The sequence below is a fragment of the Lynx canadensis genome, chromosome D2, assembly GCF_007474595.2.
Source record: "Lynx canadensis isolate LIC74 chromosome D2, mLynCan4.pri.v2, whole genome shotgun sequence".
Classification (NCBI taxonomy): domain Eukaryota; kingdom Metazoa; phylum Chordata; class Mammalia; order Carnivora; family Felidae; genus Lynx; species Lynx canadensis.
In genome coordinates this window covers 65,961,433-66,105,611 of record NC_044313.2, presented here as the reverse complement: position 1 = coordinate 66,105,611, position 144,179 = coordinate 65,961,433, and the positions used below count along the sequence as shown (strand labels likewise).

At 39.7% G+C, this 144,179-nt stretch overlaps 2 protein-coding genes across 6 annotated transcripts in view; both read right to left on the bottom strand.

Annotated features, from left to right (window-relative positions):
* Positions 1–58,166: 58,166 nt before the first annotated feature.
* Positions 58,167–114,265, bottom strand: SLC16A9 (solute carrier family 16 member 9). 2 transcript variants are annotated; one of them, XM_030335114.1, is made up of 6 exons: positions 114,208–114,265; positions 87,134–87,366; positions 75,815–75,958; positions 64,157–64,252; positions 60,695–61,612; positions 58,167–60,295 (listed from the first exon to the last, which is right to left on the bottom strand). In XM_030335114.1, the coding sequence occupies exons 2-6, from the start codon at positions 87,327–87,329 to the stop codon at positions 60,117–60,119; spliced, it is 1,533 nt and encodes a 510-aa protein (XP_030190974.1). In that variant the 5' UTR covers positions 87,330–87,366; positions 114,208–114,265; the 3' UTR covers positions 58,167–60,116. The 2 variants fall into 2 exon arrangements, with proteins under 2 accessions (XP_030190974.1, XP_030190975.1); XM_030335115.1 differs by lacking the exon at positions 75,815–75,958.
* Positions 114,266–133,680: 19,415 nt separating this feature from the next.
* The window catches only part of MRLN (myoregulin), an 11,450-nt gene continuing 951 nt past the window's right edge, over positions 133,681–144,179 (bottom strand). The window contains exons 2-4 of one of the 4 annotated variants that reach the window (XM_030335067.1): positions 140,133–140,186; positions 135,724–135,835; positions 133,681–133,951 (exon numbers count right to left, since the gene is read on the bottom strand). In XM_030335067.1, the coding sequence (XP_030190927.1) occupies positions 133,791–133,951; positions 135,724–135,802 (240 nt within the window). In that variant the 5' untranslated portion in view covers positions 135,803–135,835; positions 140,133–140,186 and the 3' untranslated portion in view covers positions 133,681–133,790. Of the gene's footprint in view, positions 133,952–135,363; positions 135,416–135,723; positions 135,836–136,956; positions 137,003–140,132; positions 140,187–144,179 lie in introns of those variants that run through there. The other 3 variants (XM_030335069.1, XM_030335070.1, XM_030335068.1) reach the window with 3 other exon arrangements.

Sequence of the window (144,179 nt, the reverse complement as noted above, 5' to 3'; positions counted from 1 at the left end):
CTGGAGAAGCAGAATCTCAGCATTGTTTTGCTAAGGATATTGTGGATGGTCATTATTAGAGGGGACTGGTTGTCTGTTCTCTATCCTCTCAAGAAAAAGAGACCGATTTTCACAAAGGTGGAGTGTGAAGAAGAACAAAATGCATTGGTTTGCGTTACTGGGTGGGTGCCCATGACAGCAATATATTCAGGGTCTTGATAGAGAGCAGAGGAACAGGCCATCTAACTTACATGTTTCCTTCTGCTCACCTGGAAAATCTTTCAGGAGAAATCCTAAACCATCGTCTGGTTGATCCCATCCATTTCCTATCCAAAAATAATTTCTTGGGCTGCAGGTGGCATGGACAGGTGTAGTGAGCTAGCTGGTCATGGCATCACTTTCCCACCAGCTAGAGGGGGTGGGATGGGAGATGTGTGGGCCGCAGGAGCGTTGTTTTATTCAAGTGGCTCATCATCCATGCCCTCATCTCCTGTGTAAGCACATTGGCCAGCAATATGCTCACCTATCTTGGTGGTTCCCTTGCCTTCCATTAAGTCCAGTGTTATTACATCCCCTAATTCATTACTATTCCATTTTTGAAGCTACAGCGGATATTTTAAACTCCCACCAAACACCTCCTCCAGTCTACTGAATTTTTGGAGATCCACCTGATGACATCAGAGAAGACCTTGAACTGGAAACCCACAGTTACTGATGCCACTGGCTCAGCAAGACATGAAGCCTTTTGTTACAAAGGAAGAATCACTGTAGTCATTCATCTTTGCACAAGGAAATATAGAGAAACCAGGAAAAAATAGACCAAAAAGCTTCAACTCCATTTCTTACTCTTTTCCTTCCTAAACCCTTCTTGCTCCTGTTAGCAGATGAAATAGGCTTTTCCCAAAAATGCCATCTATATGAATAGACAAGGTCAGTACTTACTGAGTAGAGCTTGGTGGAGGAACATTATCAGTATGGGACTGACCTGACCTCCAACTTCCTCTCTGGAAGATCACCCAGACTTTTAGAGAACAACTGATTGTCCAGAGAATTACGAACCACAGAACAGTAGCCTTAAGAATCACCATGGGGCTTGACAAGACTTCGAACAATTTGGTTTTATTTGAGCAAGTTAGTTTGAAGCTGAACACTTCATAGGAAGCAGTGGTCTCACACCATCCCCACAGAGCCACATGAATCTGAGCAGGCAGGAAAAAAAATTTTTTGATGTTAGGAATAATGATATAATTGAAAATGTTGAACAAAAAATTTATCCTCTCAAATCAGTAGAGATGCATAAAAATCTGGGATGTACATTTCTGTTTTACAACTTAGTACAGAAAAATATTTGAAGACATAGTACTGAATATGTATTAACCATTGCTTTTATATAGCTCACCTAAGGGATAAGAATAAAATTTCCATGTTCCTTTAATGACAACAATTTCAAAAGTATTTTAGAGTATAATTTTAAGAAATCAATATTTACAATGTATTTTGCTGACATATATTTTACGCCAAAGTATTAAATTACACTATTTCCACTTTCTATTTGTTCAATATATGCTTTTTCTGTTAAAATCATGAAAAATTGGTCATCATTTTGAAGGCTGTTATTTTTTCTCTCAACATCATTTATGAAAATTTTAATAGAAATTTTTATTTTTTTATTTATTTTTAGTTTTTAAATTTTATTCAACTCCACAGTTAGTTAACATATAGTGTAATAATGGTTTCAGGAGTAGAATTTTGACTGTTGAGAATATGAGGTGCCTGAGTAGCAACTCGGCCTAGGGATGTCAGCAAATATTAGTGCTCCTTGGTGACTCCCCACTTCTCCCTTAGAAGGGCGGAAAGGAATCTTTTCATTCAAATGTACTATGGGTGGGGTGCCTGGGTGGCTCTGGTTCAGGTCATGATCTCACGGTTTGTGAGTTGGAGTCCTGCATCAGTCTCTCTGCTGTCAGCATGGAACCCACTTCAGATCCTCTGTCCCCCTCTCTCTCTGCCTCTCCCTCACTGGTTCTCTCTCTCTCAAAATAAATAAATAAACTTTTTTTTTTTTAAAAGGTACTGTGGGTGTCTGAGAAGACAACAGAACAATGATAGTGGTCCCATTGGAAAGAAGATTTTGAGGCATTATGACAGTCACCAAGTATAGATCCTCTTCAGGTTTTTCTAAACTTCAATTTTAATGGCGTCAGTTTTAATACCATCAATGGTGGAAAACTAAACTAGAACTCACTCCCTTCTTTCTTTTCTTATGGGATCCTAAAGATGAAGGAGAACAGATGATAAGTGAGTTTTATTAATGGGACCTGTGCATAAGTGGGTTAATAATACTGACTTATATTTCAAAAGAAAACCCAGTTTCACGTGTTCTTGGGCATTTTATTGTAGGAGTTTGGAATCTTTGAGAAAAGTAGCTGGATGGGGCCTGGAGTAGGAGTGGGTGAAGGATTTTGATGGAAGTGACACTGGAGCAGCTGCTAAGGAAAGAATATTGTGTTGGAGTTCCCAGAAAGGTGGTAGCAGTGGAAGGAGAAAGAGGACTACCGAATCTCCCCCTCATTCTTGCCCCATTTTTCACCAGCTGCCATGGAAATGACTGTCACTGAATCACCCACCCAACTCCCCTAAATTGACACTGGAATAAAGCAATAAGCTGAAGGTAGAGGGGTGTGGGAGCTGCAGTCAATACAAAAGAGAAGTAGAGATCTCTAGGAAAAGATGTAGCTTAGGTCATATGTGAGCTAGTCAGGGATCCTGTACAATTGGATCCTGAGCCCACCAAGGGATGTTGCTTCTTGGATCCTGAAACCTTCAGCTATAAAGACCAATGAGGTTGAATATTATATTTGCCACTATGCAGTCTAGGTTTACATGATACTGCCAAGAAATAAGTTGGAAGCATTCAAGAAATATTTAAGACTAAGGACGCTTAGGACCTCACAGAAATGTTTACAGTTTAAGAAACAAAGACTTCGTTGGCCAGCTGCCTCACCTCTTCAAAGAAGCCTAAACTCCCTGCACTGGTGATCTTCAAACACTGGAGTGCATAAAAATCACCTGAACAGTTGTTTTCATTTCTTTCAGGTTTGCACATAAGTGCTTATTAAAACGTTTTTAAGATATTTGCTTTAAAATATTTATCAGAGGGGCATTGGGTGGCTCAGTCAGTTAAGCGACCAACTCTTGATTTTGGCCCAGGTCATGATCTCAGTTTGTGAGATGGAGTCCTGTCTTGGGCTCTGTGCTAGCACTTGCAGAGCTTGCTTGGAATTCTCTCTCTCTGCCTCTTCCCTGCTCATGCTCTCACATGTGCTGACTCTCTCTCTCTCTCTCAAAATAAATAAATAAACTTTATTTTAAACATAAAATAAAATACTTATCAGATAATTCCAAAATCTGTGTCATCTCCATATTGGCATCCGTTGATTTTCTTCTCTCTTTCAAGTTGAGATATTTCTGGCTCTTAGGATAATGATGCTTTAAGACTCTAGATCTTAAACTTAATTTTTCTTTGTTTTAGCTGGCCTATGCTGAAACTGGGCCAGTGGTGGAAGAAACACACCCTCTTCCTCTTTACCACTGAAAGGAGATGGAAGTCCAGACTCCCTGACTCAGCCTCCACTGATCCCACCATGGCCGGGAGGTAGGGAGATACTCATTACCATCAGATGGCAATGGAAGTTCAAGCTTCTTGAGTGGCCTCCACTGAACATTGGGATAGAGGGTGCAGGGAGGGGTGCCTTACCACCACAGGATGGGGGTAGAGATCCAGGCTCCCAACGTGACTTCCTTGAACACTGCCTCAGCATGGAGAGGAGAGAGCACTCATTACCTGCAGTCCAGGGTGGACTAAATATCTCAACCTTTTCTACAAGGTAAAGGTGTGGCATGGTTTCTACCCTGATGTTTTGCTGGAATAGGGCCTTTATTGTGAAAAAGTTTTGGTCTTGCCTGGCTGTACCTTTCCCAGTCTTTTGGTAAGAGAGAGAAGGCTTTCCTTGGGACTTCATTTGTTTGTGCCCATTGAAATTCTGGGTTATAGGCTTCTCCACTAGCCAGTCTGGGGTATACAGGAAGAAAAAAGAAACAAAAAATTCAGTGTCATGACATTTCTGGAATCCTAGGATTCCTAAGTCCAGCTTCTCTTCACCATTCAGGGACATCCTATGTTTGCTTTACATGTAATGTCTACAGTTTTTAGCTCTACTTAGAAGGTCAGAGACAAATTCATGTACTCCATTTGTCCAGAATTGAAAGTCCCACAGTTTGTTTTTTAAAATACAAATTCCTGCCCAGCACCCATCTAGAAAATTCTGCTTCCATGACATCAGCATGAAGCTCAGAACACACTGAAGAGGTCAAATCCAGAAAGAGGGAATAGAGCACTGTTTAAGCCCCATAAATACAATAAAACGGAGTGATATTGTTCCAAAAATTATTAAAATAACAAAAATCTGTGAAACACAGTCTGTTTTAAAATGATTGTCACATCCCATGACCTTCAGTCCTTACACCATTTACAGAACAGCCCAAGGTAATGATGTGACTTGTCCAAAGACATATGAATAATCAACAAAATAAGAGGAACTAGAAACCAGCTTTTCTGATTTCTGGCTCATTTTTAGCATGTTTTAATTCTAGAACTCTTCTGTATTTACAGTTAGCTCTAGCCCTCCAAATTTTCCTTTAGGTAAGTGGTTCTCAATCTGGCTACCCGTTGAAGCTGCCTGGAGAGCTTTTAAAAAATGCTTACTCCTGAACTCCTTTCCTCCCCTAGACATTTTCATCTCTGTTCTAGGTTACAGCCTGGGCCTCAGGAATTTATATAACCTCCTAGGTTATCCTAATGTGCAGCCAAGGATGAAAACCACTGTTTTTATGTCTTCTTTTACCTCAATCAATTGTAATCTTTCTCCTAAAAGAAAAATCCAATGGATTTTGCTAATAGCAACAAGAAACAGCTGGAAGTAAAATATAATTTTCTAGGCCCTCTTTTGGCTAAGCCTCTGTCATGATTGTTGATGCTAAGCTGTCACTGCAAGTCATATCTCTAAAGCATTCAGAAAGATAAAAAGGTTCAGAAGGTAGTGATATTAAAAGAAGATGCCAAGACAAAGGAGTTAGAATGAGTTGGCCACCAAGTCTGCTACAGAGGGAGCTCGCAGCTGGCAATAGGCAGGGCTAAATGACCCTGCATCTTCCAATTTTGTTACTAAATGGATAGTTCCACTGAGATTCCCAAATTAACATTTTCAAGTTATAAAAACAAGAGGACAGCTGCGATCAGGAGCACAATACTGCCCCCAAGTGGAATGAAACCTAAATGGCACTTTAATGGAGCAGCAAAGGTGAGAGCCACAGGATTCGATGCAAAGAAATGCCACACTGAGGACAAAGCTGCTCAGCTTTAAAGAGGCTTGGAAGAAACAAACATGTTGAGTTCCTTATCTGTAATAAGTTCTTATATCAAAGATAGTGGTGATTCATGAGGCAATATTTACATTCAGGTAAATGTCCTACAAGGTGATCATACACATAAATTTCCATCACTATATATGGGTAAAGTTAATAATCTTTAGGTTATAGTCTAAATTTTCTTCTGAAAAACAAAAGCAAATTCTTAGGAAACTCAATAATATTATCTAAATGGAAATAAAGTAAGTTTTACCGAAATATTTTAAAGAGACTTTTGTAATTTGGTTTCTCAAAATTTTGAAATACATTTCTGGGTTCAGTGTTTATGAGGAGACACTGAAGAGCAGAAAACATGAATACTGTAAACGGAAAGATGGGATCAGGTGCCCCCAAGACAAATCTTGAGGTCTGCAAGCCTGCCTCAGTGTGCTTCTCCATCTCTTGTCACCCACGTGTGTCCAGTTACCTGAGGGGGATGGAAATGGTGGGAGACTTGGAAAGTGACTGTAGGAGCCTTTGAAATCCCTCTGAAAGGCTGTCTCTCTGCACCTGATTTAGCCCAGCCTAATGGTTAGTGCCTGTTTCTTGGGAAATACTCTATGGCCAAATTCTTTTGCCAAAAACGCTGTCTGGTTTGTTACCCCAGGGTTCCCTGGGTGCATAATATGGAGGTTGATAATATCTTAGCTATAACAGACTCTGACAATGAAGGGGACACCTAACAGTATCATTTGTAGAAACAGGAAGGGAATATTGGGTAGAACAGGTGTAATCAAGGCCCGCAATGAGAAAAGGTTGTTGCTATGAGTGCTCTTTCTCACCCAGATATTCTCATCAGTCTGGATTTTAAAAGCCACATATTATGAAAAAAGGGTAAGGCTTCATTCAAGAGACATGAAACTAAAACAGAAACTGGACATGGAAATATTATCTGTTCTCAAAGTCTGCCAAGGCCTTGCTCCAGACCAAGTGAATTGGAGTCTCCAGGGACCTAAAGCAGCGTCTGCCAAGTGTTCTCGATGATAAGAATCACCTGGGTCCTTGTTAGACCCAGCCCCCACCAGGGCCTACCCCAGACCCACTGAATCAGAATCTCCAGGGGCTGGGGGTCTGTATGTTTCACATCACCCTGCTGGTCTGGTGTGGGAGATGGACATTTACTGGATAACTATATAAATATCTAGCCATGAGAGGATGCCAAAAAGAGAAGGAGGAGTCACATGGCACCTTAGTCTGAGAAGTCCAGGAAGCCTCCCCAGAAAAGTGTCCTTAATACAGCCATCTAAAAATAAATAAAAGTTAATTAGCTATGGTGAGGGCAGGGGAGGGTAGGACAAGTTCATTTCAAGCATACAGGAAGGAATATGTGCAAAAGTTCTAGGTAGCTTATAGTCTAATAATAAAAGAACATATTCCTCAAATATTGGAAACCAAGGTTTTAAATGTTTTAAATGTTGTGGTGCAAGAGGTCATGCAAAATGCAATGACAATTCATAGTCTGAATAGGAATTTGGAAAGGGTGGGGGTATGGGAATTGTAAGACTGGACAAATTTCCATCAGATTTAGGCTTCCTGAATAGAAGGAAAGCAGAGACAGAGAGACAGGTGACTCCAGGACTGTCCATGAGATGAAGGCACAGAGAGTGTGGAGGAAAGAGGGCAGAGAGTAAAGATGTATATTGGGCTTTGAATCTCAGGTAAGGGGTTTTTCTCTCCTAAGTATTGTCACATCAGCTTGATATTCCACTTGTGGCCTAGCCCCTGGGATAGTTTTGCCTATTATCAACATTCCTACTTAGATTTTCTCATCTCTTTCAGTGTTTGGTTCTTCTAGTGCATTTTATAATCATTTGTAGATTCAGCTGTGACAGATCTTTCACCAACTGTCCTTAGTTCCCCAGGAAGAAACTATAGATGGACGATATAGATGTATGTGCCCCCATATTAAAGCAGTGGTATAAGTGGCATTTGCTGGTTATTTTCCATTGTTCCTTGTATTTAACTCAGCTTAAATTGACTATGATTTTATTTTCAAATTAGTGTTCTCAAAGGAAAATGTATTCGATTGAGGCTTTTCATTTGGAAAACCATAATATTCTCATTACCATTTCAGTGGCCATTTGGTTATTAGAAGTGATAATTCATACCAATGGGCAGCAGCCCTGAATCAAGGCCAATAATGAGAGAGGAGAGCATTCTGCAGGCTTCTAAGCATCAGCTGCTAACCTTGTCTAACCTCACCACAGCAAGGGTCTGTCTTGTCATAGTATTCAAGCCCATCACACAGATGCCATCAAAGATATCTACAGTGCAGTGCTGGATACAAAAGATTTTACAACTTAAGTAGGTCTCTTGTTGTAGTTTAGTATAAATGGGGAGGGGCTGGCTGACTCAGTAGAAAGAGCACATGACTCTTGATCCCAGGGTTATGAGTTAAAGCCCCATGTTGGGTGTAGAGATTACTTAAAAATAAATAAATAAACTTTAAAAGAATCAAAAAAGATTAAGTGGAATGAATGACTTTTGCCTTGAAACCATACTGATTTATCTGATTCTTTTATTGCAAGAACAGTTTCCTTCAGGAAAAAGGAGTTTTGTTTAGGCACCCATGAAGAGTCTAATGCAACCAAAAATATTCATTGATTGAAATGGATCTCAGGACCAAGTGCTCCCCCGTCCCTGTTCTGGGCCATCTGCCCTCCTTCATGGTGTCACTGTTTGTGTCTATATGAGTCCCACCTCCACTGTTTCCCCTCCAGCATTTGCAGGTCAGGAAGTCTCAGTTTCTTCACATCTCAGTCTTGCTCAGAGCCCACCGTGGACACAACCCTCTCCACAATCTTCTTAAAGTTCAGACCTCAGGTGAAAGGTCCCACTGTCCTGTCTTCTAGGTGCAAATTCTTGAGAAAGAGAATATGATGGGTTAAGCTTATCCTATTGTACCAAAGGGGTGAATACTGCCAGGCTGCAGTGACATATGAATTACTGAATTTAGCAATTAGCTCTGCACTTGCACTGAACAGTCAGAGACTGCCAGGGGCTAACTCTTTAACTGTTGGATTGTGAGAAATTGAGGGGGTAAGGGGGTTCAGTTATGGCATTAGCAGGCTCAGGGAAACCATGATTTCCAATGGATACAGAAATATTTCGATATTTTAATAACCAGTATCACCATGCTGATATATACTCCTGAAAACTCTGAATCCTTGGGGGTGGGGTAGGGCAGAGATGTGATACACACAATATGGCCCCCTTAGAAGATAGTCAGGGTTTTAACAAGCATTGAAGACTCAGCCTGTGCACTGCCTATGTACATTTCTGAAAGAGTCACAAACTTTGAGGGCAGTAAGGACTAAGTGTTTAGTTCTTACTCATCTCCCCAAAGAACCATTTGTGCCCTCCTATACAGAGTTCAATGCTGTCAGCTGATTGGTGAGCAAGGGCTCCCCTGCATAAATCCTGGTTTTGCACATATCTGCCAACAGGGCTTTGAACACAGGGTCTTAGTGTCCTTAACCTTAAAATGGTAACTTTCTGTTGGGTGAAATCCACAATCCCTTTCCCACTTCACAATTTTCTCATGTTCAGAGAGCTTATTTTAAGATTCATGAGCAGAGGTACAGGCAGTGCCAACTCCAGAAGGGGGTGGAAACCTTATTGGAAGAAATTCCAGGGCACCTGGGTGGCTCAGTTGGTTAAGCACCAGACTCTTGATTTTGGCTCAGGTCACGATCTTATGGTGGTGAGATGGAGACCCATGTAGGGCTCCACTCTGGATGTGGAGCCTGCTGAAGATTCTCTCTCTTTTCATTTCCCTTTGCCCCTCCCCATATTGTGTTTTCTCTTTCTCACTTAGGAGAAAAGAAAAGAAAAGAAAAGAAAAGAAGAGAAGAGAAGAGAAGAGAAGAGAAGAGAAGAGAAGAGAAGAGAAGAGAAAAGAAGAGAAAAGAAAAGAAATTCAGCATACTGATTAACAACATAGGCTCTGAGGTCAAATCCTGCCTCAGCCATTGTGCTTTGTATAAGCTTGGACAGATTACTCAGTCTGTCTGCCTCTGTTTTCTCATCTGTAAAATGGGAATAATAATACTTCACAGAGTTGTAATAAAGAACAAATAAGAAAATCCATGTAAAGGGTTTAAATCGGTGCCTAGCACACAGCAAGCAAGCAATCAATATTATTGAAAGTATTATTAGAAGTCATACTAGGAAATTTCCATTAACTATGTTATTGAATTATTTCAACAACTGTATAGGATAGGTGCTATTAATCTCATATTATCAATGAGAAAACCTGAAACTGAGAGACTTTAACTTACCTAATTCAAGATTCAGTAAACTTTTTCTTAAAGGGCTAGTTAAGTACAGTTTAAGGCTTAGCAGGCCATATAGTCTTTGTCAGAAATACTCCACCATTATAGCTGAAAATAGCCATAGACAATAGTAAATGAACACGTGGACCTATGTTTCAATAAAACTTTATTTACTGAAACAAGCTGGCTGACCCTTGTCATTTGCCACTCCCTAACCTAAGATCACATGGCAAACAACTGGCAGTTGTTTGGAACCTGAGAAAAGACATTCTGTAGCCACTACACTGGAGATCTTCTAATTCTTTGAATCACAGAAACATTTTTTTTAATAAAATTTTATGTAGACTCCAAAAGATAAATTACAGCTAACAGCCTACTCACACACTCTCCTCTTAACCATCCTAACTATGGCCCTTGAATAAGTCAACTGTTTTCAAATCATGTGGGTTTGTTTAAAATGCTTGTTCAACATTGAACCAGCCTGGGGTGGCGATAAGCGATATATATTGTTGTCAGTCTGCCCAGAATCTGTGATTCTGATTTAGGGGTCTTCATGTCACTCTTTGAGAACTATAGACATAGGATATTCCAATAAATGAAAAAGAATTTAATTATTTTTTTATTATTTTTTAATTTATCTTTTCCACAGAGGGGGTATTTATTTATTTATTTATTTTTAATTTAAATCCAAGGTGGTTAACATATAGTGGAGTAATGGTTTCAGGAGTAGAATTTAGTGATTCATCACTTACATATAACACCCAAGTGCTCATCCCAACAAGTGCCCTTCTTAATGCCCATCACCCATTTAGCCCATCCCCCCCACCCACCTCCTCTCCAGCAACCCTCAGTTTGTTCTCTATATTTAAGAGTTTCTTATGGTTTGCCTCCCTCTCTGTTTTTGTCTTATTTTCAGGAATTTAATTCTTAAAGTTGGCTTTATTGGCACAAAACACAGAACTTAAGTTTCACTGATTTCATAATTTTGCTTGTATTTGGGTCAGGGATTAACCTGTTTTTGTATAATCAGTGCCTTTGCCTAAATCCTTATCAATTGCCTTGAAAAGCAGTGAGTCTCTATTTATGTCATAGATTTCCTTGGGGGCTGATCTTATTAATGTGAAGTACACACAAAATCTTTCCTTAATCCTGCTGTGAATCTAACAGGAAGCTGTAACAGCAGAGTAAGAATTCCATTAAGACATTGGGATCGAAGATTGATGATGGGAAATCATTCCATAAGCTGGCCCTTGAAAGGTACTTCCAAGCACTGTGACATACCTGCAGAGAGGAAAGACCATATTCAGTCTGATGAGACAGATATCAAATGAGTCTCTGCCCCAAGCAGCCAGTGACAGCTCAGTGCAAGAAGGGCTGAAATGGGATGCCAGACAAGCAGACGTCAGAGAAGCTTGGGCTGTCATCTAGTTCCACCTCTAAAAGATACTGTTAGCTAAGCAAAGCACAAGCATTAAATTTTAATATCATTGTAAGTGCTGGAATGTCTTCATAAAACTTGAAAATCTGTGCTTGCTGGGCCCACAGAGATATAAATAGTCTGCACTTTTCTGGGCTATAAACTTGCAAGGCAGAGTGTCAGTAAGAAGAGCTGATCTTTCCTTAGGCTGGCCCTCCTCTTCCTTGGTCTCTCTGAGGCCACCTTGAGGAAGGATTCTCCAACAGCACTGGATTCCTACACCTGGCTTATCCCCTAGCAGCCTGAGCTGCTAAAGACAGACCCATTAAATAACGCTTCTTTGAATAACTACAAGCTAGAAAAGGCCTGGGGCCCCTGCCTGTGAGAGTCTCTGCCAACTCCTATTTTGCAGAAGCCCCCCTCCCTTCCCTGCTCAGACTGAAAGGGGCACAGCTCTACAAACACTTTGTCAAAAGGCTCTTGCCTCTCCCAAAACGCTGTCAGTCTGACCTCGTTTAGGGTCACTTCAGGGGCATCTGGGAGAAACCATGGAGAGAACAGTGTCTGAAATTTGGAAAACAAATATATGATAATACCAGCTACAATTTTTGGAGGCCGGCCTTGTGTCAGACTCTTTGCTAGACACTTTATTACCACTTCTTTTACATCTCTCGACAACCGTAGGAGGTTATGTTGTGTAGGTTGTTGTTCCCCAAAATTTGGTCCAAGACAAGCAGCATAGGCCTCACTTGGGAGCTTGTTAAAGATGCAGAATCTTGGGCCCCACTCTACTAAGACAGATTCTCCCTTTTATAACAAGCTCCCAAGGAGATTTGTGTGCACTTTACAGCTGGAGAAGCACTGATGTAGCTCAGAAACGAATAGTTCAGTCATTTGCCATCCTTACTATTGGTTTTTTTACCTGAAAAATTGAAGGAGTCCCTAATAATCACTCCACTTTCTGAAGACATTGGCAAACACATACTGCCCCTAACCATCGCAACAGCCCTGAAAAGCCCATATCCAGGTTCCTATTTTACAGATCAGAAAACTAAGGCCAGACAGAGATGCTAAAGAGCCTCCCCATTTACAAAGTTAATATGCATTTGGCCAGGATGCAGACCTTCCCTGCATGACTAAAAGCATGCATGTTCTTCCATGTTCCCTCTTAAACGATCTCAGGGATTATTTAGCGCTTCGTCAACAACTGGTTTAACCCAACTGGCTTCTCCATGGACAAATTAACAATCGGTATTCCATGACCTCCTTTCAGTTGACTCCCAAGAATTCCTTGTTCCTGCTCAGCATCTCACCGGCTTCAGTGCATCCTATGTGTCCACCCCTGTGAGGCTCCAGGCTCTTCAGATCCCAGATCAGTAGCCTACTGATGAGCTGGCCCGCCACATGCTCTCTGCAATGTGCCCACCACCAGTTTAGCACTGAGTACTGGTCACACCTATTCCTCAAGACCCAGCCTTACTTGAAAACTCCATGAAGTAGTTTCTCAGTCAGATAGATAGAGCTAGCTGAGGACAATTTATCACTACATCTGCCCCGTTTCTAGTGAGAGGCAAATACTGACACATGGAAGCTTTGGCACATGCCATTTTGCTCAGTCTTTTGTTTTACAGCAGGGCAGTTTGAGGTCCAGAAAGAGGAAGTCCATTTTCTTTCTTCTTGCAGTAGGAGTATCTATGTAATGGTTGCCCTAAGTCCCTTGAAATGAAATTTTAGCCCAGCCTATTATATCCTGCAGCATCATCATTTATTATTTTTTTACATTCAACAACTACAATAAAAATCCTGCAACATGTCCTACATGTGTAGGAAGCCCAATAGAATTATAAAGGCTTAAAGAGGAGAAGAAGTGGAAGAAGAAGAAATAGAAAGATGAAAAGAAGGAAGGAGCAAATACAGAAAGAATCTTGAATTTGTTCTCACCAATTCAGAAGGAGAGGAATTAACTAAAATTCTTCAGTAGTATTAGCAAAAATAGCTACCATTTACTGTGAATGTGCACCAGGCATTTGAAAGAATTCTCCAGCTAGAACTTTATTTAATTCTTACAAATTTCCAAAAAGAAGAAAGTGAGACTTAGTGGGTGAAAGAATACACTCTTCACCTAATGCAAGATCAGGAACTTCCTCTCCCATGAAGGGAGAGGTGGTGAACACAAACTTCCATAGGTACCCAGGAATGTCAGCTTGAACATGACCACACTGGGCCCAAAACCCAGAAAGAGCAGTGAGACTATAAGCAAGAGAGACATGACTTGGGATAGCTTGACTGAAAAGGCAAGATTTTCTCTTGGATTCTTGTGCTACTATGATGCTTTGGAAACAAACATTGAATCCTTGCCCTTTTCCCTAGAAAACCAGAAGGTTCTCTAGTTCCACATTAGCTGGTTTCTCATTATGTAAACAGTCTGAGCTATCTTCATTCAATTTATTGCTACATTAGTCCCAAACCTGGGTAGGGAAATACATTAACTTTTAATAACATGTTCTTGATGACTTGTAGAAATCAGTCCCTGCCAGCTCCCTTCTTAAATTTAGCCTTATGAATCAGGGAGCAGTGAGGGAAAGCGGCAAGATAAACCCAGTGTCCTTCTGTAGCTGAGGGAAAGAAAGAAATTTGGAATTCTTGGGAGATCTTTAAAAATATATCTAGTGTTTAATCATCTGCTAGAAGCATATGGTAGTGAGTAGTAACTTGTTAGCAGGTTCCTGGTACTGCCCAAGCTTTTTCTCAAAATCTTGGCAATGGTACCAGCTAGCATCAGGGAAAGGGAGAGCCTTACTTAGAACTTCTTTGGGAGTTACTCTCCCTGATAACAGCCCTGCTCCCCAAAGTAGGGAGCAATTTAGGCTTTATTCATTGCTGTAATAGACTTGAAATTAATTCAGAATCTAATCACAAGGGGAGCCTTGAGAATCAATCCAATTTTTAGTCAACATCATTATCATTACCATCAACAAATGTTTATTGAGTATCTAGGACACTAGATGCTAGGAATACAAAGAAGCCTGAGCCCATCTTTCTTCTCTGAAGGTACTTCAATAGAAAGAAAAATAACAACACATATTAGAATTCATTCAAGATAAGAAATAGCCTGGAGCAGAAAGAGGAGGCAGTGTGGGCAGAGATACAGAGATCAGAATTCAGACAGAATGCCCTTCAGGTAAGATTCTGGAGTGGGATAGTGACATACACAGAGTACATCAGTAAGATCTCCAGTGGGCTTGGACAGTGTGAGACAGGGAGAGTCTGGGGAGATGGTCTCCAGTGAAATAAGGCATATGCAGACCCTAGGGGTGGCCTGTGGGAATATAAAATAAAGAATCACTGTAGACTGTGACAAAAAGAAACAAGAAACCCACATTTCCCTTCTATGCGCTTTCTAAAATGATGGGCAATTTCCTTCTGATCTTTCCACCCATGACAATCGAATGACAAAGAAACTAGGTTGAAACTCTCCATTTTTCTCTCACTGATCCTATACCCACAAATAAATTTCCTTTGATTTTGTTCTCTTTCTCTGGTTTATTTTTTTTAAGTTTTTATGTTTCACCCTATTTGAAAAGAGGTTTTGTTTTAAACAATCTCATTTTAATAGGACATCTTTCTCAAAGCAACTTTGTGAAGGCTGTTTATTAAGTTGTTGACAATATCAACAAAGTGCATAATGCTCTAAAGAAAGATGCCAAGTAATGTAAAAGCAATCACAGAATCACAGGCAACTAGGGTTGGTGTGTTGCCTAGGGCTTTCTTCTTTAAATTAGCATTAGAATAACTGTGGCCTCTGGGGGCTGATAAACTCCTCCAAACGATGGCAAAGCCAAAACCATTCAGCTTGGACATCCCCAAGTTTTGAATGTCATGTTCTGAAAACTTGTGAATTTGTCATTTGAGAGTCAGGCCAAGCTTTTCCATAGAGGAAAAAGAAATGGTCCACAGGATGAGCAATGTGATGGCCAGTGGTTCCTGTGCCCCTGCTCTGCAGTGGGCACTGTTCCAAGCCCCTGACACGATTTATTCCATTTCTTCCTCACAGTAAGGTCTACAAAGTTGGTGTGATTATTACTCATTTTCCAGAGGGAGAAACCAGGGTTCAGAGTGTGTAAATAACTTGCCCAAGATTATATAGCTAAGAAGTGGTGGTGCCAATGATTCCATACTCTTAACCAGTGTTTGATCCTACCTTCTCTGGAAGAACATTCTAAGCAGACCAGAACTAGGGTGAGGCAAGTGAGGTACCACCTGGAGCAGCCCAAAGCTCAGTAGGTCAGCCCAAAGAAGCCTATCCAACCTGTAGTGAAGCCAGCCTAACAGTATTCTTCACAGAGTAATGCCTGGGCCACCCACTACATCCATCTTGCCAAACTAAACTCATCAGGAGTTCTCATACATTAATTTGTGCCAGAAACACCTTAGAGGTCTTTGTTAAATTCAGATTCCTAAGGACCCTCCCTAGGAAATTAAGATTCATGTTGCCTGGGATGGTCTTTATTACCCTCTCCTCTGCAGCTGGCATTTATCCCTCTGCCTGGCTATTTGTGTGAAGTGGAGAGCCAGGACTTGGGCTGGGAATGGGGAAAGGGAAGGTCAGCCTGAGATCACAGTTAAGAGAGAGGAGGGGGAGACTGAAGGGACAAGAAATCGAGGACAGCTTTTATGGTGGTTTAACCAGGTTGGCTCTTTCCATAGAGAAGGTACAGTGCTATTTGTATAGAGAAATATACTGGAAAATTATTCAGAATTAGCCAAGCTGAAATGGCATTGGAGAACACCAATTGGAGAAAAATAGAGAATCATTTTTTAACAGATGCTACTTGATACTACAACAAAACACATGCTATGAACTGATTAAGTAAACAATGTTTAGATCAAATTTCAAAACATTTATATATATTTTTTAAATATTTCCTTGAGTAATCAAAGGAATGATATATTTATCACTGCTTAATTTCCATTCTCCAGAGTTAACACCACTGAATACCAAAAAAGAGGAAGGAGAGAATATAGACGTAATATTTAGTAGTCAATAATACTATGTCACTATATGCTACATGTACATAGCACATTACTATATACTCTATGTATAGACTATATACTATTTCACTACATAGTTATTCCCCAGGGACAAAAACTCCCCTAGAGAAGCTCCATGTCTATCTGCTTCACCATTGTGCTGCCAGTGCCTAGTATTGCACCTGACACCATAAATAGTAGCCACCCAACGAATATTCTTAGAATACTATGGAATACTGTAGGGTGTAACTGAATGCTAAATTCCATCATATAGTTTCAAGTGATGTAGAAACAGGAAATATAAAGATAAATTTAGCTTAGATAATGAGAGAAGTTTTGAAAAGAACTTAAGACTTAACTTGAGTTTTTAAAAATTTTAAGCCCATGGACAGCTTCTCTTCCTTCTCCTCCCCATCTAGTTCATCCTTTTTCTCTTCTCTCCTCTATCTAAACCACTCCTTGGTAATCTCATCCAGTCCTGTGACTTCAAATATGATCTATAGTATAGCAATTCCACATTCATATTTCCAGACCTCAATTCCCTAGAGAAATCCAGACTCAAACATCCACCTACATCCATGACATTTCTTTCCATTTGAGTTCATTCAACACTGAACTCTTTTTTTTTCTTTCCTTTTTTTTTTTTGAGAGACAGAGAGAGAGAGAACATGCACAAGCAGGGAAGTGGCAGATAGAGAGGGAAAGAGAATCTTAAGCAGGCTCCATACCTAGCACAGAACCCAATGCAGGGCTCAATCTCATGACCATGAGATCATAACCTGAGCCGAAATCAAGAGTCAGATGCCTAACCGACAAAGCCACCCAGGTGCCCCAACACTGAACTCTTAATACAGTCCAGTACCCACCACCCCTACCAACCCCTGCTCCTGCCCAATCTCCCTCATCTTTTTTTTTTTAAATGTTTTTATTTATTTTTGAAAGAGAGAGAGAGAAACAGAGACAGAGGGGCAGAGAGAGGGAGACACAGGATCAGAAACAGGCTGCAGGCTCTGAGCTATCAGCACAGAGCCCAACACGGAGCACAAACTGTGAGCCAAAATCGGAAGCTTAACTGACTGAGTCACCCAGGTGCCCCCAATCTCACTCGTCTTGGTAAATACATTCTCCAAGTTGCATAGGCCCAAAACCCTGCAGTCACCCTGGACTCCTCTCCTCTCTCAATCCCCACTTCCAAAGCCAGGTCTTGTTGGCTCTATACTCATAACACATCCATATTCTGACCATTTCTCACAAACAAAATCATCCTCTGCCGGTATTTTTTCTGTGACCTCCTGAGCAGCCACCTGTTCCCACTCCTGGCTCCCTCCAACCCATTCTCCACACAGCAACCAGAGGAACTCACTAAACATCCACAGGATCATAGAATTCCTCTGTTCAAAAGCCCCCACTGATGTCTCATCTCACTCAGAGCAGAGGTATGCCCAAAGTTCTTACCATGATGCCACCTGATCTTGCTGACCTGTCTCCTTCTATTCCTTACTCACTGGATAGGTTCAAGTCATGCTGACTTCTTTCTTATTCCTGGGAACCTCCAAGCACACTCCAGTGTCAGTGCCTTTTTCTTGCTGTTCCTTCTGCAATAGAAATTCCTCCAGATATCCCATTGTTCACTCTTGACCTCTTTCAGGTCTTTCCTTAAATCTCCCTGACCATACTATTTAAAAATAACAACTCACTCACTGCCATGACTCTTACCTACTTACCAGGCTTTCACCATCTCACATTCTATGTATTTGTCCATATATTTGCCCAAAATAAATCCATGAGAGGAGGGACTTTGTTATATTCACTGCTGTGTCTTCAGCCCCAAGAACAGTACCTGCCACATTGTAGGTCATCAATAAACATTTGTAAAAATAAATTAATAAAGAGTGAATATATGATTTAGTTTGGTGGAAAAGAGGATAAAAATTTTAAGGGAGAGTTCCAACTTAAGTTCCAACTTAAAAGTCACAGGATAGGACTGTGAGTGATATGGGGAACAGGTGAGAAAGAACATGTCTACAATGTGGTAGAAAGTTTACATTAATACACGGTTGGACCTAGTTGGGTTTAAAATAAAGCTCTAATGAGATATATTGAGGTGAACACCATCTAGATTATCAGGGAAGATTATCACAAGATACACATCTGAAACAGAAAGGATAGTGTATGATATGCATGATCATAGAAGGAAAGAGAGAGAAACCAGCAGAGTATTAATAATACTTACCTCTGGTAGGTGGGGTTATGGGTGGTTTTAGTTATCTTCCTTTACTGTCTATGTTTTTCAAATTTCCTTAATAAGCATGAACTAATTTTACAACTAGGAAAAAAAAAACATTTCTAAAGTTGCTTTTGTTTTCTAAAGTACTGAAAGATAAAGTTCTCTGGAGAGTCATTATTCTATGTATGAAATATGACCATTTAGTGAATGCCACATATATTTATTAAAAGCAAAGATGAAAGAAGAATTTCAAGAAAAAAAAAAGATTTCAGGATTCTCCAAGAAATGACTTTTGAGCTAGACCCCAATGACAATATGAGTCAGCCATCAAAGGGTGAAGAATTTTCAAAATTTTTTTTGGACAGAAGGAGTAACAAGTACAAGGCTCCAAGGTGGAATAATCTTGAGGTGTCTGATGCTCAGTGAGCTTACAGGATCTGATTTACATCCTCGTTCTGCTATGTGGAAAAAAAAGGTGGGGGTGGAAGTGGGAAGGGATGAGAGGCAACACTAGAAGCATGGAATGCAGCTCAAAAGGCTAAAAACCTAAAAAGATGACATGGTCTGGGCTAATAACAGTAGGGATGGAGAGAAGTGGAGTGTTTTGGGATATATGTTAAAGGCAAAGCTAATCAGACTGGTTGCAGGAGGTAAAGAAAAAACAGAAATAAAAAAAATTACTGCCATGTCATATGGAATCTGTCCTAAGCAACCAACAGCCTCTGGAGGCATATGGAGTAACGTATGGATTAGAGCATGACATTGAAGCTCCCACATTATTCTTCCAAAGGCAGCTACACCCCAAAGAGAGAAATGTCAGTTACTCACTGTTATCACATGTCCAGGTGCTAAAGCCCTGCTGGGAGGCACAGTGAAACACAGTGTAAAAGAAATAGAATGGATGAATCTTTTTCTCTTAAAGTTTATGAATTTATAGGTGAGACATAACAAGAACAAAGATATATATAAATGTGACTTTTTCACATGCTTTAGCATTGGCATGAGCACACATTCTGACTAACCAAAGAAGCTGGTGTGCTTATGGTAATTTCATCAAGAATTGTGGCTCTAGTAAATTACACTAAAAAATCCAACTGTGGTTTATAATTACGAGCTCAGGAAATGATCACAGTTAAAAATATTAATACATAAATGGAAGTCAGTTCCACATGCCCATCTTTAGCCTTCATATTTATATAATGGCATGTCACTGTGAATGACAGGATCATAGTCTATTTTATTCTACAGCTGGATTGACTGAGCACCAAAAAGAAAAGACCATCTGAATGATGGGCTAAGTTGTCACTTGTCACACATCTGTTTTGGATTCTGTAATATAGACAGAACAGAGAAAAATATGAGAAACTTGTCTTCTAGGGAAGTTACTAAAGACAAATTTGCCATCAAAATAAATCAAAGGTAGAATTGGAAGAATTTTTGATAATTAGGTATCATCTGGAGCTAGTTACTTGTAAACATAAACTCAGAATAGAAAAAAATCAAAAAAACCCTAGGTAATTATGGTATTGTTTCTAAATTAAGAACCATTTGATACTGATAACTCATTACATTCCTATGAAATTTCACTTATGCCATTATAAAACCAGAGAATGAAAATAATCATCAGATCCAGATTTTTTTATTCTACATAATTTACACTTACTGAATCTCAACAAGCTTCAGCAAATGACTAATCAGTTAATAACTTTTCTTTTTCTCCCTCGTGATTAAACTATGATTGCCAATTTTATTTTTCACATTTTCATGCACTACCAGGAAGAATAAGAATTTGTCAACTTGTTCAATTGCTATAGAATACGGGCCAATGGATTAATGTCATTGGGAACATTTCCTTCCTTCCTGAAAAATGAGTGTCATATAGCCTTTGAAGTCTGGAAGATCTAAGTATGCCATTCTCTCATATGGAAGCTGTTAACAAAGGAACTGATGCAGGGCAATAGTTAAGAGCACGGGAATTGGAGTCAGATACTGAGTTTTAAGCCCAGGTACTGTGTGTACTTAGAATGGAAACATTGCCAGGTTACTTAAACTCTCAGAGGTAAAGTGGGAATTCTAAAACCCAACCCATAGAGATTAAGTGAAATAATGTATGGCATACGTAGAGCAAGTGTTCTAAATTGGCTCTAGTGATTTTTCAAGAAACTCTCAAGATATATAGTTTACCATTACTACTGCCTTCTCCTGGCTACCACAGCTCTTAAAATATTCTCATCCCTGCTCCTTTGTTTATGCCTTCACTTACTCAACAAGTGTTTATTGAACAAATACTCATGGCCAGATGTTGGGCCAAGTGCTATTGACATAGCAACCAACAAGATACGTGAGTTCTCTGCCCTTATGGTTTTACAGCCTACTTAGGGTTGGGGTTAATACGATACAATATTTGCCTTAGTGTGAGAAATTTAGGCTATACTTGTATCCCCTGGCACAGGTAAGGTTGAAACCTGGACTTGAGGGCCAGGGATGATTTTCCTGTGGACAGTATAAGTTGCAAATAAAACGGGAAGCAGGAATAAAAAGCAGAAAAGAAAGAAAATAGTATTTCAGGCAGAAAAATCAATATGAGCAAAAGCCCATGGATGAAAGACGTTAGTGCACCATTCACAGAGGTAAAAGTGCAGGAAGGACAGGGGAGGTGGCTCTGGAAAGACAGCAGAGCCCAATCATGAAGGCATGAAGGCACTCATTGTTCTTTTCTACCACCCACCTGCTCCCACCCTACTTACATGGTTTCCCTGGGTCTGCCATGTTTTTTCACCAGACCCCACTCCCTGTCCACATATGATTGGTCCAGAAGTAAGCGTCTGACCTGAGTTGGGCCAGTCACCGCCTTCCCTAGGGTTTTTGGTCATGGAGGTGATCAGAGTAGTGTTATTCTTTCTCTGCTGGATGAAACAGTAAGATAGAACTTCAGGAGCCACCAGCTCGTGTTTTATGCCACGTGGAGAAAGCCTAATCCATGGCAAGACAAAAGGAAGCGAGCAAAGGGACTCAGAGATGGAGCAAAAATGAAGGCTTGATTATGTTCTAGCCCCAGTTTCCAGCTATCACATCCTAAGGCTCACTGGCATCTCTCTTATCCGCATGGATTGCTTTTTTCATGAGTAGCCACCCCAATATCTCCCAATAAATTTCACTTTTTACTTAACATACTTTAAATTGGGCTTTCAACAGCAAACATCAGTTAAAAAAATAAATAAAAATTGATTTGAGGCCAAGGACGGCTAGGACAGCCAGGGCTGTGCCAACACATGCTGCAGCCGGCTGTCCTCGTGTCCCGGGAGCACAGAGCGCCCCCTGGCGGGGCGGAGACGCCTCCCCACTGCCCGAAGACCAGAAAGCTAAATACGTATTTGTCCTCTGCCTGCTCTCCGCATCCCTCTTGCGGGCACAGATCGCGTGTGGGTCCCTGGTCCCAGATGCCCAACCCCACAGAGAAGCTGTTCAGCTGCACAGGGAGCGGCAGGATCCCGAAAGTCCAGTGGAGAGCTGGTTCTTGCCTCCTCTGATTTTCCATCGTCCACTTTCTCCACCAGATTTCCCTAGTGATGTGGACAATATAGAGCTTTGGCCAGTCATTTCTGCTAACCCTGGGCTCCAGAAAGGGAGCTAAGGTCTAAACTTGTGTCCCTTCCTGGGCACTGCATCCTTCTGAGGGCAATAATTCCTGTAGTGGCTGCCGCTTTATTATGGGGCCTGATCTTCAGCCTGTACTGGCCCTTGGGCACTCAGGGTCCACTTGTTTTGTTTGGAACTTAAATGTTACTGCAGAAAATAAAACTGAGCTTCGCTTAAAAAAAATTGATGAGAATTTTTAAATCCACTCAGTTCTGTTTCAAAACAGGTCCCATTTTGTATGAAAGTCATGGATACTTCTTGTTCAATAAAGGAATGTTGGGAAATAAGCTCATGGACCCAATCAAAGGAGGAATGGGGAGACTCGGAGCACAGTGAAGTGAGGCTTTAATCAACTTCTTGCAAGAATGGGTGTCTGATGCATAGGCACACTGGGGGGAGTTACAGCAGAGTATTTATTTCCTACATGCAAGTCCCTCCCCTGGTTCCTCATTGGCTGAGTACTACAGAGGTTACAGGCGTATCCCAATCTTGCCTATGCCCATGCAAGGCAAAAAGTAGTCTGATTGGAACAAATGTACATTCCCTGAGGTGACACACAGACTTACTGTCCCTCCTCTCTTTGTGCTTTGGCACATGCTCATGGCAAAGCCCTCGAAAATAAGCCCACAAAATGAAGACGGGAAGAAGAATCAGGAAGTGACGTGAGGTGAGTCCTAAGGGTTTAGGACTCCATTTTGTGCACGGTATGTTGGGGGGGAGGGGGTGGTTCGTACATAATTCCTATAGGTTGTAAACCTACTGTTCACTGGACAGCACAGCTTTTATTTGGTATTTCTGAAAATCATCTCCTCTACTTCTCAATGGAAGTATTAGACAATAAAAGGACTTTTCTCTCTAGCCTGACTTATGAAAATAATGGAGATCAGACCAATCTCCCCTTCCCATCCTCTGAAAACATTTCTCAGGGTGAAGTATGTTAGTTTGTGTAAAACCAGCTAAAACTATTTCCTTAATTATCTAAGTCTTTGATGTATGAATTCGTTATGAGAAAGGTTGAATATTGATTAAAAGATTTCCCGATATATTGTACAGTATTGATACCAGTCATCACAAATTAACTTTGAAAAATAAATCTTGTTGGAAAAATATCAGGAAATACATTCTGAGAGTTTGAAGTTCTAATAATTTTTTTAAGTATTCAAACTCCAATTAATGGATTTTCCTTACTTTTGTGCTTTAATTTTATAAAGATCTTTATAGACATTTGTAAAAATTAATTTTCTAAAATGCTGCAAAAATCAATTGTTTCAATCCCATCAGAACTCCTTCAAAGGAAGAGGAAGGTGAACCTTTACAGATTTCCTGTCATGTGTCAGGCACCCTACTCAGGGCTCTCACAAATATTATTACACTTAATCCTAACAGCTCATTTATAGAGGAGGAAACTAAAGTTCAAAGGCATTAATCAGCTCGCTGAAGGTCATTCAAGTGTTTAAATGGAGAAGATAAAATCTTTCAGATTCCAAAGCCCACACTTGAAGTAATAAAGCCCAATTTTAATTCACCAATCATCATTCAAAATAAATGGGTCAGTGGTAGGCCTTGAAAATATTTAAAAATAAAAATGGTATAATATTCTTCAGTAAAATGGGAAGGCTAAAACATGCACAATTTGGGGGTGGCTTATTAAGAGCTGTAACTAATAAATCAGAATCCTCCCAAAATGAAGGAAATATTTAACTTAGTTAATGATGACTCTTCTTAAAATTGAGGTATTGAGGGTGGAGAGACAGTGCTAGTGATAGCGTTTTTTATCTTTATATTTTTAATCTTTTGTAGCTTGCTTTGTTTTAGGTTATGATATAAGCTTTATTAAATCTGCTTTAGGGACAAAGATTTAATCCTAACAAACCACAAAATTAAATGTGTTCATTCAGCTTCTATTTTACTTCCATTTGCTCTGTGTAAAAGCATTGCTGTCACACTGGGAAAGGTGAAACTAATATCGTTTAGAGGAATTGAAGCCAGAGAAAGATAGAGAGACTGTAATTGGGGACTCAGGTGCTCTAAATGGATTTCCAGCTGGACAAAAATAAGGGCAGGGATTGCAGAGAGAAGTGCTGTTAGTCATCTTTGAGGAATCAGAGAGAAGGAAATTGTAATTGTAATCCCCATTCTCATAAAATAAAAGGAGAAAGTGGATTCTACAAGCTCTAAATGTCCAATCAGAAATAGAAGGCTTAGTGTAATCTACCAATGGTGCTAATGGATATGTGGCTGACTGGGAGGTGACAGAAGAAATCAAACCCTTTCCTCCCAAACCCCCAGCCCCCAATTAACTTCACTTTTGTGCTTCTTGAACAAAAAGTAAGGGTTTGGAGCAAATATTCATAAAATGAGTCCCTGAAACTCTCTGGGAATTGAATGATTACAAGCATTGAGTCCCAATCCTTTATCTATAAATAAAGTACCCAGTAGATGAAACACTTGAAAAATCAGTTTTTTATTCACATGTATATCCCTTCCTGCCAGTATCCTGCTTTGGAGTTAAACACTCCCAGTATACAAATCTGTCAGCATGCTGCATGGGAACATAATTGAAGGTACATTACAGGGCAGTTTGATGCAAAATACCCCTGAAAAAGAAATTTCAGGAAGAATACATAGGGTATGGATGAAATTAAGAGGAAGATATTATTGTCAAGTCACACGGCTTTTGGGTTCACTCCTCCAATAAGCGGTCCCAAGTTCCATGTGTCATTTGTGGTAGTGGGTGTAAGACATTTATAATGTGTGAGATGAATTCTATTGTGTTTCTGCTTCATGCTGGAGAACTGTCAACCCTATTTCAAGGGAGCACTGGCACATGGAATCTGACTCATGCTAAGAGAGTTGAAAATTAGAACCTTTCAGCTGCACATTAGTCTTCATTTCCCAATTTATTTGTAGCATTTTCAGACTGCAAGGCATTTTTACAGCATACATATATTACTGTAGTTACATAAAAGTCACATTTCATTCTGAAGCAAAGAAGGATGATAGATAGGCTGTCATTCTCCATTCCCCCAGAGAAAACAGATTGTGGAGTATGAACTTAACAGTATAATTTGAGATAGCAATTGAGGTGACATAAAGGGTAGTTTAGGGAGTATCCGAATACTAAACGGGAATCAAGAGGCACGGTTGTATTCCTAAAATTCACAGTGTAACCTTCAACACGTTAATGTTTTATTATTCATCTTCTTTTGTGATGAAGTTAGAATGATATTCAAATTGTAACTCTCTCATGGGGATGTTCCGATGCTGCAGATGAAACAGAAGACAAGGGAGTCAGCAGAGATGCTCAAGGTCTCTGCCTGTTTCCTTCACTTGCTCATCAGAATAGCAATTTTCTCTTCGAGGCTCCTACGGCTCTTACTCTATGCCTCGTATTTTCTCAGCATTTTCTCAATGACCGTGCATGTTGCTTTTATAATGATTTTTACCAATGAGCTTTTTTTTTTTTTAATTTAAAGGGGAAAACATAGATCCTAGCCATGTCAGTTTATAAACAGAGTGTAAGGAAAAATAAGTCCTGGAGTTAGCTGATGCAGAAATCCACTGAACTATAACCAAATAGTTTCCAATTAGTGGGTTTGTCAGCAGCGTGGTTGAAGGCCCATGCCCCATGATCCCTTGGTGCTTACCACTTCTGTGCATGTCTGCCCAAATTCCCACTGCCAGTGCCTGCAGCTCATTCTAAGGGCTTTTCCTGACCACAGGAACGCATTCTGCTCCTGCTGTGCTGACTAGGAATACCAGGGAATTAGTGCTTCCCAGGACAGCTTCAAAAAATGACTGACAGGAGCTGATGAATAAACACTCCACTCTGGCCAGAATCAGCTTTCACATCCAGAGACAATCAACTGAAGCCACTGAAGGCAATTTCCTGTGACACCAGAGTAAGCACATACAGGAGAGCTCCCCTAATTCTACCCCAAAAGGACCTCTAGGCATATACCCATGTAGTTGTACACTGAGGAGAAAGGGATGACCAGGACAGTTGAGGGTTATTTGGTGCAGGGTCTAAGCAAATCATTGCACAGACTCTATGAGGGTGGCAAGGGGTGAAGACGGAGCAGAAAATGGAGAACCGGCCCAAGTCTGTCCCTCAGGGGACGTTTTCTCAGTTCTTAATGCATAATTAAGATGATATTCTTACCCCAGGTAGAAGGCCTACATTGATTTGGATCTGGAGAATAAGAATGTGGGTGGCCCTATGATGAGTGAAATGGTCTACCTGAGAAAACAGTTAAGGGTTCTGCTGAAATCTCTCACCAAGAGCAGGTCAGAAATCACGTCTCTGATACAAATAATTTTGTAGCTATATGATGGAGCAAGGAGGAGTAGGTCTGGAACCCAGAGAATTCAGGAAGCCCCTTTTCGTGATGCTTCCATGCTCTCTAGTAACTGTACATGTGCCACTGTAACCACTACAGCATGGCTAAAATACTAACCAGGGGCCCAGGCCCCTTGGAGATGAAAGGGTGGGTTATCCTACCAAGTTAGCAACTTCTCCATGTGAATGTGCTAGCTGAATGTGGGCGGGGGGGGGGGGATCTAAAATGGATGGAGGAGAGAAGAGGTGAGAAATATCAATTATGTCCTTGAAACCAATTACAACTGTGGGGAACTATAGCTTGTCTACTAAGGCCTTGTGACTGGACACAAACTTGAAAAATAGTATGAAATAAAGTGAAACTGGGGCACAAGTCGATGTGTGAGGGGGCAAGGAACAGACTATAGCAGAAACTATCAGCGCCTTGCCTCCATCCCCTCAACACTTCTATTTTCTTTGCTCAATTTCCACCTTTAACTGGTGGCTAAGGGCTCTTTTTGTCCTGGAGCTGAAGGGAAGTGCCAGGGAATTAATCCACCCCACCCTGGAGCACCCATCCATCAATGGCAAGGGGAACTGGTAGAGAAGTACCAGGATCCCTGCCCCCTGCAGTGAGATAACTCTGAGTCACATCTCCTACACTGTCTCCCAGACTTCTCAGAGGCATGAAACTCCTGTCACCATAGTGGTAGCTAGTTAGTAACACATCCTTTCTTGGCTGCCTTTTCTTCCCCGTTTCATTTGCCTACTCTTGTACGGTGTTTTCTTTGACCCTATTTCAAATAAACTTGCATCCTTGCCTCAGATTTATTTTTGAAGAGATATAACTTATTGGAGATGTGTTTTCTGCTATACAATTGCAAAGGAAGAGGTATTTACTATGTAACAACTCTCCCATAATAAGCAAAGGTGTGCTCCTCTCCCAGGCACAAACCCACTGTTTTTATGCCATTAGGGGACCAAAAACAGCCAGTGCTTTTTCCTTTAGATCTTCATGTTCTCCTTAAAGACCTTGATAAGGGGAAATGAGTGGCTATGGAACTTTGAAATTCTTTGCTTTAGGTGGAAATAATATGAGAGTGAATGCATTCAGAAATGAAAAGGTTATGATATTAGCAGGTGATATTTATTCAGCATATCAGTATACCAGATCTTCTATAAAGTGCCTTGCATACATTATTTCATTTTATTTTCACAGCAACTTTATGAAACTTAGGATTGTTATCCCCACCTTCCTGTTGAGAAAATGGAACATGGAGAGTTCCTACAGCTTAGGAGATACACGTTTGGGCATGGCTGCCTTGGAATTTCATGCATGTACTTTCCTGTCTGTTATAGAAACTCCCAGCAATAAAATAAAACAGACTTTGTACATCTCCTGGGCTTGGGGCTTAGAGTACATACCAACTAGCACAATCCCCAAAACCAGAACCATTAAAAAGCCTGAGCAAGAATATCAATTGTGAGAACCAGGAGAAAAATGTCTTATTAAATGCGGTTTGTGCTAACCGGGACTTCCGTTATCACCTACACTGTTCAGCTCTGAAGCAAATAGTCCAAGTTCACCCTACATGAGTGAATTGCTCTAAGTATAAAAACATTGGGAACTCACAGCGGTGTTCTTCTCAAAAAAGTTTTCCTTTTAACTGCAAATATGCACACCTTGGGAAAATAGAAAGGTATAAAAATAAAGTGAGACACCAAAAATATCATTCATGAGAGAAATAATTGATTAAAAATTTGAAAATGGACTTCATCAAAAGCAAGAAAAGAACCTAACTTTTGCTCTGTGAAATGTCCTGTGAAAACCATAAAAAGAAAAGCTACAGACTAGGGGAAAATACTTAAAAACCACGTATCCAGTAAAGGATTGTACCTGGAATATACATAGAACACTCAAAACCCAACAGTAAAATAAATCAGAAACAAACAATTAGAAAATGGACAAAAGACATGAAAGGATATTTCACTGAAGAGGATATATAAGTGGAAGATTAGCACTCGAAGATGTTTAACATCAGCCACAAAGGAAATGCAAGTTGAAACTTCAATGAGCTATCCATTATGGTCTTATCAAAATGACTAAAATAAAAAATAGTGATCACATCAACTGCTAGCAAAAATATGGAGAAACTGGATTGCTCATACATTACTGGTGGGAATGTAAAATTTGTATCACCACTCTGGAGAAGAGTATAAAACCTTCTTATAAAACTAATCATGCATTTACCATGTGATCCAGGGATTACTCTTGGGCATTTATCCCAGAGTAATGAAAACTTACATTCACACAAAACCTGTACACAAATATCCCAAGCAGCTTTATACATAATATCCAAAATTTAGAAGCAATCCAAATATCTTTCAATGAGTAAATAGTTAAACAAGCAATGGTACATTCATATGATGAAATAATATTCAGCAATAAAAAGGAACAAACTATTGATACATTTAACAACTTTACTGGATGTCAAGGGAATTACACCAAGTGAAAATAATTTCTAAATTTATGTATGGGTCCATTCATATAGCATTCTTGAAGTGACAAAATTATAGAGATGAAAAACAGAGTACTAGTTGCCATGAGTTAGGAAGTGGGCAGGGAGGAAAGTGGCCGTAGCCATAGAAGTGTAGCATAAGGGTTCCTTGTGATGAAACTGTTCTGCATCTTAAATATGGTGGTAGTCCCACTATTCTACACATATGATAAAATGCATGGAACTAAATCACTCATTCACGCCACACACACACACACACACACACACACACAGGAGTGAGTGTAATAAAACTGTTGAAATCTGAACGTGTCAGTGGATTGTATCCATGCTAATTTCCTGGTTGCAACATGGTACTAAATTATGCAAGACGTCACCACTGGGAGAAGCTGGGGGAAGGGTTTACCAAATCTCTCCGTAATATTTCTTACAAGTACATGTGAATCTACAATTGTCTCAAAATAAAAAATTAAAAAAATTTTAAGTACAGTGGAACTGGATTATGTAACATGGCAATTTTTATGTTTGCTTATATATTGATTAAAATGGAACTTTACTTTTACAAAATGATGGGTGCAGAGCTTATTTATGTTTTTGGTGCCAAGGCTGATCACTTATTTCTTTTACGTAAATAAAGAAAAGAGGTCCAGCAGTAAATTAAGGCATACTTGGATCACCAACAAGAACTCTTAGTTTTTTGTACTTCTCATATCAACAGAGTGGTAGAGATGTGTTCTAGGTAGTTTCACCATATGCGTCTTTGTCAAAAGCATTTTTGCTGCAAACATTTTCTCCACAAAGCTAATTGACCATGAGGCAATTTTGCTGTAAAAGATAAAATTAAAAAAAAAAAAAAAAGAGGGACATTCATTAAAAAGGACATGATGAAATAGGGGAAAAAAATGAATAACAAAATTAAAAAGATTTGATTGCAAAATACAAGATATTTGAACACATTCAAAATTTCTAGTCTAAATTCATGGCAATACTGCACAATAACTGATTTTATTTATTTTGCAGATTATACCTAAGTACTCGCCCTCAATGTCTTTCATTCACAGTATTCTTTTTTTTTAATTTTGTTGTTGATTCATCTTTTCTTCCACATTGTACTTTTTCTTTCATTGCTAAATGTTTTTCCTTCATTAAAAGAGGTATCCAATTCCAATACTAGGGTACATATTTCTAGCTGAGCTTTGTACTGCGTTGTGAAAGCTGTTCTTGGCATACTGTCAGACATCTGTCGATACACATTCCAAAGTTGTATGAGAAATGTGGGTTCAAAACTCTGTGACACGGTATAGACCATTATGAGGGCTAAGACTTATATAATGTAAAGATTGAGGTACTGCATTCAGGGAGAAATGAAACAAAACTGTCAACCAGTTGATGAAACCAACAAACTGTCAAACCAAACTGTCAACCATTTATTTTTTTATCATTTATGGCAAAATTGCCTTACAACCAGTTAGTTATGCAGTGAAATGTTTGCAGCAAAAAATGCTTGCGGCAAAGAGACTTATAGTCAAAATACCAGACACAGTGGAAATGATCCAGTCACAGTAGTTAGGAACCCTACGCCCTAAGTCTGGTTTTGCCTCTTTCAGAGCATAAGCCAGTTTGGCCTTTAGTAATAATAAAACACAAATATAATTTCCTTTAAAACATCAGTATTTGGAATGTCTGTCCTTGCTAAAAACTCAATGATACTAAAGTATCTTAACTTCAAGCAGGCAATAACAATTTTTTTTCATATTTCTCCTACTTAACTTATATACCTTTTTTTAAATTTTTTTTTCAGTGTTTATTTATTTTTGGGACAGAAAGAGACAGAGCATGAACGGGGGAGGGGCAGAGAGAGAGGGAGACATAGAATCGGAAACAGGCTCCAGGCTCCGAGCCATCAGCCCAGAGCCCGACGCAGGGCTCGAACTCACCGACCGCGAGACCGTGACCTGGATGAAGTCGGACGCTTAACCGACTGCGCCACCCAGGCGCCCCTATACCTTTTTTTAAACAAATGGATGAAGGACTTCAATCATATTCATAACATTTTAGACCTCTGTTCTAATAGCAAAATGTATCCAACCCAGAACCTCAGAACCTCTCAGATTTTGTGGCAGACCTCATCCCTTACACACACTGCTGATATCCTGGTGGAGCAGACTTTTCCCAATAACTCATGCCCTCCTCAGCCAAAATAAAACTTGAATTCATTCCAAATGACTGTCGTTAGAAAAACATTTGTTAGCTCTGTGCATTGATCTAACTCTACCTTTTGACAAGAGCACAGTGTGATTAAAATAGCCAAGGAGAAGCATACTGACATGGTCTCAGTGTGTTTTTGTCTTTGCCTTATACCTGGACAAAAAAAAATACGAACTTTAAAAATGTAAATCTGTGACTTTGTCTTGCAATTACTGTTGCTGTGTTCACATTCTTTTTTTTAAGGTTTTTATTTAAATCCCAGGTAGTTAACATACAGTATAATATTAGTTTCAGGTGTACAATACAGTGATTCAATACTTCCATACCCCCAGTACTCATTACAGCAAGTGCCCTCCTTAATCCCCATCACCTATTTAACCCATGCCCCCACCCACCTCCCCTCTGGCAAACATCAGTTTGTTCTCTATAGTTAAGAGTCTGTTTCTTGGCTTGCCTCTTTCTTTCTTTTTTCCCCTTTGCTTGTTTGTTTTGTTTTTTTAACTTCCACATATGAGTGAAATCATATGGCATTTGTCTTTCCCTGACTGATTTATTTCTCTTAGAATTATACTCTCTAGTTCCATTCATGTTGTCACAAATGGCAAGATTTTATTCTTTTTTATGTCTGAATAATGTTCCATTGTTTATATATACCACATCTTCCTTATCCATTCATCAGGAGATGAACACTTGGGCTGTTTCCATAATTTGGTTATTGTAAATAATGCTGCAGTAAACATCTGGGTGCAGGTATCCCTTTGAATTAGTACTTTTTTATTCTTTGACTAAATACCTAGTAGTGCAATTGCTGGATCATAAGGTAGATCAATTTTAACTTTTGAGGAACTTCCATACTGTTTTCCACATGGTTGCACCAGTTTGTTTTCCCACCAACAGTGCAAGAGGGTCCTCCTTTCAACCGCATCCTTGCCAACATCTTGTTTCTTGTATTGTTGATTTTAACCATTTTGACTGGTGTGAGGTGATATTTCATGGTAGTTTTGATTTGTATTTCCCTGATGATGAATAATGTTGAGCATCTTTTCATATGTCTGTTGGCCATATGTATGCCTTCTTCAGAAAAATGTCTATTCGTGTCTTCTGCCCATTTTTAATTGGGTTATTCATTTTGGAAGTGTTGAGTTTGATCAGTTCTTTATGGATTTTGGATACTAACCCTTCCCCAGATATGCCATTTGCAAATATCTTCTTCCATTCCTTAGGTTGCTTTTAGTTTTATTGATTGATTCCTTCACTGTGCAGAAGCTTTTTATTTTGATGCAGTCCCAATAGTTTATCTTTGCTTTTGTTTCCTTTGCCTCAGGAGACCTAGCTAGAAAAAAGTTGCTACAGGCTATGTGGGAGAGATTACTGCCGGTGCTCTCTTCAAGGACTTTTATGGTTTCCAGTGCTGTGTTCATGTTCTAATATATATCTGACCGATACTATTTTTTTCTCTTAAATGTTGAGTCACAATGTTGCAATGTCAGGGAGATGCATTATAATGTGGGGCCCCTATCCCCAGTACACCTCATTTATGATTTAAAATAAGGTAAACTTCAAAGGAACTTTGGAAAAAGGGATGGCAACCTCTGGCAAATATAGGCAATAAAAAGAGAATCTGGTAGAAATCTCTTTAGATTATTTTTCCAAGAGAAGATTTGTATTAAAATAATTTGTAGCAAATATTCTTAAAGATGAGGCAGTCTTTGAATTAAATACCATTTGAAACTTATGAGTAAAAGGTGGTGTATATATAAAGTGATCATTAAATTCTGAAGATCAAAACCAAATTTAAGATTGTGTAGAATTGTATAGACAACATTTTACAGTTGCCATCATAAAACAAACTGAGGGTTGATGGAGGAGTGGGAAGGAAGGGAGGGTGGGTGATGGGTATTGAAGAGGGCATCTTTTGGGATGAGCACTGGTGTTGTATGGAAACCAATTTGACAATAAATTTCATATATTAAAAAAATTAAAATTAAATTAAATTAAAATTAAAAAAAATAAAGTTGCCATCATAAAAGAAATCAAACTTTTAAATTATAATATGAGATCTGAAGGGTCCAAAACACAACAACAACAAATTTCTTGGTGCATTGGCCAAGAATGGGCCTAAAATTTTGAAGGAACTAATACAAAGCAAAGCAAATAAATAATTACCCAGATATTCCCATGCCACCATACCCCCCAGGTAAGTCGAGCCTGTTTCGGATTATTACTTCCCTGGTACAGGCTTCCTGGGGTTCTCAGCACTGGGACTTTATGGGGTAATGGGGCAGACATGGTCATGTCACTAGAGGAGATATTTATGTGTATAGACATTTCTGGTCATTCTTATATAATCTTCTCCTCATCACTGAGGCTATCACTCCTCCCACCACCATGTCAAAATAACAACTCAAAAACAACTAAAAACAGGAGATTGGGCGAAGAAGCAAAAGAAAATAGTTCCCTGGCATTGAATATATTCCATATGTTGTGTCTTTCATTCCCAGGACTTATTCATTCCATAACTAGAAGCCTGTATCTTCCACTTACCTTTGCCTACTTTGCCCACAACCCCCCTTCCTTTTGACAACCATCAGTTTGCTCTCTGTATTTATCAGTCTGTTTATGCTTTTTGTTCATTTGTTTATTCATTTGTTTTTTTTAGATTACATATAAGAGTGGAATCATACGGTATGTCTCTCTTTCAGTGTGACTTATTTCCCTTAGCATAATACCCTCTAGGTCTATCCATGTTGTTGTAAATGGCAAAAATCTCATTCTTTTTTATGACTGTGTAACATTCCATTGTAAATACACCACATCTGACTTATCCATTTGTCTATCTGTAGACACCTAAATTGCTTCATATCTTGACTATGGTAACTAATGCTACAATAAATGTAGGGGTGCATATATCTTTTCAAATTCGTGTTTTCATTTTCTTTGGGTAAATGCCTGGTAGTGGAATTATTGGATCATATGGTATCTCTATTTTTCATTTTTTGAGGAACCTCCATGTTGTTTTCCATAGTGACCACACCAATTGACATTCCCACCAATGGTGCACAAGGGTTCTTTTTTCTCCACATCCTCACCAACACTTGTTATTTCTTGTCTCTCTGATTTTAGCCATTCTGACAGGTGTACGGTGATATCTCATTGTGGTTTTGATTTGCATTTCCCTGATAATTCGTGATGTTCAGCATGTTTTCATATGTCTGTTGGCCATTTGTATGTCTTCTTTAGAAAAAATGTCTATTCAGGTCCTTTGTTTTTAATTAGTTTGCCCATTGTTTTTAATTAGATTGCTTTTTAGGTATTGAGTTGTATAAGTTCTTTATATATTTTGGATGTCCTGGCTTTATTTCTTTTTCTGGAGCTCCCACAGTTGGGAACTGCACAGAAATGCCCGCAGCTAAGCACAAGCAGGGACCAGAGCCACAGTGCTGTCTGTAGTATGTTCCCTCTTGTTTCCTCTAGACCTTAGCAAAGTCTCCTTCTGACTTCCCCAGCTGTCTTATAGGCACCGTGAGAAAAAAGGGAAGTGTCAATTGTCCAAGGTGGGCCGGAATTCTAAAGAGAAGATGGAGAGCATAGAGAGGGCAGTGCGAATTAGAAGTGATCCCAAGAGGAAGGTAAACCTTAGGGAAGAGTTGGGGTAATGTGCTGCCACACCACTCCATCTAAAATATTTGTTATCTGATCTTTATAGATATTTTTCTGCCCCCTGGTATAGACAGTAAAAATAAGAAAATAAAAAGAATGCATAATTCATCCTGAACTTTTTAAAGCTCCTTTCATACATATAGCCCTATTGAATCTATCAATATATTTGCTTTGGTTTTCCCACAATAACCTTGAGATGAGGAAAACATGTTTTTTTAAATATCAACATAAGAACAGGACTTTAGTACAATGTGTGAAAATAATCTATTTACTATAATTTCCACACATTCCATTTGCTAGGAAGAGCAAATGCCAATCACGTTACTAATTCCTGACCTTCTCAGGTCAGGGGTAAAACTAAGTACAGATGATTTAACCAGCAATTGTCCCCCTGATGCTAGGGATGTGGCAACGAGAGCTGGAACTGACACCTTTTGACACATGGGTGGCTGCAGGCCATTTTGTCGACCCCCACCCTTGAGAAAAGACACATGTAGCAGCTACTTTAAATGGAAATAGTCTATGAAAGAGTTGCAGCCTCCAATCAAAAGTCTTCAATGTCTTGTGCATTGAGACTTCTTTTCTTGAGATGGCTTAAAGTTTTTCTTCTTTGGTTTTTTTATATTTTTCAAATTTTTGAAGCTATCTATTAGTTTGTAATCAGAAAAAAAAAGCTTTTTAAAAATAAATTATACAAAACCCATTGTTTTCATGTGCAGTATTTAGATTACATATACATGATCCCACAGGGCTAATCTTCTCAAGAAATAGCCATTGAATGTGACTGTGTTGCCATATACAGTGTTCTATGGCCACCAAAGAATTTGTATCTATTCCAGAGACGTTGGCCCCACGACTCACCTATAAGGTCAAATACAAGATCTCCCAGATATCCTTGGTAAAGAATGACTTTTTTAATAATAGTTTATTTTTAGAGTAATTTTATATTACAAAAAAAAAAACCCACCCACAGTTTCCTCTACTAACATCTTACATCAGATGCTTATATTTGCTACAATTAATAAACCAAAATTGATACATTAACCAAAGTCAAAAGTATTTCAGACTTCTGTCGTTTTCACCTAATGTCCTTTCCTGTTCCAGAATCTCATTACATTACATCTCCTTAGCTCTTCTTGCCTATGACAGTTTCTCAGTCTTTCCTTGTTTTGATGACCTTGCTGGTTTTAAGGAGTACTAGTCAAATACATTGTAGGATGTCCCCCCACCACACACACACACACACACACACAACTGGGATTTGTCTGATGCTTTTCGTATGATTCCATTAGGATTATGAATTTTTTTGGAGGAAGATCACAGGGGTAAAGTAGCATTTTTCATCACATCGCTTCAAGGGTATACACTATTAACATGATATATAACTATTGATGTTGACCTTGATCAACTGGCTAACACAGATTTTGGCAGGTTTCTCCATTATTACTCTTTTTTCCCTCTCCGTTTCCATACAGTTCACTTTGAAAAGAGGTCACTATGCACGCCCAGAGTTAGGGAATGGGGTGTTTTGTTTCACCTCACTGACAGTGGGGTATTTACATAAATTATTTGGAATCCTTCTGCATAGGAGGTTTGTCTCTTCTGCCCCATTTATTTATTCAATCATTTACTCATATCCATATGAACTCATGGATATTCATTTCATATTTGAGGCTATATGATAATGCACTTGAGAGAGCTGTAAAATAGTGTTCCAGAAGAACACAGGCCCTGCCTGTGTTGCTCAAACAATTGATGCTATTTATTGGAACAATCTATTTCCAGGTCCAGCTCTGTTCCTCTGGGGATGGTTCTCCTGCTATGGAAAATAGAAAGGATTAAAAGTGAAATGCTGAGCCCAGCCATTCCTGTTCCAGCCACACCTGACTTGCGGCTTCTGCCTACAACATGCATTCAAAAAGTACTTGCAAAATGATTAATCAATGAAAGAGTGAGCCCCTAAATCTTTTAAGAGGACTATTTGAGTGTCAGAGACATTTTCCCCAGGATTCTCTGTGGTTCAGACTCTTCATAGCTTCATAGAATTCTTTCTCTTTTATTTTCCCACATGTAACCATTGGATTATTGTCTTCCCAGCAAAGAGGGGAAAGGCACACTTTTTCCCCTGTACTTGAAATTTGATGTTGAACTAATAATTCATATCTATCACATGAAAATTCATATAAGCACATTTGGATTTTTAGTTCATTGCTAAAAGACAAGGGTGTCTTGAACCCAGAGGACAGCCTTCCCAGAGAAACAAAGATCTCCTGTAAGAGGAGGTCAGGACTGTGGGCAGAAACAGCACCTGTGCCTTTAATACCACATACAGTAAGTGATAAATACATATATGATGAATGAATGAATGAATGAACAAAAGAACAGGGGGAAGGAAATCAGGAGACCTGTGTTCCTGACCTCTAACAGGTTGTCTGTCCTTGAGGAATCACTTCCTTGCTCTGGGCCTCAGTTTTTCTCGGTCTGGGATAGGGGAGGGCTGTTTGTTCCAACTATTAAAAAGCAAAAGCATTCAATACACTTTGTACGGGAAGTTCTTAGTCTTGAAAATATATTCCAGGAACCCTACTGAGAAAATGTCTTTGCTGGTGGAAGTAGCCAGATTGATCACAATTGTGTGACAGTCACAAAAATATTTAAGGCAGCCACTTCCAGCAGCTTCAACAATTGCTCCTGGGATGGAGAAGGGAGTGAGAATAAACAATACCCCTATTCTTCACAGCTATTTCTCTAGATCAAGCCGGATTTCAGCAAAATTGAGAATTAAACACTTGGTGCTTTTTCACTCTCTCCCCACTTTGTGTGTTAGGTTTAATAATTTTTAAAACAGTCTTTTAAAATAACCTGTTATTGCAGAAATAGGACATAGGCATTGTAGAAATGATAAAATGCTAATAAATAACAGTTACAAAATAAAAACATCACATTTGTACCATGCTAAGATCTCCATTGTGAACACCTGTGCGTGTCATTCTGGGCCGTTTTCTATGTATATATGTACATATGTGTGTGGGTTTAACAGAAATGAGACTGTATACTTTTTATTATCTATTTTTTCAACCAGTAATCTCTACATTATCTCTACTACTATCCAGACAATATTCATATTTTCCCAACTGGCCCCAAAATGTCCTTTAGCTGGTTTGTTCAAACCAATATCCAACCCATGACAATGATGACATTGCATCTTTTCATTTTTTCCCTTCAGTGTCTTTTAACCTTGTTCACTGCCCCCCCCCACCGACTTATGAGATAGGTGCCCCCAAAGATCCTGAAGAATGCCCCTCCTTCTGGATTTGAATTTGTTGCTCCCTTGCAGTGTTGTTCAGCTGTTCTCATAGAATAGAAATTCAGTCTAAAGTCTTGGTGGATTCAAGCTGCATCACATTAGAAGACGTAATATCTTAGCACACCATTGGAATGCTCAGCCTGACCCCTGGATTAGCATGATGAAGCACTCATATCACATTGTGCTGGAAAGTGCATCTGAGTGCATGACTATGTGGTATACCCTGGCACTATAGGGATGTTCAGTCATCCTTCAACCATCTGACTAGTGATTTTTAACATGTTGGTCATGCCTACTTGGATCAATATTTTCATTATGGTTTCCAAAATGAGATTTTGCTCTTTTCTTCTTTATACATTAAGGGTTCATCCCCCTCTGAGCATCACAACTGTCCCAGTCACTTGTAGATTCTCAGGATGCCACATCAATGGTCCCTGTAAGCTTCCTGCCATGATGACCATACATGAAGGTACAAGTGTCCACATGTGCACCATGCTGCTCAGCATGGGGGAGGTTAACCCTAGTCATGTCTTCAAGAAATAGTGCCTGATGCTTCTCTGTTTTATAACACTACTTGAAATGACACTCACGTAAGGGCAGTTGGGATGGATCATCAACTTCCTAAGTGGGATCATGAAATAGATCTTGGAAATAAGCGCACTCTTAAGTGATTTGTACATATTAGTAGGAAGCATTTAAAAGCTGGGGTTTTTTTTCCCCTTGTGAAGTTTACTCTCTCCACTTCCCTCTTCCTCATCACTGACTTGTCAGACTCCTCTGTGAGGTTTAGTAGGAAGGAACCAACCCTATCTAAGTCAAGTTCACTTGTCCCCATCAGTTGTTCTGTCCATCCCCCATGACCCAAGAACACATGACAGTTGGGACAACATGCTCCTGAAATTCTTGAACTTTGGGTCCCAGAAAGGCAATAACACAGTTTTATTGAATTCATCTTGTATACCAGGCATCCTGCTAGCGACATAGCTTAGGTTGCTACAACCAAATACCATAGTCTGAATATCTTATAAACAACAGAAATTTATTTCTCAGTTCTGGAAGCTGGAAGTCTGAGAGCAGAATGCTGGTGTGGTTGGTTTCTGGTGAAGGCCCTCTTCCGAGCTGCAGACTGCTGAATTCTCACTGTGCTCTCACAGTGGAAGGAACAAGGGAGCTCTCTGGGGCTTCTTCTGTAAGGGCAGGAATACCGCTCATAAGGGCTCTGTCCTCATGACCTAATCACCTGCAAAGGCCCCACCTCCTAATACCATCACATTGGGGTTTAAGTTTCAACATATGAATTTTGGGGGAACACACTCTGTGTATAGCAGAACATAATTCTAAAATACCAATTTATGGATGAAGAAACTGGGGATAGAGATATTAAGATTCTTGCCCTGTGCTTCAGACATCTAGTTGCCTATCTGACCACATTACCCCCACTTTGTCCCTGCTAATAGAGTCTGTCATCCATTCTATAGGCTAAAAATGTCACAGCTAAGGATTGGGCATGTGACCTATCCAGCCCAGTGATACTCAGGGAATCTTTAAGGGGCTTCTGAGATAAGTTTTCCTGCCTCATAAATAGAAGTACACAAGAAGAAACTGCCCCTCTCCCCTTTTTCTCCTTTTACTTATAATAATGTGAGCTAATACCTGGAGTTATGGCAGTCACCTTGCTACCATAAGAGAATATTTCTAAAGACAAAAGCCAGCACAGTGATGATGGCAAGAGCAGAAAGATAGACAGAATTGAGTATCTGGTAGAATCACTTGAGCTGCCTTACTAGCCTTGGAACTACCCTGGATCCCAGTCCCCTGTTACATGAGATAGTAAATATCATCCATATATCTTATTCATACACCTAAGAAAGCAAGGAGTGAAGGTTTGAACCCCATTCTATCTCCTATGAAGATAGAAATTTCAACTCCCTGGTTCTTCTGGTTGTTTCTAGGCCCTTGAATTCAAAGGAGACCCAGAGACTGCTTCCATGACAAGTTCCACCTAGCTACCTACAAACATGTGGCATGATGCTCAGCTCTTCACACAACTTTGGTCTCTTCCCAAACTAGGATTTATTTTCCAATGATTTGGTCTGTGACCTACTGCCAACACTGGCTCCAAGTCTGCCCCTTCACCAAAGATGAACATGCCCTTAGGATCCAGCTATGGGAAAGGCATCTCAAGCACTAAACTTCTTCATAACTGCAAGGAGCAGCAGAGGAGCTTTGTTGTTGCCTAGTAACCCAAGCCAAATAAATGCTGGGCAAATACTCTCAGTCTTCAGTTTGTCGGCCATGTAGCTATGCTTTCTGCTCATAGACTTGTCATCTATTCTCTATCTGTATGTCACTATCTATATAATTACAAATATTTCATATGTATCAGATGAGAAGGAGTTTCCTGCCCTCTGCAATATTACATTTTGTCACTTTCCTTCTAGGTGCATATTACTTACCCATCAAAACTCACCTTCCACAAAGTCCATGTAATGTACTTTTATCCTAAGGTTAAAGTGGCAGATAAAAGCTTAAATCTACTCCCATAGAAGAATTGTACTTTAAGGATTTCCACTGCCTTCACCCAAAGGAGAAATCACACAGGAACTATAGGTGCTGAGGCCACCTGGTGGGAAGGAATTTTTAGTTCTGAGGCTCTTTTCCTGTGCCACTTACATCCCTCCCACAGACACAGTTATGACTGGTTTGGCAGTCCATATGCTTTAGCAAAAAATTAAAGTGAGCCAAGAGCAAGAGTCCATGGTGTTGCCTGACTCAGGAGCACTCAAAGTCAGGAGCTATTTCTATTTTTATTTAGTATCTGGAATTGTAAGTGCCTTCTGACCCTGTTTGATTAGGGGTAGGGGAAGGCCATATATGTTTTGTGTCCCTGTTAATTACCACCATTGTCCCTTGCCCTTGTTGGAATAGGTAGTTGGAATCCTATAGGCAGATGTGCATTTCTTTTTTAAATTTTTTTTTTCAACGTTTATTTATTTTTGGGACAGAGAGAGACAGAGCATGAACGGGGGAGGGGCAGAGAGAGAGGGAGACACAGAATCGGAAACAGGCTCCAGGCTCTGAGCCATCAGCCCAGAGCCTGACGCGGGGCTCGAACTCACGGACCGCGAGATCGTGACCTGGCTGAAGTCGGACGCTTAACCGACTGCGCCACCCAGGCGCCCCCAGATGTGCATTTCTTAACATGGAAGGATTTCCACCCGGGGTCATGGGACCCCCAACTCACCCCTCAGACAGGATAGGGTCAGCAAAGCAGTGCTCAGCCAGACATCAGGAATTGGAGAAGCTTGTGCCCAGGACCCTGCACTCTACCCCTTTTTGCCCTCTCTGCTCTCTGTTCCAATCCTATCTATTTGAGTCTTTTGCACTGTTTTTCTCCCCAGTAGTCCTTGTTAAAACATCCTTTCAGCTAAATCCTGGGAAAATGTTAAGACAGGATAAGAGCTTAATGTGTTGTTCTCCTGAAGTCTTCTCATGCCTACCTTAGGAATGAAGTCCTTAGGGTGAAATCTCAGAAGGTAAGAACAGAGATGATGGGATCAGGACTGCCCAGCTGCTCCTCAGAATGTTTCCTAGGTCCATTTTGGACACAACAACATTAACACTCTGAATAAATGCTGTTATGGGCTGAATGTTTGTGTCCCCCTCCACCTGCCCAAAATTCATATGTTAAATCCTAACCCCAGTGTGAGGGCATTAGGAGGTGCAGTCTTTGGGGAATGATTAGGTCATGAGTGGAGCCTCCATGATAAGATTAGAGTCTATATGAGAAGAGGAAGAAAAGCCAGCTTTCCCTCTCTGCTCTCTGCTCTCTGCTCTCTGCCAAGAGAGGATACAACAAGAAGTCAGCCATCTGCAAACCAGATGGTCCTCACTGGAACCCAAGCATGCTGGCACCCTGATCCTGGACTTCCGGCCTCCAGAACCATGAGAAATAGATTTCTGTGTTTATAAGCCACTCACTCAGACTATGGCACTTTGGTATAGTAGTCCAAAATGAATAAGGCAAAGACCATATACATACTAGCTTCATCATCATCATTATCATCAGGAAGGCCAGGGAGGCACTTACTTTCAGAGTCATCTTATACTATGACTTAGTCTCAGGTCTGATTACTGTCATCACTGAATACTCAGTGGGTGGCAGGCCCTGTTTAAGACCTTTATATGTTATCAATTTAGTGAATCAGAAGGGGAAAATGAGTCACAGAAATATGATCAATAGACATTCTGCCCAAGCTACACAGCTAATAAATATGAATTGTTGGATACATAATTGGATATGGATTGTTGACAATAAATAGGGTCCCTAAGGTTTCTGTCCCCTCCCCAGCTTTATTGAGATATAATTGACAAATTCCATATTATATATATTTAAGATGTAATGTGATGATTTGATATGCATAGACATTATGAAATAATTACCACGATTAAGCTAAGCTTCTGATGTTGGGAGACTGGAAGCCTTAGGATATTGACTCTATCCATCACTCTGAGTAGAAACATATCTGCAAAAATCTGATGACTTATTTTTAATAGGAAATTTGTGGGATGAAGCAATCATTAAACATGGTAAGTTAATCAATAAAGTTCTGCCAGTGACTAATGGTGTGGCTGCAAGCAAGTCAAACAGCCTCTCTGAACCAGTAAGGAAATTACAAACTCATGCACCTTTCCAATAGAAGCAGCTGATAAAGGGATTAAGGAGTATGGGTGCAAGATAATAGGGAGGCGAGTGAGGTTATGGGTATCAGTAAAATTTCTGCCCCATCTATCAGTTGTCACTTGTTTTCACCCTATGCTGGCCAAGCCAACATGTCTATTGATGAAATTCAGCTGAGGGTTGGGTTGCAGATCCATGAAGTGAGTGCAATTTCCAGGGTATATCACTGATGGCCAGAAGCTAATTCCTAACTTGGAGTAACTGAAGGCATTAACTGAACATTTTACAGCAACAGCTGACAGAGATGCCAAGCTCTCTGGCTGAGCCAAGTCATCTGTGAAATGTGGACACAATACAATTTAAATAATAGAACAGTAGCTGCCTGGATTTGTGTTTCTGCATGACTCTTTGCTTAGTTCACACTGGAACCACTACATCGCCTGATTTCTTAGCAGGCAGTTTAGCCTGTGGGAGACATTCCATATCCAGCAACAAATCTCATTTCCTCTCGGCCTGAAGAAGACAGCAAATGCCAGATGGCCTTTCCAGGCTGATAATTATGCTCATGATCTCAAGATGGATGCAGCCTACTTCTGGACTTTTTCTTCTAAACCACACGGTGGGGCTAAAGCACAGGAAATGATTCTCAAGCTGGCCCGTAGTGCCTGCTGTGAGGAGGCAAAAAGAGAAGGTAAAGATCCTTTATCTCGGGTGGCTGCATAAGAAAGAAAAACACAGGCCTAGGAAGGCCCCTGCAAGGAAGGCCTCAGTGTACAGTGAATTCCTACTTATTTCTTGTAAACCCACAGATGCCCAAGGTTCAGGAGCTCGAAGCTGCTGGTAAAACAGGTCTGAAAATTCAAAAGAGCTTAAAGAGTGATTAAGTTACATTTAGGTTTGGTAATGAAGCCAGCACTAAACAATGGGCCAGGTAATTAATATAATTGAGCTCAGAGCTGAAAAAGCCACCAAGTCTGTGTTGTAAATTCCATAGCTATTGAGGATGATGTGTGTTTGCAGGTGAGCTAAGCAGTGAAGGAAACCCCAGGAAGATCCTGAGGGAATTGTAAACAGCTATTCACCTCCCCACAAAGCCAGGGAGCAGAGAGAGAGAAAGCCATCCCCACAGTCTTTCTAGAACTGCATTGTCCACTTGGGGCTGTTAGGTACTTCCTGAAGAGAGATGGGCTGCAAGTTGAAAATACACATGGGATTTCCAAAAAATGTAATCAGTCTCATTAATGGCTTTATAAAGTGATTATATGTTGAAAAGATAACGTTTTGGATCTACTGAGTGACATAAAATATTAAAATCAGTTTCCCCTGTTTCTTTTTACTTTTTTATTTGGTTCCTAGAAATGTTTTAACTATATATGTGGGGGTGCCTGGGTGGCTCAGTCAGTTAAGCGTTTGACTCTTTTTTTTTTTAATTTTTTTTTTCAACGTTTTTATTTATTTTGGGGACAGAGAGAGACAGAGCATGAACGAGGGAGGGGCAGAGAAAGAGGGAGACACAGAATCGGAAACAGGCTCCAGGCTCCGAGCCATCAGCCCAAAGCCTGACGCGGGGCTCGAACTCACGGACCGCGAGATCGTGACCTGGCTGAAGTCGGACGCTTAACCGACTGCGCCACCCAGGCGCCCCAAGCGTTTGACTCTTGATTTAAGCTCAGGTCGTAATCTCATGGTTTGTTGGGCTGTGTGCTGACAGCACACAGAGGCTGCTTGGGATTCTAGGTCTCCCTCTATCTCTGCCCCTCCCCCACTCGCTTGCTCACTCCTGCTCTCCCTCTCAAAAATAAATAAATGAACATTTTTTAAAAAAAGATAAACCATATACGTGGCTCACATTATTTTTATATTGGATATTGCTGCTCTAGGAGCAAGGCACTGGCACAACCATATCACTTTTAAAATGCTGCAATCCTTCCATAACAGTGGGATGATAACACTGTCTGAGTCCCCTGCCCTTCCTGTGTCCCCACTGCCCTGGCCACTCAGCCCCTGCTGAGGCCCTGTGGTGCCCAACATCCATCACTCCACTACTCAAAATTCTTCCATGGAATGTAAAATGAAAACCTGGGAGTTTCTTATAACAAAAAAATGCATTTCCACCTCACAACCCAGCTATTCTACTTCTAGGTATTTCTCCCAAGAGAAATAAAAACATGTACTCTCCAAAAGACTTGTACAAGAATACCCATAAGGGCTTTATCCATAACAAAAAACAACCTAAATATCACCAAACTGTGCTACATTCATACTACTGAGTACTACTCAGCATTAAAAAAAAGAACTATTAAAAACACAATATGGATCAAAGTTACCAGATTTAGCAAATAAAAATACAAATATTGCATGGGGCACAATTTTGTTAAAAATTACTTGTTCTTCTGAAATTCAAATTTAGCTGGGCATCCTATACTTTTTCTGGCCAAGTTAACATGACTTAATCCCAAAAACATAATGTTAAGCAAATGAAGTCAGATACAAAAGAGTGGATCCTAAATGATTCCTTATATGAAATTCATAAACAGGCAAAATTAATATTTGCTCATGGGGAGCACCTGGGTGGCTCAGTCGGTTAAGCATTTGACTGCAGCTCAGGTCATGATCTCAGGTTTGTGAGTCTAAACTCCACGTTGGGCTGTGTGCTGACAGGTCAGAGCCTGGAGCCTGCTTTGCATTCTGTGTCTCCCTCTCTCTCTGCCCCTCTCCTGCTCATGCTCTGTCTCTCTCTCTCTCAAAAATAAATAAACATTAAAAAAATTTAAAAACGAATTCGCTAATAGAAATTAGAACAGTGGTTTTCTCTGGGTAGTGGAAATCGAGTGGAGTGAAGCCTCAGGGATATTTCTAGGATACTAGAAATGTTGATTGGGCTAGTAATGACACAGATAGCATACCTTTAGCAGAACTCATCACTTTGTATATTTCATTTTACCTCAATGAAGAAAACAACTGTCTTCCCTGGATTTCCAATACCTAAACTCCTGATAATAGTATGCGAGGTCCTTCCTTCTCTTGCCATTATTTACCTGTTATCTTTCCATTATCCTTAATGAGTTCTACAGGCCAAATGTGATGAAACTTTTACTCATTATTTCACCCGCTGTTTTGACTCTGTCTCCTAGAAGCTGAAGACTTGCAAGAGCTGTAGACCAATATTCTTCTCTGGTACATTATACTTTGCAATCTGCCTCCATGATACCACTGCCCCATTGCATTATTGTCATTGTCTACACCACACTAACCTGTAAACTCCTGGAGGGCAGGGACCTTTCCTCTTTGCATTTATGTGGCACAAGGTGAAGCATTTAGTACCAACCATAAGTGAAAGAATCTATCATCCCGTCTAACCTCTCTCCTTAAGTCCCTACCTAGAAGCACAGTATTTTCATGTCAACATTTTTTTTCATTTTTTTTTCAACATTTATTTATTTTTGGGACAGAGAGAGACAGAGCATGAACGGGGGAGGGGCAGAGAAAGAGGGAGACACAGAATCGGAAACAGGCTCCAGGCTCTGAGCCATCAGCCCAGAGCCTGACGCGGGGCTCGAACTCACGGACCGCGAGATCGTGACCTGGCTGAAGTCGGACGCTTAACCGACTGCGCCACCCAGGCGCCCCTCAACATTTTTTTTTCAAACACAATATTAAATGCATATGCACATATAAAAAATATTCATATGGTCAAAAGAGAATGAAGGGCAGTTTCCCTAACCAGAAGCAACCACAGGTTTTATTCTAAATCATTCCATAAATGTTCTATGCATAAGCAAATGTATATTACTTGTGCATATATGTATATATTCCTCCCATTTATATAAGTGGAAGATACTGTGTCACTTATTCCCCATTTGGTACTCCCATTCCCTATTTTTTGTCCTATTCTTTGCCCACCAAGAATGTATGGTATACCTCATTACCTAGATTCCCTTGCTGACTGGTTTCCAACTGGGTTTATCCAGTGAGAAACAATGGAAGGGGTTGGAGGGTGGGAGAGAAGTTTGGGTATCTCTTCTTCCTCTGCTTTGGCCCCATATCTCTGGTGGTAGCTGCACTCTTCAACACCTACAGCTCCTGTGTGCAGCCCCTACTCCAGGCTCCAGCACCTTCAGCCTCTTCAGCTCTAGAGATGTACCTTCGACTAGGTTTCCTGGAAATACACTGAGATGGAGAGATGAATGCAGATGGCTTATTGAGGAATGTTCTTTGGATACACACCTACAAGGAAAGGAGGAAAGCAGGAATGGCTAGGAGAAGCTAACATGAAATGCAGTTCAGTGAGATCCCAGATGATGCTACAAAGAGCTCTGGAGCTGGGATGGCCCTCCAGAATTGTTCCAAATTGAGAAGAGAGGCTGGGCTTTCATGTCCGTATGTCATTGGCCATGGCCACTCCCAAGAGGGAATATAACCTGAATGAACCCATCCCATATAGAGGGTGAGGGCAGCCAAGGGAAGGACCATTTGTAAGCCAACAACAGCTGATATTTTCAGTCTCTGTGAATGGGCGCATCAGCCCTAAAAAGGAGACCTGGGTGGAGAACCTCAGTTTCCACTGTAGGATGGTAGTGATTTCCCACTGGTACTAGTGTCTAAATGCCTCTGACCACACTTCTGTACATGACCCATTCATTTGCCCCATCTGGGACAAATTCTGTTCCTTGATGGGATCCTAACACATATACAATATATACATACCACACACACAGACACACACCCTTATCCCCACACTTAACGTGTTCTGAAACACATTCCATCTCAGTCGGTTATTGTCTTTATTGGCTGCAGAGTAACTCACTATATCAATATAATATAATGTAATTATCAAGTTCCCTTCTTAGACACTGAGGTAGTTTCCTGCTTTGCTCTTACAAACAATACTGCAATGAGCATTTGTGTACATTTTTGCACACATCTACAAGACAAGGATAAATTGTTAATAGGGAAATTGCTGGATCAAAGAGTATGTACATTTTAATTTTGATGGATGTTGCCAAATTATCTATGAATATCTGTCATGGTGAGTATGTGAGAGTGCTATATCAACACTTAGGCATTTTTTTCCTTTTTTTTAATATGAAATTTATTGTCAAATTGGTTTCCATGCAACATTCAGTGCTCATCCCAACAGGTGCCCTCCTCAATGGCCATCACCCACTTTCCCCTCCCTCCCACCCCCTATCAACCCTCAGATTGTTCTCAGTTTTTAAGAGTCTCTTATGGTTTGGCTCCCTCCCTCTCTAACTTTTTTTTTCCCCTTCCCCTCCCCCATGGTCTTCTGTTAACTTTCTCAGGATCCACATAAGAGTGAAAACAAATGGTATCTGTCTTTCTCTGTGTGATTTATTTCACTCAGCATAACACTCTCCAGTTCCATCCACATTGCTACAAAAGGCCATATTTCATTCTTTCTCATTGCCAAGTAGTATTCCATTGTGTATATAAACCACAATTTCTTTATACATTCATCATTTGATGGACATTTAGGCTCTTTCCATAATTTGGCTATTGTTGAAAGTTCTGCTATAAACATTGGGGTACAAGTGCCCCTATGCATCAGCACTTAGGCATTTATGCCTGTTAACTGGATGCATGTTTAGTACTTTCAAAGCAGCCTGTTTGATTTAAGGTCTCCCTAGCACATGCAGTTCTCCTACCCTTCTCTTCCACCTCCCCCCAACCCCATCCCATGTGCATGCGCGCGTGCACACACACACACACACACACACACACACAAACATACACACGCCTTTCTGGATACAAATTTATTGCTGGACTGGAGGAAGACCTCTCTTAGACGATGTGTGGCTTCACCACCTTATTTGCCTCCTGGTCTTTTTGCCTTTCCTTCACGTAGATTGTCTTATGATACTTGGCCCTCAGGGCTACAGTGGCAGTTGTGATTAGTGGGGGATTTTCTATCTGTTCTCTCTCCCTCCTGAGTTCAGGATGTCCTAAGTAATTCCATGAAGTGTCTAGAACTAGAAAACTAGAAGTTAAACCTGTTGTATGTGAATGTTCCTTACTGTGTAATCAGTAATCAGGCCAGTGCCCCCCATTCTGCAGATGTTCAGACACTCATTATGTGTTTGCTGCTTGAGGATACTAGCAATTTCACCTTGACACCTTTTTAAAGCAATTACAACATCTCAAAGGAGGACCAATCAGCTTTCAGACAAAACTCAGCTTCCTCAATTCTGCCACCTCAGTTCCAAATTTCCCCTTTAATGCCCTCCCATCCAAGCATAACATATAGATATATTTCATTTGTTTTGACTAAGAACATTAGTATGTGGACCACACTTTCTAAAATTAGTTCTGGAACATTCTTGGAAATGGAAGAGAAGTTATATAATTTCAAGAACATAAAATGAAGGCACACCTGTCATTTCATCTAATGCTTTAATCTCTTGGTTTTAAAAGGAGCTGCATTTGATTTTAATAGAAGTGGAGGCCATCCAGCACAATCTTCTAGGCTTGTCACCTCCCCTCAAACTGAGTCACAACCTGTGAAAAACAGACAGTCCAAAAGGGCCCAAGAGAGGAGAGCAGAAGTCAGGCCAGAGTCAACTTCCAGAAACTGAGGTGGGGCCGGGCGCCTCTGGCTGTAGAAGTACCATGATGAGGGCTACATGCCATCCTTCTTTCCCTTCCTGTTACCAGGAAGACATGACCCAGGGCAGCAGACCAGCTGCTGCTCACTGGAGCCAAGTTCGGTAGGGCTGAGTTAGCAGCAGAATCTAACTGAATAGGAGATAGGTGTTCAGAAGTTTTATATGTCCATCCCAGAGCTATCCCCTGAAGCAGTCCCTCAGCCAATGGAATCCTCAGTTTCCTCCTCTGTAAAATGGTGATAGCATCATTGTCTGGCCTACAGCATATGGTTGTTATGAGGATCAGATGAAATAGTGGATAAAAATCACTTTGTAAGCCTAGCAGTGCTGTAGAATCAAAAGGGGGTTATTCTGTTCCACACTCACCTATAGCACCTGCCACCCCACAGGCCCAATGGGAATGGCTTGTCCCAATTTGCTCAATGTAGTAGAAATAACTTTTATAGGAAATAAAGCCAGGGATCATCTGTTAGACAAACATTTCAAGTTGTTTTTCCAGGACTGTGGATGAGTTTGTAATGATCTGTCCACACTCTCTCAGGCCATCCTCAGGGGTGATTATCCTAGATAATCAAAGTCAGTATTTCATTTTTGGCCAGGAGACAAAGCAAAACTAATTGGCCCTGTATTTAAACTTCCCACAGTAACATAAATAGTGATTTGGGGCTAATTAGCACCGTCCCAAGTCAGTCAACACAGTTAACAATATTTTCATCAAACATAAGAATAAAACTCCTCAGGAGTGATTTGCATTCCTGATCCCCCTCATGTTTCCCCATTCCCTGTTGAACCCACTTGAGCAAGACACTCATGTACTGACTGCTCCTCCAGACCACTTATCAAGATCACCAGATGGTGTCCACACTGGGGAAGACGATAACATTTGTGGCCCTCCCCTTACTTGTTACCTCCCCTTACCTGTTACCATCAGTTAGCACAGGTGACTGTCCTTCTTTTTCCTGAATCACTTTCTCCACTGGGCTTCAGAGATGCCATTCTTTTTCCTCCTATTTATTCACTTGCTTGTTCCTTTTTGGCCCTTTTTCTTGGTTCCATCTTATCTTCCAAATTCCTAAATGATGGAATGCCCAGACCCAGTCTCTGCTCCTCTTCTCTTCTCTCTCTCTACAATGACTTCCTAGTGATCTCACCAGACTTGAGGTTTTACTTTCTATAGGACTGACAATTCCTAAATGCATGGAGAGCGACCCTGAACTCCATTCCTGTGTATCAACCGTCTGCCCAATATCTCCACTTGGATGTGGAATAGATATCTCAAACAACATTCCGTAGCAGAACTTTGATCTTACAACCTGCAAAATTTCGCTGATTTCAGCAAATGGCAAATCCATCCTTTCAGTTGCTGAAATCAAAAACCTTGGAATCATCCCTGCCTCTCTCTTTAATTCCCCATGTCAAACCTGTCAACAGATCTTCCTGCTCTACCTTCAAAGTATATCCAGAGTATGGTTACTTGTCACCACCCTTGATCAGTTCCAGGTCACCCTCATTTCCCAACTAAATTACTACAATAGCTTCCTGCCTTGTCTCTCTGCTGTTCCTCTAGTCTTCCTATAGTCCGTGCTCAACACAAAACCCAGAATAATCCTCTTAAAACAATCAGATATTCCTTCCTTGCTACACTCCTTCTTTCCTTCACTCCTTCCTTTCTTTCCTCCTTCTTTCCTTTGTTCCTTCCTTCCTTCCTCCCTCCCTCCCCCATCCTCTCTCCTTCTCTCTGCCTCATCACTAGGTGCTGTCAACCTCATTTAGAGAAGAGCCAACATCCTTGCAATGGCATATAAAGTCCCATATGAAAGCCTATAAGCACCTTCACTCTCTGCTTTCTGGTCTCATGTCCTCACACACTCCACTCCATCCACCAGTGCCAAGCACACTCCTGCCTAAGGGTCTTGGCACTTTGTTCCCTGCCTGGACTGATTTCTCTTAGTCACATAGCTCCCTCTCTTGTTCTATGGCTCTATTCACAAGTCACCTAATCAGGGAATACTTTCCAACAATCATATTTTAAAGTTTATTTATTTTTGAGAGAGAGTGAGCAAGCACAAGTGGGGGAGTGACAGAGAGAGAGGAGACAGAGAATCCCAAGCAGGTTCGCATTGTCAGTGCAGAGCCTACGTGGGGCTCAAACTCACAAACTTGCAAGATCATGACCTGAGCGAAGATCAAGAGCTAGATGCTTGACCGACTGAGCCACCCAGGCAACCCAAACAATCATTTTAAAAACTCCTCATACCCTGGCACTTGCATCCCTCTTAACTGCCTTTCATCCATTGTATGCATGTATATATGTACATGTGCACACACACATACACACATATGCAGGTAGACATACACATGTGTGCGCATGTGTACACACATGTACCTACACATGTGTACATGTATGTACACATATACATATACACACATATATACACACAAGATATTTGCTTTTGTCTCTCATCCTAACTTAAAATCTATGCTTCTAAAGGATACTATGTGCCTGGAAGATAGTTGGCATTTGGTTATTTTTATAACAAATAAGACACAAGTATATTTAAGCATTCAATTTTCAACACACAAAAAAACTGCTAGCATTTCACACGGTTTCTCAGCATTAGATTCATGATTTTTAAGTTGTATTCCATAGTGTTTGTCTAGGCTTCAGATGGAAAGAGAAATCACATCTCAGGCCCTCACATGTGGACTTGGTAGGTGTGAGCAATCCAATTTCAAAGTGCCACCTCGCAGGAGTTTACATGAGATCATGAACTTTAAAGACTTGATCAAAAATTCCCATGAGATCAGCAGATTTTTTTCCTCAGTGTTTCCTTTTAGGAACTCTCATAAGAGAGCTGATTAAAAAGATATATTATTTAATAAATAGGACATGTAGCTAGTTATTTAGGAAAAAATAATAAGCTTGATCCCTAGCTCACTGCTTACATCAACATAAATTTTAGGGAGATCAAAGATTTATGTGTAAAAAAAAAGAAAAGAAACTGCAAAATTACACACTAGTGATTTCTTCTTTCTCTCTTGCTCACAAAATCCAGAGGATGCTCAGATATGTTGTAATCATTTGCTTCAGGCCCTTCCCAAGTCCCAGGGTTAAATCTTCATTAGTCACTCCTGCAGATTCGATCTCCAGGGCCAGTCATTGCATTGGAAATGAGCGTAAGAGACTGTTCAGACTTGAGACTCACCCTGGGACTTCTGAGAAGGATTTTCCATATTCTCAAAACCTGAAGTGTGAGGAGGGGCTTCCAATGCCTACATCTGTAGTTGTTTGAATGTGATACCTGAAACAGGGGCGACCCTCTGAGGCCAGCCTGAAAGGTCAACTGTATGATTGTGAAACAAAAATGGTAAAAAGATTCTGTGTTTTTGATGACATTCTCGAGCCACAAAATTAATGAATGCTGGGATTTTCATACCTCCAGATTTTTTGCTATGCAAAATAATAAATATTCTTAATATACTCACAACTTTTAGTTTGATAGCTTATAGCCAAAAACATCCTGATGCGTTTTTCTATCCTCTTGGAGTTGTGAAAGCCTTCCTAAGCATGACACAAAACTCACAAATCAAAGTATTCATTAAGTTCACTCCATAACATAAAACTTTATATTATAATTATAAGAAGTTAATATATGTTTAAAAGCATGCACATAGCTAATATCTAAAATGTACAAATTTGTATTTAAAATAAGTTTGGGGCATCTGGGTGGTTTAGTTGGTAAGGTGTCCAATTTCAGTTAAGGTCATGATCGCAGTTTATGACTTTGAGCCCTGTGTCGGGTTCTGTGCTGACAGCTCGGAGCCTGGAGCCTTCTTCAAATTCTGTGTCTCCCTCTCTCTCTCTGCCCCTCCCCTGCTCGTGCTTTGTCTTTCTGTCTCTTTCAAAAATAAATAAACATCTAAAAAATTTTAAAAATCAGTTTGAAAACATTCAATAAAAAAATCTGTCAAATACAAACATAAAAAACTTTCAACAGGGCAAAAGATATCATAAAGTACAAAGGCAAATGACAAACTGGGAAAAATCACTTTAAACTTATAGTACAAAGGGCAAATATCCCTAATATATAAAGAGTTTCTAAAAAATAGAGAATAAAATCACCAATAACCCTATAGAAAAACAGTTTACAAAAAAGAAATTTAAATGTCCCTTAAATACATGAAAAGATGTTTAACCTCACTCATAATAGGAAGGATGCAAATTAGAATGGCAGAAATAAACCTAACTGAGTAGCAAGTTGGTGACTTCACACAGAGAGGAACTATTTCTTTCTTTTTTTTTTTTTAACATTTATTTATTTTTGAGAGAGAGAGCACAAGCTGGAGAGGGGCAGAGAGAGAAAGGGAGACACAGAATGTTAAGCAAGCTCCAGGCTCTGAACTGTCAGCACAGAGCCCCTCAAGGGGCTCGAACTCACAAACTGTGAGATCATGACCTGAGCCAAAGTTGGACACTTAACCAACTGAGCCACCCAGGCACCCCGAGGAACTATTTCAAAGGACTAAAATATAATAATCTGAGCACACATCTTGAATAGGTTACTTTAGGATGAAATGAACTGAAAAGCAATTTTAAAGTGTTTCAGTAATCATGTTACTAGTAATAATAGTAACATCATTATTTTGAAAATATTATACACATGATAGGACAGAGCAAATACTATCATTAGAAAATCAGGGTTGTCAACATCAAAGAAAAGAGTTTAAGTATAAAATCAATGAAGTTAGGTAAAAAAAAAAAGTGATCCTCAATTTAAATTAGAATTATCAGTATTAACACATGATACATTTCTGTTGAAAAAACAAAAAAAAAATCTATTTTGTAGAAACAATCCCCAACCCACTAGCGATGAGAATCCCAAGTGCCCAGATTGTGGTCTAAAAACCATCCCCTTGCTGTCCTTGGAGGAATGGCTATTCCAGATCTGGGGTAGAAAATGTATGAGTGAGCCTAAAACATTTTGTCATATCAGAGGGTAAAGAAACTGGCAAAGACTACTGAGCTTGTGTTGTTAGTGCTTGTCAACTTGATGGGAAAATCTAGGCATCAAAAAACCTCTGTAATTGCTGAAACCTCCCCCTGACACCCCAAAATTTAAAATCCATAAGTTCATAATGATATATTCTCCCAAAGCAGGGAGGGGACTCATTGGTGACATTTGGGGGATGCCAGAAAAAAAACAACTTATTTTTCTGAAACTAATAAAGAGAAAGAATTAAATAAGTAAAATAAGTATCTTGCTTTTCTTGTATCCACTATTCCTTGGGGAAAGTGATAGTTGACAAGAGGAACCTTGTCTTTATAGAAGTAGGTCAGTTAGTGAGTGAAGGAATGATGGAATTAGAATATCACCATTTGCAACCTCTAAGTAATAATGGACATAGGTAATGCTAATAACTAGCTACAAAAGCCATTAAATGAAGAAAACATGGGGAAATTTATAATAGATAATCACCCTGCTCAATCTTAACACCAAAAAAAAAAGAAAGAAAGAAAGACAACCAGACATTTAGTGTGTCTTGATGGAATTACACATCCACCAATTACTTTTTCTTTCCAAAACAATAAAACCTAAATGTGATCAAGCTCTAGATATAACTACTACTTTCCAGGTAATACAGGGTAAATATATTAAATGATACCAGGTGGTTGTAATAAACCAGAATAACTCTGCAGGACAAATAATCTGATTTTTTTCAACAAATAAACCAAAAGAAAATCTTTAAAAGAGACTCAAGATTTATATCAACTAAGTATAATGTGTGTAAAAATGTTTAAATGTGTTTTTGGATAGGAATATCTACAATTGCACTGACCAATAAATATATAATATGATATATAATCTTAAATTTTCTTATAGCCACATTAAAAAAGTAAAAGAAACAGAGAAAGTTAATTTCATTAATATATTTAACCTAATATATCCCTATTATCATCTAATCATAAAATAATCATTAAATATATAATCAATATTTAAAATTATTCAGTTATTTTACTTTCTTTGTACTAAGGCTGAAATTCAGTGTACTGTGTATTTTATACTTAAAACACATCTCAATTCAGACAAATCACAGTTCAAGTACTCAGTAGCCCCATACGTTTCTAGTGCCTACCCCATTGGTAGAAAAAAAAGAAGGTTCTTGCTAATAATAAAGTTCTGGTTACATATGAAATGGATGTTCTAAAGGGACAGGAGTGGTGTCATGAATTTCTGGGTATAAATAGTGATGCAGAAGAGCTCTGTTCTGGACCCTGGCCCACAGTGTTTTCTTCTGTGAGGTCATGGGGTTGGATTGGATAATTTCCATATGCACAGTCACTTCCCCATCTCCATAAATAGGATCTGGGCCTGGGCCTGAGACACTGGCTGGGTCACCTTGAGCATATTGCTTAGCGTGTTTGATTCCTTGGTTTCCTCATCTGTCTCATGGTGATGGTGACTCCCTCAGCAAAAACCTGCCCATGTAGACTGCCTTCTGAGCAATGTCATTTGCAACAAGCCTCTGAGCAGACGTTTGCCAGTGGCTCTGACCAGTAGCATGTAGCTGTAGCCTGATTAAATTTAGTAACATATTGGGGAGAGAACAGGGTCACTGTGGTCAGCCACAGTGCATTTGTATGAGGATTGCCATGGAGGCAAATATTGTCTGTGGCCAACTATGCACTGTCTAGAGGCAGTTCCTTAGAATGGCAAAGTTTGAACGAAGCTGTCTTCTCATGATGCTGTTAAAAACTCATACCACTGAGTGAGCGACCACAGCCTCATCCCAGGAACTTCAAACACCTTCCAATTAGTGGTATTTGGCTTCCTGTGACCTTACCTACAGGGAAAGGGATATGACCAGGTGAACTGGAAAGTCCGGTCCTCCTGGCTATTGTATTGCTCATATAAATCAAAATAATTGGCATTTTGGCTTCTATATTCATTCTTTTGGGAATTTTAGCATGAGTCAGAGGTAACAACTCAATTGTGACAACGCTGAAGGGCCATCCCAGCTCCAGAGCTTCCCATAGGAGCTGAGGCTTCTGTTGCAACTAGCTTCGGGCCCCAACAAGCTCCAGGAGGACAGGAACCTTGTCTATCTTATACACAGTTACATATTTGGTGCCTGAGAGAGTGCCCAACACATACTAGGTGCTTGGTTAATGTATGATGGATGAATAAGAAATGAAGTACCTGGACTTCCCACAGGAGAGCCATACCTGAAATGTCCCAAGATAAAATACAGCTTTGTGCCATTTTTTGATAGTCAAGCAGCCAGCCTCACCTGATGACATCCAATCTTTGACAGAGTCTGGAAGTTAAATAGGACAATATATAGTTGCAAAGTACCTGAAAGAATACCAGGTATATACAAGCCCTCAAGAAACATGTCTCTGAGGCCCCCATGTGCAGGGCATTATCCCACTGTATTGAAATTACAGGTGTTTTCAGTCAAGTTTCCAGATTAAAAAAAAACAAAACCTATGCAATGGAGTTTGCATGCAGCAAGTTTACTGGGGAGTATTTTCCAGAAAAACACCTGTAAGGAAGTAGGGGAAGTAGCATGGGACAGAGGGAAAAATTGAGATCCTACAGGAAGTTCTAGAGCTGGGATGGCACTCTGGAGTTGTCCCCATTGAGTCAAAGAAGCCATTCATCAGCCAATGAGGCCAGAGTCACTGAAGTCTAGCTTTCCTAGAGGGGGTAGAATAATACCTTCGCCTGAAGGCAGTTCCCAGAGCAGGACTCAGCTGTGAGCCCTCAGCAGCCAATCCCAGCCCATGGAGGACAGAGTACCCAGGTCCTGAAGGGCATCTGGGTGGCACGCTACAGTATCTACTATAACAGCAAGCATACATGTATACCTTTTCCTCCCCTAGGACAATCTCATAGACAGAACTGACCTTAAAGCACAAATACTAGAGTACCATGGGATCTATTTTTTGCTTTAAGAAATCATTGTGGGAACACCTGAGTGGCTCACTTGGTTGATCATCTGACTCTTGATTTCAGCTAAGGTCATGATCCCAGGGTTATGGGATCAAGCCCCACACTGGGCTCTGTGTTGAGTATGGAGCCTGCTTGAGATTCTCTCTCTCTCTCTCTCTCTCTCTCTCTCTGCTCCTCTCCTCTGCTCATACCCTCTCTGTAAAATAAAAAAAGAAATTAAAAAAAAAGAAATCATTGTGAACAAAAGGACCACATTTGTCTTGCTTATCACCATTACCTCAATACCTGTGTATCTGCCACATGGTGTGTGCTAAATGAAAATTTGTTGAATGAATACATAAATTAACAAGCAAATATTTAAAAGTGAGTTCTGCATTTATACTTACTTCATCCTCCTGAGCTCCATTTCCCAGCCATGTTAGAAACCAAAGCATTCACTAGACACTTTTTCATTTTGCTTTTGGAAGTTGCTTATATATTTTGTCCATATCATGACAATTATGTTTTGTACCATACAATGAAGATTAGCATCCTCACCTCACAGAGCTATTATGAAGGATAAATAATATAATGTGCCTAAGAGCATAGTAAGAATTCCACCAATGATTGAAAAGATCATCATTAAGAGTTGCAAAGAGGAATCTGTCCCCTTTTTCCTCAAAAGGATTCTGTAGGATTGACATGTTAGCTTTTTGGGAGCCAGTGGTCAAAATAGTTTAGCAAATTTGACTTTTGAATACACTGAGGTCCAATCACCAATTCGGGGGTCTGAAGTGAACATGTGATCATTTGTTTTACATTCAAGTGAAATTTAACTGTAATTCAGAGAAGGAGGACTCGTTAAGAGAAAAAGCAGCCAAACCAATGCAAAACAAACAAAAAATATTTTATTGCAAATTAAAATTCATTCCCTAGACAATTGAAAATGCACACGCTGGATGGTATTAGTAGACATGGTGAAGATGCATTTGGACAATTATCAACGTTGATGAACATGGGGATGTCAGGAAAGTTACTTTTTCAGGTTATTGGACTTCCTGAATATAATGTTGGCAAAAAGGAACTTTCAACATAAAAACACTTAGTTTAGCTTTTTAAAATGTCACTTCTTATATTTATTAACCTTGACAGTGACTGAAGAATGAGGTACAGAAAACTTTCCAGAAGTCTGAGTATGGAGAAGTCCAAGGCACTTTGAAGCCCCATTATTGCATTATTAAGTAGGATTAACTCAGTTATGAAATTCCCCCACACTCCAGGTTTATTGCATACAAAAGATCTATTTACGGACCTCACTGAGGTGTTGTGGGGCTTCATGCTTATAAAGTGCTTCAGGCGCCTTTGAAGAAAGGCAACATACAAGTATAAAATCATATATTTCAAAAGAAATGAAGAGACAATTTGGGCACAATAGGAAGAGTGCGTCCTATTTAAAGAACCACAGTTGGCTATTTATAAAAACCCCTCACCTCAATGGTTTACTGTTTTTTTGTTTTTTATTTAAGAGAATGAATGTTTTCTGTTGCCAGTCTTGTAACCCTCATTTTCGACCTGGCTGTGTCGTCAGAATTCCTTGAAGAGTTCGCTAAAAATACAGATGCTTGGCCCATAGCCAAACCTACAGAATTAAAATCTCTAAGAGTAGTACTCAGGCAACCATCTTTTTAAAAGGATCTAGAGGATTCTGACACACAGCAAAATTCAAAAAATATTTCTTCAGAAAGATGCCCATTTATTAAACAGTGATTTTCTTTCAAAACATTTTTCTTAAGATTGAATACAGTTGGATCAGGGTATCAATTTCTTATTGCTTTTTTGTCTTCCCATGTCCCACACAGACTCAGAGTTCATCACACACACACACGCACGCACGCGCACACACACACACACATTTTAGTTCTGCCCTTGAATTAAAATCTGATAGTGGTAAAATCTCATAGTAACAAATAAATGCTTCATCAAGAAGACACGCAGGGACTTGCAATTCATCCCCACTGTGCCCAATGCAAATGGATGTTTCCCATTTGCCAGAACGGAATGGTTTACGCATTTCCAATTTGGAAACAGGTAAAATCAGCACTTCCTGGGAAACATCAGCTGAGTGGATGCTGACAGAGAAGAGTGAGTGTGCTTTTGGCAGCCAACCGTGAAGCAAGTCTGTGGTGAGTGCTCCAGTTTGGAGACTGCCTGCCTCTAGGCAAACACCTTAGGAATTGAAAGGATTTAAGCGCAGTGGATACCAAATATGGGGTGCTGCCTCAAGGTAAATAAAATCAAATAGTGAAAACCAGTGACTGTAATTTAAAATATCTTTGAGGAAAAAAAAAAAAAAAGATCAGCTTGCTCCACTGCAATTCTTAACGCCATTTTAGTAACCACTTTCATCTCCTGACTGGCCTGAAGTCTTCAACATACTAGCTAGTCTAACATAGAGAAGAGAGTGATTTCGCCCCTGGTGGCCTTCACATATATCTCATCATGCTGCCTACATCAGGTTTAAAATAGAAGAGCTCCCTCTGGGTGCCTTTCAGTGGAACTAATGGATCCCACAGAGAAATTATATTTCTTTACACAGAGAAAGCCTTTCGAGGCTGGCCAAAATGTTTACAATGTCAGGAACTCACGAATAAGGGTAAAACAGAATAGTCCCACTTCTTGGAAAAAGAAAAAAAGGAGGGGTGGTAAATACAGGCGATAGAAGCTACATATACAGTACAAAGAGAATAGGATTTGTAACAAACAAAAAGTTCATTCAGAGTCAGCCACAGTGAAATTTCGCTATGAGAAAACAATCTGTAGTTCCTTCCAGTATCCTCTAAACATTAGAGGTAACTTTGTACAGAAAGGTTGTTGGAGCTGGCTTGGGCAGCAGCCTGCTGCATGTATGCCAGGAGGGTAAGGCGGCCAGAAGCAAGATAAAACCTCCCAGCAGGACACAGAAGCCACTGAAATAAAACGCAATGTCATAGGTCTGGGTCCAGTCATAAAACCAACCTGAAAAGAGAGAAAGAAAAAAGTGAATTTGATAGAAATAGTAAGACTTGGAAGCCATCCTCTAATTTTACCAATTTTATATACAGTAAGGATTAGGACAGATAAAACCCCATGTACTCTATAGCAGACTCTTAGGAGTTAGCAGAGGAGACTCTCCCAAATAATCTGGACAAGAATAAGCAGGCATTTTGAGTTTCTCCTGAACACAAAATGAACACAAATCCCTGAGCAAGTATACTGGCCTTTTTATCAAACTGATTATGAGTAAATCATTACCATCAGACATCTATGCAGATTTACTTTGTGCTAATCTGTGCTACTATTGTAATCTGGATTTCTATACCTGGAGATGTTACAAAGAAGAACAGTAAAAATGGGTTGCTTTAAGAAATATCTTACCAACAATTGGTGGTCCAAGGCTATTCCCAAGTCCAGCAAAGAACATTAATATCCCATAGGCATGGGCCAATTTTTCAATTCCCACAGTCTTCGTGGTCACATATGGGAAGATGGACCAGTTACCAGTAAGAAACCCTAGAATCCCAGAAAGTATTGCCAATGTGACATAACTTTTGGCAAATGGAATTGCACACAAGGCCAGGCCCATGATTATTAAGGTAGCTACGTAAAGATATAAGGTATTAATCCACTTGAAGTCAGCCAGTATCCCTAGAAGGAGTTTACCAACTGCTGTCATAATGCCAATAATGGAAATAAGAGGCATAATGAGCTCTTCTTCTTTCACATTTGAACTTCTTGCCACATCTTCCATAAGTAATGAAGGTGGAAATCCTCCAATGTCAAAAAGAAAGATAGCAATGAAAAGTGCTAAAAATACTTTGTTTTTAAAAAGAGCCACAGTCTCTCCACAGTAGTTTTTATATAATTGCCACTTCCTCTTGGCAAGCTGTTTGCAAAAATATGTCTGTTCTGCAACTTTCTTTTTGTACGTTTCAGTCTCTTTTGAATGTGCCATTGTTGTTGGGCTTTTATGAAGTAGGCTCTCCTGTTTCCGGCCACCACTGCCAAAGGTGCTCTTGCATGTTTCCTCAGCACTGTAGCTCTTTCCAAGAATGTTCGTGTTTTCTTCCAGGTCCTTCTCTTTTTCACTGTAAATGGAGTATCTATCTGGTGCACTTTCCAGAGCTGTTTTTTCAGGCAAAGGGCAATCAGAGGGCTGGAGGGGTCTCATCAGGCTGCCACAGGCTAATATATTTAAAGCTAAGGCGCCCACAATCAGCAGGCATCCATCCAGCCCATAGAACTCAATCAGCAACCTCTGCAGAGCAGCATATATAAAAAGTCCAACACTTGAACCTAAAAAGAAATGGGAGATGTTCAATCTTAATCTCTTATAATTCAGGGTTCTCAGAACAACCATTATTGATAGCCAAAGAAGAATTGTAAAGGAAGGAGCATGGTTATATTCCAATTAACTTTTATTTATGGACATAGAAATTTTTATTTCACATAATTTTCAGATGCCCTGAAATATCCTTTTGATTTTTTTAACTGTACAAAAATGTAAAAATCATCCTTAGCTCATGAGCTCTCTAAAAACAGGCAGTAGACCCCCGGACATTAGTTTACCAACCCCTGTTAACCATGGAACAAAATTGCTTCCCCAAAAACCTTTGTTTCATGCTCACGTTCCTTTTTTTTTTTCCAGCAATGTCAGAATATTTCATGTGGGTTTTTTTTTGTTGTTTCTTTTCAATTTTTAAAAAATTCTACTGTGAGGTTTTTTTGTTTTGTTTTTTTTTTTTTTTTTTTTTCTTTTCATCTTTTTCACTGAAGGTGGATGCTATAGACTGAATGTTCATGTCCTCCCAAATTCACAGGTTGAAATCCTAACCCCCAATATGATGGCATGAGGAAGTGGGGCCTTTGAGAGGCAATTAGGTCATGAGCCCACTGAGCACTCGTAAATGAGATTAGCACCCATATCAAAGAGACCCCTGAGAGCTTCCTTTCCCCTTCCACCATGCACACATGCCACACAGCAAGAAAATGGCAGTCTGCAGCTCAGAAGAAGTCTGTCACCAGAACCCAAGCATGCTGGCATCCTGATATCAGACTTCCAGCCTCCAGAACTGAGAAATACATTTATGTTTTGTGGAAGTCACTTAGTCTATGGTATCTTGTTACAGCAACCCAGAAGGACTAAGTAGATCCACAATTCTCCTTAATTTTGCTTCACCTAGCTTCCTGTGAGTTGAAACTGAAAATTCCTTAATTCTGCCAAATCTTAACTGTCCAGAGTCGATCCATTTTTATTTCAGTGTGCCATGACCCAGTCTCTTATGCCCTCCTTTCTAGGCAGAGTGAAAGCATGTAGCATACAACTTCTGGCATCTTTGGCACACATACAAATTTGGACATTAAGGGAAACCCTAGTTCATAATGATAATATCTCATGCTTTTAGTACCCTGCTATGTGCCTTACATGTATGCTTCTTTAAGATTCCCAATAACTTGATGTGATGAGTACCATTATTATCCCCATTTTACAGTTCAGAAAACTGAGGCTTAACTCAATAGTTAACAGGACTGTTAGAAAGTCTGTCTATTTCCAGACAGCAAGTGAGTGACACAGGCAGGATTCAGACCTAGGTGGTCTGGCTCTGGCGTCTGTGCTTGTTGCCACATTACGATGCCTCTACAAAAATGTAGTGTAGGCAAGACCTATTGTCCTTCAAGCTCATGCCTACCTTCACACTAATGCCTACCTTCACACTCCATCACACTCACACACCTGTGGGAGATCCTGTAAGGTTCTTTGAACTGCATTCCAACTGCTTTGGATTCTCTATCTCCTGTTTTTGCTATTTCTTCTTCAGTTCTGCCTTAGCCCAGCTGTGTCCTCAAGACTCTGGCCCCATCTCCTCTTAGATCATGATTCCTATTCCCCCCCGCCAATACTTCCTTAAACCACCTTTGGGAAATATCCAGCTCAACTTAATTCAATCTGGAATCACTTTGTTGCCACTAGATTGATCTCAGGAATAAACATTAGTTTGGCTCCTGCTGCCAGACAAATCATTGTATTTACTCCATTTACCTCAAAGTCTGACCTCCCAGGAACACCCGCTCATTAACAAGTAGCATATGTAAATGTGCCACTTTCACTAAACTTGGCAGCTCTATTTCCTAAGCAAACTGGTAAAATATTGGCCACAGAAAATTTTGATAAGTTCTCTAATGAAAAGTTTGATAAGTTTGATAAGTTCTCTTAGGAAACAAATCCATCTGAAAAGTGAAATGACACTTTAAAACATCAGAGGAAGTCCAGAAGGCTTTTATATTTACATTTCCCTCAGTGATCATCTCTTGATTATTAAAGGAAGAACAAGAGTGAAGAGTCTGTCGTTTAGATATGCACATGGCCAGGGGAATGCATTCATAAATAAGTACTTTAGAAAAATTGTACATTCCACAGTAAATGGAGATGGCAAGATGCCAACAGCAGGCTTTTCGACAGAGCCCTGGAGTCTCCATTTTCCTGGCATTTCTCCTACCTTTCTCAGGGAGAAGGTGCCTTACATAAGTACAGGCTGCTTCTTTTCCTGAAGCTCTCACCAACTTGTGACTCTCAATGTACGGGTCCCATAAGCTTTTCTTTCCTTTAGTATATTGGCCATTGAATGCCCCAGACTTTTTATGTATGCATCCTAGGTTTTCTGGAAGCACTACTCTTATTTACTGTGGAAAATAAAATTTCCTTCTCAGGCTAGAGTAAAAAAATATGCTACCTAAGTGGTAGCTGGGAAGTGGTTGGTTAAACATATTTGTGTTCAGTAGCTTTTAACTTTAATTAGAAAACTGAATAGTGACAATGCTGTACTTATTTTGAAAATGTACCTGTTGAAATTAGGCCAAGAGCAAGGCCTCGGTGACTGTCAAAATACTGGCACGTAATGGTCACTGTTGCAGTATATAATAAACCACATCCGAGTCCTAAACATAAGAAGACATTACATAAATCAAGACAGATTATACTACTTCAATGCAAAAAAAAAAAAAAAAAGAAAGAAAGAAAAAGAAAAAATAACATCTCCAGTAGGTTGTTCTGTTACTGATTGGCTATAACTCTTCAGAGTATGGACTCATAGGTTCTTTGATGTCACTCGTACAGCTCCAATGGACATATCTGTGCAAGCTCAGTTTTCACTCCACACCCATAGGGTTGGAATCAAGTGAAAAAAAAAGTCCAATTTCTGAAGCATGAATGAATAATGCAAATTTAAATCGCGACATTACAGGGAGATAGAGATAATGGTTAAGTCACCAAATAACACCAAATAGTAAAATTTAATCAAACTTTCCCATTCAGTCTCACTTCCAAGTTCTTGCCCTCAGTTCAGTGTCCTTCCTCCTCAAAGTGCTCTAAATAATTTTAGAAAGTTCCCTTCATTATTCCATGCTATTTAGTGAGAGCTTATAGCTTGCACACCCCCAGTCTGCAAAACAAAGGCCTCTGGGGTTCTCAGGTCATCCCATCACAGTAAAATATATATTTGTAAGTTTCCTCCTTCAGAGATGCAAACTACCTTATTCACAGTAAAATGTATTTGATTTAGTTTGAAATATGTTTGCAAAAAAAAGGAAGCAAATACACTAAAATATTAACAACTGTTAAATTTAAGTGGTGAGCATACAGTTGTTTGCTATACTATCCTCTACTTTTCTGTAGATTTGAAATTCTTCTATAACCTAAAAGAATACCTTACTAAATTTCGTTTTTTTTTTAATTTTTTAACATTTATTTATTTTTGAGAGACACAGAGAGATAGACCATGAGTAGGGGAGGAGCAGAGAGAGGGAGACACAGAATCTGAAGCAGGCTCCATGCTTTGAGCTGTCAGCACAGAGCCTGACGTGGGGCTAGAACTCATGGACTGAGAGATCATGACCTGAGCCGAAGTTGGACGCTTAACCGACTGAGCCACCCAGGCGCCCCTAAATTTACCTTTCTTGAGACCCAAGGACTATATTTATCTCCAGATCTTCTCCAAGGCTTTTGTTTGTTAGCTTAATCTTTTCTTCCCTATTTAGCACCTATTAAAGCCAGTTGGTTTTTCATAAAATTTTCCTCTAGCTTCTAACTCATGACTTTTTGCCTTTCTTCTGCAATATCATCTGTTCTTGAGGATCATTCTATAAACAACACATAAGCCATAGTCTAAAAACTGGATTTGAAACCACGGCCCATTAAATGAGTTAAGATCATTGTCATTGCCTTTCATTGGCACCTAAACTATAATTAGAAAGAATCCATGGGCTTAACAAATATATTACATAAGTGTTTTAGGAAATTAATAATTTAAACAACCTAAGACTCTGAGGATTATGTGTGATTCCATAAAAAGTCTTCTTAAAGAAATGAGATAGACTAAAACAATTATATTTTAAGTAAAAAGATTTTTTTCTCTTTTAAAAAATTTTTTTTAATTTGAGAGAGAGAGAGGATGAACAGGGGAGAGGGGCAGAGTAAGAGAAAGAGAGAGAATTCTAAGCAAGCTCCATGCTCAGCATGGAACTCAACCCAGGGCTCAATCCCACAACTCTGGGATCATGACCTGAACCGAAATCAAGACTTGGATATTCAACTTACTGAGCCACTCAGGCACCCCTAAATAAAATGCCCTTCTTGTTTGATTTAAGGGAAAAAATATTATCTCATGAACTAAAACATGAGTTGCACTGATTTATACAATTGTCATTACTATTCATATATAGGACTTTTCAAGATATGAAACAAAACTGTTTCTGGGGCGCCTGGGTGGCTCAGTTGGTTAAGTGTCCAATTTCAGCTCAGGTCACGATCTCATGGGTTCAAGCCCGGCATGAGGGACTGTGCTGACGGCGCAGAGCCTGGAGCCTGCTTCAGATTCTGTGTCTCCCTCTCTCTCTGTCCCTCTTCATGCTCTTTCTCTCTCTCAAAAATAAATGAACGTTAAAAAAAAATTTTTAAATGTTTCTGAATAATCAATTTTGAAACCAAAAAATGTCACCCTTGACTAAGACTATATACCTCAGAAAGCCTTTGGAGGCAGAATGAATTTACTTTTCTGTGATTTGGTTGTCAGGACTCTGTTAAATGTTAGGCATGAGAGACAAAGGGGAAACAGACATTTCTGATTACTAAATGTCAACGTCAGAAAAGTTGAAACAGCAACTTTTAAATTTTTAGCCTGAAACCAAAAAAAAAAAAAAGGCATTTTAAAAAATTATTTCAAGGCCCTGGGTTTAATAGTTAATGCTATTTCACTTTTTTTTTTTTAATGTAGCAGAAATTTGAAATGCTTTCTCCTTAAACTTTTCAAAAAGGTACCATGATGCCTTCCTACATCTGCATCAGGACAACCTTAAACTGGAAGTTATTAGAGAGGGGTCCCTTGAATCCCCACGATCTCTCACAGAGTCTGTAAATTCAAAACTATTTTCATAATACACTAGTCCCCCCACTTTTCTGCAGTTTTGCTTTCCATGGTTTCAGTTACCTGCAATCAACCACAGTCCAGAATGCTCAGATGATCCTCCTCCTGACATATCATCAGAAGGTCAGTAGTAGCCTAATGCTATGTCACATGCCTATGTCATCCATTTTGCTTCATCTTATCACTCAGGCATTCTACCATCTCACATCATCACAGAAGAAGGGTGAGTACAGCACAATAAGATATTTTGAAAGAGAGAGACTACTTTCACATAACTTTTATTATAGTATGTTATTACTGTTCTATTTGATTATTTGTTATTGTTGCTGATTTATTATTGTGCCTAATTTATAAATTAAACTTTATCACAAGTGTGTACATATACATAGGGGGTGTACATATACATAGGGTTCACTATTATGAATGCTTTCAGACATTCATTGGTGGTCTTGAATGGTATCTCCTGTGGATAAGTATCCCATGGATACTAATATGTTCTCTGCTTTTTTCACTGTGTTTACAATTATGCTGATGGAGCAAAAGAGATGGTGATAAAACCAGAAGTGCCTTAGCACAAATCAAGGTATTGGTACCAAACTTTGGTATCAAATTATGCTACATAATCATACACTCATAATAAAAACAAACAAAAATATTTTAAAAATTCTTCATTTGGATTACAACAATTGCTGCAAGGAAAACCCTTTACACAATTATTTTAGTAGCCAGCTAAAAGAGCCCCCTTTTAATCTTGTGACCTTCTTTTTTATTTGAAAGAATATCTGACAGACAAACTAGGGTTACCCAGACTTGGGTATTTGGTAGACACTTTTTTGAAAACAAACTAAGAAGGGAGAAAACTGGCAGTAATTGTTAACAATAATAAAATCCAAAGTTTCCAGAAAAAGAATTTTTGAAAATGATATCCATTACCATGATTTTGACAGCTTTCCAATAAATAAAGATTTTCTGATGAGTCTGCTGGTGAAAGTAACAAAAGTGATGTTTTGATGTTGTATAATGAAATTTGTCAACATTTAGAATTCTTTCATAACTTAGTGAACCAGTATTTTTCAAATAACCAATTCATGATATTACAAAATTAGGTTTGAATGAAGATCCATTCAAAGTGCAGAATAAACAAATATAAGAGTGTGAAAAGTATATTGATGTAGTACCAAGTTCCATATTACAATTAACTTTGGAAAATCATCACTCATCAAGTTTTTGTAAAGTATTGAAGAAGAGTATCTACAATTACCTGAAAAGGCTATTAAAACTCCTTTCTTTTCCAGCTACATCTTTATGTGTGACAAGATTTACTTCATACATTTCAATTAAAAAAAAAACAGATTGCAACAGATTGTGTACAGAGCAGATGTGAGAATCCAGATGTCTTCTATGAAGCCAAACATTAAAGAGATTAGCAAAACTGTAAAATAATGCAACTCTTCTCACAAAAGTTTGTTTTTCTTTTGGAAAGTAGAGCTATTTTTCATAATAAGTACATTACTTATGTTAACATATATTAGGTTTGTTATTATCTTTAAATGAATTACTCAAATATTTTCAAATTTCTTAGCTTTTAATAGTTAAACTTAACAGAACAAATATCAGTAAGTATAATCCATATATTCAAAAGCTCCTTGGGGTCCTAAACAAAAGAGTGTAAAGGGTCCCAAGGCTGTAAAGTTGGAAACCACTATCTTAAAGCATCCCTTGACCAAGGGATTTGACCAATCATTTTTGACCATTTTTTTGACCAATCACTTTTTATCAAACACCTATCAGTGAAAAAATTCTGACCATTAGCCTGCAGTATAAGCGTAATGATTTTTAAACTAAATACCTACATTACTACCAATTCAAAGCATAAACATTAGTATAATATTATTGTTTCCCTTTACTTAAATAGGTAAAAACTAAATATTTTTACATGTTCTAACATTTCCTTTCCACATCTTATGTTCCATTTCACACATCTCTGGGCAAGATCACAACTTCAGAGGCCACTATTCCCTCATCTCTGCCCATCAAGAAGCTCTTTATCATACCCACTGCCTAAATTATCAACCTCCCTCCGTCTTTGCACCACCACTGCCTCAGTTCATCTCATGTTTTCTGAGCTGAACTCTGGCTTCCTGATCACTTTCTCAGCTTCCAGTACTTTTTCCAGAAATCTATCTTCTAAGCTGCTGCCATACAATTCTCATCACATCATGCTCCTACAGTAAAGTCCATATAAAAACATTTTGTCATCCGGCTTCTGTTGCATGCCAATTCTTTGATATATTTGCACCTACTCACATGACTTCCTCAGTACTTAAACGAATACCTATAAAAACACTGTTATCAGGGCATCTGCGTGTTCAGTGAGTTAGTGTCCAACTCTTGGTTTTGGCTCAGGTCATGATCTCACGGTTCATGAGTTTGAGCCCTGCATCGGGCTCCGTGCTGACAGCACTGTTATCCATGGCACCTCACACCTCAGAGCATTTGAGCTCCCGCAATGTCCCCCTCCCACCCATTCAACTCCCCTTCAAAACCCATGCCCATCTGACCGCATCCTACCTGTCCTTCCAGACTCAGCTCAAGCATGAGTTCCTGCATGAAGCCTGCTTCAGCACCCCTCTTCCCACAGGTATGTGGTATATCAGCACAGGATGTTGGTTTCATTTTATCAACGCATTTATTTTGCTGTGTTACGTGTTATAAATTTACACGTTTATTCCTCCAACTAAACAGCGAGCTCTGAGGGCAGGTGGCGTCTTATTCATCCAGGTATCCTGGTTCCAGGTCTGAGCCTGGCACAGAGTGAGTGTTCGTAAAAGTCTGTTGAATGAACCTCCCCACAGAAGTTATCCTACTGCCATTCCCCATAAATCTCATTTGAGTTCTTGCATTTTTCTCTTCCTGTCTATGTCTCTATTCATATAACAAACACAAACACACTTATATGTATGTATGCGTGTGTGTATATATATTTTTAATAATATCTTTATACCTACTCCCCACTTAAATGATGCTATTTTTTTTACTTTTTACTTTAGCCAGAAACTAAATCTTAGCTTTAAAAATATTAAAGATTTTTAAATTTTGTAATAATTAATTTACAAAGATAACATCATTAGAAAGACAGAATTAGAATTATATGGTTTGAAAAAAGATACAACTAATTTACAAATTCTATGCATTATAGGAGGATGCTTTGGGCAAATCACACTAAACTTCCTCATTTTCTCATTTTTCTCAATCTTTACCGATAAATCAAAAATGCGTAGATCAATTAAACTGGTAAGACAGTTATAAGGAGAAAATGTAACTGAAGTAAAACACTCTGCTATTAAAAAATGCTTCTAATTTAGAATACATAAAGCAAGCATCTCTAAAGAACTAGCATGTGAATAAAAGCATGCAAAGTGGAACTTTGATTTATTTTAGGAAGACAAGCATTAAAACATTTGAAATCGTATACATATTTTTAGATGTCTATGAATTCTTTTAAAATATCCTTTATTATATACATATATTTGTGTGTAAGTGAATAGATATCTATCAAGCTCCTACATCTGTATATGAAACTTCTCCCTGAATATTATTTTTAGGAAAAGGAAACATTTAGTAACAGTGCATTTTAGCATGGCAATCTTAAAAAGCAATATGGGTGAAGCTATAGAATCCAGATTCTGTGTGGGGTGGGGATAGGGTACTGCCCAGGACATTCCCGGTTTGGCCACTAAAAGTATCAGATCCTGGGAAACCTGTTAGCCCTGGGAAAACGAAGACAGTGGTCACTGTAGTGTGGGGACCTGTCTGTCAGTCATTTGGGAGAATTCCCCTTATGTATGTTTTAAAGCAAATCACCTTTAAACCTAACCTAAACTTGGGTTAGGATAAGCAATTACATATAGTATTCCAGGAATATCTACTTCTAGAAATGAAATTGTGGGAAGGTAACTTAGGATGCCAAAAGAAGATAAGTAACTTTAGCATATCCAAATGCAGTTACTTTTATGTTTCTAGCTTCAAACATCTGCATGGAGAGTTAAGAAGTGCAAGCAATTGGCTAGCTTTTTTAATAAACTGGCTCTGACTTTTGTATGCTTAGCATGAGTACTCATGAGTACTCTGAACATGACATTGACTAGTTAAGAGCACAGGCTTGGAAATCAGACTTGGATTCAAATCCCAGCTCTATCAGTTACTGGCTAGGTGACTTTGGGGATTAGAGAGTTTACTGAAAGTCTCTAATTCTTAGTTTCTTTATCTTTAAAACAATCTCACAAGACAATTGTAAAGATTAAGAGACATAAGGGTGCCTGGGTGGCTCAGTCGGCTAAACGTCCAAGTCTTGATTTTGGCTCAGGTCATGATCCCAAAGTCGTTGGATCAAGCCCTGGCAGAGGCTCCATGCTGAGTGTGGAGTCTGCTTGGAATTCTCTCCTTCTCCCTCTCCCCCACTCACTCTCCCTCCCTCTCTCTCTCAGGAAAAAAAAAAAAAAAAGATTAAGAGACCTAAAAAATGTAAAAGATTTAGTATCTGTGCCTGGAATATAATAAGTACTATAAAAAATAACCATTATATTGATATATGTTTTCACTTTTCACCTGAGTATTATGACATTATGTCGATAATAGCTTCAGACTAATTAGAAAATCATAGTTCCTTATTACAATTGAACATCTATGAGAGAAAAAAGAATTTCTTTAATGATATAACCATTAAAAACAAAACAAAACAAAAAGGCTTATAAAACTCTAACTGCTAAAATGAATGCCAGGAAATGACCTTTATCTCATTTGCCATAATTGCAGTAGGAGAATCAGACTCTGCAAATGTGGTTTTTTCCCTCCCAGTCTCAATACACTGTGCAGACTCAGTCCATAGGCAGATATTACCATGAAAACAAAGTTAGAGAAAATTGAACTTTTCCAAAATCCAAAAGGGTATAGCAAGCAAACACTAACCAGGTAGCTAAAGAACAATAAAGTCTGAAGAAAAGAGAATGTAAGACATTGATCTTGAGTTGTGCTTTCCAGAAAAGCAAAAGGAAATTATTGGGGAGAAGCCTGAGCTCATTAAGCACTGATTTCCTGCTGGCCCCCCTGCACTCCAGCCTCCCACATCATACTTTCTTTTTCCTGATTTGGTAAAGTAGTTGAGAAAATAGAAGCCTGAATTACCAGGATTGGCAGTGTGGCTTACAGTCCCTTGAAAAAGGGGAAACTTCCATTTTATGTTAGCTACAAAAACAGAACAAGATAACATTGTATTTTCAAGATGATACTTTTTAAAATATCAATTAAGGGGTAAAACAGAATTAATTAATAAACTTTAGTGTTAGCCAATTAATAAACGTTAGTATTCTTTTTGATATTGTGTATTATAACTAAACATACTAAAAAGCTTTAATTTCTCTATCTTCCCAATCTGTTATACAAATATTGCTGATTCAATAAAGCTTCCTCATTAGCAAAAAACTGCTGCTGTGGTCTTGAACTAAGTGGTCAGCAGGAATTTAAGGGAAGGGAAAAACATGTGTGAAACACCTCTTTGTGCCTCTGTAGATACATTTGCTCATGAATGGGCATGATAGCTCTGTGAAGTCATATTAGTCCCATTTGATAAAAAATAAAAACAGAAGCTCAGAGAGAATAAATAATTTCCAAGGTCACAAAACTAATAATAATGGTAATGCTAGCTAATATTATTGCATTACTTAGTCAATTCACAAAATCCTAAGGTGGATGTCATTATTATATGTAGTTTTAAAAATGAGAAAGCAGAGGGGCACCTGGGCAGCTCAGTGAGGTAAGCTACGGGCTCTTGATTTCGGCTCAGGTGATGATCTCATTTGTGAGTTTGTGAGTTTGAGCCCAGCATCGGGCTCCACAATGAAAGTGCGGAGCCTGCTTGGGATTCTCTCTCTCCCTCTCTCCCCCTCCCCCACTCGCGCTTTTTCTCTCTCTCTCAAAATAAATAAATAAACTTTAAAAAAAAAGGGAAACAGAAGTTAAATAACTTGTCCCTCTGCATATTGTCTATCTTAAGACACCATCTAGTTCATTCTAGACAAATGAAAATGCTTAGTATACAATTCAGCACAGAAGTGGTGCTCAGTGAATGTTATCATCAGACTGAATCTTTCTTGCTATTTCTAAGAAATTCAATACTAAAAAGGAAAATGAGTTTAGACAGTAATAATTTCCTGTCACTTCCTTTTCAACTGGATACTCTAAATGGTGACAGAATGGAAATCTCATTGTTCACTATTATCTCACTTATTGATCCCACAGATATTGTGAGCCCTGTATTATAAGCCAAAAGAAAGATGAAAGAAGAAAGAAAGAAAGAAGAAAGAAAGAAAGAAAGAAAGAAAGAAAGAAAGAAAGAAAAAAAGAAAGAAAGAAAGAAGACGTCAACCATGGTAATAAGTATTAATTGTCTGCTGGCTAGGAGTAGCTCATGGGGCCCCAATAGATAGCAGAGAGAGTGATTTTTTTATTAACTGAAATCCAACTCAACTCTTTTTACTTATTTTTTTTAATTTTGCTTGACTTCATTTTGTCCTCACAAAACCTGTGTGAGGTAGGTTTCCCAGCCTGCTTTCATAGATGAAGGAACGCCATTTGTGATCAAGTGTACTCAGGCTCACAGAATCTATGTCTTCTGACCATAAGCCCAGCACTCTCTCTTTGAGCTCACAATTTCTTCTCAGCTGCAGGGATTCAGAACCTATGACCAAATCAGAGTGTTCAAGAGGTGAGCCTGTTTTCTGACCTACAATCCACTAAGTGAAGGAGAGGCTGGGATTCCAGGAGGAAGGACATTGTAACAAACACTATGACAAGTATATGGATAACAGTACCCTAAACATTTCCCCAAAGACAACTATGGCCACTTATTTAGGGAAAGTGGGATACCTTTAGAGCACTATTGGACACAGAACATGAGCTGTAATTGTTAACTAGGGGCCTGAAGCATTTACATGCCCTTCCCTTAGAGTGGTCATATGGGGGCCAGGTAATATATAGGATCATGCCTCAGGTCTGGCTTACAATGGATCCACTGAGTCCATGGATGCATCCAAGTTCCTGATATTTCATTGGCTCACACATACATGGTGGTTGGTATAACTCCCTACATTGTTCCTTGGCCAGGGTGAGAGTTATCATAGTGGGGAAAAGCCAAGTGGAAGGCCTGTAACACCACCACGGTCACCACCACCACCACGAGCCAAAAGGGTAAGTCAGACCAACCTCAAATCCTATCTGATTAATTAAAGATCATGGATTCAGGAGGGCAGGAATCATAGTTAGTTATCAAAAGGTTCCAACAACATAAATCAAATCAAAATTAACTTCACAAGTTGATAAAGCTCCCTCCATTGATACAGAAATTTTGAAACTTAGTTTTGGGAGTTAGTTAATATTGTCTTTTTTTTCTATACATCCTTATTCTTCCAACACAGTCAATTGTATATAAATCCTAGACATTGCAAGCCAAATTTTTCTTCCTAAAAATTCATTTTTATATATAGGTAATGCAAATGCTATATATCACTCACTGCTCATCAATTTTTAAGTCGGTAAAAATTTTGTATGCCTAGATTAACCTTGAAACCAGGTGAAGCAGTAAAATCTTATGCAAATTTAAACATGTAGTCCAGAGTTTGAACTAGATCATATCAATGGCATAATGATTCAATTTTCTATGTAAAAAGGGATTTGTCCTAAAGGGAATAATCCAATATTCATGCATAAACACAGATATCTACATTTTTATTTTTATGATTTTAGACAAGAATGCAAAATGATTATCAAATGAAAACTCTCAAGTTTACACCAGAGATTAATGTGTTTGTACCCACAGGTCCAAAACTGTATTAAGCACCACAGGGAATATAAAATATCAAACATACACTACATGCTCTCAAAGAACTAACATGGGGCTTGCTTATTTAGATTCAGGTCTCAGCAGTATTAGGGTATGTAGTTGCATTTAACAATACACTTTAAGGGTTCTAAAAGCACCAAAAATAACTACAAAAATGTGAAACAGGTCGGGATCTGACTCCGGTCAGTTCAGACTGCTCTGACTCAGGATCTGGTGTCAGACTGAGTGCATTCAACCCCAAATCTCCTTTGTAGCTTCAATTCTCTGAGCTTCACTTTCCCCCTCTGTAATATGGGTTCTTGTGAAGATTAAATAAGGTCAGATAAAGCATTTAGCATAGAACCAAGCACATGGTTAAGTATTCAGTGCATATTAGCCACTATTATTTCCATTAGGTATTATTCTGGAAATAGTCCCAAGCGAAAAAGAGGAATATTAATAGCCAAAAAAATTAGGTTCTTCCAGACACTAAGAAAAACTTGGAAAGCTGGAATCATCTGTTTCAAATTCCCCACCAACCGCCCCTAGGAATAGTCTGATCATGTTGAACACCGAACACAATTAGTACAACACATCACAAAGGCCACAAAGGCATCTACCCAGAGCCGTCGGTGCTGTCAGTCACCCTCTACTTTTCCTCTCATGTAACCAGGATCACCATCAATTATCCCCACCACTCAGTTTTCTTCACCTGTGCCTTATCTTAAAAAAAAAATAATGATTGTGTGTTTTAAAATCTACTTTTTAATTCTGCTGTAACTTTGTGATGTGGGCCCTAGAAGCACAGGATGTTTAGAACACAAACAACCCAACAGAGCCCTGCTTAGCCAGCCAGAATGAAAAGGACCACTTCTTAAGTCAGAGAGAAGTGACATCAGCCTCAGACTCCCACCTCTTTCTTTTCCTTTGTGTGCATTAGAGACGAGCACTGAAATGAAAACCCTTCTTATGCCTTGTCAGAGAACTCAGTGTGTGTTGATAAAACATGTTTATCCTTTCAAATATGTTGATTTGCTGGGCAGACATGTTACTAAGGCAATAATTCTTGGTGAAGTGGTCATTGAAAGTAAATTATTTTTTATCATTTTCACACCTTATATTAACTGAATAATAAACCTGACATTGATAAAATGATGTTTAACTCTTGAAGCTTAGAAGAATTATAGTGACCAGATTTCTTACCTACAACAATGCCATAGGAAAAAAACAGAAAGTAGATATTGGGGGCAAAACTGCTCAACATCAGGCCTCCAGCTACCATGAAGCCACTGAAGATTGTCACAGGTCTTGCTCCAAAAGAGGAGACACAGAGGCTGCAGACAGGACCTAAAATAATAAATGAAACCTTCACTTATTTAACAATAACCTCCTTCCCACAGTCCTAGGATCCATCCCATCATAAATTTAAAATGATTCTTTCCATCATACAATAACACTAACAGTAAACATCTACTGTGTATTTACTATGTGCTGGACACTCTACGAGATACTTCATAGAAACAATCTCATTTCATTTGAATCTCCCTGCAGCCCTGAAAGTGCTATTAACCTCACTTGTTGATAAGGAAATCAAGGTTTCAGGATGGTAAGGCCATGTAGGTAAGAAACAGGCATTCTGGAGTCAGGCCTTATTCAAATTCAAGTTCTACCACTTGCTGGCAGTTCAATCTTAGGCAGCTTATCTGATGTCTCTGGGCTTCAGTTTCCTCATCTGCAGATTGGAATAATAATCATACTACCTTGTGGTGCTACAGGCAGGACAAATGAGAGCACAGGTGTCAAGCTGATCACAAGGCCTGGGACAAGGAAGTCTCTGATCGGGGCCAGCTCCTCAGTGACAAGAGCAGCAACAGCAGCCACCAGAGTGGTAACAGAGAGAGAAGTAACAACCCAGGCAGTCTGACTCCTGAGCCCAGCGTCTTAACCACCATACTATTCTGAGGACTTTTCCTCCTGCATGTTCCATGCATATTTCCTCCCCAGTGCTCCTTCTCAGCATGGAGCCGGTCAGGTAATTGATGAGGAAAATAAACTTGATGACTGACTGACCACAACCAGTCGCCACCCTGTAGAGTGATGATGTGGGGGTGGGGTGGGACCAATGGAGGTGGGACCAATGGAGAAGCACCCTACCCATTCCAGCACGGGTCTGTCAGTACCACTGTCCTACATTCTACATGTAATCTGGAATTTGGGGGGTGAAGTGCACTGTTGAGTGGCAGGCTACAGTGACCACTACCTGGATCTGTTCTATGCATACGTGGGCAACTGCCCATGTAACAGGATTTAAGTCATAGTGAAATTCTCTTCCACTAGCAGTGTACCTACAAAGCATTAACTACAAAGCATGCATATCAGAAACGAAAGGACATTGGGGATTATTCAGCACATTAGTCTCATTTACACGAAGGAAACTGAAGCTCACAGAGGTTGTCCATGCCCATGGTAGAAGGAAGAGCCCAGGTTTCAAAAGCAAAGAGAAACCCTAGTTAAGTTGACAACCTTAAGTTGACAACAACCTTTCAAGGTACAGATTATTATTCCCAATTTTTAAAAAGTATAATCACCAAGATGGCTAAAGGCAGACAACAGTGAGTGTTAGCAAGGATATGGAGCAATCAGAAGTCTCCTAAACTGCTGGTGTTTTCTCCTAAAGCTGAACACAGCACATGGTTCAGAAATTCTGCTTCCATGTATACACTCAATAGAAATACCTGTACCAAAAGTACATAAATGTTCGCAGCAGAACTACTCATGGTAGCCTAGAACCCCAGACGTTCATCAGCAATATGATGTGTAAGTGAATTCTGGTGTAGTCACACAGTGGACCATTGAGAATGAAGGATCTATTGCTACACGTGGAGTGAAAGACAACATGAGAAAGTATACATTACATAATTGCAATTATAAAAAGTAAAAAAAAAACAGGCAAAATTAATCTATGATTAGAAGTCAGAATAATGGTTATCTTTAGTAATGGGTAGGGAGTTGTAACCAGAGGAAGCCCAGCCCAACTTCCTAGGTAGTACCAATGTTCTGTTTCTTGATGTGAGTGTGCTTAGTACATGGGTATAATCTGGTTTGTGAAAAATTCATCAAGTAATACTCATGATATGTACAGTTTTATGTATATATCTTTTTTAATGTTTATTTTTGAGAGTGAGGGCATGAGCACACACATGCGTGAGTGGGGGTGGACAGGGGCGGGGTGGGGGGGAAGAGGATCCCAAAGTAGGGCTCAAACTCACGAACCATGAGATCATGTCCTGAGCTGAAACCAGAAGCTCAACTGACTGAGCCACCCAGGCACTACTGTATATATCTTTTATTTAGATTTTAAAACATTTTAAGTAACCTCAAACTGAGAAATTAGTTAGTAAGTGATAGAACCAGGATCTAACCACCCAAGTCCAACATTCCTGCCAGGACCAGAGAAACTCTCAAGCGCATTCTTAAGACCAGGTTATGACCACTAAGATACTACATAGCTCTCAACATGCACAGCTCTCCCACATTTCTCCCTGGTCATGAACTGGCCCCTGACATTTCAGGCCTTCTATGTGAGCCAATACAGAAGAGCAGGCTGATATATTTACACGATAAACAGAGGGGAATATTCTGTGCCAGCGTTTTAAAAGGAAAATAAATTTGAAAGACCAAACTTATCATCCAAGAGTTGAGCTGCCTGTATACCCAATTAGAAATACTTAGATACTTCAAAAATAGAAGTGATTTTAAGGGCCAAATTTCATAAATGGATATCTGACATCATAAAGGCATGACCCTTCTGTGTTATTTACCAAACTGCACTGACAGAGAATCAGCGTCAACAAATTTAACAGGCACAATAGAATTAAAACAGAGATTATTGCTGGCATACCTGAAAAGTTCCAAGTTTCACCCTCAAAGTAGGACTTTAAATTTATGCTCCTTAATGTATAATAATTCCACAAGGAGACGCAGAGTTTGGGAAGCTAGGGGTAGGGATGGAGGGTCATAATTTTCATAGCATGTACAATAACACTGTAACTATTACATGCTAAAAAGTACATAATTATTATCAATTACATGATAAGTTCATAAATTATTTTGTGTAATATACAATTCACAGAAAACAATCAAGCTTAAAGAAGAAATGAGCAGAAATTCTTTGACCAATCAAAACAGTAAATTGAAAACTCTTTTTAAAAAATTCTCTACTTTCATACTGCCATCTGCTGCTTACTTAGAGAAAAATATCTTGATGTCAGAGATTGAAAACAAAGAATTTTAGAGGAAAGAGGCCTTGGAGAGGGTCCAAACACCTCATTTTAAAATGATAAAACTGGAAGTCAGAAAGATCCTGTTATTTGACCAAACATTCATAGCCAATCAATGACAGGGCTAAGGCCAAAGTCAGCTTAGCATTCTTCCCAATAAGAACTATTTCAATTGATGCCTTAATTTTTTCCTAAAAATCAAAATATTAGTAAAGAACACCAATGTACTTTTGTTAATATGTTACAACTTAAGCAGTTTTATGAATTGATAGCAAATGAAAGTATAACATTCAAGCTCATCTTGGTGTTTAAAAGTTTAGGGCAAATAATTTTTTTCCCATCCTCGGAACCAGAGTATTTCCAGATTCTATTTACATAGATTTAAACCACATTAGCCCCATATTTCATCAATAACAATTATGGCAAAGTATAACTGGAATTGACCATTAAGTCACATCCGTAAAACATGACACATTCACATGTTTAGCTCTTTGTAATAACAGGCAAGTTTTCCAAGATGATAAACCATGGAGTACTGGACTAGTTTCAAGAGATAAATTCAATAAAAAGACTGCTCTCAGAGGAGACTTCATATAATGCTTCAGGTCTTATGCTTTGCAGAAGGGGCTTTTGGAACAAACATTAGTTAACTCATAATAAGCCAGTGATTCCACTTCTTGAAAGCTATAAAATTTTAGAAAAAAAAATCAGAGAGAAAGCTTCACCATCTGGTTGCCAGGTTTTTGTTTTAACAAGTAAGGTCATTCTTTGAATGTAACAACTCTACAATATCGCTGCCATTTCATTAAAGAGCAAGAAGGAATATTTTAATAAGAAAGTAATGAGCAGGATATAATTTCAGAATAAAATGTAAGATAGTAAGAAGATAGTGGGAACTTTATACACACACACACACACACACACACACACACACACAGTATCATTGCCTTTATATTAATTTTGCCTTCAGTGAAAACCTTTCTTGAAATTACAGTTGTAAGTATATTGGTGTTTGGGAGCCATTATTACTATTACTACATTCTGTTGAGAGATTAATATTGACTGGTTGGTTGAACTGAAAGTCCTCGGCTGAGTGTTAAGTAGCAAAGCTTGCAATAAGCACAGAAGAAAGCTCTAAGGATGGTTAGATGGCAATGTGGGGCACTAATTGCTGAACAGCTCTACCCTTTCCAGGTTATGGTATGCAGAGCTCTTAAGAGATATTCTGTTCTCTTGCACGGGGGCCCTGGCAACATTTTTGGCACAATGGGGACACATTCACTCAAAAAATGTAAGAACCTGTGTGTTAGGGAATAACCCTACAAACCAAAAGAAGGAGCAAAGAAAGAAAGGAAGATAAGAATACGACTTTGAGAACTGCAACCTCTTAAATACAAAATGAAACAAAAATATGAAATAATTTCTTAATAATCATCTGCACATCAGACTGATTGGGGTAATTTTCATCCAATGAAAGGAATAAAAAGGGAAATGAAAATGAACATCCTAACTGAAAAAGTGTTTTGTTATGATCATGGGTAAATTTAAAAAATGAGAAGAATGAGTTGTTACAAGGAAGTCAGAATGATCCACAAGTAAGTGATGAAATTGTTTCCTTGAGCCCTCAGGGTACTGTAGGAAGAAACAACAGAACTAAATTGTTGCTGGCTCTTAAAATTAGCATGGAGGAAGAATATACTTCTTAAAATTTAGAAGTATGTTAGTAATGTTCTCTTTAGGTCTGCATTAATCAAACAAAAAACAAAATATTTGATCACTGTCATTCCTTCACTATTGACCAAGTGTCCAGTAAAGCAACACTCCACAATAGAAATATAAGGAGTTACACATGTGATCCACATATGGAATTCTAAACTCTCTAGTAGGCACATTAGAAGAATAAAACAGGTAAAATTAATTTCAGTGATACATTTTATCTGACTCAATAAGCCCAAACATTATCATTTCAATATCATTAATGAGATATTTTACATTCTTTTGTGAATGAATCCAGTATGAATTTGTTGCACTTCTAGCATGCCTGAACTTGAACTAGCCACACTTCAAGTGCTCAATAACCACATGTGACTGGTGGCTGCTGGTGGGACAGCATAGCACTAGAGTCTCACTCATATCATGGTAGAAGACAGAGGGCACACAATTCAATACCTAAATCGCAAGGCAAAATAAACACACAAGAGTTAAATTAAAACCCAAGGTCACGGGCAAGAGGCACCAAAAGAAAGGTTCAAATCATATGTTTTGAGATTTCAGAAAAGGGAGAGCACCATGGGTCAAGAAACTGCACCTTGACCTGATGGACCATAAAGGGTGGTTATATCAGCGAAAGGAATGGAAATATATTCTAAATGGAAACAGAAACATAATGTGGTTTTCCCCAATTTATAATTATTATAAGATAGCTTTGGGTAAGAAATCATGGAAGGGGCATGCACTTATTTCCCCTAAAAAGTTTCAGAATCCCAAGAGTGGTAGGATGGCCAGGCCTACTGCACTGAAGCCATAAATAGGCTGACAGTACAGTGAGAAATAAAATATAGCAGTAACCAGGTTGTATGCCTGCAGCACAGCAAGAATTTCCTAATAGAGCAGATGATGGGGCCCATGAGAGTCTTAACTCTCTACCCACAATGCATGGAGCCCAGTGAACCTTTGTAGATTCCTCACTCCTTGCTCTTGCTGAGACCAGAATTTTAAGTTCATCTCCCTATGGGAAGAGAAAGGCCACACCCACTCAGTCCTTGATCTCATGAATATTGACTAGCTTGCTTGTTGGTTGGTTTGGTGAGATATAGAGAGTAGGGAAAGCTTAACCAAAACCCAGAGTTATTCTCACCAATCCTGGAAAAGCCTACCACACTGGGAACTGGCCAATATGTAACAGAATCCTTGTAGGAGGCAGAAATTCAGTCCTACTTGCAGGAGTTAACAGGACTTGAGAGTAAAATTGTACAGATATCCTCAAATACAATTCTGCCAGCACTCACAACTCACCCAGCAAGCCCAACTGGCTATAGTGACCTACTCCATCAGCCTGGGGATAGATTTATTGACTCATTATCAATTTGAAGAACTTTGGAGGAATTAAGGAGAAGGGGGGCACTGTTAAGTCTGCTTATAGTACAAAAATATAGAACAAAAGGTCTGCCTGTTTCAGCAGCTCTGTTATCTGAAAAAACAGCCCCACCTTTCTTGAATTTGAAGAATGACATCTAACTGTGCTTTAGCTCAGCTGAAAACAATGCAAGGCCACGACAGCCCGTGAGTTCACTTAAGTTCCATCCCTCCTGTATCAGTCACATTTCAAACAGAGAAACAGACCCAGAAGTTTTGTGTTAAAAGATTTATTGCAAGGAATTGGCTTCTGCGATTATGAGACCTGGCTAGGCAAGTATAAAACCCACAGTGCAGCCTATCAGGAAGGGCAGGTTGAAACTCTCTGGCACAGGCTGACCATACAGCCAAAACATGGAATTTCTTCTGGGAAAGCTCAGTTCCACTCTTAAGGCGTTTTAAAGGATTGAATCAAGTTCACCCAAATTGTCTAGGATAATCTCCCTTATTTAAAGTCAGTTGATTATGGGGGTGCCTGGGTGGCTCAGTTGGTTAAGCGTCCGACTTCGGCTCAGGTCACGATCTCACGGTCCGTGAGTTCGAGCCCCGCGTCGGGCTCTGGGCCGATGGCTCAGAGCCTGGAGCCTGCTTCCGATTCTGTGTCTCCCTCTCTCTCTGCCCCTCCCCCGTTCATGCTCTGTCTCTGTCTCAAAAATAAATAAAAACGTTAAAAAAAATAAAATTAAAAAAAATAAAGTCAGTTGATTATGGACCTTGAGCACATCTATAAAATATCTTTACAGCAACACCTACACTAGTGTTTGACTAACTGGGGAACATAGCATAGCCAGGTTGACACTGACCATCACATCTCCCAAAGCAATGCCTCCTTCTCCAGCCAGATATACTCTTCCAGAATGCAACCCTGTGGTGCAGGCTCCAGGCCTTTGCATGGTGCCTGTTCCCTGATGGTCTACCTTGCACAGCCCATCCTCCCATCTAGCCCACCTCACAACCTATCTCTATAAAACTCCAGACATTGCTTTCCCCTTGCCTTTGTGAAGTCTCAAATTATCAGTAACTCTTCTTTCTGTCTCTTCCCTGAAACTAAAATCCCTTGTAAGCACAGATGATGTCTTCTGTATTGGAATCCCAAGCACAAAGGACACTCTATGGATGTATGTAATGTTAACTTATATAATGATAGTGAGCTTGTATAACCCAAATTCCCAGCTTTATTCATCCCAAAGATCAGCTGTATAAGCAAATAATTCAGACAGAGGAAGAAGTATTTTCTCTTCAATTATTCCAGTTTCAAAGAGAAGGAATGAAGAATTAAGATTATGAAGAGTATAAAGTGAACATATGCATGTCTTGCATTGTTTGCACATTACTGTGAGCTACCATTCAAATCTCAGTTTGCCAGAGACCAGGGGTGTGCCTTTAAATTCGAGATGCTTAGGTACAATCTCAGTAAAGTTCTAGTTTTCCCTCCAGCCCATCCCCCTAGAAGTATCTTTGTCTTTCATTCTGAAAGGTTTCATTTTTTTGTGGATTCCACAGTTTGGTTGCAACTGCTTGGGAAAGTAATTTTATTTGTGGGTGATTCTTGTTCTTTAATAGCTAAGGTTTGTTGAGCACCTACCATATAGCAAACACCATCTCAATTACTTTATACAACAATCATATAAGGTAGTACTTTTATTGTCTCCAATTTAAAGATGAAGAAACAGGCTTCTCAGGTTAGAGAAACTGGAGCGTGGGTGCCACTTCTCCTCTTAGAGAATGTGCTTTATCTTGGGCTGCGTCTTCATGTGGGCATCCTGGGCACTAAACTTGAGGACAGTAATGCCTACCTCAGTGCACTGTTGTAAGGACCATACAATCTGTATGCTACTTGGCAAATAGACTTACTCTTCCATGCCTTGCTCAGTTATAAAGCTCCAGAGTTTGGATCACAGAACTGAGACTCCTACTACGTCTTCTGTGAACAAAACTGGGTAAAGACAATAACTCATGTTTCTCAGATATAATACGGCCTACCTGCATCATAGTCATCTGGGCAGCCAGTTAAAATGAAGACCCCCCCATCCCCACCCCACTGCACTGATAGGTAGGAAATTGTCTTTTTAGACAACCTTGAGTAATTCGTATATAGTCCTGAATGTAAGAGCAAATACACACATGCACATATACATCTATATGTGTATATATGTATGTATATGGGTATATACATATGTATATATTTATATATGTATGTATGTATACATATAAAGCTCATCTTTATCAAAAAGATGTATGAATATAGATATATATACACATATGTATAAACTATATTTTATCAAAAAGATGCAAAGATGTACACTTATGTGGTTTTTTTCACCAGAATCAGAGTCACTGGACACTATTTTTCATGTTTTACATGGCACAAGCAGTGCTACAACCAAGCCAAAAAAACCTACAGCAGTCCCTTTTACAAGTGAGTCAAAGCAAATCACACATTGGAGAATTATCGACAAGTGCAAGATTAAAATCTAAGTCAAGAGGTAACCCAATGGTGGTTCCCAACTGAAAATCACTTTTCGGGCTTTAAAAACATTTACATATGTGGGCCTCTTCATAGACCAACTGAATTAGAATGTCTGAGGTCAAATAGAGGCCTTTAGATGCTGAACTGTTTCTATAGATGATTCTAACTATCTTCCCAGTTAAGAATTGCTGATAACCATTTGGGTCACCAACATGAGACCTACTTTTCCCATTTCCAAGGTAATATTAATCTGTTTATTTCTCTGCAGAACAAAGTTGTCAACAAAGGGCTGATGTGGCTCACACATGCTAGACACATCTTGCGAATACTTCATTACCATTGTTTTCAGGATCTGTCTTTTAATTTATGCTATGAAGAGCATAGCATATGGGAGGCCAACATCACACGTGTTCAGCACACACATGCGCGCGCGCGCACACACACACACACACACACACACCTATAAGTGGTAGCTGTTCAGCCATCATTTCTTTCCTATCACTTCCTCCTTGTTTAGCCCTCTGTCTCTTTATTCTATCGTCATCTTCACAAAGGGTTTCATTAGCTGGGTGCAAGTGCCTCCTCGTCTAGCAGATGAAACTGAAGTTAAGTGACTTATACAAGGTAACTCAGCTAACTAATCTTGGTGCCAGGACTTAAATTAGCCTCTAACTTCAACCCGATGCTCCCCCCCTCCCAGTATGTTCTCCCCCCCTGAACTTTGGTGAGATGCTCTATTTCCCCAGCCCCTGCAAGCAGAGCTGGTTTCAAGGCTTGAGTGCCACACACTTGATTTACTGCTCTGCTGTCTCTGTCTTAAAATTCTTAAGTTTTAACAAGGGTCCTTGCATTTTTATTTTGCACTGGGACCTGCAAATTATGTAGCTGGTCCTGCTACAAGTTAAGGGGGAAGCTCCTGGTCCTTGAAGCAGTGGGAACTTGGAGAAAGTGCAAGCTGCTGTTCAGACCACCAATGTCCCATCCATCCCGAAGGAGCTGTCAGCTTCTCTGAACCCTCAATGCCCACCTGGACTGACTTATTGACAAAATTTGTTCTCTGAATATGTGCTGTCATTTCAATTGTCCTTTGACCCTTGCTGGAAGACAGGATAATTACCTTTCTGTTTAAGTATTTGCTAATAGAAATGGTGACTAATTGGAGGACATTTAAAAAGATTCTGTCTTCTTTGTGCCACATCATTTTGTAGAAATCAATGCTTGCAAACTCCTATATTAACATATCAATTATCCATTTGTACTTTGACAGCTTTGGAAACAATCCACATTTTGAAACACTCTTTGAAATAAGTCTTGAGCAAACTTTTCCTGTTTCTCCTGAGTTCCTAATGACAGTATTATTTTCATTTGTTTAGTTATGTTTAGTTATCTTATCTGACATGGCCACAATATCCACTATTGTGTTTTCAAGTCTTGCTTTTAATTCAACAAGATAATACATCAATTGGAAACAAATGATTTTGTTTTGTCTTAAGAAGTCCCCTTTAGATATCAAGAAAAGACAGCATACTTAAAAGAAGGAACAGCTAATGCATTTTGTGTTCATGAAATCATTTCAGAGCTGAAAATTACCTTTCAAATCACCACATTCAATGTCCTTATTTTCTCCTTATGTTCCTACGATGTCTGTATATCCCCACAGAATAGAGATTGTGATTTTCTCAATGAAGCAGGCCAACCTCATAGCACACAGGAAAAGACCCCAGGGATACTGACCCTAAGAAGTCACCATCTTAGCACACCTGTGCTTAAATAGTTTCAAGTAAATCAGATTGATGGTCACTAAATATTACTGCAGATTTCAAACTATTACTCCAGAAATTGAAGTGCCATAATGATTTTCATCCTTTAAAGGTAAATGAAAACCCCTCTACTCTTCTTTCTAAAGATGAATCTAAGATTTCATTCTAGATTCATTCTAAAGATTCTTTCTAAAGAAAGAATCCCTACTCCATCGTATGTAAACATTTATCAAGAATATTACTTATGGAGATATTATACAAAGGCCACACAAAATTCATCACATCTATACCATACATAACACTGCATTAAAATTCTGAATAGTGTCATCATTGTGAGATGGAACTACCTTTGCCATGTCAAATTTTCCTCATGAAGGTGACACAAATGTAGTTCATGCAATTTGATCACAGTGGACCTGAATCAAAGAGGAGTAATTTCGAATCGTATAGGAACTGCTTACAGGACAGTGAACATCATGTGGTCCTTTGCTCATCAGCATACACTGGACATGCCTGGTTGGATGACTTCATCTCCCTGTATCAATCTTACTCATGGAAGCATGGGTGTCTCTCACTAGACTGTGAGTCTCTTAAGGCAGGTACAACGTGTTTACTGCTCATCTTTTTATATCTAGCATCTAGCACACTGCCTGGCACACAATGGCAAATAAATGCATCAAGAAATGAATGCATATCTTATGGAACCCTGTATTTTCACATAGATTTATTATAATCTCAAGGAAGGCAGGAAAATATGTGCTAGTTAAAAAAAAACAAAACAAAACAATAGCCTCCTATGCCTTGCACAGTGTTGGCAATGCAACAAATCTAATTAAATGATAAAGGAATTAGGAGAAGCATAGATTTATCCACTTACTTGCAAGCAAGCCAACTCCACTTGCAAGGGATCCGACCCAGGCTGTTTTTCCTTTTCCTTCACCAAAGGCATCCAGCCATTCTATGTACAAGACTCCAACAGCCAACGGTGATCCGTAACACAGAAACTGAGTGAAAAAGGAGACAAGCACGATCACCCAGCCCCATCCACCATCAGGTGACTTTTTAAATTCCATCGTAAGGTGAGATCAAGGAGGTGTTCCTCTGTCGGGCCTAAGCAAAAACAAAAGGAAAAGAAAAGCATATTTAGAGTGTGGTGGGGCACATTATTTTGGATTAAAAATATCTTCTAAATTAAATAAAAAATCTTCTCTAAAAATATACATGGAGAAGCATAAAAATCACTGACATATCAAGTTAACTTTAAATTTTGTGCTGATGATTTAAGTAATATTTCCACATGGATCAAAAAAATTTTTTTTAATTATAAAAAGGCACAGAGTGAAAACCTTGTCCCCATTCACCAGGTCTGGTTTCTTGTCACATGTTGGGTTCCCCGGGAGGCAGACTATTAGTAAGAAGGAGGTTTATTAGGACTGTTCTCTTCCTATGGAAGGTAATAGGGGAGAGAAAAAGTAAGCTGCCACGTGGTGTTAAGGAAGGGGACTTCTAAAGCTGGGATGGTCCTTCAGAGTTGCCCTGAGTTGGGCATGAAGAGTTGCCCTGTCTTCCCCCAAGTTGCTCTTTCGCTGGATTTGGACCATCCAAGAAGAGTGCATGACCTTAGGTGAGGCTGTCATTCCCGGAGGACAGTCAGCTGAAGCCCCAGCACCCCCCACCCCACCGCCTGCCTTGGCCAGCACTCTCAACAGCTGGGGCAAGGAATCTCTCATTCCCAAAGGGGGTCTGGGGGGGAATTGGCAGCACATCACCATGTCCACCAACTTAAGTATCCTCCCAGACTTTGTTCATGAAGGTACAAGCAAAACCAAGCAAATAGTCTTAGATTCCCCTCTTTCTTAAAAAAAAAAAAAAAAAAAAAAAAAAAAAAAAAAAAAAAAAAATAAAATTACATTTATTTATTTTTGACAGAGTGAGACAGAGCACAAGTGGGGGAGGGGCAGAGACAGAAGGAGACACAGAATCTGAAGTAGGCTCCAGGCAAGCGTTCAAAACAGAGCCCAACATGGGGCTAGAACCCATGAACCATGAGATCGTGACCTGAGCTGAAGTCGGTCACTTAACCGACTGAGCCACCCAGGCGCCCCTAGATTTCCCTCTTTTTACACAGAAAGTAGCATATTGTACAATCTATTCCAAACCTTGTCTCATGCATTTAATACCCTCAAGATTTTTCCCTGTCAATACACAGCTTCCTTAGTCTTTTTTTTCTCAATAAGCACAAAGTAGCTCACCATATGGCTGCACACATGTTCGTTTATTCATTTATTAAATAGGCAAAATATTTATATGGTTCAAAACTGAAAAATAAGGACCAAAGGTATACAATCCATACCTATTTCCCACCTAACTCCCATACCCTCCATAGGAAACCAATACTTGTTGTTTCTTTTATATCTTTCTAGAGTTGGTTTATGTATACATTGTTCACTCAAATATAGATTTCCTCTATTTTTTACACAGAAAAATATTCTGAATGCATAGCGACCTTCCTCATTCTCTTGTTTGTGCTGCATTGTGTTTCATTATAGGGCTTTCTCTTAATTCAACCAGTTCCCTGTGACTTACACTGAAAAACAACGCTGCGATGAATAATCTTACATATCCATACACCTTTTTGCACATATGCATATCTGTTAGATAAAACCCAAACGAGGAATTGCTGAGTCAAAAGGTAAGAACATTGTATCTGTAACTAGTATTACGAAATTGGCGTCAAAGGATTAAACCAATTCGTATTATCCCCAGCAATTTGGGGTGTGTCATAAAGCTTTTGCATTTTTGTCAATTTGGTACTGGTAAAACAGTATTTCATTATAGATTTAACTTGCATTTCTCAGCTTTCCCTGAAAGTTGTGTGTCATTACATAGATAAAAAGCCATTTGTAATTCCTATCTAATTCTTGGGTATATATGTGTGTATTTCTGTAATTTCCATTCTGTTCCATTGATCTGCCTTTCACTCAACATTACAATAGCTTAATTACTAAGTCTGAATTACATTTGTAAGTTGACTTAAGGAAAATTGATCCTTTTGTGATGTTGAGTCTTGCCATCGAAGAACATGGTGTGCTTCTCCATTTGTTCAAGTCTACTATTCTTAATAGAAGATATTAAGTGTTCTTTATGTTTAAAGTTTTCCCTAACATTTCTTTTTATTTTAAGTATTCTATCCTTTTTGTTAATATTAAAATCAGGGTTATTTCTTTGTTTTGTTTGTATGTGTAAAAGTTATTGATGTCTATAAGTTAATTTTGTATCCAATTACCCTACTACATTCTATTGTTTGCAGTAGATTTTTGGATGATTCTCTTGAGTATATAAAATATATAATACAATAAAGTTACACAATCATCTACAAACAAGGATAATTTTACGTTCTTATTTTGAGTTTTTATACTTCAAAATGCCTTCTTTTGTCTTTGCATCTAACAGGGCATACAGAATAATGTCAAATAATAAGAGTATATGTCTTTGGTTCCTAACTTAGAATACCTTCAAATGCCAACGTGCTGCCTCTGGAGCTTAGATAGATTTCTTTCACAAAGAAAACATTCACATTACTCTATCTTGAGTGTTACCATAAAAAAAAATGCTTACTACATTTTATCAAACACATTTCTGATGCACAGGGAGATGATTATGATTTTCTCCATATAACTTTTAATGTAACAAAATCTGTATTTTTTACTATTGAACTATCTTTGAATTACTGGATTAAATTTTCCTGGGTTCGTGCACTATTTTGATTATGTCAGCTTATTTGGGGGACAAAGGAAGGATTTTTTAAGTTTATATATTTATTTTGAGAGAGAAAAAGTGTGTGTATGCACATGTGCATGCAGGAAAAGGGCAGAAAGAGAGGGTGAGACAGAATCCCAAGCAGGTTCTGCACTGTCAGTGTGGAACCTGATGCAGGTCTTAAACTCACAAACTGTGAGATCATGATCTAAGCTGAAATCAAGAATCTGATGCTTAATCAACTGAGCCACCCAGAAGCCCCATAGAGGAAGGATTTTTAAATTGATAAGTAAGATCTGTCTTTTTTGTTTTTAATTTTTACTAGGTTTTGGAATCAAAATAATATTTTAAAAGAATTTGAAAATATTACTTTTTTTGAAGATCTGAAACAGTTTACATGGCAATAGATTTAGAGGCCCAAGCCTTGACCTTCCTGCCCCCAACAGGGCCATCCACTTAATGTATGCTTTTTATGTCACTACACCATGTCAGGTTTACAATCAGTTTTAACTGAGTCTTCTTTGACCTCAGATTTTTCCAAGCCATTCCCTTGGCTGTGGTTTTATCAAATAATAGGTAAAGACAGTAGAAAATGTCATTCATCCGTTCATGCACATCTCTAATTAGATGACGGAGCACTTGGCTACCTTAAGAGAGTCATAGTTACACCCATCGATTTATATGGGCTTCACTGAATTTCTTCACTTTGACATTCAGAACGCTAAGGCAAAATCACGTCATGACCTGCCACAGGCCTTTAAAGTGTATAAATTAGCTTTCAGTATTTCATAACTGACAATTGAAAGAGGTTACAATTTGTACACAGAACTGTAGAGTCTAAAAGCCAGTCTTTCAGACCAAATGATTGTGTTAGCAGACAGAATACTCCAAATTTCCAAATATCTAAGTCCTTTGAAATAATCAGCTATGTCTCTTCTTTAGAAGTCAACTCTCTCCAGTACCTACTCTAATGTAAAAGTAAACAATATCATTTTGGTCCTTCGAATGACAATTTAGTCCTTTGCAAATTTCTTGTTCAAAATCCCTTTTAAAGAAAATATAGTCTTAATTCCCTAAACTAGATTATTATATGATAGCAACAGCCAAACATCTAAAGAGACTAAAAGGCTGTATAAGAACAAATGCATATAAGATTGCCCTTCAATTAAATCTTCAAATTATCACACTTCAGGAAAAGTACACATTTACATAGGCAAAGCACCAGAATCATGAGGAAAGCCGGTATTTTCTGAAGGGTCAGAGGAGGAAAAGGGTGAGGAGTATCTCCCTTGCCAGTTTGCAGACCTAAGTAGACAGAAGTGCTTTTATACACAAAATACCTTGGCCTTGCTTCACTTTGCCTTGCCTTGGGTGACATTTCAACACACAGGACAGGAGCCAGAGAAATTCTTCTCACAGTAAATATTTGGGAGAACAAACCTTTGAAATACAAAGTTCTCATGTATATCAACTCTGACTAGAAAGACAAGTTTTTATAAAGAGTTGGCTAATAGCTTCTAACTTTTAATTGTCTCACAGTTTGATGTACATGTAGTATGCATAGAATATGGTGGAAAATACCATTTAGTGATGTCTTGTTTTCTGTCAGGGTAACTATACCTTTCCCCTACAGTTTCTTCTATTCCTTAAGTGTTTCTCACCTGCTATTTCTCTGACATTATATATTCTCCAAGGTAATTTCACAAATAGACTAATCTTTATTTTCCCCCTTTTGTAATGGTACCCAATTTCCTTTGGGGGACTTGGGTCTTCTCTATGAGTGGATAGTTGGTAAGACTGTTGATCAAGGTTCTTTGATCTTGACCCATAGAGTAGTATGTGATCCAAGCAAAGCCAGCAGGACCTCTTTCCCAGGACTCTGAATTTTGACTGAAATGCTATAAGGAAATATATATTTGAAGTTTACTGATTTCAATGGTAGTACATTGAAGAGACCACCTTGACTACCTTGGGGTATACCCAAGATGGGTTTCTCCAGCCTTTCATTTCACCCTGTGAACAAACCCAGGAAATTATTTTGTTAATTTGTTTTTGCTTCTTGTACTTGGAACAGAATAAAATTTGAGTGTGAAGTAATTTCAAGTTGATTATTACCTTTCTATACCCCACTTGGTCCCATTTGGGCCAAAGGGTAGGTTTAGGAGCACAGTCTATGACTGCACAATATGGGAAATATAGAATATGCCATATCTCTTTTTCTTGAAATTTCTTGTTATCCCTTCTTCTTCACATCTTATGATTCAATATGATAAAATCTCTTCTCTGGCATTCTTTTAACTAAAAACTTCAAATTAACTGAAATTTCCACTAAGTCCACTTATACTAATATTTAGAGAAATACAGCATTATAAAAGTGATCTTTATTCAACTTTTATGATTGCCTACAAATTAAAATATATTGACTAGATACCAAGAAGAAGAAGAAATAGCAGAAAAAATAGAAAGCATGGCTTTTGCTCCCTAGGAGCTTATAACCCAGTTAAGATGTAAGATAGCATGCGAGTGAGTGCCAAAGAGGTGGCTGGATGTGAAATGTTTGAGAGTCAGAGGGAAAGGAAAGCAGGAGTGGAAGGCCCTGTGAAGTAGGTTGGTCCTAATGAACAATGGAGAGATTCAGGAAAGCATGGCTCTAGTAAGAGAAACAACATGAACATGGGTGTGGAATCAGGATAGGCCTGCTAAATTTGGTGAAAGTAAAGAAGGCAAGTCTTAGAGGGATCACAGAGGAAAACAAGATTGGAAAGATGGTACTCTCAGTTGAAATTTAAGAAGACAATGTCTCAAGAAGCCTATACTTACAACGTCAAGATATATTATCTAAGTGATAGATTTTTCTTGTCCTAAAAAATAACAAAATCTGTAAGTATCAGAAAGTGTTGTTTTGTTTGGACTAGTGTTCCATGAGTATACTCAAAATTGGGGGCTTTTAATCATATAACTGTATAAAAATATGCTTTTAGGAAACACACACATTCTGGTATATTCTGGTACATTCTTTGAAATTTTGGAAACTTAAAAAAAGAATTTTAACGTTTATTTATTTTTGAGAGAGAAAGAGAGAGCATGAGCAGGGAAGGGGCAGAGAGAGAGTCACAGAACCTAAAGCAGGTCAGGCTTTAAGCTGTCAGCACAGAGCCTGATGCAGGGCTTGAACTCATGAACTGCAAGATCGTGACCTGAGCTGAAGCTAGCTGCTCAACCGACTGAGCCACCCAGGCACCCTGGAATCTTTTTTAATCAGAGTGTTCACAAACCCAGACTTTGCATGATGAGACATCTTATCAAACTCAAAATTGCAAGCCATTTTGAGAGACCATTTGAAGAGCCCTATAATTTAAGGGCAGTTCTGTCACAGTACAGGATCTAATGGAACATTACAAAATTAACTTTAGCTTATAATTTAAGTGCATATCTTATTTTTAACCTAAACATTAAATATGTTCTACATATTATAAACCTCCCTTGGAGTGGGGAGAGATATTATTACTCAAGCAAATGAGATTATCATAGTATGAAGGATAGCAGATCTCTTAAAGCTAGCATTTGTTTTGTGAAAGCACAAATTACAAGACACTTTCTTTGGAAATGTTGATAGAAGTCTACATTTTACTGTTGATTTACAAAGTGATTAGACTCCAATAGTCTATGCATTTACTTCTGCTCAAATAATGCCAATCCTCTGTTATTTTCTCAAATCTACACTGGCTAAAAATGTCTATTCTCCACACATAGAATGCTAGAATTGCATATTTGACGTTTATGAACATTCAGTGTTGACACAGAAGTTTTCTGTCTCTGAGGTGTATACATACATATTACACTATTTTTTGCCAAATTGGGAGTGATTTACAGTTTACCTTCCTTTCAGTTGATGGTCCCTCTTGCCATTCCCCCCCCCAACAATAACCATTCTCCAATAACCCTTTTTGACTGTTACCTATATCTCACTAAAGATTCCTAGGTGCATTTTTCACTTGAATCATAGGAGGTAAAAACAGAACTCTTTTTTTTTTTTTTTTTTGAATCTCAGTCACTGCCAAATTACCTGGTGCTTAAGCACTTTATTTTTATGTCTTCTCTTTTTTTGTGTTTTTATTGAAACTCTAATTAGTTAACATACAGTGTAATATTAGTTTCCGGTGTATAATATAGTGATTCAACACTTCCATACACCACCCCGTGCTCATTACAAGTGCCCTCCTTCATCCCCATCACCTATTTAAACCCTCCCCCCACCCACTGCCCCTCTGGTGACCATCAGTTTGTTCTTTATAGTGGAGAGTCAGCTTCTAAGTTTGTCTCTTTTTTTTTTAACCTTTGATCACTTGTTTCTTAAATTTCACATATAAGTGAAATCATCTGGTATTTGTCTTTCTCTGATTGACTTATTTCACTTAGCATAATACTCTCTAGTTCCATCCATGTCATTGTAAATGGCAAGATTCCATTATTTTTTCTTAATTTTTTTAAAGTTTATTTATTTTTGAGAGATAGAGACAGAGTATGAGCAGGGAAGGGGCAGAGAGAGAGGGAGACACAGAACTCAAAGCAGGTTCCAGGCTCTAAGCTGTCAGCACAGAGCCCGATGTGGGGCTTGAACCCACAAACTGTGAGATCATGACCTGAGCTGAAGTTGGACGCTCAGCCGACTGAACCACCCAGGTGCCCCCAGATTCCATTTTTTTTTTTTCTTCTGAGCAATATCCCATCAAAGCACTTTATTTTAACTAAGGGCCTAGGATCATGTGATTACATCCTGGGGAGGTGGGAGCAGGAAATGGTTGATTCCATGTTGATTTTGTCTTGACCTGGTCATCCATCAGGTGTGTCAAAAGTCAAAATCATCCTGGGCTTTGTGAACTTCCTTCAGTTACATTTATGCTATCCTGTTAAATGGAAGGTTCCAAACCAGAGGCCAAGCTGAATAAAGCTGGAACGCTTGTGTGCTGCTGGTGGGGATGAAAACGTGGCAGCCACTCTGGAAAAGAGTTTGATAGGTGGGCATGAATACACACAAGGTTTTTGTTGAGGTAACAAAAAGGTTTTTAAGTTATTTTTTATGGTACAGTTTGCGCAACTCATGAAAAAAAAAATCCACTAACCCGTTCAGATTAAATAGGTGAACTCCAGGGGCACCTGGGTGGTTCAGTCAGTCAAGCGTTGGACTTCAGCTCAGGTCATGATCTCGTAGTTCGTGGTTTCAAGGCCCGTGTCAGGCTCTGTGCTGACAACCCACAGCCTGGACCCTGCTTTGGATTCTGTGTCTCCCTCTCTCTCTGCCTCCCCCTGCTTGTGTTCTGTCTCTCTCTCTCTCAAAAATAAATAGACTTAAAAAAAAGTTTTTTAATAAAAATAAATAGGTGAACTTCACCACATCTGATTTATATCTCCACAAAGTTGTTAAAGTAAAATGCATTCAAAAGCTACTGGAAATTATGTTTTGGTTCTGACTCTAACATGGGTAACAAGTTTTATAAACTACAGAGCAGACCCATTCTGCCAGAAGCAGTTCTAGCACTGATACTGCTCTTTCCCTCCTGTGACACTTGCCCTTCCAAACATGTATCATGCATCCTCCACCGCTGACTGCGGTTTGGGTCAAGGGATGCTAGGAACTGAGAAAAAACTGGGAGGAATTCTCATTTAAAAATGTAAGTAAACAAATCATTCTTTGTGAAAATAAAAAATAAGCAAATAATTATTTTGGAATTCTAATAAAATACAGGTAAAAAAATACCCTTTAATACACACAGAGACTCATGATTCAAATATAAGTTAATTAGATTCCATTTAATGGGAGACAAGCAGCATAGAGGCCGTTCTGATGTACAAGTAACCACAGCTGTTGCGGGGGCTGGAGTCCGCCTCCACCACGCTACCACTCAGCTGGTACTTTCACTTTCCTATGTCTCGAGGAGCTGCGTTCCACAGCGCGCGCCAAGTAAAAAGTGCAACACGTGCGGTCATCACTTGCCAAAGAGTCACCATGGCTGTTTGTTGACCATTTACGGGTAGCTTAAAGCTTTATAACAGTGTCAGTTCCCTCTGGGTCAAAGATACAAACTTCCAAGTGAATCTGCTCCATTTGTTGTTTCGGATATTGGAAAACACACTCACATGAACACCAGTGTTACTCCTTTAAAAGTTATAGACACTGGATTAATTGTGTCCTTTTCCAGTGATATTATTTCATAATGAGTAGAGTTTATGATTTCTCTTCTGAAGCATAATAAATTTTGGTACAGATCAATGTCATTTTTAAAGGAAAAGAAGAACCCAGCCCCTGTCCTCCTTATAAACTATTAAAGCTCTTCATAAAATCACACAAAGAAATCCTTGTTTTATATGTATATATATATATATATATACACACACACACATATATACGTATACACATATACGTGTGTGTGTATATATATATATACACACACACATGCACGCATATCTCTATATCTACAATTCTGTAAGCATTTTCCACAATATGACATTGCTATAACAGGAAGTGAACTCCAAATAATAATTTTAGTACAACTGTGAATCCAGGCGTGGTGACCTTAATCAGACTGTCTCAGAAGTCATTTCAGACTTCTGGTATATTAAATATTGAGGAAAAGAAAGCCAAAATGAGATTAGATAAGTAAAGATATCTGTTTGAATTTTAAAAATTAAGGCTATCAGGGGCTCAGTTGGTTGAGCATCTGACTTCAGCTCAGGTCATGATCTTGCAGTTGGTGAGTTCGAGCCCAGTATCAGGTTCACTGCTGTCAGCCTGTCAGTGCAGAGCCCACTTTGGATCCTATGTCCTCCTTTCTTCTGCCCCTCCCCTGCTTGCTCTCTCCCCAAAATAAATAAATATATTTTTAAAAATTAAGGCTATCAGCCAAAAAAGTGGAAACAACCCAAATATCCATCAACTGAGTGATGAATGGATAAATAAGATGTGGTCTATCCACACAATGGAATATTAGCAATAAAAAGAATGAAGTACTGGGGTGCCTGGGTGGCTCAGTCGGCTAAGTGTCCAACTCTTGATTTTGGCTCAGGTCATGGTCTCCCACTTTGTGAGATTGAGTCCCACGTCAGGCTTTGTGCTGACAGTGTGGAGCCTTCTTGGGATTCTCTCTCTCCCTCTCTTTCTCCCCCCTCCCCCACTCAGTCTCTCTCAAAATAAATAAGCATTAAAAAAAAGGAATGAAATACAAATACATATTACAACATGATGAACCTTAAAAACATTATGCTAAATTAAAGTGGTCAAACACAAAAGACTACATATTATATGATTCTCATTTATATGAAACTTCCAGAATAGATCATCTATAGAGACAGGAAGTAGATCAGTGGTTGCCTAGGGCTAGGAGGTTTGGGAGGAAATGGAAAGTGACTACTAATAGGTATTCGGTTTCTTTTGGGGATGATGAAAATGTTTTAGAATTATGATGATGATTGCACAAGTCTGTGAGTATACTTAAAACAAACTTTAAATAGATGCATTATAGGGTATGTGAATTACATTTTAATAAAACCTTTATTAAAAAACTAGTGTAGGGCGCCTGGGTGGCTTGGTCGGTTTAGCGTCCGACTTCGGCTCAGGTCATGATCTCACGGTCCGTGAGTTCGAGCCCCGTGTCGGGCTCTGTGCTGACAGCTCAGAGCCTGGAGCCTGTTTCAGATTCTGTGTCTCCCTCTCTCTCTGCCCCTCCCCTGTTCATGCTCTGTCTCTCTTTGTCTCAAAAATAAATAAACGTTAAAAAAAAATTAAAAAAAAAACTAGTGTAAACCCCAACTGTATACATTTGTCAAAATTCATCATATTATACACTTAAAACTATTAAATTTTACTGGATATAAATTTTACATCAACAAAGCTGACTTTACAAAGGAAAATATTAATTCTATAAACAAACACACAGTTACAATGACCAGATACATGGCCTGATTTGGAGACAAAATCAACAATATTTGTATGAGGTCTTTCATCCGTGTGAGGCCTTTCCCCCAGGTCAATATTCCTTCTCCCCACCCATGTCCTCACACACCCCCAATGCATATGCCCAGATTTTTAACCTAGAAACAGGTTTATAGTAAGGCAATGAAATCAGGAGATGATGTGTTGCTTACTTCCTTTGTATATGGTAGCTCTCTGAACAAAGGAGTAACAGAAAGCAAAGCTTCTTTCTGTTCAGGTGCAGGAATGATCACACATCATAAAAGAATCTAAGTAATGAAAATGAAACATAAATTAAGGGTTTCTGAAGTACATCAGTGATGTTTTGATGCATTATATATATATATATATATACACACACACACACACAAACACACATGAAGAATGTAAAGAAAAGGATATGAAGCAAGTTAACATTTTCAACTGCTTGATAGCTTCTATTATTCATCTGAATTTTACTATAAAGATGGGGTAGGGAGGAGAAGGAAATTTTTCTAGTATCTGGTTCCAGAATTTTAGGAATTCAGTAATGGTTAAGACCATGAGATTTATTTTTTTTTAAGTTTATTTATTTATTTTGAGAGAGAAAGAGGGGAGAGCACACCCACAGGGGAGGGACAGAGAGAGAGGGAGAGAGAATCCCAAGCAGGCTCCTGCTGTCAGCATGGAGCCTGATGTGGGGCTCAAACTCATGAACCATGAGATCATCACCTGAGCCAAAATCAAGAGTCAGACACTTAACCAACTGAGCCACCCAGGTGCCCCAATTGTGAGCTTTGTTATTAAATACATATATTTGGGTTCCAATCCAGTCCATGCTAATTACCATGTGATTTTGAGCCAATTACTTAATGTCTCTAAACCACACTTTTCTTGTCTTAATATGGGATAACAGTGAATTTCAAGTGCAAAGCTCAGTGCCTAGCACACAGTAAAAAGCTTTAATAAATGTTAGTGGGGCACCTGGGTGGCTCAGCTGGTTAAGCGTTGGACTCTTGATTTCAGCTGAGGTCATGATCTCACAGTTGTGAGATTGATTCCATGCTGGGTGTGAAGCATGCTTAAGACTCTCTTTCCCTCTGTCCCTCCCATGCTGTGTGCACACACTCTCTCTCTAAAACAAAAACTGGTTTTAAAAAAATAAATGTTAGTTATTACTTTAAAAACCATAAAGGATTTCTGGTAACTTGATAGCCTCTTTAAGAAGTAGTTACTACTCACACCAGAGTTCTACAGCAACTAGTTACTGAATTATATATAAACCTAGGGTTTCTAAAACCTTTTAATCTTTAGTTATTTCTTAATATTTAGAAAATGTAAACCAAGATCTGGATATTTCCAGATTCTAGTTTGGAATAATTCAAAACTCATGTTTACTGCTAGATTTGGTTTCCTTTTATTTTGGGTTCAAGGCTTAAGTATTTTTAGTGTGTTAGGAATCACAGAAATTGGATTTTTTAAGAATCACCCTGTGATTCTGACCAAGGTCATCCACAGATACACTCAAAATGGTTGCCCAACCACAATGGTTCTCCAGCCTGAATGCGCTCTGGGGAGCTTAAAACATCTCTGATTGAGGTCCCACCCCAGACTGGTCTGGGGTACAGCCTGACCCTTCCTGTCACTCAAATGTGCAGCCAAGGCTGAGAATCACTGTCCTACAGGAGAGAAGGACCACCTCTGACCAACTGTCACATCCTCTTTCCTAGTGGAGAAGGGATACAGGTGAGGAAAGGAAGAGGCTAAGAGTTGGGGATGAAGTGGGGACTGGAGCATGTGGGAACTCATCACCCTGAGCCCACCCACCCCAGTGCAGCTGCCAGCACTGTGCTGTTCTTTTAACTCAACCTTGTCATCTATAATATGGTCAAGGACAAAGCTTATTACCCCTAAATCTCCACTGATCAAAGCAAAAATTCCTATAGGAGTGATGACCATGACAAAAGCTATTTTCTTGATCTTCTATAAAATGAGAAAATGCAAAGGGGATCATTGCCTGTGATACAAAATTTAAAAGATGATTATTACATCAATTTATCTGAAGATTTGCAAAAGTTGTTTTTAATGCAAATAGGAGAAAATGGTGTCAGAAAGTGTATCAACTCAAAAAACAACTTGCAACATGGTAATGTGCAAGTGAATTGGAAGCCTATAGAAAAGTAAGCATCTCTCTCCAAAGAATCCTAACTTTACAAAACAAGAGGGCAGAATAAATGGACCTTCTCAGGAGCATGACTTTTATTTTTCTAAGCACCCTGGAGCGCAGACAGAAAACAAAGGAATGGACGGTTGCCTGCTCCCTCTTCATTTGTGACATTTGGCTATATCCCCACTGGTGGTGGCAATGCTATTAACTCCACACTTTGATGTGGCAACCCCCCAGAATCTGTTGGCTGGTTTCCAGCTGGAGAAGGAGCCCAGTTCCACCCTTGTGGCTCCAGAGAGAGCAAGTACACACCATTGCCAGCCAGAGGAGAGAAAAATCTTTCCCTGTCTCTTTTCCATTGTCCCAAATGGCCAAGCCTAGGCGCTCTACTTCTAGAGAATCATCCAATCGCCCATAATGTCATCCTTCTGCTGTACAGCAGCCCAGGAAAAACCTGGGGAGAAGCAGCTCCAAAAATCTCCAGATAGTCAATGCTAAAATGGTCACTTCACCTCTCCAGATCTAGGTCACATGACCCAGCCAGCCTCCATAGTCCCCAGTGGAGCAGGCATGCAGCTGGCAGGTAAAACTCTAAGAAAATTCTCATGATCATGATAATGCTGCTGCTGATGGTGATAATTATAATAAAGCTGTCAATATAATGATGGAGCCACCTATTAATTTGTTCAAATTAGCCAAACAATCTCTGAGTTTGGGAAAGGTAGAGAAAGAGAAGTCAGGATCTTCTACTAATGGTATTATGTGGTCCCAAATAATGGTTGATAGGGTTTCCACTTTTTTGTTATGTCAAAAGCTATAGTTTCATACAAGTACATACACAGATATTTATATCTATAAATATGTGAAGATATCTGTTCTAAAAAACTGAGCATAAGGAATAAGAGTATGAGCTTGGGTCCTAGATAACCTGAGTACACGTCCCACTTCTGATACTAGCCAAGCATGTGACCTTCAGCAAATTACTGCAATATCTCTGGGCCTCACTTTCTTCATCCAAAAAGTGAGGGAAATGATATTACTTACCTCATCAGACTATTGTGCTATTAGTACAGTGCCTGGCACACAGTAATTTCAGTGTAAATTATTTCTTATCCTTTTAAACATAATTGTTTGTCATAAAAATACTCTTTTTATCTTGGCAGAGATCCTCTCAAAATCTCAAACTACCCTCCCTACAAATACAGCTGGCCAGAACATCCACGACCCCCCTCCCTCCCTGCCACAACAGTGTGCACATGCACACACACCTACACACACACATACTCTGCTATGAAATTCCTCCCTCCAAAAAAAAGGGGTGATATGGAAGTGACATTTTTCAAATCTCGGATAATTTCCTGATAGTAAGAAAAAGTAAATGGGAAGAGGGAAGTCTCAGTGAGGAAAGAACATAAGGACAAGGACAGTCTACTCTTAGGTCACCAACAGTCAAGAGAAGACAAATCCAAACGAGGGTTGCTTTCATCTCCTTTTGTTCTCTTTCTCCCTTTCATTTCCATCCTTCCTTTTCTTCCCAACTCAGGAAACCACACAGCTTTCCAGCACCTTCCTAGCCACCGGATGGTTCATAGGGTGCCCGTGGGTAGAACGGTGGTGAGCATTGATCATCAGAGTTAACAAGGGCTACAAGTGTCCTTGAAAATCAACTACTTTGTCTCTTAAAGTGCTACATGAACTCAAGCTTCTTTCTTTTTGTATTTTTCACACCCCAGTTTTCTAATCTTCCCAGTTCAAAGAACCCCTTTCTTATTCCAAAGTCCCCGAAGATCTTCCTTTCTAAACCACTTCTCAAGAAAAGGTGGTAACTCAATGTGCATCAGAAGGGCAAATGAAAACCCCGTTTTAAGGTTGTGTCTCCACATGAGCCTGTTCCTAATCATCAGAGCATATTAAGCACGCTTCCTAAGCACATGCTTCTATACTAAGCACTTAGCACACTAAGACTTGCAGGGGATTGTAAAGTGGATTACACAGTAGAATCAATCACCTTGGGAGGTTAAAAATCCCTGATGTCTGGGTCTACCCTACAGCAATGAAAGCAGGATGTTTGGAGGGGAGGCCAGGCTGTTAGAGCACTCCAGATGATTTTAACATGTGGTTACTGAGCAGAAGGGGACAACAGCACTACAGGTCATCTTAAACAACTTCACGTCCTAATATACAGTCATAAATTGAAAGACTTGGCTGCCCTTAGTTATTTAAATTAAATCTCTTTTTTTTTTTTACCCACTCCAATCATGGCTATAGAAAAATATTTCAAGTGTCCTTAAACCCCAATAATGATGTCATGTTTTCTTAGGAATTCCCTAAACAGTAGAATTAAGAAAATTTTCTAAGGTTTAAATGTACTGTTATTTAGCCATATCATGAATAACTTCTAATTACCATTTTTTATGAACACTTTATGTATATCAGACACAATGCCAAGGACTTTCAAATGTTATCTTTTTAATCTATGTACAACTCTACATAAAACCTAGGTAGGTATTGATAATTCTCATTCTATCCTTGTGTCCCTAGGCTTTTTGTTAGATTCTACTTCAAACTCTCTCCATGTAACCCAAGGAGTGACCACCTAATGCAGGTTCTTTCTTAAGTGGTCTGTATAGTTGCATTGCTTTACTTTGGGAAGTTGATGGTAAATTTTTTTAATGGATACCCTTTCATTTTAAATTTTTTTTAAATGTTTTAAATGTTTTTATTTATTTTTGAGACAGAGAGAAACAGAGCATGAGCAGGGGAGGGGCAGAGAGAGAGGGAGACACAGAATCCAAACCAGGCTCCAGGCTCCAGGCTCCAAGCTGTCAGCACAGAGCCCAACACGGGGCTCAAACTCACGGACTGTGAGATCATGACCTGAGCCGAAGTCAGACACTCAACCGACTGAGCCACCCAGGCACCCCCATTTTAAAACTTTTTAATGGATATACTTTAAAATGACTGAACTTGCTGACGTCACCCAAGGGCTTATACTAAACAAACTGATATCTAAGTAATAATATTTTGACCACCTCAGGACCTTTGAGAAAAATACACAGAATATCATGGTCTTAAATCTCCTTTGACCTTTATTCTTTTTTTAATTTATTTAAATTTTAGTTAATTAACATCCAGTGCAATATTGGTTTCAGCAGTAAAATTCAGTGATTCATCACTTAAATACAACACCAAATGCTCATCACAAGTGCCCTCCTTAATATCCATCACCCATCTAGCCCATCTTCCACCCACCTCCCTCCATCAACCTTTGGTTTGTTCTCTATCATTAAGAGTGTCTTGTGGTGTGTTTCCCTCTCTCCTCTTCCCCTCTTCCCATACATTCATCTCTTTGTTTCATAAATGCCATATATGAGTGAAATTATATAGTGTTTGTCCTTCTCCGATTGACTTATTTCACTTAGCATAATACATTCTAGCTTCATCCACACAGTTGCAAATGTCAAGATTTCATTCTTTTTCATGGCTGAGTAATACTCCATTGTGTGTGTCTGTGTGACACAACACACATAAACACACACCACATTGTATATATATATCCATTCATCAGTTGATGGACATTTGCACTCTCTCTATAGTTTGGGGCCTTTATTCTTAAAAGTCTTTGCCAAATACACTTCTATTAATTTCATAAAAGTTTTTTAATGTTGTCAAAGCACAAAAACACTAAACACTACTAGTCAAATCAATATACATTTAGAGCCAGCATTAATCACTCTATGCACCCATGATATGTTGCTTATACCTCTCTTTTCTTCTTATTTCATTCTAATATGCATTATAATTAGGCATTTACTTGCTTTCTTCCCATCCTCTTCACTAACAGAAAATTCCTGGGATCAAGGCACATCTTATATTCTTTATGTTCTTTCCACATCTATGCATATAGTGGGCACTTGATAAATGTTTTGTTGAATGTAATAGAAAAGAGTATTAAGCTCTAGTTTGGGAAGCAATGCAAAGCAGTGGGCTAGAGCAGTGTTGTTCAAACTCCAATGTATCATGGGTCATGAAATCAACTGTGCATTATGAGTAACATTTTTCAAAATTGGAATTTAGAATAGAATAAATTAGATAAGCACCAAAAATATAAGAATACTTCCTGCATGGTCATAAGGCTTCAGTACCATTGTGTGAATCTGTGCTTCAGTGTTTGTATGTGTGCCTGTGTGTGTGTGTGCAGGGCCAGGTTCACAAACACATATTACTGCACGTCATATTCTAAAACACTGAAAGTCCCTGGTCTACAACATGAACCCTGGAGTCATTTCTCCTGGGTTCATGATCGAACTCTGCCATCAGCCGTGTGCCTTTCAGTGAGTTAACAACCTTCTCAGTTTCTTCATCTATAGAATGGAAATAGTAAGAAGTCCTTCCTCTTAGGATTTTTAGGAGGAATATAGGAAATCATCTCTATGAAACACTGGGCATGGTGCTCAGCCTAGAGTAAATGCTTGCAGCTGCTGTTACTGTTGTTGCATCTTTCAAAGGTCTTAGAAAAACTTGAAAGAACACTCTCCCTGCCTCTGTTTTCTCACATCCTGACGATTCCTCAACTGTTCTCTGGTTTCCATGCATCCAACAAGAGAAATGTTCTTATTGTGGAGCCCCCACTGCCTTATCACTGAGTCAGTTCAGGCCTGCATTCAACCGCCATCTTGACACTGTTCACCTCTCTCTTCTCTGCAAACCAATGCCCCCCCGTGGCATTCCTGAGCCCACCTCCACAGGACCCCACCAGCTGTCTCTAGCCTCACCAAGTGATTGCATGCATGCAAAGGAACGAGTCCCAAGTCTCCATCCGCAGGCCTGACCTCCCCTCAGAACTCCAGACCCATATGTCCAACCAATTTCTTACTAGTTTTTATGTCAAGATCCCACCTGGCTGTGCTCAAGACCCTCACAATTAACACATCCATAATTCCTCCTCCTAAATTTCATCTGGAGAACAAACACAACCAGACCTGCAATTGCCCAAGCAGAAAGCCCCCCTCTCCATCCCGTCCCTGTTCCTTCTTCCCAACACCCATGTCAGCCAGGACCAGGGTCCTGACAATGAGCTCTGCAGTCTGACTCTTCCCCTACCTCTTCTTTGCAAATCTTTGCACTATCACAGCCACCTACTCATGGAACCCTCTGCTTATGCTCTCTTCCTGCTGCCATTCATCTGGCAGGCTGCTGCCAAACCATGCTTCTCATCTTCTCCAATTCCACCTCCACTTTTCAAATCTCTGAGTGGTTCCTCACCACCCACAGTGTATCCACTAGCAGAGGGGAAGTTTAATTCATTATTATAAGCATATAAGAAAACCAAAGATAATTTTTCCTGCCTCATGGAGCTTATAGTTCCCCATCAATAAATAATGTTATTCAAAAATTATAAATGAAAATGAAAAATTGGTTTTACACAACCATGTTTTGTTTATATATTCAATATTTAGATCTTTAAATACCCAGCAAGTTATTGAATTGTTTTTTTCTCTAAAGATCTGCAACAATCCAGCCCACAACTACACCTCTGTAGGCTGTCCCACAAACCTGTGGTCCCCAAGCCACTGCTGCAAGTCAACACGTGAGCCTAGGGAGAGGTTGTGATGCCTGTCTCCAACTTTCCTACCGACAAACTCCTGCTTTTCCTTTAAGACTTAGCCTAAAATGTCTCCTCTTACTTGATGCCATCTTGACTCTCCAATGGTCAGTCATTCCTCCTCTAAGATCTCAACATCAGTTTGGGCAGTCTTGCTATTATAACATTCATCACAATAACTCCTTGTTAAGGTATCTAACCTCCAAGCCCATCTCACATCCCTAACACTAAGAATTGTGTTTGGTGCATAATAAAAGCTCAATAAATCTTTATGAAATTAATGAATATTGGAAAAGCTACTTACCTAACTCTCCTGTATATTAAAATGATTAATCAAACATCTCTCATTCAACAAAATGAATTAAGTGCATTTAGAAGGCATCGTGCATTTGTTTAGAAGAAAATGAATGGAATGCACTTAGAAGACAATGTGGTCCCTGCATTCGCGGAGCTTAGAGCCTGTTTTCATCATTGAATCGGAAGGACTAGCCAAATACATGGGTAAAAATACAGAAGTAGAGTTTTTTTATTCAAATTTTTTACCAATATAACATCAAATGGTATGTCTTTAACGGTCAGACAGTAACCTGGCTCTCTCAGATTTGGTTCTAAATGTTAAACATCCAGAGATGCTTCACACACTCTCTGAAATGCGGCGAGGTGGGGGGAGGCAGGAGGTTGACTCACTACTGGAGCCAGAACAAGGACAAACTGTGGCTGAGAATTGTCATCCAGAGCCTGCTGTTCATTCTCTTGAAATCAGCTCAGTCTCAAGAAGATACGTGGTTTCTCTAAACATGACATTCTTGTTTTATTTATTCAGACACTTCCTTCTCATTGTCAACATCTGCTCTGAACTTTTCACTTGTTTGTAAAACAGCTCATTGACGTAAAGTGAGGAACACATCTTAGCAAGTCAAATTCAATAAATGGAGCTTTTAAAAAAAATTATACTAAAGAATTTCACTGCGAAAGAACCAGTGTTATTAAAAACAATTTGGGGTTGGGATCATATGCAAATCTGTTACTTTGGGGCCCATATAAATATGCTTTCTTAAAAAGAAACCTAAAGTCCTGTATTAACACAACTCAAAAGCCAAACCCTTAATTCAGTTTGCAGTTCAAGAATGTTTTTCCCAGACACTTCCAAGTTTAAAAAGAGAGACAGACTCCATGGTGAAATCTTGGCAGGGTAAAGACGATGAAGATTTCTTTGAGCACCATAAGTCAGGCTACAAATATACCTTGTCCAATTGGGAACCAGGATCGATTTCCCAACTAGTTATTATCTCCTACTGGGGTGAGAAGGAAGAGCAGGAAGGAAAGTGTTTAGAGAAATAATTCTGGGCCCTGGAATTGAATCACATTAATTGTCCCTGAAAGGGATAATTAACACAAGTACTTAATTGCTAGAGCCTATGAATTATGAAACCAGCATGGCCATCAAAAAAGGACATCCTTTGACCTTTTAAGGCCTTACAGATCTATCATAGTTCAGCACTTGCCAAAGAACTCCTCCAAAGCTAAGTTATCCCCAAAGCATAACTTAGATATGGTGAGTACCAGGCTATGGTTTAGCAAAGTAGAAGAAATAGGTTAGAGATAAAATGGATTCAATGTAGGATCATAGAAACCTGAAGCCAGAAGGAGGCTTGGAAATCATTCAGCAAATTGACAGCTCTCAGGCCAGATCTGATCTTTAGATCAGTAGTATTCTGTTTGGCCTGCACAATTTTTATTTTATTTTATTTTATTTTATTTTATTTTATTTTATTTTATTTTATTTTACTTTTGGCAATTTTGAATGAATTGCCACTGATTTAACACTGGAAGATTTCACATAAAAATCTGAATTTTTTGATTCTTTTAAAAAATTCAGAAGATCTGGTGACACTGGGCTCTTGTTCTTACACAACAATTGGCTGGAACTGAGTAACATTCACCCTCATCGAATGGACATGTTCTCTCCAGTTCCTTCCACTCCCTAAGATCTCCCTGACACAGGACCAAGGTTGACCTGCATTTAGAGTTTCACCTGTGCTCTCCCTTCCCACCACCCCTTATTTATTTATGATGCCTGTCTCCCCCGGGTGAACCCTGTGAACTTGCACCACTGATCTCATCAATGACTCAGTTGCTTCGTCTATATGAAGACACTGAGGTTTAGAGATGTCACTCTAGAGGAAAGACCAGTACCAAGGTCCCTCACTGACCAATCCAGTGAAAGGTCATTTATTTCTAGTCCTGTTCTCAGGCTCAGAAGAGAAAAATAGCAGAATTTGTAAACCACTCAGAGCCTGAAAAAAGATGAAAACATCTAGATTTAACAATTAAATATAGGCAAAATGAGGGCCAGACACTTCAATACAAGTTGGTATGATCATTTCCCTGCATCCATCCCATACTCTTGCCATGTTCCCTATGCTGCTGGGCTCTTGCTTCAGCTATTCTCTCTTCCACACAAACCATATCACTCACAGCCTGGCCCAAGTAGTAGTGTTCTGAAAGAAATCTATGATGATGCCATCTACACTGGTGTGTTCTTTTGCTTTGTATATGTTTTGCATAATTTGTACATGATTATGTGGAGTCTAGTTTGTTGTCTGAACACACACAAGTATATTGTGTCCAAGCTAGTATATTGCTATATTACTTTCAGAATAAAAACTTGAGACACAAGGCAACATTTCCAGGATGCTGGAATACAAAAATATCTAGTGCATTTGGGGGTGAGGGTTACTGGGAATAATGACAAGAATATTTGAAATTGACACCCTTCCAGAGACTCTGGAAGATCTAGCCTTTGTATTTGATGCTGTCACTCTTGCTAGAGTTTTTCTCATCCATATCCCATCTCTTCTCAAAAAGCTGAAGAGTTTCTTTTGAGTGGATCCTAAAAGCACAAGATCATACAATAGTTTAAAGATGTGTTAAAACATGTACACGTCTCATTGTTGATTTGTAGTGTGAAATTAATCAGAATGATGGGCAATGTACAATATGAGGACTATAGTTAACATATCATATCTTATATTTGAAAGTTGCTGAGAAAGTAGACCTTAAAAGTTCTCAACACTAAAAAACAAACAAACAAACAAACACCTGTGTAGTGATGGATATTAACTAAACTTATTGTGGTAATCACTGCACAATATATACATATATCAAATCATTACATTGTACATGTAAAGGTAATACAAAGCTATATGTCAATATTAACTCAATAAAAAAAAATAAAATAAAACTGGGGCACCTGGGTGGCTCACCGAGTTAAACATCAGACTCTTGATTTCAGCTCAGGTCATGATTTCATGGTCTTAAGATCTAGCCCCATGTCAGCCTCCTAGCTGGGCATGGAGCCTGCTTAGGATTCTCTCTCTCTCCCTCTCTCTGCCCCTCCCCTGCTTGCACCCTCTCTAAATAAAGAAACAAACAAAATCAGAATAATGGGAATGAAGGTGAAAATTTAAAAACAGAGAAACACTTCTACAGTTAGCAGGCTCAATTTCTAACTTCTTTTACTTTTTTAAAGTTTATTTATTTATTTTGAGAGAGAGAGAAAGCAGGAGTGGGAGAGGGGCAGAGAGAGATGGAGAGAGAGAGAATCCCAAGCCCAATGTAAGGCTCAAACTCACAAACTGTAAGATCATGACCTGAGTCGAAGTCAGATGCTTAACCAACTGAGCCAGGTGCCCCTATAACTTCTTTTAATTTTTTTTAATGTTTATTTATTTTTGAGAGAGAGAGAGAGAGCACAAGTAGGGCAGGGGCAGAGACAGAGGGAGACACAGAATCCTAAGCAGGCTCCAGGCTCCAAGCTTCAGCACAGAGCCTGGTGCAGGGCTGGAACTCAGGAGCCATGAGATCATGACCTGAGCCAAGGTTGGACACTTAAACTGAGCCACCCAGGCACCCAGCCCCTCTAAGTTCTTTTAATAAGTTGTCATGTATTTTGCCCTTGTTACATGATAGCACAGTAGTTCAAAGAATAAGCTTTAGAGAGACACTTCTTGGCTTCACATCCTGGTCCCATCATTTACTCAGCTGAGTGACCTCATTAAAATCATCAGCCTATTCCGTTGGTTGCCTTTTAGTTTTGTTGGTTGTTTCCTTTGCTGTGCAGAAGCTTTTTATCTTCATAAGGTCCCAGTAATTCACTTTTGCTTTTAATTCCCTTGCCTTTGGGGATGTGTCGAGTAAGAGATTGCTACAGCTGAGGTCAGAGAGGTCTTTTCCTGCTTTCTCCTCTAAGGTTCTGATGGTTTCCTGTCTCACATTTAGGTCCTTTATCCATTTTGAGTTTATTTTTGTAAATGGTGTGAGAAAGTGGTCTAGTTTCAACCTTCTGCATGTTGCTGTCCAGTTCTCCCAGCACCATTTGTTAAAGAGGCTGTCTTTTTTCCATTGGATGTTCTTTCCTGCTTTGTCAAAGATGAGTTGGCCATACGTTTGTGGGTCTAGTTCTGGGGTTTCTATTCTATTCCATTGGTCTGTGTGTCTGTTTTTGTGCCAATACCATGCTGTCTTGTAGCAACGTGGATGGAACTGGAGAGTGTAATGCTAAGTGAAATAAGCCATACAGAGAAAGACAGATACCATATGGTTTCACTCTTATGTGGATCCTGAGAAACTTAACAGGAACCCATGGGGGAGGGGAAGGAAAAAAAAAAAAAAAGAGGTTAGAGTGGGAGAGAGCCAAAGCATAAGAGACTGTTAAAAACTGAGAACAAACTGAGGGTTGATGAGGGGTGGGAGGGAGGGGAGGGTGGGTGATGGGTATTGAGGAGGGCACCTTTTGGGATGAGCACTGGGTGTTGTATGGAAACCAATTTGTCAATAAATTTCATAAAAAAAAAAAACAAAAAAAACAAAAAAAAAAAATCATCAGCCTAAGATCAAAATGATGCCTCCCCTAGATGAAATAAGGCATGCGGCTTATATGACATATCACATTTAATAAACAATAATAATAGTCATTATTATTATTGGCAATTGAAACAGAAGACAGTGGCTCTACTCTGCATTTTGCCCAGGAATGTGGAGGTGTTTTCCTATACAAAGTTTTCGTCAAACTAAGAGTTGGTATACCATAAGACTAGTATACCTTAAGTCCATAACACTGCAGACTTGGGGGGAAAAAAACTGTTGGACTTAAAGCATTAAAGGCTATTTGAAATACATTACTCTTTTACAGTAATGTTTACAGGAAGCAAATACCATTGAGATTTTATCCATTTATTTATTCTAGGATATAAACAGGGGCATCTGGGTGGCTCAGTTGGTTAAGCATCTGACTTTGGCTCAGGTCATAATCTCACTGTCCGTGAGTTTGAGCCCCGTGTCAGGCTCTGTGCTTACAGTTCAGAGCCTGGAGCCTGCTTTGGATTCTGTCTCCCTCTCTCCCTGCCCCTCCCCCACTCACACTCTGTCTCTCTTTCTCAAAAAAAAATATTATTTTTTTTTATTTTAGTATATAAACAAAATTGAACTTTAAGGTATAAACTACAGTTAAAGATGCTGTAACATTGGTAGTATAAATACAATAATAACGTTCAAGCACATTTTTAATTTCTTCACGTGGCTTGTTATATTCTCCACAATCTAGCCCCATCCTACCTCCAGCCTTATCTATCTTAAATTCCAGGCTCTAGCCACTCCAAACTATTTGCTTCCTTTGGACACATCAGACTTCCAGGACTCTGTGCTATTTGCTTCTTCCAGTGAGGATCCTTTCCACGGAGGAAATCTCTTCCTTCTTCAGATCCCAGCTCAAATGCTCCACCTGCCACATAACTTTTTTTAGTTCTTAACCTTGAATGAACCTCTCCTTTTCTCTGCCATTCAATAGCACGCTATTGATGTTACTGCCATATGACTCCATCTATATACACTATCTTGTACTGTAGATATTTGTAAACATACCTGTCTTTCCCACCAGACTAAACTCTTTAAAAAAATGTTTAAGGTTTATTCATTTTTCAGAGACAGAGAGAGACAGAGCATGAGCAGGGGAGGGGCAGGGAGACAGAGGGAGATACAGAATCTGTAACAGGCTCCAGGCTCTGAGCAGTCCACAAGAGCCTGACGCGGGGCCCAAACTCACGGACTGCAAGATCATGACCTGAGCCGAAGTCAGATGCCTAACCAACTGAGCTACTCAGGTGCCCCTAACTAGACTAAACTCTTTAAAGGTGGGGACCATGTGTTCTTTGCTTGAACTCACTTGTAAATTCTAGTTCAATCTCATTATCTACGAGGAATACTTCGGTATCTGCAAAGAACCCCCCAAAGAAAAAGCCAACTAGCTCAAAATATATGCATTCTTTCAATCTTTAATTAAAAGTGAAGTCACTAGGCAAACTTTCTTGAAAAACTATAGTTATACAAGCAAGTCATTGTGGCTTTTTGCACTTCCCACGGTTTTTTATACTCAATTTCTTTCTATAAATTAAATTGAAGAGATATCTCACTTGAGAAAAAGACCACAAAAACTAGGGGTCAAAAGATTGGAGTGAGGAAATAAAACTTGAAAATCTGGGAGCACCTGGGGAGGGGGGGGTTCAGTCTGTTAAGCCTCCAACTCTGGATTTTGGCTCAGGTCATGATTCAGGAGATCAGGCTCCTCCTGGGGCTCTGCCCTGACATCAGCACACCTGCTTGTGATTCTCTCTCTCTCTCTCTCTCTCTCTCTCTCTCTGCCACTCCCATGCTCTCTCTTCCTCTCTCTCTCAAAATAAACAAACATTAAAAAAAAAAAAAACAAGAAAATCTGACCACATGTTTCTAACTGTCATCCTCTAGCTCCAGTTTCATGACCAGATCCAACCCAAAAGCACTGTATCAGTCTGCTCTGACACAGATTCAGGCACCACCCAACACACACCATCACCTCCATCTCTTTAGAGTCACAGCCAGGAGCTGCAAGAGGTTTTCTAGTGTCCTGATGCACTTCCCCATGTCACCTGTCCTTCCCTGTATTCATCCTATACATAGGAAAGGTCCTGGTTCCCCTTAAACACAAACGGGAAGCAACAGAGAAGGATGTTCTCAGTCAGTGGTGCTAAAATTATGAGTTGTTGCAAAATGGCAGGTTAAACTATTTTATCATGTAATTTCCATTTTCTAGGGTCTTGAAACAAAAAACTTTTTTTAGCGATGGTATGGATACTAACCCTGTTATCTGCATTCACATGCTAATTAAAAGAAGGTGTGATCGGTCAATGAATATGGGTACTCTCACCTCAGAATCTTCTCTGGCCAGAACAATTTCCCAGAGCTAAAGCCAACCAGAATCGAAGAAACTGTTAGGACTACCACCTGAACACAATGTGATGGAACAACTAAATATCCTACTCCAGGAGTAAAAATCCATCTACAGTCTGAACTACTATCCAGATAATCCAAGATTTAAACAAAATAAACTACTATCCGGGTAATCTATCTGATAACAGAAAAAAAAAATACACTACTATCCAGATAATCCAAGATGTTAAAAAATACACCCAAACAAATTGTAAGCCAGGAAATTGGCCCAAAAAACTGTTATATCAAACAACTTACTGTGTAAGTAATATATTTAGTGTAAAGCCTGGCTAAACCTGCAGGATGGATTGACCTGTGCTGAATTAGACATGGGACCCGGAGAAGCATTGCTTTGTTTTTTTGATGGCCGAGCTTTTAAATAGTTGTCAGCTCTTTCCAAAGCCTCTGGGTGCTGCTGAAGCCAGAGTCGGCTACCTGGGACGAGCCACAGCTGCAGCATTAAGCACCAAGTTCTCCCGAGGTCCCGCTCGGCGTCCAGGCGGCACAGGTGCCCGTGCCTCCAGCGGCGGTCGCCCGGACTGACCCGGTGGTGCTGAACCTGGCGCCGCGGCTCAGAGGCCTCCAGCTCCGCGCGCCGCCTTCCTCCCAGCCCTGCAGCAGCGGGGCGCCCCAGCCGCGACTCTCCCAGGGCAGCTGCGCGCACCGGCTCCCCATCCGGGCACCTGGAGGCCTCGCCGCCCTCTGAGGAACAGGGGCCCACCTGGTCGCACTCCCCACAGCCCCGCTCTGCCACCAGCAGCCCCAGAAGCTGTCTTGGGAGTTCCAAGACAGACCACGGCCCCGAGCCCAGTCCGTGGGTACCGTCCTCCCTCCAGGACCCCCTTTCTCTCTCTGTATCTCTGTCTCTCTTTGCGCTCCGGGCAAAATGCCTCCCTCGGATTCCTGGGGAAACTTGCCCACCGCGGAGAGGCACCCCATCAAAAGGGGAGGGGGATGTCCAGGGATGGGCGCACCGAGGACGCTCTCAGCTCCCGGTACACAGCCCAAACCAGAAACCTGTTCCAAAGTGCTGGCCGCCAGTGACAGCGTCGTCGCCGCCGCCGCCTCCCGCTGCTCCGAGCCCGAGGAGTCACTTCTCGCCTCCGGGAGGCGAGGCAGCGCGGGTGGCTGCCCAGCGTCGGCGCCCTCCCGCGAGCTCCAGCCCTTTACCTGGGTAGCGGCCTCGGCTGGGGGCTCCGGGGCGCAGCACCGGGCGCAGTGCCCCGGGCAAAGCCGGGCGGGTGGTGCGGGGAGGACCGCGGCCGCAGCTCTCCCCTGCTCCTCGGGGCCCGCCGGGCTGTATTTATCCGGGGCCCGGACGTGGCCCCGGCCCCTGCCGGAGTATTGGGCAATCGGTCCCGCTACGCGCGACCCCGGGAGCCGCCGCCCTCTGCCCCCGCCGAGCCCCGCGGCGGCGGCGGCGGCGGCGGCGGCGGCCGCGTGCAGGGAGAGGGGTATCCGGCCCCCTCCTCTGGGCTCCACCTTCTCTCCCTCCTCCTCCTTCCCGGGAAGTTCTTCCCCGCGGTCTGGCCCCTCTCTCTCACTCCTTTGCGGGGCACCCTGGCCAGTCTGAACCGGTTGTGACTGCGCGGGTGGCTGGGGGGAAGGAGGAGGAGGCGGAGGAGATGGAGGCGGAAAAGCGAGCGGTAGGGGCGCTGCTCCCGCTCTCGAGGCTCGGGCCGGGCTCCGGCCGGCGGGGCGGAGGGAGGGCACTGCCGGGCCCGCGGTCCCCGCCCGGCCCGGGGCCACCGAGGCCTCAGGAGAGCTGGGCACCGCCGGCCAGGCGCCCTGTTGGTGCGCACACGCGCGCGTCCCCCGGCGCCGCCGCGCCCCTGCCGCCCACCGCGTGCCCGCACCAGCTCGCCAAAGACCCAGCGCACTTGGTTGGGAGCCGGGGTGTAGAGATGAGTGCGAGTCGCCCCCGGTCTCCCAGGCTCCTGGGGCCGCCGGGCGCCCTCCTGGCCGGAGCTGTATACCCAGCTGGCAATGATCCCAGAGAAACAGGCACCAGAACTTTGTGTAGCCGGTGCTCCTGGGCTACAGGAGTGAGGATGCCAAGTGCTGTCCTTTGTGACAGCTCCATGGGAAAGGAGGGCGCTCCGCAGTGCAACACAGCGGGCCGAGAGGGAGGGCGCATCTAAACACAAGTTCACACTGTCGGGCATGGGAGCTGAACTGGACGTGTGCTGTAACCCCACAGAGGGTCACCGCAGCAGACTGGGGACAGTTTGTAGGTACCAGAGGCTCACTGGGTGAGGGGACCCTTAAAGTGATATGCACTTTTGGTGTTCCCATGTCTGTACATGTTTCTGGGAAGGGGCACCGTAGCTGGTACTAACTTTTCAAACTGGCGTAAGTCCATCCAACACTGGAATGAGAATTCCGTCTATAAACTGAGGCCTCTGGTGCTGACCTAGACAAAGACTCTACACCTTGCATAAAGTTGCTTTCTGAAGTTCAAATTAAGCTGTCTAACCTTCCTGAACCTCTGTTTTCTCATCTTGCCTGCATGGTAGAGTCGATGTGAAATGAGAGTTCCAAAAATCTTAAGGAGCCTGATCACGCATGTCAAGTTTTCTTACAGATATGAAAACTGTGGTTCATCCCCTTCTACCCAATTTACTGACTTTCAGGTTATGGGAAAGGGAATGGCCAGAGCTAGTTGATATTACATATTTTGTTTTGTGTTAAGAGGAAGAAAGAGGAGGGGTGTTAAGAGGGGGGGTGGTGGGGATGAAGGTACAGTAAGAATGAGAGGGAGGTGTTCCCAGGAACAGTTTCTGGAAGGAAAAATGGAGAGGTGATGCTGTCCACGCCATCAAAAATTTACTTCTGAGAAGGACAGAAGATAAAAAAGGAGGTTCTCATTATGTTCTATTTTTGAGCTAGTTGGTGGTTACTCGAGTGTATTCGCTTTATAATGATTCATTGACCTGTACACTGATAACTTGTGTTTGATAAGAGATATTTTAGAAAGTTTTTTCTTTGATTCAAATACTCTAACCACCAAAGCAAGTGTCATCTTGTCAGTTAGTTTGGTCAAACCAATCCATGTATGTAAAATTATATTTTGAGGACAAGGAATCCCTGCTTGAAAACTATTTGTGTTCACGAACTGGTTTCTGAAGGTGCCTTGTTCCTGTTCTCATCTCCACCAAGTTTCCCTAGATTTCCTTTACAGACGGTATATGACCAACACTCCCGTGTCTGCTCAGGCCAGTTCACGCCTATCAGTTAAGAACAAAATGAGTTCATTCTTAAACACTAGGGTATGGTCCCAATTTTAGTGTAGGACTAGAGCCCAGGGGTCAAAAACTCAAATGGCTAGGGGTCCAGACTCATAGTGTAATGAATGAAGTGGGCAGAAGGCAACCTGGAGAACTTAAGGAGTGTGTAAGGTGACTCTGGGAGCAGTGGCCACCTGGCTTAGGGAATTGCTTCCTTGCTAGAATGTGAGAATTGCCCCTACCCCCTTGTGAAGTCTCATTTTTCAGTCACACCTCAGCAGAGAAATTAGACATGCAAGAGAACTCAGAAATCTAATCCAGCTCTGACACTTTACCTATGAATGGAATTTGACCTAGAGAAGCTAGGGATGTTCTGATCACCTGGCTCCCACACCACCCAGCCCACAGCACAGAATGGGGTAGAGAGCAGGTTGACAGAGACAGTATTAAAACCACCTTGTTACCATCCAGAGTTTTCATCCCCAATGACAGGAAGAAGCAAGATTTGCTAGCAAGGTGAGGATCAGATAGTTCAATATTGCTGGCCTTACAGCTCTGTGCAACCTGTGCCCTTTGGGTCTCTCTTAGGCCCAAAAGTATATGTACTTTCAAGAGAGAAAGAAAAAAGTCATTAAATAAGCTGGATTTAGGGGTCCCTGGGTGGCTCGGTCAGTTGAACATCTGACTTCAGCTCAGGTCATGATCTTGTGTCCATGGGTACAAACCCCACATAGGGGGTCAGAGCCTGGAGCCTGCTTAGGATTCTGTGTCTCCCTCACTCTCTGCTCTTTCCCTGCTTGTGCTCTGTCTCTGTCTCTCTAAATAAACAAACAACCGTTAATTTTTTTTTTTAAATTAAGCTGGATTTAATGAAACTCCCTTGAGAAGAAAGAAAACTGAATGTGCATTTAAAGGAAAATTGATACAGAAGTGATGCCTTGGCCGAAGAAGTTCGTTCCTTGCCTTGTATTATTATTATTATTGTTATGGAGCATTTGTTAAGAACTTTGTGATTTGTGAAATAGCTTAAGGTCCACCCCTTCTTAGGCCATTTGCTGACTCAATCCTTTAGAGAAAAGACAGAGAAATTAACCTAAAATTGCTCTGAGGACCTCATCTAGCCAGGAGGCCAGAAATGCAGAGGGGAGGTGAAGGCATCAGTTGGTCAGGGGAGGGTGAGACATTTCCACAGCACCTGAGTCACCAGTCCAGTGCCTGCCCAGCTGAGCAGACTTTCCTCCCTGACTTACTACACCAGGACAGATTTCTTTCCTTTCCCCTCTTTATGAGTGACAGCATAGCTACATGGACACTACATTTTAAAATAAAAATAAAGAAAATAGACATTAGAGTTTTTATAGCAGTTGGCTCAGATCTAAAGCCATTAATTCCATTTCATTCATTTATACTCTAACAGATAAAAGACCAAAAAATACTAGAAGTGGATAAATCATTCTCTCTCATACTTACAGAGATATGTTTAAAGAGACAAATTTTCAAATGTTAGACATGAACTTAAAGACATACTATGTCATATTTTTGCTTGTAATTCTCCAGAATGTTGTTTCATCTTTTTCTTCCCTTTACTTTTGTCATATTATTGGGCTGAGATGTTTTTAATCTTAGGAGATTATTTAACCCTCTTAGGGTTAAGAGGGATAAATGCTGTTCTCTGAGTGTCTGGTAATTGCCAAGAACTATGCTATCTCCTGGCGTTTGGTATTGTTATCTTCATTTCACAGATCAGAAAACTGGAATTCAGTTACTTGCTTAGTGGGTAAGTGATGGAGTAGGGCTCAGGCTCTGGTCTGACTGATTGCTAAGTCTGTGCCCTTCCCACTCTACCTTAGAAAAAGGATTCAAGGCTGGTAAGAGCTAACACTACCAGCTCACTAAGCTCACTATGACCCATAATAAACCTAAGAAGCAGGTGCTATGATTATCATCCACATTGGCTGCTGATGAAAATGAACTAGAGAGAAATTAAATAACTTGCCCCCAGTCACACAGTTCACAACAGGTAGGCTAGAGTTCAAATCCAGACATCCAGGGTACAGAGAACCATGCTCTGAACTAGCATTTTATATTCTTAAGAAAGTGGAAATAAGAAACATAAAACTACACGGAATGTGTGTGTCCTTCTGTGGTGTGTGTGTGTGTGTGTACACACATATATATACTTTCCACCTTGTATCCTTCTGGCTAGCATTGCACACTTCCAAGGCCACAACCAAAAATAACTTGCATTTTTATATGTACCAATTTCCAAAGCACCCAGCATATATCCACATGTAGGACTCCCAACGTCTATGATGTACTCATTTGTTTGCACAGAGAAACTATAAAATCTTGATAGCAGGTACTTGGTTGGCCTATCCTGTTCATCACTACTCCCTAGAGTACAGTGGCAACAATAGAGTAGAAGTTTGTTTAATGAACTTTTGTTGAATGAATAAGTCACCAAAGGAGCAATGAATGCATGAATGCATGCTCAAACGTTTTTTTGTGAAAAGTAAGTGACTTTTTTGCTGCATCAGACCATTAATACTCTTCAATTGCCTTACTCTGCCAAGCTTTATTTTATTCTATTTTTTTAACTGGAGACAATTGACGTATAATATTGTATTAGTTTCAGGTGTACAACATAGTGATTCAATATTTATATACATTATGTAATTGCCACACAATAAGTCTAGTTACCCTCTGTCACTATACAAAGTTGTTACAATATTGTAATAACTGTGCCGTATACAACATCCCTCGTGTCTTATTTATTTTATAACTGGAAGATTGTACCTCTTAATCCCCTTCACCTATGTCATCTATCTCCCACCCTCTTCCCTTCTGCCAACCACTGGTTTGTTCTCTGAATCTATGAGTCTGTTGCTATTTTGGCTTTTCTGTCTGCTGTTTTTTTAGATTCCACATATAAATGAAATCATTTAGTATTTGTATTTTTCCGTCTGGCCTATTTCCTTTAGCATAATACCCTCTAGGTTCATCCATGTTGTCACAAATGACAAGATCTCATTCTTTTTTATGGCTTGGTAATATTCCATTATGTATATATGCCACATCTTGACCCATTCATCTATCGATAGACATTTAGTTTACTTCTATACGTTGTAAATAATGCTGTGATGAACACAGGGGTGCGTATATATCTACCTTTTCAAATTAGAGTTTCCATTTTATAGATGGTAAACTAAGGCCCCATGAGGTTCAGTGAGCTGCCCAAAGCCGGAGGGCAACAAAGCAGCAAAGATGGAAGCAAACAGGCAGCCTGAGTGCAGGGGCCATGCTTATGAGACTAGGCCATACGTCTGCCTATAGTGTATTGAAGGAGGGAAGAGAAAATCCCCTCCTGTGTCCAGGACAGTTTCAGACCATTTCTCGCATTTTAATCCACTCATGGAATTGTTTATGTTGCAAATTCAGCTCATATCATCTAGGATGTAATCAAATTGGATAATAGATCACCAGAGAAGGGTTTAATCCCAAAGGCACACTATCAAGTTCAAAGGTACCAGTGAATTCAATTTCTTTTTTTTTAATACAGGTGGAATTGATTATTATTTTAAAATAAACATAAGACCATTGAATTGAATATTTTTTGTGAGACAGTGCCAATTTTTTTAATGTGCCTCTGCCTGAGTGTCTGACTTATGTGCAGTATATAACAACATTTCAGACAGCCCCAAACAATATTTCAATTCCAAATGTTAAGTTTTAGCCTTCTTCTCTTCTCTGTTACATGATGTAAGTGAAAAAAGCCTGACTTCTACATTGTGCACAGGATCTATACAGTCCAAAATCTGTGGACAGTCCAAATAGTTTGTCCCATGGTTTCAGCGAGTAAACATTTTTGTTTTTCTTTCTTTTTTTAAAAAAAACATGGTCACCTTAGAACTAATCAGCATGCTACAACTTTGGCTTATTGAGCACAATTTCGAAGATGATACCTAACCCATGAAACTAGAAGTTATAAAGAAAAAAATCCAGTTTGGACATGGACTGGGGCCACTGCAGACAGAATAAGCCCAACAGTGCTAGTATATTTTCCCCCATCGACCAACCCCAGGCTGTGCTCACATAAAAAGGTGCTCAGCTCTCTCCCTCCCCCCTGCACACTGTACAGCTTCTTTAATTTTCCATCCAAGTACTCAACAGTAATTCCAAACCACAAGCAAAACAACCAGCTATAGAATTGAAATGTGTTGGAGGTCCTCTGCTTTCCTTTAAAGATGTATGTGAACCCTGCTTTGACTCAATAGCCATAAGTGTTTTCATATCATAACAATATTCAGTAGCAATAATTATCTATTTTATTTAATTTAAATATTTCCATTAATAAAATTTAATATTAATTTTTTAATTTAATAATTAAACATTTAACAGAGCCAGGAGCCTGCTTCAGATTCTGTGTCTCCCTCTCTTTCTGCCCCTGCCCCCCATCTCTCTCTCTCTCAAAAATAAATAAGCATTAAAAAAGTTAAAAAATAATACTAATTAAACATTTAATATTTATAATTTACTATAATAATGGCTCACATTTCTTTGGATTGTTTTAAGTTTATTTATTTATTTTGAGAGAGAGTGCACAAGTAGGGAAGGGGCAGAGAGAGAATCCCAAACAAGGTCTTCACTGTCAGCACAGAGCCCAATACAGGGCTCAAACTCATGAACCATGAGATCATGACCTGAGCCGAAGTCAAGAGTCAGATGCTTAACTGACTGAGCCACTCAGGCACCCCAGTAGCTCTCATTTTTAAGCAATTTATATATATAGTGTATTAGTCAAGGTCCAGGCAGGAAACAGAATAGGTCCAAGATAGTCTTAAGGGAAAAAAATAATTATAGCAATGTGGGCAGGATTAAAGGAATAAACAAGAAGCAACCAGAGACTAGACAGTGGGAAGTGATTACTACCTCTGGGCTTTAATAAGGGAAGACGTAGTATTACCAGCACCTAGGACAGCAGAACGTGCAAAGGAGGGACCCCCTGAGGGGAGATGGGATTGGGAAGAGATACAGTTTAATTGCCAGACACAAAGTGCCAAAATGAGTGTGGAGAGAAGTCCCCTGCCTCTCTTTCTGTTCTCCAGTCTTTTGATGGTGCTTACCATTGGCCAAGGCCAAGCAGAATCCAGGCACTGAGGGAGCCCAAGAGGTGTTGCCCACAAGTGGTCAGCCTCCCAGGCACAGAGCAGGACAAAGATGGGCAGAAATTGAATTGGGTTGGAGAGAGTGGCAAACGGAGATGACCAGAACCTCTAGGCACTGTGCTAAGCACTTAAGAAGTAGATACCATTTTACAGATGAAAAAAACAAAGATACGGAATTCAAATCCAGCCTGATTCTGGAGTCTGTGCTCTTAAGTACACACTATTTAACCAAGCTGTATTTAAAATGATGTTTTAAAATTACTTACTTAGTTAAAAAAAAAAAAAAAACTTCACTAGTTAAACAAATGTCCTGTGTTTGTCACAAAACTTAGTGATCACCACAACCCTTAGTCTCATAAATTTGCCTTAATCTCATCAGCAATTTACCTTATGGTTAGTCTCACGCAATTTATGTTGATTTTATGATCTACAATTTGCAACCCATTTCTTGAAATCTGTTGTCTATAACATAAATCCCCATGCATGAACTACAAAATATACTGTCAATTGTTATTTATTCTTATTTACTAATTCATCTAATATTTCTTAGTCATTTATTTTGAGCCAGACATTATATGAAAACAAAGGGTCTCGCCATCTATGAAGGAATACTGACAGGTAAATAGTTACTGGAATGTGCCAAGTACCTTAGTCAAGGTACTCATGCCACTTTAACAGAACACAGAAATAGAAACAGCTTGGGTTGAGAAGGAGGCATCCCAAGACAGAGTAAAGAGCATTTGCAAAGCTTTAATGTCATGAAAGCTTCTTATGTTAGGCTAGGGAACTACAATGGATAACTACACAGGATTAAAGATAAGAGTATTTGTGAGAAATAGAAAGTAAACAAGAATAGGACTTTTGATTGCAAGCAATGGTTCCCATCTCTGGACAGGATTGCATAAATGGACAACCCAAGAGGACATGGGTCCACTTAGAGATCAAGTTGGCAGGGACTCGTAGTCTTATCAGCAAATGAATGGGCTCTATTTTCTCCATTCTTACAGGCTTTTGTTCAAGATTCAGAGTCCCAAAGGAAAGAGTTAGTGATCTGGCTTGGGCACTATAACCATTTCCCAAGGGAACAAGGGCCACTTTGAGAGCACTCAATGAAGGAGAGGTAATTCTCCAAAAGCAAATTGGGATGCTAACTAGCCAAAACACACACACACAAAATGTCTTCTCCAGTGGGTTAGACCATGTGAGTTCTTATCTCTGTATGAAGGCTTTAGCAATGAAGCACTGAAAGGTTGAAGGAAGCATTGAAAGATTCCAAACAGCGGGATGACATGGTAGGATTTGTCACAATGATCACTCTTCAAAACCACATTGGAGGGTACACTGGGAGGAAAACTAGTTAGAAGGCTGATCAAATAGCCAAGGAAAAAACTTATGAAAATGTAAAACCTCTAAAATTATTTAAAAATTAGGGGGACCAATTTGAGAGATTACAAAGTACCATACAAGGATTGGTAAAAAGAAAGGTTTGTGATGGCGTCCAGGTTTCCCATAACGACCTTATAGGGAATGGTGGGAAAATTAGGGAAGTGTGCCTCTACACTGCAGGATCCTCCACAATAGTCCAAATTTCAAATACTTTATTCATTGTTCCAATAAGACCCCCAAAATTCCAAAAAAAACCCCTCCAAATCTAAAGTAGATCTCCAAGATTTATTTCACAATTTGAAATGGTACAAAATTCTTTTGTCAGATTCAAATTTTCAGATTCGTGGTCTGGATAACATGGCAACAAATGAGTGAGCATATGCAACAGAAACAGAAACTGAGGAGTCTATTCAATACCAGTACCGTGAGTAGTGGTGTCTGCAAAGTAAATACTAAAGTTTCACTAGAAATAGAACGGACTTGAGCAAGAAGAATCAGGGTTGATTATTAGGCTAAATAGACCATAGTGGCAAGCCAGATCCTTTGGCAGTAACAGGCAAACATCAACCAAACGCCAGGTGTACAGCTGGCTCAGACAGAGGCATGCCAACAGCCCCATTACCCACAAATCCAGAATTCTGTACTTAGAGAAAAGTCATTACATCTCTAACCTGAGAGTGGTATGACCCACAGTACAAATACTTGGATTCATCACATAGACTCTGGCACCCACCAAGGAAAAGCTGAATTACCTCTCAACACTATGTACAATGATAATGATGGGCATTTCCTTCCCCTGAACCTGGTCCTTCAAACATCCTTGGAGGCTTGAAGTGGCTGCTTTTGAGTATTTTATCATTCCCAGGCTACTTCATGGGTTGATAATTTCTCTTAGCCACCCATGGTCATGAATGCTCCTTTTGGGACTGCTGGATCTGAACAAGAGTCTTAGAACTGGAATGGACCTTGGAGATTAGCAGGTACAACCTCACACTCAATGTAACCCTTAATCTACTAATTTTTCAGATGAAGAAACAGAATCTCCAAGGGGTTGAATGATAGAAGGCAGAGGGAATAGAGGGTAAGAGCACGAGCCAAGACTCCCTGTTACTTTGTAACCTCGATGACACTCCTTATCCTTTCGTGCTTGTTTCCTCATCTACAAAATGAAGAGAATAATTTCATACGGTAGTTGTGAAGGTTCAGTGAATGAAACCAAATTAAATGGTTAGAATAAGCCTAGTACATAGTAAGTGCTATTTGAGTACTTGTTCTCATGTGTACACCAAAGAAACCCAACAAGAGTTCAGATCCCACGTCTCCTTCACAGAGTTAGAAGAGGAAACTTCCATCCATTAACAAATTTACAATGGTTATGAATGGATGTCATATATAATATCTTTTAAGGTGCCTCATCAAAAAACCTGCATCTAAGCTCTTGAAATTCATTTAAGAAGAGTTTCTCTAGTGGCAGTCAGGTATGATAACCACTCCAGGGAATCAACAAAGTCCAGTGACTAAGTCTGAAAATTAGCCTTTTAACCAAGAAGACTTGAGTCATTCCTCAGGTGTCAAGATGGGTCCATTCTCTGTCAACTGTGGTCTTAATGAACTCAAGGGTTGGATTCTGGCTTAGATGTAATTCTTGGAAAGGCTGTTAGCTCAACTTTTCTTTGGGAGGTCAAGATTGTTTTTCAACAGATTCTTTAGCCAATAGTGTTACAATATACCACCAAAAGAAATGAAGATTGCCATGGGGTGGATAAAGAAACACCTATTAGAACTCTTGTCACGCTGGAAAGTATAATCTGCAGTCAGTTTGACTCACTAAGTGCAGCCCAAATAGTATATTTTATAAAAAGCGTGCAGCTAATGAATACTGAAAGCCAAGAATTCAGTCTGCAAAGGGTCTGCTTATGGAAAATGAACGATAAGAATCATTTGTACTACACAGTATTCCTCCAGCCACACAACTAATAAAGTGAGGCTTCTGAAATAGAAAACAGCAAGGAAAATATCCAGTACCTTGAACGTGCCTGGCTTGAAGTAAGTGTCCAAGGAATAGTAGTCAAATAAATCTAATCTCCATCAGTGAAAAAGTGTCTCATGTTAACTTGGATATTTTTTTTATCAGACCTAACGTACTCAAAGGAAATGTGAGGAATTTTTTACATAATTAACTTCTTGAGATGAAATGAGTAATAAAGAACCCAAACAATAAGCTGTAATTGCCAGAGAGATAAAATAGAGATTTAAAGAAAATACTTGAGGGTTTTGAAACTCAAATTAAGAGGAAGGGGAAAATGGTTTCATCTTTTACCTTTATTTTGTAATCTACCTAGTTCATATTTGAAATCCTGAGGATTATTAAGGTGACAAAAATGTTCTTTTTCCCCCTACATATCAAGACAAAACTTTTTCAAAAATGGTAGATGTGGGGCAGCTGCTTTGTTAAATAGTCTGGCAGTTCCTCAAAAATTTAAAAAAAGTAAGAAAGTAAGAAAAGTAAAGAAAATTAAAAGATGAGAAAAATTAAAAGTAAGAAAAAATTAAAAGTAGAGTTATCATATAACCCAATAATTCCACTAACTGATATATACCCAAGATAACTAAAAACATATGTCCTCACAATAAATGTATACAATTATAATTGCCAAAAAGTGGAAACAATCCAAACATCCATCAACTGATGAATAAACTGTGATGTATCCATATTATGGAGTATTATCTGGCCAATAAAGAAGCCAAATACAAAAATACTATATATTTTATGATTCTATTTATATTAAATGCCCAGAATAAGAGATCTACAGGAATAGAAAGTCTATTAGAGGGGCACCTGGGTGGCTCAGTCGGTTAAGCCCCTGACTTTGGCTCAGGTCATGATCTCAGGGTTCATGGGTTCCAGCCCCGCATCGGGCTCTGTGCTGACAGCTCAGAGCCTGGAGCCTGCTTCAGATTCTGTGTCTCCTTCTCTCTCTGCCCCTCCCTCCCTCTCTCTCTCTCTCTATCTAGCTCTCAAAAATAAACGTCAAACAAAATTTAAAAAGAAAGTCGATTAGAATTAAGCTGTTATTAAAAAAACTACAGCAGATGCAATTTTTGCTCTGCTTATGTTTTTTTTTTAATGTTTATTTTATTTTTGAGACAGAGAGAGAGAGAGAGTGAGTGGGGGAGGGTCCGAGAGAGGGGGACAAAGCGTCTGAAGCAGGCTCTGCACTGTCAGCACAGAGCCCAGTTCTGGGCTTGAACCCACGAACCACAAGATTGTGACCTTGGACACTCAACCCACTAAGCCACACAGATGCCCCTGCTTATCGTTTTTAAAAGCTGTCCGGGGCACCTAGGTGGCTCAGTTGGTTAAGTGTCTGACTCTTGACTTTGGCTCAAGCCGTGATCTTGTGAGTTTAAGCACCTTGTAGGGCTCTGCACTGATAGCAGGAAGCCTGCTTGGGATTCGGTCTCTGCCCCTCCTCCCACTGCTTGTGCATGCTCTCTCTCTCTCTCTCTCAAAATAAATAAATAAACTTAAAAAAAAAAAAGCCGTCCTAAAAGCACAGCTTTTAAAATTAATGAGTAGAGTGATGAAGCTGCTTAATGTTGTGACAAGTTAAGAGCAGACACAATCAGCCTAGAATAACCATGGAAAAATGGCAATCCCCACGGAAGGAAGGATTGTTGTTTAACGTACACTGTGATGTGTACCAGTACAAAGAATGCAGAATATGACATATGCTCACATTCTTTCTATAGTTTGCCATGAGAAAGTTTCACTGACCATCTAGGTTGTGCGACAAATATCAGAGAATTTAGGTAGAAGCTGATTTTTATCAATGCTGGAAAACTAACTCCCTACTTGGTCTCTAATCTGTAGTCACACTGGCCTTCCTGACTTCTACCTACCTCAGGGCCTTTGTACCTACTGTTGTCTATACCTGAAGTCTTTACTCCCAGCTCTCCATCTAGCTTGTTTCTCATTAACCAAGACTCTGCCCCAATGTTGCTTTTTTTTTTAAGTTTTATTTATTAATTTTGAGAGAGACAGAGCCAGTAGGGAGGGGCAGAGAGAAAGGGAGAGAGAGAATCTGAAGCAGGCTCCACACTGTCAGTGCAGAGCCTGATGCAGGGCTCAAACTCATGAACCTGTGAGATCATGACCTGAGCTGAAATCAGGAGTGGGTTACTTAACTGAGTCACCCAGGTGCCCCTCCAATGTTGCTTTCTCAGGAAACATTTCTTAGATCCTCGTAGCTAAAGTACTTTTACCCCACATAAACCCTCTTTCTCATTGCTTTGTTTTCTTCACAACACTTAGTACTACCTGAGATTCTCATGACTTTATCAGATTGTTGTCTCCCTCCCCCACCTACCAGAAGGCATGCTCCATGAGGACACGGCCCACAGTCTTTCCCTGTGCCTACACCACCACAAGATAGGCAATGAGTGCTTGCTAAATTTTTATTGAGCAGATGCTCTCCATGGTGCAAGTCATAACCAACTTTGTAAACAACACCCAAAAGGTCAGTCCCTGTACCTTGAGGTCATACCAGTCCAGGGACACTGACCATCCAGAAAACAGTCTGTAACAAGCTCTTGGCTGAAACAGCAAATGGTTCAGGCTGGAAACCCAGTTGGCCATCAAGGACTTCCCGTGCTCTTTCACTAATCTTCTCTCGCCATGGTCCCAGGTCAGAAGGCAGGAGCACACTCAAAGGGCCTTTCCTGTGGGTTTATAAATAAGTCTGGGCTCGTTGCTGATCCTAGACTGACCTACATGGCAACTTGCCTTCCGCCTGCTCAGCTCAGTTAGTAGGACTGCTCCCAGGAAGCTTAGCAAATAACAGTCATGCAGAGAGCAGCCCAGAACAAAAACCTGGTCTATGTGGTCACACAAACACCATACAGTTAGAAAAAAAATTTTTAATGTTTGTTTATTTTTGACAGAGAGAAAGAGACAGAGCATGAGTGAGGGAGGGCAGAGAGAGAGGGATACACAGAATCTAAAGCAGGCTCCAGGCTACAAGCTGTCAGCATAGAGCCTGATATGGGGCCTGAACCCACAAACCGTGAGATCATGACCTGAGCCAAAGTCAGACAACTAATCGACTGAGCAACCCAGACACCCCACAAACACCACACATTTAAGATCTTCTCTCAAATCTTCACCCCAGGCTCTACAGAAGCAGATCAGCCCAATCCTACCTCAGAGTTAGCAACTGTCCACTCAAATTCAGAATGGCCATCTGGCTTATTTTGTGTGTGTGTGTGAGCCATCATTCAAGTGAACATTTAAGTGCTGCATACACTGTAGACTGCTTGTTACTCAAAAGATGCTATTATTAAGCCCCAGAAAATGGCACATTTATCAAGATGTCACTTTTGTGAGTTCTTTGGGAGCAAATTGCTCAAAATGGTATTTGAGACTTGTCAGTCATTACAAAATTCACATTAAGTGATTTTATGGACACAACTTAAATTTCTTTGTATGTTGAATGCAGAACAATGATCCGAGACTCCCTTTTATAAAGACTGACTTCATATTTGGTACCATCAAACAGTGGAGCTCAACCACTGGAGAGTGAGCACATGTGCCATTTTACTACAGAAGCCTTAGGAAAGAGAGTTATCTGTAAGATGGATAGTCATTGCAACACAATAGCTTACATGCAACAGGTCATATTTTACTTGTAGGATTGGGATGTTTCATTTAGTGCACACCTCTTGCCCTTCCAAATGAAGAGCCAGTGAGGTAATTAAATTCTTTTGTTTGACCTGAGGCATATAACCAAATGGTCAAAACAGGGTTCTAGAGGCAGATAGTTTTCAGTGGAGAGTCGTGTTTCTTTCACTTTTAGCTCTATCACCACAATCATGATATCCTATGCGAACTTGGGCCTTTAATTCCTCTGAGTATGTATCTCCTCATCTGCAAAATGGAAATACCTCATTGATCTGTTAGTGCAGACAAAATTATGTAATGTATGCAAAACACTCAGCACAGTGCATTCCAACTCCAGGTATTGGCATTTATAAATTATGAGGACCCCAGCAGGCAACTTCTGAACTCTCCACTCAAATTCTTCAAGGGCCACAAAACTGAGAAGGATGCAAGGCCATTTGCATTGATATCAAGAGAGATTATAAAATTAACAGCATGGAGGCACCTGAGTTCACATATGGCCAGAAAATTCGTATGTGTTAATGGCAAGTTAAAAAAAAAAATCCAGTTCAGCTGGAGGGTTGATTATAACAGTGCTTGTGGACCTTAAGTTCTATGAAACTCCACAGAAATGCATCCAGGAAAAAGCATGTTACCTAATCCAGGCTACAGAACACATCCATGCTGTGGATACTGTTGCCATTGATGAGAACCATCCTTTTCCAGTTCTCCTGAAGGGAGTTACAGATCCCTTACCTCACAGAGCGCCTCCTGTCTTCTGGGTGCTTATAACAACATCTTAGATTTATATAACTATTTTCTGTTATGCATTTCTACGTGTTTCAGTTCAGTTCGCTTAAAGTTCACAAAATTTCTATGTGATATGCAAAGCCGTAGTGTTAATGCCATTTTTGGGTTTTCTTCATTCTGTTCTATTTTAATGCAGGAGGAGTATGAGACCCAGGGAGTTTAAGCAACTTGCCCAGAGGTCACATGTCTTTCCAGTAGCCAAACAGTAGGAACACTTAGTCCAGTGGGCCTCCCTCCACATAAGTGCTTGTCAACCTGTAGTGTGCATATGAATCACTGGGGATCTGATTACAATGCAGCTTCTGAATTTAGTAGGTCTGGGGGAAGCTAGGGTTCTGCATGTCTAACAGGACCCCAGGACTTGCTGTTCCTGGCAGTCCCCCAGAATATCCTCTGCCACACCTTTCATAACAGCCCAGGCATGTCCTCCTGCTTCCTCCAATTTGGAGTCCCATCATCTGGGTATCTACTCATTCCCCCCTCCACCACCACCACTGGACTATGAACTCCCTCAGAGCAGAAACTATGTTTTGGTCGTTATTTTGACATGACTGTTCAGGACCACGCCTGGCAAAAAGGAAATGAATGAATATTTTTGAAGAGTGAAAAAGAATGTGTTGTATTTCCAATTAAAAAGCCCCAACACTTGCATATTAAGGCTGTGATTACTTATTGCAAAAAGATATTTATCAATTTTCTTCGTTGTCTCCAGTTGTATTATATCTAACTGTATTTGCCAAATAACATATCTAACTGTATTTGCCAAATAACATAACCAGAAGGAGCCCTGCATGGTCTACCAGTTAGACCTACACCTCGGGCAGAATTATGCTAGAGTCCAGTGGAAAACCATCACAGTTTCTGGCTAAGGGAATGGGTCCATGTGAGGTCATTCCAAGGGTGAGGGGGAAGTGTAGTACAGGCAGGTGACTGAGATCCGCTAGCCTTCAGCTTGAGGAAGCCATGTCATCTGTGATCCCAACTAAGGATGCTGATAACACCAATTTACGGTTGCATGTTTTCCATATGGCAAGCACTGTGCTTAGCACTTTGTAGCAGTCATCTTTCATCCTCTCTACAAACCTATGACATAGGCACTTACTTTGTATGTAAGGAAGGGGACACATAGGATTATTGAACTGTAAGAGGTGAAGCCAAGATTTGGACCAAGTCAGTCTGGCTTCAGAGTCAGTGCTTCCAACCATGTCCTCTACTGGCTGGAACCAAACGGCGGGAGGCAGGGACCAATTTTCAGAAGATGGAGTGACTTTACTTTCTTGCCAGAAACCTGATAATAGACCCCAACAAATCCCAAGTAGAACTGGGGAGAAACACATCACATCAACAGGACGTGACCCTTATATCCAAAAGGAAGGGTGTGAATATAATGTAGAAATAAAAAAAACCCCAGGATTTTCTGTTACAGCAAATGTTCAAATAGTTTGACTCTATTTGGCTTATGGTTAAATATACAACTCCACTGAAAGGTTAAGTAAGAGTCAGTTAAGTAATAAGTCTCAAAGGTCCCAGATTCCTTTCACACTTCATTAGGCCTCTTATGAAATCTTGCATTAATGATTGGGCCAAATCTGAGAAAATTGTCATCACATGAAAGAAATCAGAATTTTGTGAAGCATCTGTGTCCAATGTAAAAAGTCAGAAAGTCTAAAGGACAGAGTGACCTTTGCTTTTCAGAAGCTTAAGAAGCAGAAATCCAACAGTTATATTTTAACACTGTCAGAAAATGAGGAAATCAAAGAAACAAGTGAAGAGAATGCATTGTCAAACAGGGTAAATGAGCTGTCTCTTTTTTCATCAAAGATTTTTAAATGTGGAATAAGAAAACAAACAGGGGCAACACTAAAATACAGCCCTAGGGTCTTGAATAAAACATTACCATGAAAAAAAAGTGGAGCCTTACAGATGGCTTTTTAACCACGCTTGTCTTATTATTGACCTTGGGATGGCAACATGCAATGGATTGCCAAGGTCCAAGACCTGGTTCTGCTGCTTCCTGGTTTTGGCCTCAAGCCAGCATATTTCTCCCAAGATTCTCTTTTCTCTTCTGTAAAATAAGGGCAACGAACCTGCCTCCTAGGATTGTTGTGAGCTTTATGTTGAATGACACACTGGGAGAGTTTAGACCCAAATAGAAAATCAACGTACATTGCACCTGTTTTCTCTCCTTCCTTGTGAGTTCTATTTTCTTAAAACAATCTCCTTTAAATATTTTTATTCCTAAGTTTTTGTTTATAGAAACATAAAATTGTCCAGGGTTAATAATACCATATCTACACCTCCATGCAGATGGAATATGTGTATAAGAAAATGAGTATAAAGTGTTGGGATATCGCATGGAAAGCTTATCATATGTTAAGCTTGGTGTGTTAAAAATAGAACCATATAGGGGCGCCTGGGTGGCGCAGTCGGTTAAGCGTCCGACTTCAGCCAGGTCACGATCTCGCGGTCCATGAGTTCGAGCCCCGCGTCAGGCTCTGGGCTGATGGCTCGGAGCCTGGAGCCTGTTTCCGATTCTGTGTCTCCCTCTCTCTCTGCCCCTCCCCCGTTCATGCTCTGTCTCTCTCTGTCCCCAAAATAAATAAAAACGTTGAAAAAAAAATTAAAAAAAAAATAGAACCATATAAAATTCCACATAGGCATGCATCCTGAAAAAGATCACTTGTAATTACACCTACAAATTTTGGTCAATCTTTAACGTGATTATACATGTTAAAAAATCAAGAAGTTTTAACTTGTATGGAACTGCAAAAGACCCCGAATAGCCGAAGTAATTTTGAAGAAGAAGACCAAAGCAGGAGGCATCACAATCCCAGACTTTAGCCTCTACTACAAAGCTGTCATCATCAAGACAGCATGGTATGGGCACAAAAACAGACACATAGACCAATGGAATAGAATAGAAACCCCAGAATTAGACCCACAAAAGTATGGCCAACTGATCTTTGACAAAGCAGAAAAGAATATCCAATGGAAAAAAGACAGTCTTTTTAACAAATGGTGCTGGGAGAACAGGACAGCAACATGCAGAAGAATGAAACTGACCACTTTCTTACACCATTCACAAAAATAAACTCAAAATGGATAAAGGACCTGACTGTGAGACAGGAAACCATCAAAACCCTAGAGGAGAAAGCAGGAAAAAAACCTCTCTGACCTCAGCCACAGCAATTTCTTACTTGACACATCTCTAAAGGCAAGGGAATTAAAAGCAAAAATGAACTATTGGGACCTCATCAAAATAAAATCTTCTGCACTGCAAAGGAAACAATCAACAAAACTAAAAGGCAACCAATGGAATGGGAAAAGATATTTGCAAATGACATATTGGACAAAGGGCTAGTATTCAAAATCTATAAAGAGCTCACCAAACTGCACACCCTAAAAACAAATAATCCAGTAAAGAAATGGCAGAAGACATGAATAAACACTTCTCTAAAGAAGACATCCAGATGGCCAACAGGCACATGAAAAAATGCTCAACGTCGCTCCTCATCAGGGAAATACAAATCAAAACCACATTGAGATACCACACCTCACGCCAGTCAGAGTGGCTAAAATGAACAAATCAGGAGACTATAGATGCTGGTGAGGATGTGGAGAAAGGGGAACCCTCTTGCATTGTTGGTGGGAATGCAAACTGTTGCAGCCGCTCTGGAAAACAGTATGGAGGTTCCTCAAAAAATTAAAAATAGACCTACCCTATGACCCAGCAATAGCACTGCTAGGAATTTACCCAAGGGATACAGGAGTGCTGATGCATAGGAGCACTTGTACCCCAATGTTCATAGCAGCACTCTCAACAATAGCCAAATTATGGAAAGAGCCTAAATGTCCATCAACTGATGAATGAGGAAATTGTGGTTTATATACACAATGGAATACTACTTGGCAATGAGAAAGAATGAAATATGGCCTTTTGTAGCAACATGGATGGAACTGGAAGGTGTTATACTAAGTGAAATAAGGCATACAGAGAAAGACAGATACCATATGTTTTCACTCTTACATGGATCCTGAGAAACTTAACAGAAGACCATGCGGGAGGGGAAGGAAAAAAAAAAAAAAGGTTAGAGAGGGAGGGAGCCAAACCATAAGAGACTATTAAAAACTGAGGACAATCTGAGGGTTGATGGGGGGTGGGAGGGAGAGGAGGGTAGGTGATGGGTATTGAAGAGGTCACCTTTTGGGATGAGCACTGGGTGTTGTATGGAAACCAATTTGGCAATAAATTTCATATTTAAAAAAAATCAAGAAGTTTTATGACTCAGTAATATAGGTTTTTAGAAAAAAAAAACCTCCATGTCAATTTTTATGATGTTTTATAAACCTTAAGGTAGTAAACAATACACAGTATTATTTTTATTGTAATGTCCTATTGGCTTCCAAAACAATTGGAGATCAAAATCACTCAACATATTAAACTCCAAATTTTTATTCACCAAAATTAATGTGAAATTTACGTGTAAAGTAAGGAAAGTAGACTCTCTAGGAAGTTATAACAACATATATAATAGACATAAAGTCAACAAAGATAACAAATAAAATTTTTAGGAGTCTTCCAACAATTTCATCCTCCAGACTTGTGGGAGGAGTAGTAGACATTAATATCCAGTTTTTACACGTCATATCCAGGCTGCTCTTGCTCCCTAGGGGAAAGAAAGAAAAATATCCTCCAATAAATATATTTATAATCTTGATCCTTTAAAGTCAATTGAATATTTGTACTGTAAAAAAATAGTAATGAGGAAACATCCATACACATCTGTAACCCACTAATAAATTAAAATACGTTGCTCCCTAATGAATTAAAATATTTTCCATCCACTCATTTTGGCCATTTTATATCATAATCATACATTTTTCTACATGGCAAACATGCCTTTCTTTCTAAAAAGAAACAGCTCAAGGAGCTATCAGAATGACCACTCTCTTGTCATGTTATCAGTAGTCTAGTCATGAAATCTTCTCTGCAAAGTTATTTACAATCATTTATACTGGCATTGGTGAAATTGCCATTCTTCCAACTTGTATGGACAGTATTAAAGGGAAATGAGAATTTGGACACATGCAAAAAGGCAGATGATAAATTTTTTTTTAAATTTTTTTTTCAACATTTATTTTTATTTTTGGGACAGAGAGAGAGACAGAGCATGAACAGGGGAGGGGCAGAGAGAGAGGGAGACACAGAATCGGAAACAGGCTCCAGGCTCTGAGCCATCAGCCCAGAGCCCGACGCGGGGCTCGAACTCACGGACCGCGAGATCGTGACCTGGCTGAAGTCGGACGCTTAACCGACTGCGCCACCCAGGCGCCCTGATAAAATTTTTTTTAATTAAACAGCAAAAGGTCTTTTTAATTTTCTTGATCTTTCCTCAAGCTCCTCTCTCTCATTATTTTGGTCACTTAATAAAACATCAAACATTTAATTTCCTCTACATTTCTGTGTTAACCAAATAATTTTTAAAAATATTTTACTTTAAAATGCTTTCCAAAAAGTATTATGGAATTTTAAAAGGTATTAACATGCTCTCTGTTTAGCACACTGTTGGAACATCTTACCAAATGCCTGTCAGGTAGGGAGTTTAGAACCATTCTGAACTCCTTTCTCAGGAATGCAAGGTCAAATAAATGAAGTAATTTTCAAAGCCTTGCATCAAAGTTCCTTTTATATACTCTACTTAAAAGGAACATCAGTACTTTTTAAAAGCGGCAATATTGGGGAGGCGCCTGGGTGGTTCAGTTGGTTAAGCATCCCACTCTTGGTATCTGCTCAGGTCATGTTCTCACTGTTCGTGAGTTCAAGCCCTGCATCCGGCTCTATGCTGACAGCGTGGAGCCTGCTTGGGACTTCTCTCTCCCTCTCTCTTCTCTCCTCCCTAACTCATGCTGTCTCTGTCTCTCTCAAAATAAATAAATAAACTTTAAAAAAATTTTTTAAAGTGGCAATATTGGGGTAGGAAAATATTTTTTGCTATTTTTACTAAAAAAACAAAAGCAGGTTGAGTTGCAAGAGAGAATGAGGGGGGACGGTGCATAAACGAGGTTTGTGCAGTGTTACCTTCTTCCATCGTAGCAACCTTGGTTAATTTCTGTAGTAACCAGCCCCATTCCTGGAGGAGGGAATGGCATGCTCCAAATTACACAGCAGTCACTAGCAAAGTAAACACCTAGAATTTCCCTGACATTCAACAATTCCTTTTGCCTATGTTTTAGAAACAAAGGGTGAGAATAATATATGGATTTACAAAATGCCTTTCCTTCTCTCCTATAGCCATGGCCCCAAGTTTGTATTTCTTTAATCTGTGTTCTTAGGGGCACCTTGAATTTCCTTCAACAACAGCAAGAGACCAAAATAGGAAGTGAGAGAAAGACCAGACAGCTGATGGGGACTGAAGAGTGAGTAGAAACCCTTTCTCACCTGACTTAATCCCGGGTAGTGGTAGATAACACGGCTCCTTGGTTTTCTCTCCGTAAGCTTTTGCTAGAACAAAGTGCATTCAGCACAGGTGGTCTCTTAGCAACCTTGGTTCCTGTGTCAAAGCACATTAAAAGGTTTTATTGGATAGTAAGGTTGTGTATGAAGTGGAGGACCAGGGAGCCTACTTGGAGAAACTCTAAAATTACTCTCAAAGAAGTCAGGAGGGAGAGCTCAAAGAGTGGACTTTGGAAAATATGACAGTTAAAGTCTAATTTATCACAGAATTGTACAGCTAAAAACTGAACCTTTAACAGAAAGGTTAAGCGAATTCTAGGATTTTAAACAACAATTCTCAGGGGGTGGCAGAATGGGAGAGATGTTTAAAGATATATACTTGGAACTACTAAGTAAGTTCGGAAACCTAAAACACAGTACAGTGATTATGGACAATAAAACTATATTATAAACATTAAACTTGCTAAGAGACCAGGTTTTAATTGTTTTCAATACTAGAAGAAATGATAATTATGTGATGTGATAAAGGTGTTAGCTATTACTACTACGGCAATCATACTGCAATTTAAATGTATCGAATCAATATGTTGTACACCTCAAACTTATGCAGTGTTATAAGTCAAACACCACTCAATTAAAAACTTCCCTAAGAATTATTTTAAATATATTTGTTTCAGTATCTTCTATGACAACTGTTTATGTAAGACCATAACCCATGCACTTGTGTGTCTGCTATAAATTCTATAAGTTTTCAGACTTTGTATTACTTTTATGAACAAGTTAGAAAGTGGAGGAGTACGTTTATTACAAAAGACCAGGCTGTAAAATTTAGGCACAAATGGAAGATTATGTATCCAATGAAATGATGGTTATTGCAACTATGAGATAATAAAAATGCTACTTAGAAAATTATGTTTAAATATTTAAATAACATTAAAAGCCATACCTTATGACCACCCATTACACTCCTAGACATATACCCTAGGCATGGATATCCTGCACTGGGACACAGATCCAAATATTGTTCATAATATTCTCCACTTAGAAATAACCCAAACGCCCATTAGTACATAAATAGATAAATTCATATAATGGAATATTATTCAATAATGAAAATTAAGCTACAACTAATACAACAACAGGGGTAATTTTACAATCACAATATTGAAGTTTTAAAAAGCAAGGCACCAAAGAAATACACAGTGTACAGATACTTACATAAAGCAAAGAAACAGCTAAAAGTTCACAGTTTAGGGGTGCATATGCAGATGGCAACAGTGTTGGAGGCAAATTTATCAAGAAAAGCAAGGGATTGGCTAGCATAAATCAGGATAGTGGTCAGTGACGGGGGGGGGGGGGGGGGGGAGTTGTGGCCGGATGAGACACATCCAGCACCATTTCATTTCTTGCCCTGTGTGGCAGTTACACTGGCAATCACTTTTTAACCACTTGACAAACAGTACATGTAAGTTTTATGTATGTTAGACTTCACAAGTGAAATATTTAAAAAGAAAAGAAAAGAAAACCGAGAAAGATCTATAAATGATCACAGAGCCTGAGTTTGGAAGGAAGGACTCTATGTGATTTTTTTATCCATGCTTTTTCCATTTCTCACATTTTCCTTTAAAAGGATGTTGCTTCCCTTAGAAAATAAAGAAAGTAGTTTCAAAACTGCCAGTCTTCTTCTTTGTCTATATAATGAAAAGTAATGTATACTGATTTTTTGTCAAAACAATCACTTAAACAAGTATGAACTTGGGAAAATTAGATCAGTGAAACATTTTAATGACAATATGCAACTTATGTGAAAACGTACAAATAACATATTTTTAATTAAAATGCTTCACTGACAAATTTAATTTTCCTTGAGTTCATTCTAAGTCTGTGGCTAAAGAACATGTTCTTGTCTCAAAGTGCTCATGATAAACAGGAATATGGGCATTTCCTGTTTGGTTCTTCTGCTTGATGATAGATCTGTTTCAAGATCTAAATCAGAGGAAGGATGCAGATTTGTAACATCGCAAGTTTACTGATGCACTCAGATTTTACTGTGGATTAAAACTATGAGTGTAACTACTCTTTGATTTACATTTTGCCTAATTGGTTCTTACTTACCTAGAAGCTTCATAATCAGATGTTTTTTTTCTCCAGGATTGGAGGGACATTCCTTCTGGGGGAAAAACTATTTAACAGCAGCAACTTTCAGGAGGAAAAAAGTGATTGCTAGTGTTTTTTATTGGCTATAACATGCACCCAAAATACAAATTTCAAACAAATTAGGACACTTCTAGAAGTATGCTATAACATATTGAATGTGACTATCTCAAGACCATGGTCTTATCTTGAACGTGATATTTAAAAATCATAATTAAAATAATATCACCTCCAATTTCTGATGTAAGACATCCAAGATTATTCTGGGCCAAATATATTTCATGTTGAAATTTCAGATGACTCCAAATTATTTATCATCTCATTTGAATGCCTCTACCTACCTTTCTTTTCCCTATTTCCAGAAGGAAGTGGGAATCAATTTATTATTTTATAGAATGTTGTACTGAAAATACTCTGTTATCTAGTTTTTTAAACTTGTATTTATTTTATCTTCTGACCCCACTAATAGTTCAAATAATCTAATTCAAATTGACCTGTTCATTGTTTACTGAATGGTTGAAAAGTGGTATCCCACAAAGTAAGTTAGACAAATGAAGAGTAACAACAAACTTTGGTCTCTGGAAGTTGAATTTCACTGTATTCCTTGTTCTTCACCCTGCCATCAGCTTGTACGCTCTTGCCTTTAAAACCTTTATAGTCTTGTTTTTAAATAAAATGGGGCTTCTCAAATCAACTCTGACTTCTATGACCACAAGAAGAATGCATTTGCTAAATGGCTTGGCCCTCCAGTAAGGCTCACCATTTTTTCAACTTCTTTCAACCTCTACTATTTCCCCTTATTAGGCATGGATTCTTGGTCAAGACAAAGAACAGAACATACTTTGGAAAGTCTCATTTTCAATCAAAAGAAAAACACTTTTCATTGGATTAAAGTTTATAGTCTTAAACTCTTGAGTCATGTTTCAAAAATATTTCCTTTTTTGACAAGAATTTGCTAATCCTACTCATGTTTCCATCAGTATCTAATGGTCAATATTGACCAAAGTTCCCTGGAGATACATGTTGAAAAATGACAAATAATGGAAATCTGTCCATTTTTATTTAATAGGTCACTTAAGTAAAATACAATAATTACTATTTATTGAGGGTCTAGCATGTGCCAGGCTGTGATTATGTGCTATTAGGAGATGTAGCGACTATCCAAGGTCACACAGTATTCTGTGCTGGATCCTAGATTCTACTAAGCCAGGACTCTAGTCCCCAGATGGCACCATCTTTCAACTACATAGATTTGTTAGTGTTTTCAAATGAAAAGTTACTTTTGAGGGGCACAAGGTGGCTCAGTCAGTTGAGCAGCCAACTTTTCATTTCAGCTCAGGTCACAATCTCACAGATCGTGGGTTTGAGCCCTGCATCCAGGCTCTGTGCTGACAGCTTGGAGCCTGCCTGGGATTCTCTCTCTCCCCCTCTCTCTCCCTGCCCCCCTCCTGCTCATACTCTCTTTGTCTCTCTCTTTCAAAATAAATAAATAAATAAACATTAAAAAATAAAAAAGAAAGAACAGTTACTTTCGAAAAGATATGTATTACAATGGAAATTGACCTTACTGAAACGGAAATACCCACACGTAATTATTAATGACTACTCTTCCACTTTGGTCCTGGCTCCTTTCTGTGTATGTGAACTGCTGGTCGAATAATGGGCTGGACAGTCTTGCAATTCTGAGAATGAGAACCCTGAACTTGCCAGGATATCTATACAACAGCCAGTTGTTCATTTATTCACATCAAAATAATCTGGTCTTTGTAAGTGGGACACTCACAGACTACCAATGTGAGCTTACTGTCTAGCAACCGGGTTTGCTGAAAGCAGAGGCTTTTAAACCTATTTTATTAGCTCTCTTATTTGCAATTTTATTCTTGTTTATTATTACTTTGCTATCTACACACTGATCAACTTGTGACTGACAAGCGTTTCCCCATGACCTCCTTAACATTAGCTATACAAAGAAATAACAAGAATGTTTTCAGGCCATAGTGGTTGAGAGATGGGTCTGAAATCAGACTGATGGGGTTTCACTCAAATCTGTTACTTACCATGAGACCTTGGACAAATTATATGAACTCTGTGCCTTAGTTAGCCCTTCTATAAAAAGGGGATGAAAATAATAGTACCTATTTCTTAGGGCAGTATGAGAATGAAATGTGATGATACTTATGCCTGGCAAGTACACATAACAAGCAGCGATAACTATTATTAATTATATTCTAGCATATTACCTCCTAGATGGTATCCCTTGAATGAATCATTCTTCTCAGGTTCTCCTTAAACACCTAAACACACAAAACCATGACACGTTTACTCATCCTTTGAAACTCAGCATAACCCCCTCTGTGATCCATCCTGACTTCCTCAGGCAGAATTTAAGACAGCTCGTCTATGACATTGCACTTCACTACCCCGTATTATATTCATTTGTTTGCATAGACCACCCCATAGGCTGTTGCTGGCTTCCTAGCAAGTGAAGATGACGTTACCCACCCTGGATCCCAGTGCCTTGTAGGATATGACACCAATTCATTTTCAACAAATAACGATTTAATAACTGCACGTAAAGTAGAGGCTTTTTCAGAAGACTGAAAATTCACTTTGTTTAAATGACAATTACAATAAGAAAAACACATATATTAAGTGTACCTTTCCAGAAAATATTTTAAAAATAAAATCTCAAAGTTGGGTGCCTTCTGTTTGTCTCTAAATGGAAAATATCTTTCTCATAAAACTTATGTTCAATAAAATCATCTTTTAGAAACTTGATAAGTCATATGGGAGCTATGTCTTGCTAGTGTTTTTGCTTCTGTATTTGTTTTTTGCTTGTAGTTAGGGAACCAAGTCAAGTTGTTGGAAGGCAACAAAAATGTGGCACCAGCAATATGGGATTTTAGGATAGGAATGACTTGTTGGGATGGCTACCGTTTCTACAGCATAATGGAGATTTGCCCCTTTAAGACTCCAGAAATGGATGCTGGTGTGGCAAGCAACTCTTCAAATTTGAGTCATTCAGAAGTTAACTAAAAACTCAGGCCTAGTCAAATGGATTTTGTGTGTTAGGTAAGTTTCTAAAATTTGTGTTCAAGTTGCATTTTCTGAACTAGGTAAGGCTCAATTAGATTCTGCCCAAAGCTGAATCATGTAAGAAAGGAAATTGAACACAAATCTGAAAAATTAATTCAGCAATGATGAGTCTTGTATGAGACAAAGCTTGTTGAATGAGAATCATAATAAGCGGCATATGGATTTACACTGAAATGTTTGCAGACACGATTGTTGTTCCTTGTTTCCTGATTAAGACAGGATTTCCAACAGATTTTTCTCTTTCCAGCTAAGAAAAACAATAGTAGATAAAGGCCTGAAATATGCGTGGAAATGTTGGCACTGGAAGAGATTTCTGAAATTTCGTAAACTTCCCCTTGGACAAACGAGGCCCAGAGAAGTACAGGAAGTACAGCAGCTTGCCTGAGGCTCCACAGATACTTTTGTTAAGAAGTACTATCATAATTGTCTCAGCAGTTTTCTGACATTTGAGATAAATTGGACTCTGCATTTCACCAGACTTGGCCACTTAGAGAGGTTCTACCTTCATTACCTCCGAAATTCTTTGATACAGGCCAAGGTAAGACCAGAGAGTCTAAAACAAAGTAAGTCACAAGTGAAAACTGGAACACTTGCGGGTCAGACTCATGAGGCCAGAACTTGACAAAGTGGACTTCGATTGAAAAAAAAAAAAGTACATTTTGTCACAGATGGTCAGTCAACAGAGGAGAGCGAAGAGAGAGCATAGGTTTTAGAGCCAGACGGAACTGGTTTTAGATCCTGGTTCTGGCTAGTATTACCCTGTAGCCTTGGACCTGGCATTAACCTCATCTGCTACCTTATCTGGAGAGCAGAGATAACATCTGTCTTGCAGGGAGTTGAAAGGATTTTATTTGTAACTATCTAACTATTGTTAGGAAGGGCCTGCAAATGCTTTGATTTAAATCTCATAAAACCTTATATCGTGAGTAATTAGCACTCCTATTACCTTAGGGAAACTGAAGAGCAGAGAGGTTAAATAAACTACTCAAGATCACACACCAGGGACAACCAGATATTTGGATGAAGGTCTGTCTGGCTCCAAAGCTTTAGCCACTGCAGTATCTCAGGACTGGTAAAAAGGTAAGCCAAGAGCCCAGCATGCCACCTCGCACTTGATACAGTAGAGGTTATTACAGTGAAGCAGCAGAATCAGAAAAATGGCCACTTCCCTGCAGCCCAACTACAGGGAACAGAGAAGAGTGACTCAGATGAATGAGAGGAAACCAAAGGACCTAGACAGGAAAGGCCCAGGAAGTTGAGGCAGGTGTGCAGACATGTGGGCAGCAGGGTGCTGGCTTGCCTGGCAGCACTCACGATGGTCCACCTGATCCCCAGTGGGGTGGGGGCAGGTGGGATTCCCAGATCTGTGAGGTTTGGGCCTTCCTGGGCAATCCATGACCATTCCTCAAATGTTTTAAGTACGTATCTTGGCCCTAAAATGAGCTATTTTTCTACACACGAACCAACATCTCTTGCTAATCATCCATTACAAGACTTCTGAAGGTTGAGATTTCCCACTGCCACATTCCTGCCCCAAATAGGAGATTGTGCATGGCCCCTAAGAAGACATAAATTGCCCAGTTACAGGCATTTAATATGAAGAAATCTTCTGGAACCAAAATAATCAAAATGTTATCAACCTTCTCCCTGACAAGTTCCCCAACCCTCTGCATTAACCACTGCTGTAGAGCACACATACCAGGCCCGATGAACTGCTCAGAGCCTGGCTGGGGGTCAGCCCTGCACCATTTCAGCAGGAAGCCGCAGCACAGCAGGGCATCCAATGTGTGTCCTGCCATGATGTGAGGAAGCAGGAGTGAGACCGGGGATGTCTGTTTGTTAGGTCTGTGTTTTTCACCTGCAGAATTCATAGAGCCAAAGCAGTGCCGCTCCGAGTCGGGGGCTGGCAAGTGGAGGAGAGTGGAGAATGTCTGCGCCTGTGGGAGTTCTAAAAAGCATCTGTCAAAACCTTTCAAACTACTTTCTTGGCCTGCAACACACACTCTGCATAAATTCACTGGTGGCAATTTTTTATTCATTAAGGTACAGATTTGATTTCAGAAACCAGCTAAGTGCTTTTCGGAGTCCAGTTTAGCTGAGAAGGTAGATGGCTAGGTTGGAGAACAGAATTTCAAGTTAAATGAAAGTCTGTGGCCTTTTTTAAGGCAGAATTATATTTCCAGCATTTAGCACAGACCTGAGAGCAAAATAGGTGCTGAGTTAAGAAATGATCAGGGAGGTGGGGGGTAGAGGGGTGAGGATGAAATGCAACTTTAAGGTGCGACTCTTCTATGCCTTTCCAGGTCATTACTTAGAAGTTGAACCCAAGGAGGAGCCCTGAAAGCCTCTGAATTGCTTTCCAAGAATGTACAGCCTTCCAAGGGGATGTACAACCAATAATGCCTGTTTTTGGTGAATCAGTTTTGCATGTGAAGGCCCTGTGGAGTCTGGGCCCTGTCTGTATTCTGCCTGTACTTCTCATGTCCCATGAAACAAGCCCATTCTGACTGGTAGCAGAATCACTCGTGAAATGACTTCTTTCTTCTAGTACCGTCAGAGGTCATTGAAGCATTGTAACCTGGCTCTATGTCTTGCACACAATAGGAATGAAATAAACTTGTGCATAATGAAAGTCCTTAGAGGAAAAAAGAAACCTCATATCCTGAGTTACAGGGGAACACTTTGGGAAGCAGGTACTCTTTGAGACAACCTTTCTTTCTGTCTCATCTAGTCACAGAATCGATCTAGCAATGGGGAAGAACTGGTCCCTTCAGACCACAGAAGTACATAACCAAAGGAAAAATTTTAGAATGCTGGTTAACGTAGAGCAGGTAAGTTTATGGAAATAATAGCCTACACTGTGAGGTTGTTTGGGGAGGTTTGTTGCCATCGCTGATCTTAGCTAGAGCCTAATGTCCCTAACAGCTAACCATATGCCATCTTCAACATTCACATGGCTTACCCATCCTAAAGATGAAGTTCTTAAAAGCGGTAAAAACAAATTATTGTCTTTACCATTTAGATTAGTATTTCCCACCAAAGACCACACTGGGGGCCCTAGACCTGAATTTGAAAGAAACAAGAGATATAAAGAAGATTCAGGACAAATTCAAATGAGGGATTTCATAAATAATGTTATAATACTTGGCCATTTATATACATTATGAGTAAACCCCACTCCCTTATAAAAG

Bases quoted from the DNA above. Each gene is read 5' to 3' on its own strand.
- SLC16A9 (XM_030335114.1), bottom strand. From the start codon at position 87,329: ATGGAATTTAAAAAGTCACCTGATGGTGGATGGGGCTGGGTGATCGTG. The intron at 61,613-64,156 runs GTACATTTTCAA...ATTTCTTTTTAG, and splicing joins TCTTGGCCTAATTTCAACAG to GTTCAAGTGTTGGACTTTTT. The intron at 60,296-60,694 runs GTAAGATATTTC...CTCTCTTTTCAG, and splicing joins CCTTGGACCACCAATTGTTG to GTTGGTTTTATGACTGGACC.